General features: G+C 36.1%; 2 protein-coding genes across 2 annotated transcripts; both read left to right on the top strand.

The window, feature by feature from the left end:
• The first annotated feature begins 39,409 nt into the window (after positions 1 to 39,409).
• On the top strand, positions 39,410 to 53,148 carry LOC142344888 (rab GDP dissociation inhibitor beta-like). The gene is made up of 4 exons (XM_075396931.1): positions 39,410 to 39,593; positions 39,671 to 39,838; positions 39,905 to 40,858; positions 51,871 to 53,148. Exons 1-4 carry the CDS (start codon positions 39,426 to 39,428, stop codon positions 52,009 to 52,011), a joined length of 1,431 nt encoding a protein of 476 aa, XP_075253046.1. The 5' UTR covers positions 39,410 to 39,425; the 3' UTR covers positions 52,012 to 53,148.
• A 6,672-nt stretch (positions 53,149 to 59,820) lies between these two features.
• Positions 59,821 to 135,400, top strand: LOC142344887 (RNA polymerase-associated protein CTR9 homolog). Its single transcript, XM_075396930.1, has 22 exons — positions 59,821 to 59,996; positions 61,216 to 61,314; positions 64,283 to 64,426; positions 70,657 to 70,752; positions 72,851 to 72,968; positions 73,245 to 73,334; positions 73,762 to 74,018; positions 76,851 to 77,062; positions 77,489 to 77,711; positions 83,424 to 83,736; positions 91,974 to 92,062; positions 92,891 to 93,076; positions 95,836 to 95,923; positions 101,611 to 101,759; positions 102,115 to 102,377; positions 103,258 to 103,465; positions 130,972 to 131,261; positions 132,108 to 132,246; positions 132,621 to 132,742; positions 134,442 to 134,541; positions 135,062 to 135,086; positions 135,154 to 135,400. Exons 1-22 carry the CDS (start codon positions 59,943 to 59,945, stop codon positions 135,168 to 135,170), a joined length of 3,282 nt encoding a protein of 1,093 aa, XP_075253045.1. The 5' UTR covers positions 59,821 to 59,942; the 3' UTR covers positions 135,171 to 135,400.
• The last annotated feature ends 8,779 nt before the right edge of the window (positions 135,401 to 144,179 follow it).

The following is a 144,179-nucleotide window of genomic DNA, read 5'->3' as shown; positions in this document are numbered from 1 at the left end:
CTCAATTCTTTTCAAAGACAAAAGTTCACAATTAGTTCCAACTGGAGTTATCAAGATCAGATAGTAATCGAGAACAACATTCCCGAACTCTCCTGTAGTGGAAACTTCTGTACACACTAGAGACAGATCATAGTTTAGTTGACGCTGCAAGCGGATACATGACGTACGGACAAAACGCACGGGATCACATGGCGCAGTAACAAATAAAAACTCCACTCGGAAACCCGGTATTTTGGGAGTCAGGGGCAGATCCCCGACAGAATGGAGTACGTGGTTCGGTACATAAAAAATGGCCCTAATGGCCAGAGACAACCTACAAGTTGACAAACTGTTGAAACTCAAACCGACAAGAGCGGAATTATTCTACCGAACCCTCCCAACTCACGAAGAATCCTTCGATGGAGAAACAGAAGACGTAGAAAGACAGAGGGAACAACGCAATGAACGTAGAAAAGTGGACTGGGAGAATGAGTGTAAACAAATCGACCAAAGAGGACCGATGATAGACAGAATCCACTGGAACGAGGCAGACCTAAAGGTCAAAAGCCTGATATATCTTTCCCTAGGATCAGAAGGCAGCAAAACATATCATCAAAGAAATCCACATACAGGAATAGAACGTTGCACAACTAATGAATTAGTTCATAAATTGGCACTTGCATTCACCAGACCACGAAACACAACACTCGACCGCTTCCAATGTTTCAAAGCTATGCAGCAATTGGACGAATCCCTCGAAACCTTCTACAGTAGACTCCGCGAACTAGGAGCCCATTGCAGATTGGAACAACTCGGAAAAGATATATTTATATCTAATATGAGAAGTTCCAATATCCAAATGGAACTACTCTCAGAATTTCGAACCCCACAACAGACCCTCAATTACGCCATCAATAGAGAAAGAGGACAAGTCAACCAACAAGAAATCCTGAAGGCAAATAAGAACTGGAACACAGTCTCATACGTTCGACAAAATTAACCAAGATCACAAACGTCAAACACGCAACAAAAACCCTCAGCATGCTGGAAATGCAGAAACACATTTTCTATGGACCACTTACAAACATGCCCCGCCAGAACCATGCAATGTAAAACATATTAAAAAAATGGGACATCATATCTCACTTTGTACGGCAAAAATGTCAGAAAGACCACCTCCACGTGGACCACCAAACAATTCCTCTCCACAATACAAACAACAACAGACTAGACGAGTAAAACATATAAAACGTGAAACACCTGAAAGCGACCAAACAGAGGAAAGCGTAGATGCCGAGGCCGCCCTGTATATAAAAGAAGTCCATGAGGACTGGGCCAACATTAATCTAATACGCCCTACAGAATAATTCACACAAAAGAAAAACGATGAAGCCAACAAAGATCGATTTGGAGAATTTTGGGTAGAAACAACAACAGGTAAAAACAAAATACAGTGGCTAGCAGACACCGGCTCTCCAAGGTCGTTTATGAAGGTAGATCTGGCAAACAAACTACAAAATGAGATTCCAAACACCAAAATAATGGAATATACAGAAAACACAATCTACAAAATTTCACAACAACAATATAGAAATAAAAGGAGTACTTTCAATCAATTTAAAGTCAGGACCCTGGACAGCTTAAGCATGCAGATTACTAATAGTAGAAAACAGTACGAACAACATCAGGGGGAGAGATATACTCATAAAACTCCGCATCACACTCAGCGCACACAAATAACCCGGTAAGACAATTAACTTAATTTCAAAAATCCAAACGGAGAAAAGCATCATAAAGTGGATATTTCATAAATACACACACCAATGTACCAGATTGGGACGGTCCAAAAATCATATCGCAAAATCGATATTCAAATCACAATACACCCATCGCAACACAAAGGAAGAAGGGTTTCACTCCGCCTTCGACAAAGTGGAAAAGGAATTACAAAAACTTATCAACGAAAAAAAATAATAAAATTAGACAACTGTTCAGACGAACTATTCATAAGCCCGGTAGTGATAACAGTCAAGAAGGACAAAACAGTATAAATAGCACTCGATCCAAAAAATTAAACGATTCCATTCACAAAAACAAATAACAAATGCAAAGCATCGACCACCTAATGGACTCGGTAGCAGTTTTCATTTCAGAAAGAAAAATTAAACCAGGGCAATATTTCTTCTCCAAGACTGACCCAAAAAAATGCATACAGTCAAATTTCTCTAAACAAGAATATCAAAAAACCCTGTAATTTTAATAACCTAGGTGGAAAAGCCACGGGAACATATAGATTTTTAAACGGATTCTATGAGCTGACTGACATGCCAGCCACGTTTCAAAAAATCATAGACAAAACACTACACGACATAAAATCAAAAATCGCATACCTAGACGACATCCTAATAATTCCTAAAGGAACGTTAGAAGAACACAAAAAGGAGTTAGATAAAATAATGCAAAGATTAAACGACGAAAATCTAGCCATCAACCTCCACAAATGCGAATTTGACAAGGAGCATACAACATGGTTAGGATTTGTAATTACTCCAAATGGAGTAACCCCAACAAAACAAAAATGCGATGCAATCATAAACCTAGATAACCCGAAAAACTGAAACAACTGAGATCATTTATGGGTTGTATACATCACCTAATAAAATCCATACCAAACCTGGCAAACCAAACCAAACCTGGCAAACCTATTCAAACCAAAATTTGGAAACCGATAGCATTCGCAAGTCACTTCTTAAACACACTTGAATCACGCTATAGCACTAACGAATTAGAACTACTAGCAGTAGTATCGTCCATAGAACATTTTAAATACTATATCTACTGTACAGAATTCATACAACAAACGGATCATCAAGCGCTACTTACAGCACTCAAAGAAAATAGAGGCAACAAAACCTACCAAAGTTGAATAACACGACGGGTTGATCGCTTATTACTATTTCATTTTTCAGTTGAACACGTCCCCGGCAAAAACATGGGGTTTGCAGACTAATTAAGTAGAAATCCAATAGGAGAAGCAATTTCCTCTTCAGACGAAGACAAAAACTTCGTAACAAATACAATAGAAAAAATAAAATTCTTCTTTCTACGCAATGCGCTGACTCCAAAAGGAGCAAACAAACCAACCATCCAAAACACAGACACAAAACAAGTCAAGAATGCCGTAATTAATCCAAAGCGTGTAAGCAGCAAAACAAACAACGCTTCGTGCTTTAACACGCGTACAATTCAGTCGAACATTAATTCTCGTTTTCCTATTCAAAATCTACAAATTCAGAAATTATATACAAATCATTAAACGAAAACATTGTCGGAATAACAACTAGACGGAATCCAGCAAAAAAGACATTTAACATTCCTATCAAACGAAGATATAGAGGCCCAAACAAAAAACTCCAAAAGGAGCAACCAAGTAATTCCATATTATTTACTAATTCCAGTACCCAAACAGATTAAAATTCAAACAAAGGCAAAGGCCTCGACCCTATAGACCGTACAAAACATGTAGAGTTTTTGATGCTTATAACGACTTACCAACTTCATCTTACAGAGAAAACCTGAACAAAGTCTTTAATGAGGAATTTCTTGTAGAAGTATCGCAACGAGAATTAAAACCCATTATAGAGCTAGTTAAAACACAAAATTGGGACGATTTGAAAAAAGTAAATCCACTATACTTTCCTATTAGGCGTGAATTATCCGTAATCCCTACTAATTGCTTATTGTACGATAACCGCCTAGTTATTCCGGTAAAATTTAAACAGTTAGTACTTGACACTATCCATCATAAACATCCAGGACAAGTTGGGATGCTAGCCCTAGCGAAAATACTGTGGTGGCCGCATATCCACACGGACATAGTATCGAAAGCCAAAGTCTGCCGTCACTGTACCGATGAAGGTAAAAACCTAAAAGCTCTCATTTCAAAAAACCAGCTGGGGAACCTACCTAAACTAAAAGAACCAAACGAAGAAATCCAAATGGATTTCGCAGGACCAATCCCGTACAAAAATAACACACAAAAAAAAACTACATCTTAGTAACAGTTGATCGATTATAACGCTTCCCCAATGCGAAATTATTCAGAAAAGAAATTGCGATACAGAAACAGCCATAGGGTACTTAGAAAAATATTGCAAACTACATGGAATCCCTAGATCAATAAGATGTGATCAAGCTCAAGCATTTAAAGCAAAAGAGATCGAAATATTTTGTAAAAATAGAAACACAAAACTAATCCTCGCTCCAGTTGGAGATCACGGAGGAACAGGTATGGTTGAACGACTTATTCAATAGATCAAAAGACGCTTAGCTGTATTAGATATTGACCCCAAATGGAGTTCAGAAATACTAAGCTCGAGACTAGCTAATATTATTGAAATCAATAGACTCATACCGAATAGAACCACAAAAGTAACTCCATTTGAGGTACATTTTTGTAGAAAACCAAACACTGAACTCTCAAATAAGCTAACGAAGCTCACAACAAAAAACCGATCCTACCGAAAACTAAAAAGTCATTGTTTAGACAAGATACGATACGCTAACACAAGAGGAAATGTGTAGGCTTGACGGAAACTCCGAAGATGAATTAGACATTCAATAAAGAACAGATGCCACCCCGAGTGCCTCCCCACAAAGAATAGATTCTGGTGACTCAGAAAATTTACGACTAAGCAGAAACGTAAGATTTCTCCATCCGAACTCCATTTCTCAATCGGAGATAAAACAACAAAAATTTTATATAATAAGAAAAGCGTTGCTCGCAAATCCATAGCGAGAAAAACTAAAGAGCCAAGAAATACGCTAGCACTCCAATGGAACATAATTTCAGATGGAACCATAACTAACTATACTCCACACACAATTACAATAGACACGCCTTTACGGAAAAACACAGTAATTCGAAAAAATGACATTGATATAGCTGCCGATACCAGAACCAAAACCAAGACTAATACACATGGTAGCACGTAAAACCGTAGGGGAATATAAAAGGAACCAAGAAACAATACGTAAATTATCTTTAGAAGAAGCGAGAGCCCTAAAAGCCGCAAGCAAACCCCTCGCTACAAGCTGCCCACAAGACACCAGCAAAGATAACTCGAATGCCATCGACATGCCCGGACCATCTAGCATTCCAACAAGAAGCAACGCGAACGCAACCAAGAAAGACTCGGAACAAGAGGACACTAAACAAACCAAGAAGAAAACAACCACAACGAAGAATGCCAACACAAGAGCACGTTGGTCATGAGACAAACTAATTCAAATAGCAATCAAGAACCAGAAACAACAACAAAGGACAACCCCAAAAACTCTAAAAGGAGTAAGCAAAGCAAAGACAAAGCATAGTACACCATTGACAGACTTCAATGAACGCGCTAAACATGTGGCAATTCAAGAAAGTAAGAAAGCTAACTCCATTCAGAGAGAGCCATGCACAAATTCAGACACAGACACATCCAATAGATCCTTCTTAATCTTTAACACACCCGACCCAAAACCAAAGTCAATTAAAGTATTCAACATCGACGCGGATTCAAAGGACGATCAATCGTACGAAATAGTTTCGAGCAACAACCCGGAAGACTTCATGAAAACAAGTCCACTAAGCCCAAGCAGACAACACCCTACCATAACCGCATCATCAACGCTAGAGGACAAAGCCGAAATCAACACAAAAGACACCATCGAGTTTTCGGTTTCCACGAAGAAGATTGATAAGGCAACAGAGGAAATTTATTCACTCAACTCAAGAAAACAAGATAGCGAGACAGCACAGAAAGCAGATAACATCACACCTCAAGTAAAACGAGAAATAATGTATCTCGATTCCTCAAATTCGAAAAACCAAACGGTTGACATGACAAACAATACACCGGACATCGACCAACAGACAACACACGATCCAAACATCGATATGGTCATCGATCAGGGTATGCAATTCCACATGGAGTCAGATCCAACTGGAACACCAGTACCCGATGTCAAAAGTCTGGCGCTCGCGAAAAATCCCAAACCAACTGGTAACGTGGAACAACTCCAAATGGAGAAAGCATACAGCCCGGCCAGCTCACTAACATATAAAACTCCTACCTCATAGCCTCATCCAGACTCAATCTCCGACCTGAACGAGGAAGATCTACAAGCCTTGAACGAAATCCCATTGTATGTGATTTCTTCATCAGAGGTGGAATGTGATACCGGTCTAGCCACATCATTAAAACTTCACTTGTAACCAAGCTCTAAAAGTAGGTACTATTCTATTTATAGACACTTATGACATATAACTAACTGCATTGTACATATGATATCTTCTAAAAGAGTTTGAGTTGTTGTTCAATTTCACGCCTGCAAACTAGCAGGTGACTTAAAGTGGTGTTGAGTCAACAAGTCTGCTAAGTGCAGACAAAATTAAACTGTCATAGTAAACTGTCACTCGTGGCCAAAAATGTAGTGTTGAACTCAATTCTTTTCAAAGACAAAAGTTCACAAATAGTTCCAACTGGAGTTATCAAGATCAACATCGAGAACAACATTCCTGAACTCTCCATTAGGAAACTTCTGTACACACTAGAGAAAAATCTTATGATCATAGCTTAGTTGACGCTGCCAGCGGATAGATGATGTAAGGACAAAACGCGCGGGATCACAATATATATATATATATATATATATATATATATATATATATATATATATATATATATATATATATATATAGATACATATATATATATATATATATATTATATATATATATATATTCAATGTCTTAATGAACGAAGCGCCTTACGAAATGGTACGTTTAACGAAGAAACGCATCCTACGAGTTAGAATTGACCGTGCGGAAATCCAGGCAGAGTTGCCAATAACGAAATAGAAGAGGCAGGCAGCAAATGCCTTACACTTGACTTCACCGGCGTCCAGAAGTACTATCAACTCTCTGTTGAAGATCTAGAGTTCTCAACCTACTCATAGGCATCGAAAGGCTTGTTTCTTTTGATATAATCCGGCCCGTTGCCCTAAACGTCTGGTTGAAAGGCCGACGAGTACTCATTAACTTACAAGATAGCGTCAACACTGCAATCTAAAAATTACCTATAGAAGAACAGGCAGAAAAATTAAACAATTTTTCAGATCAATGTTTTATAGTTTTCCAAAATAAAAGGTACGAAAACAAATATCCTCAGGTATGGCTAAAATGAAAACATCTTTGCTGAATATGTTTATATTCTACTCATAAGCTGCTTATCTATCCATAAGGTTATGCTCTTTCGACAGCTTATTCAACATACATTATTGTATTATATCTTTTTTTAATTTTAAGATGTTGCTGATCATTTAGCAGTATTCTTGCATGTTTTTAAAACAAAATTTCCAATGACAAAATTTTGTAAGATAAGTGGTGAATTTGGCGGTGAATTTTTGTAAGAATTGCGATTTTTAGCGGTGAAAAATTCTTTTCACCGCATAAGCGGTGAAAAAAATTTTTCATTGCTTATTTTTTCATCTCATTGACCGCATTGAGCGCAAATCTTACATTTTTTACTGAAATTCTCCGCAAATGTTACATCTTTTAGCAATTTGTAGCGGTGACACCTCGACTCAAGGACAATGTTGTGTCTTTCTACTCCGCAAAGGCCTTTGATTGTGTTGTTCAAGCACAAGCTTGATTTCCTTAGTTTGTTTTGATTGATTGATGACTTCTGATTTGTTTTGATTTGTAAAATCTGCGGGATTTATGTTTTACCCACGTGTGCAACCTAGCAATTCATTGTAATCTGGAAATCTCTTGTGAATAAGTAGTAAACATTGTTGACCCTTTTTAACGACAAACACGTTGAAAGCAACCAAACTTCTGAAATTGAAACACTGAAAAAAAGTTAACAAAATCAGGGAGTGCTTTAAAGAATTTTCTCAATATATTTTCCATTGTTCCTATAATTCAAAATGTTTGCTGTATTTTAGAACCCTTTAGAAAGGAGCCGTCACTTAGAGACAATAACGAAGAACCAGAATAAAGAAGATAGAGAGTTGAGAAAAAAAAGAAGAAAGAAAGGAAAATAGATAAGTACAGAAATGTGTAACAAGAAATGACGTCTACAGAAGATTGTCTCTCAGCAACCAAATAGTCCTAATTTCATTTTCAAATTCTAACGAAGAACAAAATTAACAAAAAAAATCAAAGGGTCTTCATCCGAAGTAACATTTATATTATTGTATACCTATAAAATACCTACTAATATCATATTTATATACTAATATCATATTTATGTACCTGGTATCTAATACAAGAAAACTTTGTCCACGCTCCTGTTGAAAAAGAAACAAAAAAACAAGCTTCGCAATTTTTCGATTTGCAACAGAATATTCCATACTCCTAGATGAGATTAGCGTTCAATAACGTTTTTTAGTATTCAGGAAGCGTGTACATTGTTTTCGACTCTGGAGTAGATAGTGTTCATGCAAATACACACACATTTATAAAAATAGAACAACACTCAAAGTTTGTTTTTATCGTAGTTAATAATCAAGTTTTCGATTTTTTGATTAAAATAGAATGTAAAGCAGGAAAGAACAGAGCAAATACAGTCAAACGCTTTCTACTTCAGAGGGCACGTTAAAGAAAAACAAAATTTCGGATTAAGGTTGTTCGTTGCAGAAAAGATTTAAAGGTCAAAGAATAACGGTCTGCATCCAAAGCGATAACAAACACATTTTGATGTTATTTTTCCGTGAACAATTTGACGTTCTCTGACTATCTGCAAAGTTCAACAGACCCAACAAAGTTTAGGTTAAAGTAAATTTAGACCACACTTCACTTCATTAAAAAAACAGGCCTGATTGCTTTTTCGCTCAAATTTCAGAACAAAGGAGTTTTGTATTGAAAAGGTAAAAGACTTAAATCTGTAGCTTTTGTATAAAAGCAATCTTATCGTCCTGCCCCAGAACAATAACACCCTCAACACATTAACAGGACAACAAGAATAAAAATCGTCTACAGCAGCAGTTTTACTGCAGCAAACAAACTGAATACTCTTAAGCGTGTCCATTGAAGTTGCTTTTGATAATACTCGATTTATTCAGCAGTTACAAAAACTTAACAAAAACCAAAACTAACAAACAGATAGATCAAACAAAAACAAAGATTAAAACTGTTGCAATAATTACCTGTATCAATATGCCCAGCGCCAATAATAAGAAAAAGGTTATACAACAACAGCTGCAGAAGAGAGAAGCAGAATGGACAGTCAATGTCAACTATCTTGAGGCAATGATTCAAGAGGAAGGTAAGAGGGCATCAATTTGTCCTATGAGTCTTTTTCTCAACAAAAGCTGCAGTTAGACAAACTCAGCGATGACCTTTTTAAATACATTTTCACACAAAATCGATTGAAAGAAATAATGGAGAAATCAGCAGAACGAAGTCTAGTTATCTTGAAGTGGAAAAAATATAGCAAAGACCATTCGAGAGAAGTTACTACAGACTCCGACAGCCATTTTTCAGAGCACCGAAGAAGAGCACAACCACAGCAAAATAACAGTCAAAATGATGAACCCTCAACAACCCGTAAACCCTATTACAATCGACAACAAAAGGCATACAGTTTGAGAAACAAATCAAAAGCTGAGAGCAGCACAGACAAAGCACCTGCTCTCCCCGCTTCAGAAAAACTACAACAAAGCAGCAGAAATACCCAAAATGGACAGAAAGATGACAATGACATAGAACAAAGTAATCATTTGATAGGGAACGCTATCAATTCAGATACAACGTCAATGGGAGGAGGGGATAAATCAATGGCAGACAACAAAGACAGTAACGACAAGTATAACCCAAATTCCTATATTGAGTTTCCTCTGAGACATTTTGGGTACAGTCAAAAAAAGAGACGCACCAATCCCAAAAACCAACTTCACACAAATCCGCGAGAGAACATTACAGCTGAATGATGAGTCAAACACAGAATTCACTTCGTCAAAGGTAATAGCGAGTTTTCCAAACAATAATGGTGACCATCACATAAAAGCAGAGCAAGGAAATAGAAATGGTGATGAGGGCTCGACAAAATCCCGAGAAGGAATTGAAGTTAACTACAAGGAGCAAAACATTGGACCAATCACCATAAGACGCGATGTTGTTACCACTACATCAAACGACAAACCCAAATCCTATAAACACGCTAAAAGGAAACAAAAAATGCACCATTTAGAGGTAAGTACCGAATCTGATTGCAGTTCAAAACAAACATTTGACACTAACATCCCATACCAACGGAAAACACTAAAGAAAACACAGCCACATCGGCAACAATCAAGACAACAAAACTTACATCCTTTTAACAGGAAACAATCATCAAATAAAATCACGCCTTTACACAGAAAAAATCAACAGACAACAGACAACGACAGTGATTATATACAATCAACAGATAATGGAAGCGACGATCATCAGCAAATCGACAACATCAGACTAAGCAGTAACACAACGCATTATGAACTACAACCAAAAAGACAAGAAGCCAGAAAAAGAGAAAGAAAAATAGACAAGATCCATGATGTTAACCTCGCCTCATCAAATACCCACTTTCAGGAGACTCAAGGTCAAAGTACTTCAAATATTCACGAACATGTTTAAAATCAAGCACAGCAATTTCTTCAAAGCATCGATTTCTATCAAGATGCGAACAAAATCAATAGAAGTAACCAATCAAATGACAGAGAATTGAGCAGAAAAGTCGTCAACAACCTAATCCCACAAACGAACAACAATCATTGCAATTTTAATCTCAACGCACAAGACCAAAGACTACCAAATTACATCAACAGAACTGGCCAACAACCAGACAGACAGTTTCAACATACACAGACAACAGAAAAGATTTTTTTGCCACAACATGCACAACAACAATCTGCCACTTCCAGCATTAATCTTCCAAAAACTCAACTCAAATCATTCAGCGGAGATCCATTGAGATAGCACGACTGGTTTAGTTTTTTCAAAGCCACAATACATGACAATGTAACACTGACAGATGCCCAACGGAAAACATATCTTCAAAACGCTCTCACAGACAGAACCAAAGTTATCATTTTTGGATACTCATACAACGGAGAGTTCTATAATGAAGCAATGCAAGAAAAACAAAAACAATTCGGGAAAACAAAACATGTTACAGCAGCTTACCTTGATAACTTGAACACTGGCCCAGACCGACCATTAATAACCCCGAAAATTTTGTATCTTTTGCAGCGTTTCTTAGACAATTGGTTCAAACGTTTATACTTCACAATTCCACATCCGATCTTCAATGTTCAGCTGTCCTTAAGATTGCAAATGATAAACTTGCGCCAACAATGATAATCAGATGGAACGAATACGTCCTGAGGCAAGCTATTGTTCAACCTAATTTAATACATTTTCAGGACTGGATCGATAATTACGCAGAAGCTTGCTAAGCTTTGTCAACATCACAATAACCAACCAGTCAAGAAAACAGTTCATCTAGAATATCAAACAGACTCTTCCAACAGCAAAGCAACAAAATAAGTCCTCTATGTCGATACAGTCACAACCTAAGAAAATGCAACCAATTCCTCAATAAAGATATCAACGAAAGAAAACAAACTGCAACGGATTTCATCACTCAACAATTCACTGAAACAAATTCAACAGTTCGCAGACATTTCCATCAACTCAGCAACAACAAAGCAACCAACAGCAACAACATCAACAATAAACACACAACCAGGTTCAAAACCATTCTGCAAACAATTATCACAACAATCGTGGTCAACAAAACAACGAACACCAAACACAGATAACCGCAAACAGATCACACTTTCAATCACATGGATTCAACTATGAAAGAGTGGTTGGTTACAATGATAACACCAACACACGTAATGCTTTTGGTCAAAGCAAAAACACTAACAGTTTCAATCAGGATTACAATCTCAACAACAACAATGGAAGCACCTTCAAAAGAATTTATAACAATCCGAACAACTTCATGCTAAATACAAATTCACGACAACAGAACACCGGACATTCTCATAATCAAATAGACACACAAAGTCAAATCCAAAGGCAACAAAACTTTAACAACAACAACAGCAACCCACGACCACAAAATCACACATGCAGCAACAACCAAATCAGTTCGTGGATACGATCTCAATAGAAACATATGTTCTTATGGATAGCGGGAGAGACAACACAGAAATAACAAACTCAATGGCAAAAGCACTCGGAATAAAAAAACACAGATCACCTTGCTGTACCAATTTCATCACTTTACGGAGAACACATCATAACATCAACTGAAGTTCTCCTGAAAATTGGTTCACTCAACAGCACCCGACCTCTTTTCAACCTAACGGTGTACGCCACGTCAGCATCTGACTTTTAAATGCCGAATGTACCCGTTGAGATGTTGAACTCTATCTGCGCCGACTACGATCATCTTAACAACATCACATTTCCACAAATACGAGATAACAAAATAGGAGTTTTAATCGGAGCGGATGTTTTTATAGCAACAATACCACTCAAATTCACAACAGGACCACCAGGAACCCTATACGGTGTCTTGACACAGCTTTGATGGACCGTTACAGAACCAATACCACAGAAACACAAGCCAACCAGTAATAAACAAGAAATCAATTACAACATCACGATTTACAACAGAATAAACAACCCAGAAAAGGATATAGAGAACGACATGCTTCAAATGTTTTGGACAATGGAGGGAAAAAATTTAGTGAGCGGAAAAAAGACACTGACAGCAGATGACAGGAAAGCTCTTGAAACACTAAAAAGGACGACATGCCACAACGGTTCTCGTTATGAGATCGGACTACCTTGGAAAGATGACACTAAGCTACCAAACAATTATTTTCTTGCCAAAGCACAATTACAGTCACTTGGAAACCGACTTCAACAGGAACCAGACCTATTTTTTCGTTACAACCAAAACATCGAAGCAGACATTGAAAAAGGATTTGTTGAAGAGACACAACGTCAACCCAACTCCATGAATTCATAATTTTGGTATCTTCCACACTACTCCGTTGAACATAAAATGAAAAAAAGTAAGACGAAACACAAATGCAGCGTCAAAATACAAAGGACATTCACTTAACAAAGCTCTTTTGACCGGACCAGATCTACTATGCAGCCTTGTTGGACTTCTTCTGAGATTTCGGCAGTACATGATTGCAGTAACTGGTGATATCGAAGCGATGTTCATGCTATTTGCAATAAGAACAGATGACCAAGACGCACTCAGATTTTTGTTGAACAAAGATGGAGAAGAAAAATTTTTCAAGTACAAGAGACTAATATTCGGTGCAACTTGTTCCCCTTCATGTGAAATAAACATACTCCACAGATGTGCAGAAGATAACAAAGTAAGTAATCCTGAAGCCTATTCGGCCATAAGAAACAATTCCTACATGGACGATTACCTTCAAAGTTTTAAGACAACCGAAACCGCAGCAATCACAACAACAGAAATAAAGGATACGTTACACTCGCCGCATTTTAGTTTGATCCCCTTGGAATCATCACGCCGTTTTCCAATAGAGTACGATGCATTCTTCAATCAATAGTAAAACAAGGTAACAACTGGAATAATCAGATTCCAAGAGAGTTCCAACACAACTTACAGCAATGGATCGACGAATATGAGCAGATGCCAGAAATTTCTATTAGCAGGTGTCTGATCCCCAACCTAGATGCTAAGCATGAACTTCACATATTTTGCGATGCATCAAGTACAGCAATAGCAAAGACAATACGCATCAGATCAAGCAGCGCAGAAGAAATAACAACTCAATATGTTGTTAGCAAAGCAAGCGTTGCACCCATTAAAACAACAACCATCCCGAAGTTAGAACTAGAAGCAGCAGCTATGGGAGCAGAACTTGCTTCTTTTGTTGGAAGCGAAATGACAGCACATTTTGACAAAATTCAATTCTGGACTGACAGTATGGTCACATTAGGTTGGATTAAATCAACAAAACAGCAAAAAGTTTTTTGTAGCAAATAGAATTGCAAAAATTTTAGTAAACTCTAATTCAGAACAATGGAATTTTGTACCCGGTAAAATCAACCCTGCAGATCACGGAACAAGAAGACTTTCTTTAACAGTCTTGAAAGAAAAATGGCTGTCAGCGCCAAAATTTCTCTTAGAAAATACCGTTCCAAATTTCCGAAGAGACCAGCAATTTACAGCGACAAACGTTTTAGGTACAGGAACTTCAAACACAATTAATGACACTAATGATTTCTCTAGATGGAATAAACTTATGCGACGAACCGAAATAGTATTGAAAACGGTCAATATCTTCCGAAAACGACCAGTCACCAACAGTTATGAAGACGCACGACGCAATCTAAAGCACGCTAAAATACCCTACAGCAAAAAACATCCAATTATACTTGACAGTAAGAATAGTATTTCTAATTTAATAATTGAACAAGCCGACAACGACTGTAGACATCTTGGAAAAGAGTTTATCCGAGCACACCTGCAGCAAGATTTCATTATCATAGGACTAAGACGATTTTTGAAACAACTAAGCAAAACATGCTTCATTTGCCGACGATAGAGAGCACAAAATATTACCCCAATCGTGGCCGACCTCCCCAGTTTCCGATTCGCAGAAGCAGAAAAACAATACTCTTTTCTAAATGTTGTCTCAGACTTTTTCGGAACCTTTTACATCGAGCACCGAAATCGCAAATTGGAAAAACAATATGTATTTCTTTTCACCTGTCTTGTCACTAGAGCTGTGCATCTGGAGGTTTCTCAGACATTGGACACAGATAGTTGCCTACAAGCCATAAGAAGATTTGTATCGCGACGAGGGTATCCCTAACTAATCATTTCTGACAATGGATCAAAGTTCACATCCGCAAAAAAGATGTTAGTTCTGAGCAAGATCAGTATTGACAACGACTACATCAAGTCCCAGTTACAGCAGCAAAATATTACATGGAAAATGAATCCACCTCTAGCCCCTCACTTCGGTGGGATATGGGAAAGGCTAATTCAATCTGCCAAACGCACTTTGCTGATAATTTTAGGCAGCCAACAATTGAAAGCTGAAGTTTTTCAGACGATTGTAGCCGAGATAGAAGGACTTCTCAACTCCAGACCAATTACAAATGTCTCCTCAGACACAAAAAATGAAGAAGCACTAACCCCTAATTATTTCTTATTAGGACGCCCTTACAGCCCTTTCGCACCGTTGACATCAACCAGCCGAACATTTAGTAAAAAGGAGTTCTCTTACTCACAAACATTACTGGATCATTTTTGGAAACGTTTGCAAAAGGAGTACACATCAGATCTTATCAGCCGATCAAAGTGGAGAACAGAATCAGAACAATTGAAAGAAGGCGATTTAGTCTGGTTACTGCATGAGTTCACTCCGAGAGGTATTTGGCCAATGGCTCGAATTGCGAAATGCCACAATGGATTGGACGGACGAGCACGATCCTTCAAAATCAAGACATCAACTGGAGTGCTGAACAGATCAGCAGTCAAATTAGCTAAAGTTTTAAACAATACTTGAAACCATTGAAGTTTAAATTTCAAACGACATATTGGTTTTTATATTTCGATAATCAACGTATCCAAAGTTAGCGTATCAAATATTCGTATCAAATTAGCGTATCAAATTAAGTCCCAAGTTAGCGTGTCAAATTAAATCAATAACGCTGTGAAACGGCAAAACAAAAAAAGAATTTTAACTTCCCTAAGTCCTTAACTTCCCTAAAACTACGTGAAATCCAGCTCAAAGTGTTTCTTTGCTCTCACCGACAACTTTCATCATCAAGTTTTTGTTGTTTTGCCTTTATTTGCCAGTTCGACAAAAACTAACGTCTCCGGAATCCAACCCACATAATTTTGTCAACAGCCTTCAGATCGACGGAGTATACACCTTCACATCAACAGAGTTTACAGTATATGCTGCCAACAATCTTCAATTGAAATGCAACTTTCACAGCCCCAATGAAGCCTAATAACTACTTTCACATATCCTTGTCATTCAACAACACAATATTCCAACCACCACGCATCAAATTAAAATGTCGATGCAAACGTATGATCACCTTTCACCGTCATATAGCCGGTGTATATATGTCGCCCCGGAAGAGTGTACAACAAGTTTACACATACACACACACAGAGAAAGCCAAAACGCCCTCAATTATGACAACAGATCATCTTAACAGCTTCGACATTACAAAACAATGTTGAAATTACATATCAGCAAAAGAATCATGTGAACTTGATTGTCGAAATCTTAAATTGTAAAATACAACAAGAATATTCAGTTTTACTTTCATGCACGCGGCCCGGAGTGTTCAAGCACAAGCTTGATTTCCTTAATTTGTTTTGATTGGTTGATGACTTCTGATTTGTTTTGATTTGTAAAATTTGCGGGTTTTATGTTTTACCCAGGTGTGCAACCTAGCAATTCATTGTAATCTTGAAATCTCTTGTGAATAAGTAGTAAACATGTGTTCCCCATTTAGAACCGCTAGAGAAAAGAGGATCTTTTCCGTTTGTGCCCCCCCCCCCCAGTACGTTATGCGCCCCCCAGTTACAGAGCACGTGCCCTTACATAGTAAATCACTATGTAAAAATACTGCACGTGCGTCTGGGGGGTGCAAATGATATGCGCCCGCTAAGCTGGGGGGGCACAAACGGAAAAGATCCACAAAAGAATTGTGATGGAAGTCAGGGTTTGCCTCCGGGAAATTATATTTGATTATCTGAAAGACAGAACGCAGTATGTACGTATTGCAAGTGATTGTTCAAAAAAGCTTAACATAGTACATACTGTGTTGTGTACCTCAAGGCTTAATTTAGGCTCTATTCCCTTTTGTATCTTTATCAACGAGTTGCTGTTTGCCCTAAAGTTTTTTGGTCCCTACATCTCTGCTGACGGTTTGAAAAATTTAGCCGTAAACAGGTCTTAGGAGAGAAAACAAAATCTGTCTAACTTTCGAAAAATGAGAACAGCGTGAATTTCGATGTAACGACCTGTCTCTAAGATCTGGGAGCTATAATTTAACTGATTTTCTTCTGTCAAAACCTTAGAATATTTAATAAACTGACCCTAAACTGGAGCTAGCACAAGCAGAGGAGGCTCAAAAATCAAATCGATTGTTTTACTTGAAAAAAGCAAGGTAAAAGAAAAAAAGAAGAAAAACACATTTTAATTTAGTACTGCAGTTTTTGAAATTATGAAACCAGCAATGCTAAAGTCTACAAATAAAAAATATTAGCTCCAACCACAATTTTGCTTGTGAATTGCAAATGAAATAACAGGCCAAAACATAAGATCATGGCTCCCTGCCCTGAAATCTCTCTCAAAAAAAATCTGATTCACACGTGGTATATAAAAAACGTGATGGATGCGGATCCATCTTCTCTGATATACCGGCCTGTTCGGATATCCATCTAATCTGACATACCGGCCAACTAGGACATCAGAACAACAAAAGAAGGATCTAGAAGTGGAAGAACATTTAGCTGAATTAGAGGCTCCACCAGTAGCAGTGAATAGAATATTCTGATTGCCTGTCGCACAGTAAAAACAACAGCAAAAAGAAGCCGGGGCTGAACACACGAGACGAAAATTGGGAACCAGAAATCACGCTAAAATATTAATTCAGTTTATAAATTTGACTGAATTATAAGACGGAAAAATATTTTGTGCATGACAAAGCGAAATATTCAAAACCACAACAAAAGAGAAGTCTAGGGTCAGAACAAAAATAATAATTATTCTAGATAAAGAAATTGAAATTTATAAAAATTCGGAATTTGAAATTTTCAATTAGATTGATAGCAGATGTCAATATGAAGATCTAAATAAGCCAAAAATTGTTTAAAAAATTCGAAAATAATCATAGATAATTCTTAAATATGCTTAGTTTGTGGACACAGACATTTTAAATACATTTTTAATTTATCTCTGAACAATTTGAGAAAATCTTTAACTTGGAAATGAACGCAAGTTTCAAATACGTTTTTTTAGAAATGAGAATTATTTTTCAAATGACTATTCAGTTTCTTCTACTTCAAAAAAAATTTATTATAACTTTTTTGTATAAACAATTGTTGGAAAATATCATCAATCAACAACCGGTGGGGGGATGTTAAGCTGAAAAGCTCAAAGGTATGTGAATGAGATTTTTTGTACATATAGTGGTGCCCAGACGAGTTTTTGAGATCTGCAAGATCAATACACAAAACGTGCAATTTATCTAAGCAAAATTGGTTGATGGAGGAATCTTAGCTTTCCCGGTATTCACCATACAAATAACGTAGTTCAGCAAACGTTTCAAGGGTTTTTTAATGGATCAAATATATGTTTGGACTCCGAACACGCGCTCTAAAAAGAAAAGTCTTTTTTGATCCAAAAACAGTACACGGATGAAAAGTCTTCGAAAACAGCGAAAAAGACTTTATGTATCATAATTACTGGCAGCAATAACATATTGATGACTTCAACAAAAATTATGAAAAACAGACTATATCTCATTCAAAACTAACAATTGTAACAATGCTGGCCAATCTTACAGAAAATCTTGAAAGGAATTTAAAAAAAAACTATATTAATTGCAAATTGTATTCAAAACTCAAAATTTAAAACGATGACGCCACTAATGTTCACGCAGATGAATGATTTCCTCATTATGTCCACTTTTATAAAGAGATGAAGCTGAGCTCCATATACATCTACCGCAAAATTATCGAACGGATGAAGAACAAAAAACGTGTTCAGGTTGACAAACATCAGGACGGAAAAAGATAGAGGCGCAATTGACAATATTTTGCGAGAACCACAAACAGACTAGGAATTAAAATTACTTTGAAAGCATCTGAGGTCTAAAGAAGAGAATCCTATAGAAAATAAATCAATCTTTCATTAAAGTTTTCCCAATTGCTAACCCTTTTTTTGGCAGTTTATATGCAACTGTCAGAACTGCAGAAAAATACAACCAGCAAGCATTCTAAATCAAATGTTCGGGAGAGATCCCCTCACAATGCTGACATACCAACCTCATAACATTAGGATATCAGAACATCAAAAAAGAGACTCATAGGTGGGTGAATACCTTGCCAAATTAGGTGGCTCTACGAGTAGCATCGAATAGAACATTCTGCTGTTATCCTACAGTAAAAAACACCAGCAATAGGACGCCAGGGCTGAACACACGCCAAAATTACTGGGAACGAGAAGTCACGCCAAAATGTTAGTTCAATTCATAAATTCGTCAAATTTATGAGTCTGAGGAAATATATTGTGCATGGCAAGGTGAAATGCGCACAACTTCTACAAAAAGGACATCTAGGTTGGGGGCAAAACTCTGAATTATTATAGAAATACAAAAGAGTAAAAAAAATTTGCATTATGAGAATTTTAGTTAAAACGATATCTTATGTAAATATGAGGCTTTAGATATGCTAAATATTTTGTTTATGTAAAAATTTTCAAAAAATCACAGATGTTTCCTGTAATTGTTTAGTTTTTGGTCACAAACATAATTTAATTTTTATTTTTCCTTAAAAATTTAGTGAAAAGTTTTAAACTGCCAATGAATGTAAATTGTGAAAGCGTTTGTTTAAGAAATCAGAATTAGTTTTCATTTGACAATTCAGTTTTCTCAACATCAGAAGTATTTTTAAAAGAAGATTTTTATATAGAAAACTGTTATAAATTTCCATCAGCCAAAACGCGGGGAGAAAATCATGGAGAGAAAAATTAAAAGGCATGTGGATGAAATTTTTTGTACAGATAGTTTTAGCCCAGAAGGTTACTTAAGAATTGCAAAATCAATACAGAAAACCTGAAATTTACCCAACAAGTATTGTTCGACGCGAGAAAATTGGCTTTTCCTGATGTCAACTTAAATGCGGTCAACGATCATTGAATCAGCCGTCATTGTTATCCAACACCAACTGATTTGAGAATAGTTCCAAAAATTCGGACCCGTCCAGGGCATCAGCATAAAAGTAAAATAGTTCAAGAGAAAATTCATATGTTATTAAAGCACCAAATTTGTGAATAGCCTTCGATCATGCTCTTTAAAAGAAAAAATACTGAACCCAGAAACAGTATCGGAAGAAAAAGTCTGAAAAAAAGTAAACCCAACTCTAGGTAAGATAATAACTGGCAGTTGTTGATAAAGACCAAAAACATGAAAGACACAAGATATCTCAAGAAAAAACCGTAATTGCTACATTACTGGACAAGGTAACAGAGTGTTTTGAAAACAAAATTAAAAAACTGTTTGAATTGCAAATTGTATTCACAAGGCAAAATAGATGATACCACCACCAAATGTCATGCAAATAACTGATCTTCTCATTATGTCCTCTTTAATCAAAGATAAAATTTCTCCGTGTCAACCTAAAAATAGGCATAAACCATAAATTCACCCGTAATTAGTATCCAAATCAAATTGAATTTCCATAGCCGCACAAGTCTACAAATAACGTAGTTCAGGGAACGCTTTACAGATTTTTTAAAGCATCGACAATTTGATTGGATTCCGAGCAAGCGCTCTAAAGGGAAAAGTCATACTTGACCCAAAAAAAAGTAAACCGATGATTACACTTCAAAACTGCGAACAAGACTTAAATGAGATATTAGCCGGCAGACGAATGACCTCTTCTTTATGTCCACTTTAATGAAAGATGAAGCTGAGCTCGATATACATCTACCGCACGTTTTCGAACGGAGGAAGACCAAAAGACGTGTTCAGGTTGACAAAGAAGAGGACGGAAAAAGCTAGAGGAAGAATTGAAATTTTTTGCAGAACCGCAAAAAGGCTAGGAATTAAATTTGTTTTGAAAGCATCCGAGGTCTGAAGAATAGAATCCTATACAAAAAAATTCAATTTTTTGTTGAACTTTTTCCTTATTAATAACCCTTGCACTTGGTAGTTAATGTGCAATTGTCAGAACTGCAGAAAAGTACAACCAGCATTCTAAATCAAATGTTCGGGAGAGATCCCCTCACAATGCTGACATACCAACCTCATAACATTAGGATATCAGAACATCAAAAAAGAGACTCATTGGTGGGTGAATACCTTGCCAAATTAGGTGGCTCTACGAGTAGCATCGAATAGAACATTCTGCTGTTGTCCTACAGTAAAAAACACCAGCAATAGGAAGCCAGGGCTGAACACACGCCAAAATTACTGGGAACGAGAAGTCACGCCAAAATGTTAGTTCAATTCATAAATTCAACAAATTTATGAGTCGGAGGAAATATATTGTGCATGGCAAGGTGAAATGCGCACAACTTCTACAAAAAGGACATCTAGGTTGAGGGGCAAAACTCTGAAATATCATAGAAATACAAAAAAAGCAAAAAAAATTTGCATTATGAGAATACCGGCCTCTTACCATTAGGATATCAGAACACCAAAAAAAGATTCATAGGTGTGTGAACACTTTGCCGAATTAGATGGCTCTACGATTAGCATCGAAAAGAAAACTTTGTTGCTGTCCCACAGTAAAATAAATCACGAGCAAAAGGAAACCAGGGCTAAACACACGCCAAATTTATTGGGAACGAGATGTCAAGCCAAAATATTAGTTCAATTCATAAATCCGACAGAACTATAAGTCGGAGGTCATATGTTTTTTATCGCATGGCGAAATGTGAACAACTTCTACAAAAAGCCGTCTAGGGACAAAACTCTGAATTATCAAAGAAAAACAAAAGAGTCAAAAACTCTGAATTTCCGCAATATGTGAGAATTTTAGCTAAAGTGATAGCTTATATAATTATTTTCTTCATGTGAAAAATTTCAAAAAATTATAGATGTTTACTGTAATTTTTTAATTTTTGGTCACAGACGACGTACATAAATTTTCAATTTATCCCTAAACAATTTGTGAAACAGTTTTCACCTGCCAATGATTGTGTATAGCGAAAGCATTTGTTTAAGAAATCAGAGTTATTTTTCATTTGACAATTCAGTTTCCTCAACATCAAAAGTATTTTTAAAAGATTTTTATATAGAAAATTGTTATAAAATTCCATCAGCCAAAACCGGGAGAGAAAATCAGGGAGAAAAAAATTAAAAGGCTTGTGGATGAAACCTTTTGTACAGATAGTGGTAGCCCAGAAGGTTACTTACGAATTGCAAAATCAATACACAAAAACCTGCAATTCACCCAAGAAAAATTGTCGTGAGAAATTTGGCTTTTCCTGATGTCAACTTAAGCATGGTCAACGATCAATGAATCAGCCGTCATTGATATCCAAAACCAACTGATACGAAATTAGTTCTGAATGTTCGGAGCCGTCTAAAGGGCATCAGCATAAGAGTAAATTAGTTCAAGAGAAGTTTCATATGTTATTAAAGCACCAAATTTGTGGTTAGCCTTCGATCTTGCGCTTGAAAAGAAAAAAACACTGAACCCAGAACCAGTATCTGAATTAAAAGTCTTCAAAAAAAGTAAATCCAACTCTAGGTAAGATAATAACTGGCAGTTGTTGATAAAGACCAAAAAAAAACACAAGATATCTCAAGAAAAACAAACATATTTGCTATATTACTGGACAAGCTAAGAGTGTTTTGAAAACAAATTTAAAAAACTGTTTGATTTGCAAATTGTATTCACAACGCAAAAAATAAGGTGATGCCAATAGTTATTGTACTAATTTTAATGCGAATGATTGATCTCCTCATTATGTCTACCCTAATGAAAGATAAATTTCAGCACTATATACACTCACTGCACATTTTTGAACAAAGAAAAAACAAACAACGTGTTCAGGCCGACGAAGGGCAGTTTAAAAGAGCAAGAGGCGAATTCAAAATTAATTTGCAGAATCGTAAACGAGGTAGGAAATGAACTTAACATGGAAAGCATCGGAAGTCTAAAGGAGAGGATCCTATACCCATTATGTCGATCCTTCAATAGATGCTTGAATAGAAGGTTAGAATCCCTCAACACTGGTTGAAAGAGCACAGAACGAGAGTGTAGCCTCCGAACAATAGAGTCCCATTACCCCTGTCCTTGAGCAAGCTTCTATGAAATGAAAGGTTCCACCACAACCATGGCTCAGGTACATTCTCAGTCATAACAACTGCTTAAAACAATAACTAAGTTTTGTCGAATTTTCAAATAAATAAATAAAGTGTAGATACAAAAATATTTTTCAAAAACTGTAATAGTAACAATTCCATTTTGGAATTTTTGAAAAGTTCGTTGAAAAGAGAAGGAGGATAAAGAAAAGCTCATAAAAAATGTGTAAAAAGTTTTACAGTAAGTTGTCTACAATATTAGAAAAAAATGAGATATGTTTCTCAATTGAATCTTCAGAGACTTTTCAACAAGTCGGCGAAGCTGTAAGAGGGACAGAACAAGCCTTTGCCGGAATGGATCTCAAAAAATGTTGTTGAATTCTACAGTTTTGAACAGCAGGAACTTGTCCCGGTCGCCTTATCATCGGCTCCAGAGCATCCAATCAGAGATGAATTAAACGAAGTGCACTTCCATGCGTACGTAGACAGATTTGTTTGTGAGTTACGATACAACAAAACCGACGGTGAAAAAATATGTGAAATAGTATTTGTGACAAAGTGGAAAGGCAAAAAAGTATGTGAGACGATAATGGATTCAAGGGTTTAAAAGCTCAATTTTTTCGAAAGATCAAAAATTACTAGCATTAACATAATTATGGTTTTTGTGTGATAAAAAGGCCAACATACTCGGATAAATGAAAAAAAATCTTGGACGCCAGTCAATTTGAGGCTCACAATGAAGGTAGTGACTTAACAATAAAAAAAGAGAAACACATTGTCGTACTCTAATGAAATAAAGTAGCTGCTCGAGATGCGGGTGTGCTTAATTTTACTTAAACTGTGATTCGCGGAGCGAGATCCTGACTTGAATATTTTACGCTTTCTCGCAGAGCGGGAATCACAAAGAGAATTGTTCCACTGATATTGAATTGCAAAACTAAGAGAATGAACTGATCTGCTTGTAAGCAAATCTTGAATGCGTGATCAGACATGTCTGATCACGAAGCGGAAAACTAAGAAAGGAACTATTGAACAGATCATAAGATACTAAATGAACCAATATGAACTTAATGATGAAGGGCAAACAAATTGAACTAATTTAAAGGCATCGTATAAAAATGTACTGTATCAAATAAATTACAAAGGATAATATCCTTGGGTATCATATACCCCTTGCATCGACAACAAAAATAGTTACAATAACAATTTTCGAATGTATAAAACAATAACAATATTTACAAGTTAATACTTGGTCCCCGGTTAAATAAATAGTAGCAATATATGCACTGGTTATCATAGCTAAAAATATATACTATTAAATTAGAAAATTTGAAGTTCAATCAGTTTGTATGAGAGTTCAGTTTTTAATTTTTCCACTCATCCAAATCATGACCTTCAGCCACAAACACTGTCATTGAGTGTACTAGCGTTGGTGTGTCGATATCCAATAGTGATGGATCTCGCGAGGAGGTTGGAGAAACGGCGAAACTTCCCCTATTCTTGGAGAGATATTGATCTCGGCTGGCTGTTGGTCTGCAATGTGTTGCACCGTTTCAACAGTGAACTCAGGTGGGGGCTGGTAGTTCTCAACATGACCCGCTCTTGGTGGTTGTTTAGGTGGTGCTGAATCGGGAGATGGACTTTTGAATAAAAAGGGCTGCGGCAATTTCTTTCCGACGATCTTTGGGGTTGTTTAGCGGCAGTTGTAGTTGCGGACGAAGTTCCGGGTTGTTCGCTATGCGAAACAGTACTTGCTTCTTGCTGCTGGTTTCGAATAGCAAGAAAGATAGGGATCTTTGGAATTCGTCCTCTCGTCGCGCGTGAAATGTTCGACTTTGAGGTGGAGACCCCGCTGACCGGATCACGCTTGCGGTGCTTCATTTTCTTATCTCCCTTTTGTTTCCTCGTGAACTCTTTAACATGGCTTTGGATCAACTCCTCCACCAGTTTTTCCCCGGATCTTGGTCCCCTGCGGTCCGCGTATGCTTTTAACGGAGTTTGCCTCTCCAGTTGTTTCCCGAATTTGGCGATATCGCTATCTCAGACTGTCACCACGGGTTTTCCGGGTTCTTTAATTGTGGATGTCTTCGGGCTAACTTTAAGGATACGCAAGCCAGGAGCATTTACCTCATATAATTCCTCTAGGTTCTTCTTAGAGCGTCGTTGTCGATGAATTTTTCTGGCTAAATTCAACTCAACCGCTTGCTCTTTTAGAGGAATTGGCTGAATGGCCTTCGTCCACAGGAAGCGAGATTCGCCATCCGTGCTTGCCCTTTCTCTGGTTTTCGCTTGTTGCGTGGCTCGTGACATTCCTACCTCGACCTCGATGTCACTGCAAAAACCATTCACCCATTTGTCATCGGGGAGTATTTCTTCTGGCATCACTGTGTCTTCATCTATTAGTTTACAATGCTTTCATATGTGAGATTAGACAATTTAGGCGTGGTCGATATCACGCTCAGCGGGGTATTAGGTTTTCTTCCAAAGTGTGCCTCGAAGGGCGAGATCTTTGTTGTTTTTTGCTTACATATTGGCAGTTGGTGTATTATTACTTTTAGTGTATGCTTTACATGAAAGGCATTTGTAGACCATTTTTCCTCTTTGATAATTGCAAGTCTATTTTTAATCGTTTGAATGAGTCTTTCTACCAATCCAAAAGCGCGATGATTGTTTACTGCAGCTTCAATTATATCAATAATTTTTTGTTACAGAAGGTCTTTACTCGATTGCCAACCAAAAATTTTGCCTGATCTAGACGAATAGATCGTGGAATTCCGTGATTTTCAACATACATGTCCAAAAATTTTGGAACATTTGATCCCTTTGCTTTCTCATAAATACATGCAGTAGGGTATTTAGAAAAACGATCAATAGCAGCTAAGAAGTAAATTTTGTTACCCTTTTCTTCAAAAATTTGACCTCCAAAATAAATTTGGATTTCTTGATTTGGTTCAACATACGGTATATGAGGATGAAATTGCTTAGCGGGAATAACAGATTTAAGGTTCTTACCAATCACAGTGCAGGGCTTGCATTCTGTAATTTTTACAAAAAAGCTCGCGGTGTATGTATGGCCACCAGCAATGCGTGGCCATGCATATCTTACCTCATGTGCCCGGATGACTGGAGTGTATGTCATCAATCAATGCCTCTCATAGGACATTTGGTATAGCGACTTTTTCATCTATACACACACACCCAGAACGTACATGAAGATCTGTCCCATATGAGTGTATATACGGGTTCAGAGTTTTGAGGCGGCTTTCGTTATTTGTTTGTATGCAGTCCCGTACTTCTTTTAACACTGCGTCCTTGCTTGTTAACGACGAAATTAGGTATTTTTTGAAAATCTTGGACACAGTGTAGTCGAATGTTGGTACATGTGGGCTGGGCGTAAGAGGGATACTGACATTAGAAGAATGAGCCGGAGATGTTGGCGTTGCTGTTTGTAGGGGACTTCCGGCGCGGGTGTTGTTTATCGAACTTGGTCGCTGACTTGCGTTGCGGGTATTGCCTGGCGAATTTGATCGCTGTCTTGCGGTGCGGGTATTGCCTGGCGAAATAGAACGCTGACTTGCGGGGCGAGCAGTAATTTGACTTGAGGTTTGCTGATTCGATGTACGGGATGCGTCGTTAAAACGAACGCGAGTGATGCGCTTTTTAGAAGGCATATTATTACTGGTTTTGCTTATATAATATATTTCTGAAGAAGATTTAGATGACAATGAATATTTTGATGTTTTGAATTGGAAGTGCACGGCTGAATTGTAAGATGATTTGAGGCAAAAAGCACTGATTTTTTTGTGGGTGATGATTTTTAAAAGTATTTGTGGAATGTCTCCTAATTGGAGGGATTTTAGATTGAATAAAAAGAGTCTCGCGCGGCGCGAGAGATAATTCATTCCGATTTTGGAATAAATGTTTACGCTTGTTTGTATTTCGCTTAGCGAGAGAGGTGTGAAGAGGTATTTGTAACGCGGGATCTACATATTTTAAATTGTTAAACAGTTAGTATTTGAGGCTAACTTTCGCGGAGCGGGGGAATTGAAATAATCATGTTTGTATACTCGTTCTGATTGTGTGTTTATCGCCTTATTGTTGGCCTCAAATTTTGGTGTGATTTGCGTTGCTGGGTCATGTGCTTTTAAAAATTGGTGTAAATGAGGTGCAGGTTTTGTATTATTTAATTCCAATCAATTAATAGATGCAAAAATTAACTTTAATTTAGCTACAATAAATTCCTTGTCATACGCGGAGACTTTTTTATCTTTTTGAAAATTTTGTCTAGAAATGCAGTCAACAAAAGCCATTTTAGCTCCAAGAAGATGTTCAATGTCAAATTGAAATGGGAGTAAACGATCAATCCAGCGAGTTAATCTACTGTTGTTTGATTTTTTTGATCTATTCTCTTTCATGATAGATAGAACAGCTCGATGATCCGTAATAACTGTAAAATTCTTTCCGTACAGATAATTTTTAAAATATTCAATCGACCAATCTACTCCCAGTAGTTCAAGTTAGTTTACGCTATAGCGTTCTTCTCAAGAATTTAAAAAACCGAGACGTAAATGCAATTGGCTTCCACCCATCAACTGTCAGCTGTTCAAGTGCTGCTCCGAGACCGGAACGAGACGCATCACATTTTACGCGTGTTTCTAGATGCGGGTTTTAATGACTATTTGCGATTGCGTTTGCGATGGAATTTTTTCTTTCATTAAAACAGTTCTGGTGTTCCGCTGTCCAGATGAATTTTGATGTCTTTTTCAGTAAAGGGCAGAGGGGATGACTAATTTGAGCAAGATTTGGAATAAATTTGCCAATGTAATGAACCGACCCGAGAAAAGAACGGAGTTTCTTTAGAGTTTTCGGAGCTTCAAGTGCTAAAATCGCAGCTGTTTTTCTTTCAAGGGACGAGATACCCGATTGAGAAAAATGGTATCCTAGCCAATTAATTTCTAACTTTCCAAAGTGATATTTAGGGAGGTTTATCCTAAGATTTTCATCATCTAATTGTTTAAGACAATTCAAGAGATAACATTTATGTTCTTCCAGAGACACCTTGCTGACGATTAAAATGTCGTCTAAAGAACAATATGTATTTTTTAGACCGATTAGGGTATAGTCCATTGCTTTTTGAAATTCTGCTGGCATGTCTTTTAGCCCGTAAAATCCTGTTCGAAAATTGTAAGTGCCGGTCATATCACCACTAATAATGTTCAAGTTACAATGATTTGCCGTGTTAGTATCTATATTTAATTGACTGTTTGCGTTCTTCAAATCTAGTGTAGAAAAGTTTGTTGTGTTTTGCGACGCAGGGGCACTAATTTGCTGAGAAATGGATTCGATAAGCGTATCAATATTTGGCATCTGATATTCATACTTTTGAATGGCCTTATTTAGTACTTTTGAATCAAGTGCAAGCTTTACCATTTGATCTTTATTTACGTTCACCACTATTGGTGATATAAAATATATATCGGGACAACTTGAGAGTTTTTTATGTGTTTTTCGTCTAACATTTTCTTCAGTTCGTTTTTGACTTTTTCTTGTAAGTTAATGGGAATACGTCTACCTTTTTGATGTGTAGGTTGAAAGTCTTTGTGAATCTTAGATTTTGCCACATGGTTTTTTGATCTTAAGGTGCGAGATATGAGTTTAGGAAGAGTTTTTGCGATTTGTTGTTTAATTTCTGGAGAAGAAATGACGTTGACACGACTACATTTTTGAGATGTAGATTGTGTCACTGCTAGTCCAAGTTGATCAAGCACGTCACGGCTAATTAGGGATTTTAGTCCGTCAGCTACAACGGTGAATATTGCGAATTCACAAGTCCAACCGTTGCTCGTTATTGGAGATTGTATCTTTCGTTCCTTCCGGATTGGTTCATTCGAGGATGTCCGAATTTGCGGGGACGTCTTTTCGCTGATCCAGAAAACGCGAGGACTACTTTGTACCACTGGCGATGCGAGTGAACGATTGAGAATACTGCATGCGCTACCACTAGTAGTGTAGTGAGTCCACGAGTAGCGTAGTGTTAATATTGCCGATCTTGATGGGCATGTTGGGAGGTTCTACTTTCTCTACTTCATTCTCGATCACCGCAACCATATTATCCTCTCCGCTTCCATAGTCCGATTTGCAGACCTTAGTTGGTTGTAGGAAATTCACTGAATCCTCAGGATGTGGTTCTTCTTCCACGACACTCACCATCTTTTTCTTAGAATTTTGTGGTTTCACGTTCTTTTGTTTTCTGCAGACTTTCGCAAAATGGTTTAGATGTTCACAATTGTTGCAAATTTTAACTTTTGCGATACATTTATCACCATGATTTGGTAGCCAAATTCCTCAACAGTTTGAACAGTAGAGTGTGGAGCGGTTGTTTTGTCTTGGAACATTATTCGAATTCTGCCAACTCGGGTTTCGAGAGCTACTAGAGAATTGAACTGCGTTGACGTTAGCTGGATGACAATCTTGTTATGCTGCTGATTTTGATGCTGGTTTTGCATCCCAAGTTCCATGTTAATTGCTAGCTCTAATGCCTAACGCGGTTCAACTGTTTGTTTGGGGAGTTCCTTTTGAATTTCAGTGTCCACTAGGTTAGTAATGAAGCCGTCGCGTATCAGAGTCTCTTGCTTATTTTCGAAATCGCAGTTCTCTGCCAATTCCTTTAGTTTACCATAGAAGTGTTCTACTGTTTCCCCCGAAGCTGTTTTGTAATCAAGAAAATATGACGGTCAAAATTTATGTTGCGACGACGAATGTATGCCTCTTCCATGATCTTCCAGAAGTCTACGGTAGTGAGGGTATCGATCATGATATGCGGGTTCCTGTAGTTGAGAATGCAACCTCCTTCTATCCTGATGTTTAGATAGAGAAGAGACACGATTTTCCGATCCGCCAGTGGCCACGGTTTGTCACACATTATACCGACTTCAATTAGCCGTTGGCATTTGTTTGCCAATTCATCTACTGTTGTGCGTTGCGAGCATTCCTCTCTCTCTCTCTCTCTCCGATTGTGCGGAAGCGCCAACTATAGTTTCTTTGTATATTGGTTCGAGGGGACGTTCCACCATCTCGGGTTTGGGTCCAAGTATTGTATCAAGAATGATGTTCTCTTTCGCCAACAGTGCCAATTTATATTGCACTCTCCATTTTTCCCAGCGAAGAGGAGGGTCGGGTGTATGTTTATCCCAGAGGGCGTTCATTCCGAGAGGTGTACGTTTAGATGCTGGTTGTGCCACTTCGTATTCTAATGAAATAGAGTAGCTACTCGCGATAAGGGTGCGCTTAATTTTCCATAAACTGTGATTCGCGGAGCGAGATCCTGACTTGAATATTTTACGCTTACTCGCGGAGCGGGAATCACAAAAAGAATTGTTCAACTGATATTGAATTACAAAACTAAGAGAATGAACTGAAGTGCTTATAAGCAAATCTTGAATGTCTGATCACGAAGCGGGAAAACAAGAATATCACACACATGAATATCAGTTTGCCTCAAGTAATGACACAGTGAAGGATGAGTGAAAAAACTTATCAAAGGCTCAGGACAACTGAATTGTGACCGGCCAGCTTCGTGGAATTGCTAAAGTGCCTGAAGACGATGCTCCGTTTTGGCCTGTTCTATCAAAACCAGCAGCAGTTAGGAGAAGCTCAATAAATTTTTGTCTCCCTTTTTCCAGCGGTTACCAGATGCAAATATTGATACTTACCCTGAAAAAGTCAAGAGCTGCCAAATCAGAGGAGGATGAGCTAACAGCTTCTCTCGATGTTAAACGATAAAACGGTCGAGGAGATATATGAAAATGCATTGAGAGAACGATTCTCCTCTGACGAGGTTTCTGAGATTCAGAGGTCGGCTACTAAGAACCTTTTGAGACAAGCCGGAACAGATGTTCACTTTAAGTTTAATAAAATGTGGTACGCTCATTTGGATGGCTTACCCACGAGTGCTTTGCTGGTGGTAATTTTTAAAAAAACTGAGGACGTTTTTTAAGAAAATGATTGAAAAACGCAAATGAGAGAAGGAAGACAAAAACTCTTAACTTGAAGGGACTGTGCACTGATTGTAACCAACGCAATCCTTTTCGAGGGAAAAGCGTGGATTGATAATCATGTGAAAAATGGTTTTATGCAAAATGTCAAGATGATACTGACACGGAGTATAAAAACATGCAGGAAATTGTACGGTTATGTTCCTACTGTGCAGAAAAAGGTACAACGAGGACACAAACGAAGTAAAATTCATCAAGAAGTATTTAGAGGACAAATGTGCGCTGTTAATGGGAATCCTCTAGAGTACCTTGAGTTTTCAGATTCCCTTCAAAAAAACCTAAATTTTACGCTTGACATCCAATGGTAATGGAAACCTCTTTGAAGTTTCGAAAACAAAAGTTCTATTAGAACAAGTGATGCAAAGTTTTAATCTCAAGCTCGTAAGGAAAAACTGCGTCGTGCGGAACAATGCAGTAGAATGTTCGACGAAAAGAGGAGGAGGATAATGTAATTTTCAAGAAAAATGTGAAAAAAGAATTTTTACCGTCAAGTTTCTACAACATTAGAAAAAGGTGGGATATCATTCCAGATTGATGCTTCAGCGACTTCTAAAAAAATTGCGACGCTGTAAGAGGGACAGATCAGGCATTTGTCGGAATCGTTCTCAAATAATTGAGTTGCATTGTACTGTGTTGAAAAGCAGGACTTTGTCTCGGTCACCTTATCATCAGCTCCAGAACATCCAATCAGTGACAAATTAAATTAAGTGCGCTGCCATGCGGACGAAGACAGAAAAGTCATTTTTTTTGAAAGATCAAAAATTACTAGCCGTACAGTACTCTGTGGTTTTTGTGTGATGATTAAAAAAACATTCTCGGATAATTGAATTAAAATGCTCGGTGCCAGTCAGTTTGAGGCTCAAAATGAAGAAAGTGACCATCGAACAATAAAAGGAGAGAATTATATGAATATCAATTTGTCTCATGTAATGAAACACGGAAGGGTACGCAAAAATAATTATCACAGGCTCACGACAACTAGATTGTGAACGGTCAGCTTCATGGACTTGCTATGGTTTATAAAAACAATGCTCCACTTTGGCCTCTTCTGTCAAAATCAGCAGCAGTTAAAAAAACATCAAAAAAAATTTGTCTCCCTTCTCCCTTCTTCCAGATGTTACCAGGTGCAAATATTGATACTATCTTGGAAGATGCCACAACCGCTAAAATGGCTAAATTGGACGAGGATGAGCTAATAGTTTCTCTCCATGTTAACCGATAAACCGGACAAGGTGGCAATTGAAAGAGCGCTTAGAGAACTATACTCCATTGACGAGGTTCTTGAGATTCAGAAGTCAGGTTTGAAGATTCCTTTGAGACAAGCATTAACGGTTGTTCACTTTAAGTTCGATAATATGTGGCACACTCAATTGGATGGCTTAGCCATGGGTGCTTTGCTAGTGGTAATTTTGAAAAAATTGTGGTTGATTTTCTTGGAAACGATTGCAGAAAACAAATGAGGGAAGGGAAAAAAACTCCTATTTTGAAAAGATTGTTCATTGATTGTAAAGGAAGCGTTACTTTCCGAGGAAAAGGAGTCAAGTGCAAATCATTTAAGCAATGGTGTCATGCAAAACGTCAAGGTTATATTGATACGGAGTATAAAAATTGTGCAGGAGACTGCATGGATCGGTTCCAATTATGCAGTAGAAAGTAAAATGGAGGACACACAAGGACTAAATTTTTTCAAGAGGTATTCAGACCACAGAGTGTGCACTCTTAGGGATCATTCTCTAAAGTAACTTGAGTATAACAAAACCTTTTCAAAAAAACCTAAATTTCACTCATGACACTCCCAATGGTAATGGAAGATTTTTCAATCAGAACTGAAGTTCATTCAGAACGAATGGTTCACAGTTTTAGCTCAAGTTCTAAAGGAAAAATTAGGTCTTCCGGAACAAGGCCCTTGATTGTTCGATGAGAAGAGGAAGAGGATAAATAAATTCTCAGGAAAAATTTGAAAGAATAATTTCAACCAACAGTATTCTCCAACATTGAAAAAGCAATGAGATATCAATGCAAAATGTTTGGTCAGACACTTATCAACAAATTAGCGAGAATGTCTGAGGGACAGAACATGCTTTTGCGTAATGGATCGCAAAAAATGTTGTTGTATTAGAGTGCGTTGAACAGCAGGATTTTGTCCCAGTGACCTTATCAACAGCTCCAGAGCATCCAATCAGAGACGAATTGAACGAAGTGAACTTCCATGCGTACGTAGACAGATTTGTTTGTGAGTTACGATAGAACAACACCGACGGTGAAAAGTTATGTCAACTAGAATTGTCGCCAAATTGGTCAGCCAATAATTTACGTGAGACGTCAATGGATAGAAGGGTTTAAAAACTCAATATTTTTGAAAGATAAAAAATTAATAGCCGTATCATATTGTGTGATTTTTGTGTGATGAAAAAGGGAATATACTCAGATAAATGAATTAAAATCCATGGTGCCAGTCAATTTGAGGCTCAAAATGACTAACGTGACGATCTAATCGTAAAAAATGAGAAATAAATGAATATCAGTATGCATCAAGTAATGAAAAAAGGAAGGCTAAGTAAAAAAAAAATCAAAGGCTTAGCACAACTAGATTGTGTATGATTTCTATGAAAATGATTGCAGAAAACAAATGCGGGAAGGGAGACAAAAACTTTTAACTTGAAAGGATTGTGGATTGATTTTATCCAACGCGTTACTTTCCGAGGGAAAGGAGTCGAGAACGAATCATCTAAGCACTGGTTTCATGTGAAACGTCAAAGCGAAACTGACACGGAGTATAAAATGTGAAGGAAAATGTATGGACTGGTTTCTTTTGTGCAGAAAATGATACAACGGAGGACACGCAGGAACTAAGTCTTTTCATGAGGTATTTGGATGACAAAGTGTGTATTGTTAAGGGGCGCTCATTAAGGTACCTTGATTATTAAAAATATTTTTTACAAAAACTTACATTTTACTCCTGCGATACCCAATGGTAATGGAAACCTGGCATTCCAAGTTCTGAACATAAACTTAAACAAACAAAAAAAAATTTAGCTGCCATTGCTATTGGAACGCCAATTAAACTGGCATAATCCTAAATTTAAATTTCCATAGCTCTGCACAGTTACAATACAAGAAAAATGTGATTTAAGGGACTTAATATAAGATTTTCATTGCAGTGATTGGAAATACTTTGATTTAGCCCTGAAGAAAAATCAGAACATCTGGACTGTAAATTGGTGTCCAACTAAATGGTCTTCCATTATTGGTAATGAGAAGTTGAATGAAATAGTTGTAAAGGAAAAAGTTAACAAAAACCACCAAAAATCGTCATCATCTTAAAACATCTAAAAACATCAACAAATATGAGTTTGAATCGTTGTTTGTTGTTTAATGCAAAGGAACTATCACTCACGTTTTTGCTAGCAGACTGAAAAAATGTTTTATTTATTCAAATCATGTTCACAACCAGAAAATTAAGAAACTGCTTGCCCATACTGATATTATTTGATAAAAATCCGAAGTTGCGTTTGGTATATAAAGTTACATGTATGGATGCAATTCCATCTATGTTGACCACTAGCCGACATTTTACCACTAGAGTTTCAGAACATCAAAGGAAAGATTCCCCTGTTGTAAAACACCTCGTTGAATATTTTGGTACAGCGCATCATAATGAATGGAACATTCTCAATGCATATCGCGGGCTTGAGAACCTAATGACAATAAAAGCGATCTACATCAAAACGTTGAAACCGGAACTAAATACACGTGAGGAAAACCGGGGAGGTAATTGTATTGACATTAACTATTTAGTTCAATTGCAAAAAAGTTCTATTGATTTTTCAAATTCAAATATTATCCTGGTACATGTTTTGAAATTTTGTCAACCCCAACAAGTTAAGGATAAGAAACATCAAGGAAGGAAAGTTAAAATTCCTTTTCAGGAGTTGAAAATAAAATGGCCGGGAATTTTAAAAACTCTGGAATAAAGATTGAAAAAAATTTGTGGGATCAAATTAAAATCTGAAATGTTGTAAATTTTATTTATCTATAATGAAATTCAGAAGTTCGTTTTTTTAATTCATTTCTTAGAATTGGATAGATAGAGTCAATTGCAAGTTCATTGTTGTTGTTGTTGGCGATTCAAAGCGGCTTTCTTGCAGGGCTGATTTTTGCCCAGTCGTCAGTTGTTAAAACAGAGTCCACTTGTTTCTGCATATATGTCAGTTGCAAAAGGTTTGCCACATGTAGACGTTCTTATCACAAAATTGTTTAATGAAAAACTCCAACATTAGGTTTATCAGTCTCTTCTAGAGTCCATAAGGTCTATTGAATTAAACATATTTTTCTAATCGGTTTGCAAGTCTGCAGTTTCAGAAGGTGAAATCGCTTCTAGCTTTTTCCGTTCTTGTTTTTTGTAGCCGAAAGACTTCTTTTGTGCGTCCATTGGCGCTGGTGAGGTCAAGTAGTTCGATGCAGTGCAAACTTTCATGCATGACTTTTGCAAGTCGAAGTAGGTCGTTCACTTGGAGAAACGTAGGCAAGGGGAGAATGTTGAGCAACCGAAATTGACTGATGTAATTCATTCCTTTGTTTTCCGCGATTCATTTCAATGCTTTTTTCTGAAAGCGTTCGAGGTTTTGTAGCGCGATTTGTGATGGGCTCACGCAGATGAAGACGTATAGCAAAACGGGTAGGATTAGTGATTTGTACAGCCCAAGTTTTATGAGTGGTTTATTTTGTACTGCGACGTTTCGTCTGAGGAGGTACAGTAATTTGTTAGCTTTCCTGAGTCGCTCTTCTATATGTTTACTCCAATTCAGGTCATCTTTGATGTGAATTCCCAAGTCTTTTACTGTATCTGCATTTGCCAAATCTTCACCAACAATATCGAAATTTTGTTTTTTCCCTCGAAATGTTATCTGAGCACATTTGTTCAGTGCCAGCTCCATGTTGTTTGATCTGACCCACGTTGAAATGCTGTCTAGGTTTTTCTGGATGGTCCAATGATTTTTTCCAATCGCGAGGATTTTCAGGTCGTCTGCGAAGATGAATGGGTCTGAGAACTTCAGCGCGTCGGGTAAGTCGTTGATGAAGATGCAAAACAGGAGCGGGCCTTGTAGTGAGCCCTGAGTCACTCCACTATTAACGTCTCGAACTCCGGAACCTGTGTTATCGATTCTTACTAACTGTTTCCGGTCGATTAGGTAGTCCATGAGAAATTGTACGAGACATCCTCCTACTCCATATTTGCAACCTTTTTTAGTAGCTCGAAATGCGGTATTTTATGGAAGGCTTTCGAGAAGTCCGCGTAGAACGCAATAACTTCTGCGTTTGGACGTTATCGAGTGCGTCGTGGAGCTTTTTCAGGAAAGTAATCATGTTTGTGAAAGCAGATCGATTTTTAACAAATCCATGCAGGTGCTTTGTCAAGAAAGTGGCAAAGTGGTCGTAAAGAGCCACGTAGATGCACATTTCCAGGATTTTACTCTCTATGTCCAGTAGGGACACTGGACGGTAGTTTTGTACGTAGCGTCTGTCTCCCTTCTTGTGGATTGGCGTCTCAGTGGCTGTCTTCCATGTGTCCGCTATCCTTCTTTGCTTCTTTATCACCTTCAGACGCTTATTTAGGACGACCGAGATATGTCGTGACGTTTTCTTGAAGAAGGCCGGGGGGAGCCCATTTGGGACCCTGGATTTAGTAATGTCGAATTAGGACACGAAGGAATGATTGGCTTCAACCGATATGTTAAAGTTTGTCAATGTAAGATTTTTCGTTTCGATGTCAGAAATTCTGAATGGTTGTTTTGGAGAGAAAACTGAATGGAAGAACTCGTTCATAATGTCGACTTGTTTGTGGACAACGGTGCTCACTTTATCACCACTCAAGATTTGCTTCGGAAGGCTGGAAGATTTATTGAGACTTTTCAGGTGTTTGAATATAACGTCGGTGTTTCTTGTGGACATTAAATTCTCCTGGTAGTCTTTTCTGTCTGCCTCGGCTGACTCGGTTATCAAGTTCTCCAGCTTCATGACTGCTGCTTTCCGATAACTCGTTGGTTTTCTTTCAAGCAGCCTTTTCTGCTTTTTCAGTTTCTTAAGATTTGACGTGAATGCAGAGATCCACGGAGGGAGGCTTTGGCGATGTTTGGTTCTTTGAGGTACATATGTCTCAACAACTTTGTCGACATATTGGTAAAGTAATTTTAATTTGATAGGGGGAGGGAACTCACGCTAAAATATTAGTTCAAATCATAATTTTGACTAAATGAGAATGCATAGGGCAAAAAACATTTTGTGCATGACAAAACGAAATTTGCAAAACCTCCACAAGAGGGATACTTATGGTTAGGGCAAATTCAGAATAACCCTAAAAATACAAGAACATGGACAAAATCGAAAAATCCGGAATAGGAATGTTTTTAAGTAAATTGATAACAGATGTAAATATGTGTTGTAAATAGGCTAAATATTGTATATAAGGAAAAATTTTCGATTGAATTTTTTAGAATGTTTCCTAGAATTGTTTTAATTGTCATCTCAGACAAATGTAAATACATATTCATTTTATCTTTTAACAATTTGTAAAACAGTTTTAACCTGACGATGAACGTAAAGTTCGAAAACGTTTGTTTTATTTACTTTGTCAAATATTTTAAAAACAAGGCCTATAGAGGGGCTCATTACATAATACTTTGAGAAGTTTTCACTGTTTTTAGTGTTTTAGCGAGTATGAATTTTATAGATTTACCGAGAATACTGAATTTTCGCAGCTGTGCACCGCTTCAACATAAGAAAAATGTGATTCAAGGGACGGTTCACAGGGTTTTTAATGCAACCTCTAATTGGTTGGCCTTCGATCAGGCTCTTGAAAAGAACAAATCTTGCTGGACCAAAAATCAATATCCAGAGGAATGGTCTTCAAAAATTGTGAATCAGACTCTAGAAAAAATAATAAGTGGCGGTAAAGACCAATTAAGAACAACACCAAAAGAGCATCAAAAAAGCAAGACTAAATCTAATGATAAGCCAACTATTTTTCTACAATACAGAGGCAACCTCACTCAAAACTTCGCAAGCAAATTGAAGAAACTATGCGAATTGCAAGTAGTTTTTACAACGCGAAAATTAAGATCGTGCCTCCCCACCCTGAAATCATCCTTTGATAGAGATCTGAAATCCCACGTGGTATATGAAATTAAATGTAATGGATGCGGATCCATCTATGTTGGGCAAACAAGCCGGCATGTTACCACAAGGATAACAGAACATCAGAAGAAGGATTCACAGGTGGGTCAACATCTAGTTGAATGTCGTGGCGCCACGAATGACATTGAATGGAGAATTCTGGACGCCTGTCGGTCAGTAGAAAAACTAATGATCATCGAAGCTATATATATCAGCAAGCTGAAGCCGGCACTAAACACACGCGACGAATATAGGGGGAGGGAACTCACGCTAAAATATTAGTTCAAATCATAATTTTGACTAAATGAGAATGCATAGGGCAAAAAACATTTTGTGCATGACAAAACGAAATTTGCAAAACCTCCACAAGAGGGATACTTATGGTTAGGGCAAATTCAGAATAACCCTAAAAATACAAGAACATGGACAAAATCGAGAAATCCGGAATAGGAATGTTTTTAAGTAAATTGATAACAGATGTAAATATGTGTTGTAAATAGGCTAAATATTGTATATAAGGAAAAATTTTCGATTGAATTTTTTAGAATGTTTCCTAGAATTGTTTTAATTGTCATCTCAGACAAATGTAAATACATATTCATTTTATCTTTTAACAATTTGTAAAACAGTTTTAACCTGACGATGAACGTAAAGTTCGAAAACGTTTGTTTTAAGTATTGGAAGTTATTTTAATTTGACAAATTGGTTTCTTTTACATTGGTAAAATTCTTCGCACATTGTGTTGACGTTTGTATGGCAAATAAATTGGAACGGGGCGTCTTCAAGAAATTTATTTATAGACTGTATATAATTTTTTCGATTGTGAAAACTCGTGAAAGATTCCCTCACTGTGGCTGAAAATCCGAACAACAACAAACCCGGTGTTCATTTGGATCTTTTCCGTTTGCGCACCTCTCCCCAGCTTAGTGGGTGCATTTTATTTGCATCCCCCAGACGCACGTGCCATATTACATAATATTTTACTGTGTAGTGACACGTACGCTGTAATGGGGGGGGGGGGGGTGCATAACATATTAGGGGCACAAACGGAAAAATTTTCAACAGACTGAAACAATGAAAAACGATTATTTTAATTAATCGAATGTTTTCAGATGCTTGTGATGGCAGTCTATGAGGAATATTCGGCAGAGCACGACTCCCTTCCACCTCTTGTCACTGATGAGCAAACGGGCGAAGAAGTTAAATTTGACTGCATATGTCTGGGAACAGGGCTCAAGGAATGCGTTGTATCAGGTCTTCTCTCCAGATCTAAACGAAAGGTTAGCCTTTCCAGTCAATCTGTTTATGAATCAATAGGTATAATCTTTTTCACAAGATTATTGTTACCATTATTTAGGTCTTGCATCTTGACAAAAACGATTTTTACGGTGGAGACACCACCTCTGTTACGTTGAAAGACCTCTACGTAAAGCATCGGGGTGACGGCTCGCTTGCACAGCAGTATGGACGCGAAAAAGATTGGTGTATTGACCTAATTCCGAAAATATTAATGGCGACAGGAAAGGTAACAATTTTTTTGCTTACTTCATCACGCTTTCTTCGTGCTAGATTGATAAGCAATATGTTTCAGTTGATTAAAGTGCTGATCTACACTGATGTGCACAGATACGTCGAGTTCAAGCAAATTGAAGGCAGTTATGTATACAAATGCGAAAAGAATTCATTCCGCGTATCAAAAGTACCCGCAAATGAGTCTGAAGCGTTGCGATCTGACCTTTTAGGTCTCCTGGAGAAGAGGAGGTTCAAAAATTTCCTGGTGTTTGTAGACAAATTTGACCCAGAGGATCCTGCGACATTCCAAGGTTGCCACCCAGGCCAGATTACAATGCTTGATTTGATGAGGAAGTATTCTCTCGCAGATAGTACAATTGAATTTGTTGGTCACGCGATTGCGCTCCACACAGATGATAGCTATCTCGACGAGCCCTACGGCCTCACGGTCAAAAAGATGAAGCTCTATTTGGATTCACTAATGCAGTATGGCTGCAGCCCGTACTTGTACCCAATGTATGGATTAGGGGAGCTACCTCAGGGCTTTGCCAGGTTGTCTGCCAGGTATGGTGGCACGTATATGCTGAGAGCTGCTCTTGAGAAAATATTGATGAAAGACGGGAAATTCGCCGGGGTAGTTGTTGACGGCAAAATTGCTCGAGCCGATCAGTGCGCTTGCGACCCCTCATACGTTCCGGACAAGGTTAAACAGGTGTACGAGGTTGTGAGAGCTATTGTAATTCTTGATCATCCTCCTTCTTGCGTTAAGCCACCAACGGACTCCTGTCAAATTATCATTCCACGGCAACAATGCAATCGTAAATCGGACATCTACGTGTGCTGCGTTGGTTGGAAGAATGAGGTGGCACCCAAGGGATATTACTTGGCCATAGTTGCGACTATGAGCGAATCTTGTTCAGGAAACTGGAAAGATGAAGTCAGAAGTGGGGTGGATATTCTAGGCCCAGCAATTGACACGTTTTATACCCTGGATAAGTTTTATGTCCCAACAGGATCCGGCCAGGACGATCAGGTGAGACGATTTTGATGTAAAGATAAAGATGTAAATTTAAGTTGGAAAAAGACATCCAGCAGACATAAAAACAAAATGCGCACCAAAAGCTCTAAAAATTGCATTATCTGTAAATTTAAAATTCTGTCAGGAAGTAGCCGATTCAGTCCTTTCTTGACTCCGTCATCTGATGAGGGCAAACGTGGTCTGAGACGATCGTTGCAATAGTTGGTAAAATATCATCCAATAGGTGTCCGGGTGTTTTGACCATTGTTTGGAGAAAAGACAGATCTAAACGACGCGTCAATTGGTAAATAGACTTGTAACCATGTAGTAGTCAAAATCTGACCGCATTCTTTTGAATGCTTTCTAATTTTGCCAGATTAGTATAACTAACGCCTCCCCAAACAACTGAGCGGTACATAAAATGAGGAATAATAGTGACCAATAAAGCTTTTTGATATGCTCCAACCCATATCCCGCATGCTTCAACTTCAGCAATAGAAAAGGGACGTGACCTTCTGAACAGTTGGCACATGTGAATCAAATCTCAAATTAGCGCCGATTTTGTATGTTTGTTTTTGCTGGAGAAGGTACTTTTCCCCAACATTTGGTTTTGAGTGGCTGATTCAGCGCGCAGCCTGTTCATTGTTCCGACCTCATGTGACGGAAAGAACTCCGTTAACCTACTCTTTTGGTATGTCGACGTTCCCTTACATTGGAAAAGATTGGACAGAACCGTCAGGGCATTTTGCGTCTAAGTAAAAATCATGCAGAACTTTAAATGACAAGACAAATTTATTTTCTTGCTGCCATAAGTCCTGGTTCTTTCTTTACTCACGAAAAGATTGAATAAATGTCGTCGTTTGCCGTTAATTTCTACGTAAAAAACATGGCCGGTTTAGTAGGAGCAAGATTTTTTACAAATAAATATCTGTACGAACTTTTATCTGTACTATCTTTTCGAACTTTAAATTTTATGATATTGTAGGAAGTTTGTGCGAACTCACATTGCCTATTCTCTTTGTTTTTCAAATAGTGTTAAGAGTAATACAGATAATAAAAGTAATCAGCAATGCAAATAATCGAGTCAGCACTGCTCAAAAAACATGTTGATAAAATAGGCTAGCTGCTCTACCGCTGCGAACCATGAACATCAACATGTAATGCAATGCTTCAAATTCCAACAGTTTGTTCGCTCTGCAAAAGAGTAAAGCAATGCAACTCGATGTCTCCAGTGCTCTCAAAAGCACATCGTTAAAAACTGCTCTGTCCAAAAAGTAAACGGCAAATGCTCAAATTTTGGTGGCGCTGATGCCGCTCTTTATCGCGGCGTTCCTGTCTATCAAAGCAAGTTAGCTGAGTCTTGGAAGAAACTAATTGAATTTAAATTTTCAGCCGTCACAAGTCAATTCAAACCGCAGAAAAACCACGAAATGACCCCTTCCACTGAAGAAGTTGCTACTCTCTTAGCAGAGGTCTTGAGCAAAATACGCACAGTTTTCAAAACCATGTCATAGTATTGTAATTAAATTTGTCCCCAACAGCGCCTCGCCCATCTTCAATAAAAAATTGATGAACAAAGATTACACTAAAGCATCAGAAGCGCAAACACAGTGCCGACAAATTATACATCAAACATCCAGAACTTCAGTTAAAATAAACTTAGAATAATGCAATGGAACTGCCGCGGACTAATTAACAAAACAAACGGATTGGTTTTATTTTTAACAGAAATTTATTCAGTGTGTGAACAAAACGAAAAATTGGCAAAAGAAGTGTATCCCCATTAACTACGTGGTGGCAACTGAAACCTGTTCTAATGGTCATCACGGATCCCTTTTTTATTAAAGATCAACGTTATTTTTAATGGAAATAGAGGAGAAAAGACCAAGATTCTCGTACCAGCAAACTTTTCGCCTCATCACTAACCAGGAAAGAAGGAGATCAATCAATTCAGTGGCAATACTGTCGATTTAGTTCGCTAATCATTCTAAGATTTTTTGTCAAGAAAAGTTTCATACATTTTTGAGACACGAAAATTGATAAAATTGAAAATAAGAAAGCAAAGAAGAAAGAAGAAAACTGCACCCAAAGACGAATACGAATCTCCAAAAAGAATCAAAACGACCCATAAGACTAATTGTGTCGAAAAGAATAGCCAAAAAGTTGAAACTTTAGGTGACAAAGGCCAGAAAATATTCGGGAAAGCGATTAAAGACCTAACCAATGAGCAGTCAAAACAAATTTACGCGGGCTACCCAAGTTTAGTTTACAAAAGGCACTACAGTCGCATACCATGAAAAAAGAAAATGTTTTAACGAATGGTAAACGAAGCAATCTAAAATCACAACAGATTGGGAACTGGTAGCTCAACACTGCAATAGAAATAAAAATGAAACCCAGTTAACAGTTGTGAAAGCGAGCCAACCGGTGTTGTGGTCACAATAACTGATTTTGAACTTCTGAGGTGTTCGAGAAAGATCTGCACCGGACCTTTCAGAATCTGCTTATGAATTCTTAAAGAGCTACCAAATTGTGTTTAGTGCTATAATATGTGTTCTATTTTCCAGCTCAACTGTTTAAAAAGGCTGCCAAACATTTTGAAGATCGAACAAATGCAGAAAATTTACATACCCATTGATTTGAGCATCTGTCTTTGAGCAAAAATGTATAAAACTGCAGTGAAAAATATAGTCATAAAACATTGTGAATCCAATTACATACTTTCGCGTAACTCAAACAATAACAGGAAAGTGATCGCTGAACAACAGACATTCTTTTAAAACTCAATCAACTTGTAAGTGAAGCTTTTCAGTGGCTTAAAATGGCTGGGCTGGCGTGATTAGGCGTTGAAAAGGCTTTTGATCGTGCCTGGCTTCTTGAATTGATTCTTAAACTAAGATCACCGGGGCTAAAATTTTTCCTGATCCATTAGATAACTTGTATCCTATCACAAATAAACTTATACGTGAATATGAACTCTGATGACTCCAATTTTTTTCTATTTTGGTCGGTAGCCCAAATTGAAAAACCAAATCTCACAGTTGCCTGATGATTTTGCCTTATATTACAGATGCGTTCCACCAAATAATTCAAGAAATCCTCCAATGATCGCTAAAAAACTTCCTGGATTTATGCGATTCATTCCAGATCATAAACCGAGTAAAATTCAATACATGATCTTCAAAAATCCCTCACAGAAAGACTCGGCGCTCAATCTGAACATCAAAGATTTGCCCGTTGGTATGACCGTATTGCTAAAATTTCTCGGTATTACTCTCGGACCTCACCTTAAGTGGAAATACCTTGTGCGACTAAATGATAAGAGAGCTGTGGAGACTGAGCAACCTAAACATAATCGAGTCTACTTCCAGTCTCCAAATCCTGGATTCGCTCTATGCTCATTTATGCAAATGCTTGCTGCCTGGACCAATCCCGTGCGCTCATCTGGTTTCAAAACGTCCAGAATCGAGCTCTAAGATTTTGCTTCTGGAGATTATATCAGAGAAATGCAGATTTTATTAACCAGGCAATCGAACACGGTTTGCGGTCTATTGTAGAATTTTCAAACAAAAAACGACTGTCAACTCAACTCATGCAAAAGTAATCTTGATCATATCATATAATGCCAAAATTTCTCATGCACCATAGACTAATGGCACAATAACTGATCAAAGAGCTCGAATTTTGAGATATCAGGATAAATTCCTTTTGAATTCCTAACTACAATAATCATACACTTGCAGAATTGGGTTCGAAGGCAGCAAGCATAAAAGAGGGAAATATACCACAACTACAAAATGAATGGCAAGACAAAACAGCAAATCGGAGTTTTGGCTCTCACGCTAACGACTCAGGACATACAGCGCAATGGCGGAATTGAGAAACCACGAGCGAATCGGCGAAGTTGATACGAATTTTGTTTAGTTTCCAAGTTCGACCAAAATTTTTCTCCTTTCTATGCAATTTCTTCCTATCAATAGTTCGGTCAAGCTAACGACACAAAATTGAGCTAATTAGTTCTGTTGGTTTACAGAACACACAACAATTTTTTAACTTAGTAGTATGACGTGCAATCCTGATTTCGGCCTTACCTATCTATCTACTTTGTCACGTATACAATTATTGCATATCAAGTTCTTGTATGTTCTATCTGATCAATCAAACTAAAGAAAATATGGCAGGCCACTTGGCTATTGAATTCGGGGCCTAATGCAACTCCTCAATCCACCTACGTTAACATAAGTCAAGTTTTGTTTTTCGGTTTGGCCAGCCGCTATTCGAGGCCGGACGGATTAAGTGATTTTAATATAGTGCTAGCATAGTGAAGGTCAGCATACTCTTTCTTTGCCGCCCTCTTCTTTATCCCGTTTCTTCCCTTTTACTACACTACACCGATTAATAAAGAACATCGAATTAATAAAGAACATAGAAAATCCCATTAGATCACGAATACGTCTAATTATGTGCTACGCGCTGTTTGGATCCGTTCTTCTATGGTTTAGGTCAGCGTAGCACTTTTATCCCGTTTTACCGGTTTACTCAATAAGAAGAATTTCAGCTAGCTTTGCTTACAAATAATTTTTTCCCTATTTTTTCGCGTAATTACATACTTTCGCGTAACTCAAACAATAACAGGAAAGTGATCGCTGAACAACAGACATTCTTTTAAAACTCAATCAACTTGTAAGTGAAGCTTTTCAGTGGTTTAAAATGGCTGGGCTGGCGTGATTAGGCGTTAAAAAGGCTTTTGATCGTGCCTGGCTTCTTGAATTGATTCTTAAACTAAGATCACCGGGGCTAAAATTATTCCTGATCAATTAGATAACTTGTATCCTATCACAAATAAACTTATACTTGAATATGAACTCTGATGACTCCAATTTTTGTCTATTTTGGTCGGTAGCCCAAATTGAAAAACCAAATCTCACAGTTGCCTGATGATTTTGCCTTATATTACAGATGCGTTCCACCAAATAATTCAAGAAATCCTCCAATGATCGCTAAAAAACTTCCTGGATTTATGCGATTCATTCCAGATCATAAACCGAGTAAAATTCAATACATGATCTTCAAAAATCCCTCAAAGAAAGACTCGGCGCTCAATCTGAACATCAAAGATTTGCCCGTTGGTATGACCGTATTGCTAAAATTTCTCGGTATTACTCTCGGACCTCACCTTAAGTGGAAATACCTTGTGCGACTAAATGATAAGAGAGAGCTGTGGAGACTGAGCAACCTAAACATAATCGAGTCTACTTCCAGTCTCCAAATCCTGGATTCGCTCTATGCTCATTTATGCAAATGCTTGCTGGCTGGACCAATCCCGTGCGCTCATCTGGTTTCAAAACGTCCAGAATCGAGCTCTAAGATTTTGCTTCTGGAGATTATATCAGAGAAATGCAGATTTTGTTAACCAGGCAATCGAACACGGTTTGCGGTCTATTGTAGAATTTTCAAACAAAAAACGACTGTCAACTCAACTCATGCAAAAGTAATCTTGATCATATCATATAATGCCAAAATTTCTCATGCACCATAGACTAATGGCACAATAACTGATCAAAGAGCTCGAATTTTGAGATATCAGGATAAATTCCTTTTGAATTCCAAACTACAATAATCATACACTTGCAGAATTGGGTTCGAAGGCAGCAAGCATAAAAGAGGGAAATATACCACAACTACAAAATGAATGGCAAGACAAAACAGCAAATCGGAGTTTTGGCTCTCACGCTAACGACTCAGGACATACAGCACAATGGCGGAATTGAGAAACCACGAGCGAATCGGCGAAGTTGATACGAATTTTGTTTAGTTTCCAAGTTCGACTAAAATTTTTCTCCTTTCTATGCAATTTCTTCCTATCAATAGTTCGGTCAAGCTAACGACACAAAATTGGGCTAATTAGTTCTGTTGGTTTACAGAACACACAACAATTTTATAACTTAGTAGTATGACGTGCAATCCTGATTTCGGCCTTACCTATCTATCTACTTTGTCACGTATACAATTATTGCATATCAAGTTCATGTATGTTCTATCTGATCAATCAAACTAAAGAAAATATGGCAGGCCACTTGGCTATTGAATTCGGGGCCTAATGCAACTCCTCAATCCACCTACGTTAACATAAGTCAAGTTTTGTTTTTCGGTTTGGCCAGCCGCTATTCGAGGCCGGACGGATTAAGTGATTTTAATATAGTGCTAGCATAGTGAAGGTCAGCATACTCTTTCTTTGCCGCCCTCTTCTTTATCCCGTTTCTTCCCTTTTACTACACTACACCGATTAATAAAGAACATCGAATTAATAAAGAACATAGAAAATCCCATTAGATCACGAATACGTTTAATTATGTGCTACGCGCTGTTTGGATCCGTTCTTCTATGGTTTAGGTCAGCGTAGCACTTTTATCCCGTTTTACCGGTTTACTCAATATGAAGAATTTCAGCTAGCTTTGCTTACAAATAATTTTTTCCCTATTTTTTCGGATGAAGTTTTATTACTACTTTTCTGTGGTTATAAAGACATCAACATATCTGATTTTGTTCTTTTTTCAAAATGATATTTTATCACCTGTTACTTCTCCATTTTTATGAGCCAAACTGATTACGGAAAGAGATATCCAATTGTAAACATATCGATAAATGCTTGACGCTGTTCGAATGATTCTTAGGGCAAATAGCTATTCTGTGATACTTTTACATGCGTCAGTTCGAATCTCACTGGAATATCATTTACTACGAGATGATTGCGAACTGAATGATTTCGGATGACCAGGAAAATGAAGTTCATTAACAGGACTCTTTGTTGCAGCGCAATTTTACGAATCAGTGACCATAGACAAGGAAGTTCGAGCCCCGCACACCAACTACTTTTCCGATCCCTTTACATATCTAACTTTTTTGTGCCGACCCACTTTAGTGGGGGAGGAATTGCATGCTCAAATGGGAGTTCTTTTCAGTCAATTTTGGCCGATCGATTTTATCATTGTAGAGAGTTGTTAGTGGTATCTTTAGAAAAGCCGTCCAGCGTAGATTTTGGAATTAAAAATATTTTTATTTGATTTTCGCTTTTTACAGGGAGTTATCGAGGTTTACAGTTTTATGAATAGGTGAAAATATTCCTTTGTTTTCCCATTTACGTATTTTTGACCAAACTTTCGCCAATTTTGCTAAATTATAGTAAATTTGTTAATGGTGGTGGTATTAGTTTTATTTTTAAAAATAAAAGAGGGTTGCTGAATTGTTCGATCCAAGTTCATTCTAGAATTTATGCTAAATTTCTCAAAATAGTTTCTTCAAAAATGTGACCAAATATGTTTTTTAGCCCATTTTCTATATTTTTGCTGAAAGTAGAAACCTTAAAATTGCGGTTTTGTTCTTTGAAATTTCAAAAGGAGAGCTATTTGTACTCCCATTGGCTTTTAGAGTCATCTGAAATTAGATTTTTGCTTGTTTTTCGATAATTATAATTTTATACAAAATGCCTTTTATTTTTGATATACTAATAAATTTTGTTTAGAAATTGATCTATTTTTCAACCATTTGAACAATTGAGTGTTTTCTTAGACGTGCAGCAATAAACGGCTGATCTTGATCTGATTATGAATCCTTGCGGTAAAAAAAATTATTTTTTAATGGGGCGTGGCCTTTTCAAAATATTTCCGGATTTATAGATTTTTATGTTAATTACTGACAAAAATATCAAATAAGTGCTCAATTATTGACAAATATTATTTTTCAAAATGAGGCCCAACAAATATATATTATGGTTTCAGAATTAAGCTCATGTTTCTTATGGCTCTGGCCAATTGTTTGCGTAAAATTTTTTTGCCTTATGTTTTGCTTTCTTTTGTGATACTTTTTGTTGTGCAATGACAGTCTCCCCAAGGAAAAATTCAATTGGTTTTTTAAGAGCTAAAATTGAACCTAGGCAGTGCTTTCAGTTGTTATCTAATGTCTCTTATGACTTTGAATATATTTGTGTTTTTTTCCTGTGAGACATAATATATTGTCTATAACGGTTCTATATTTAACTGATGGTTTTGATACTTCGAATTTTTTTTTCACTTTTGAGCATAATTACCGGTTTTAGTTTCATTGGGTTTCCTTGTCGAATGAAAGGAAGTACAACATTATTGGCATTTCATATTGGAAAAAGTACAGCGTTGAAGAAAAGCGTATCTGAATATATTAATTGTTTTTGTTGATTAGTTTTTGCTTTTGAGCTGAGACAGTTCTCTAGCAAAATTTAGTGAATTTTAAATTTTTTTGCCTTTGTTTGTCTATCTTTTTGTTATTTTAGGAAAACACTTGGTAATGATACGTCCCAATTGCTTCAACTGAACGTATAACCGATCCTATTTCATTTTGTAGATATTTGTTTTAATCACTTTCAAATTAATTTTAAAAAATTTAACTATTCTTTTTGCTCTCAATTTCGTAACCATATAACTCAATCGCGCTAATGAGAATTCTGAAATAGTTTTGACTCAACCATTTCGTTCTCTGTTAGTTATTTGTTTTGACTGATGGTTTCGATCATGTATTTTTATAAAAAAAAGTTTCGAAGATTTCTGTATGTTCAATTTTCAGTTTCCATGCTTTTTGTTTAAATCATAAGTCTGAAATGACTTTTGAAAACATGTGTTTTCAAAAACATTTGGATTTTTGAGCTTCGCCATTTTTAAATTTTTTTGGCCGAGTGCTGGCTTAGTCTCTGTAAAGACAGGGAACAACCCGTTCTCAGTGATGTATAGTGTGATATCTGTACTGGTTTTAATTGCAATCACTTGTTATCGGCTTTTTCTTTTACTGATGTTACGAGATTTCATAAAATTTTTGAGATTTTATTTATTTGTACACTTAAAAGGATTTTTGTTTTCATTTTAATTTTTTACTATAACGGTGGGTCCCATTGGCTTTGAATTTTTGAGCAATTGATCATGCTATTTTTACTATGTTTTAAGGAATTTTAGTGACATGTTTTTGTTTTTATCGGCTTCACTGCCATTTTCGCGTTAAGTTTAATTGAACTTTTTATTTTTGCCGGTATTTGTCCCTTTTGTAGTCGTATGACATGCACTGAAGAATGGCAGGTCTCAATTGCTTCCTATGGAGATAGAAATGAAAATTTTAGTGTTTTCAGTGAATATCTTATGTGAAAATTTACCTGTTTTCATAAATGGAAACGTATTTTGGAACTTTGCACCTTTTTGCTCTTTTTTATCGACCTGTTACCCAGTCGATTGAGGACAGGTCCCATATCTTTTCTGATGAAGTATAGGTTAATTTGTTTTGTTTAAGATTTATCTGATGCTAATTTGTCTTTGTTATTTTAGTGTAGATATCCAGTTTTGATCCTAATTAATGTCCATTATCTGATTTTTATGATTAATGGGTATTATAGCGCTCCTCATTTTTTGGCTATTATAGCGCTCCTCATTTTTTTACTTCCTCTAACAGATTTTTGTTTCGTCTTAACCTGACTTCTTGGAATTGACTTTTTCGATTACCTAACCTCACTCAAAAAAATGACTTCTGACCTCACTTATGGAACTTTAAATTTTATGAACATTTACTTGTTAAAGGTCAATAGTGTGCATCTAAGTAGTGCCAAACATGTATGCCCTAATTCTTGATTATTAGAGTCTTGAGTTTTTGATTTCGAATATTAATTTTGGGATCTTCTCACTTTGTGCCCCCAGTACGTTATGCGCCCCCCAGTTACAGAGCATGTGCCATTACATAGTAAGTCATTATGTAAAAATTATTGCACGTGCGTCTGAGGGGTGCAAATATTATGCGCCCACTAAGCTGAGGGGGCACAAACGGAAAAGATCCTAATTTTGAAGAGCCCTATTAGGGCTTTCTCCTTATAGAGCTTGTGTCTCATAAAAATGACAGTCCAAAGCTAATTCAAAAAGTCTAGTGGTCTATTAAAGGTCTGGTGGTCGATCTGTCTATCTAATCTCTTTAGTTGTTTCAATTCATGGAAGGCCTCAAGCGTCTATCGCGGCTTTTTTCCTTGCAATCTGCCGGCTATGTTTGTCTTTTTTTAGTAGTCCTATTAACAAAAAGTTTGATCAGCCCTCAAACGTGGCTTTCTTTTATTTCATCTTTGGTTTTTTGAACGATATGTATGTTTTTGAAAGGTTTCTATCACTTTATCATTGGGTAGCCAATTAAGTCAAGAATGTGGATGAGCGGGGTCGGGACATTATGTGCGTACGCACATTACCGAGCCTCCTTGTTATGGTTAGTATTTTAAGCTTCTTACATATAGAAGCTTACTTACCTGTCGAAAGAAACGAATGCATATGTATAGTTCACATAATCTACGAGGCTAGCCCGGACAACATAAACTGAAAATAAGAGAAATCACCTTCAGCCAGTAGAAGTCCTGCACGATACTTGTAACTTGAGTACAACCGATGCGAGGGGAAAATGATTTCGGACACAAGAAAACGGAGCCATGATTTTAGCACGAACTCCTTTCTTCAACTCAAACTCTTCTTAATATGTGGTTAACTTTTTTTTCTTTAGCTGAAGGTTTTACATAAATTGTTTTTATTTGCTCAATTGTTTTCTATTCAAGTGTTTTTAAGAATAATATATTTGCAGAAAAACGATTCTGGTTTATTTTTAAGAAATCTTTTTTGCAGTTATAATACTGTACTATACAAGAGCCTTGAAATGACGCCTTTTATTGTATGAACGTTTTGGGGAGTCATTATTGACGAACAAAAAAACCAGTCTGGCTTAGCTCCTCGACTCATTACACGAGGTAGGAACTATCAACCTGAATGTTGGCTATGGCCCACTGATTTGAGTAGAGACGTAAACAAACAATTTGAACCGCACAATTTCAAACCGCACAACTTGAGTGTATATATAACATGATACTAAAACTGCCCAAATTCAGCTTTATACCTTCAATTTGATTATTTCGACTTGATAATAAGAAGTTTGGACAGAAAGCTTGCTGATAATGAAAACGGAGCAGTTATTGTGAGTAATGTTTTTAGATCTTTGTGAGCAGCAGCTATGACCCGACAACCCACTTCGAGACAACCAGCCTGGACATTGTGAGGATCTACGAGGCCATGACTGGCGAGAAGATAGACTTCGACAACCTCCCTCACAAGGCACCATGCGATGACTACTAGAAGAAGAGTAATAGCCACGACAAGAGTAGAGACAATACTGAAGTGAGCACTCACTCACTTATCACACATTCATCACTACATACAATAACAGCGAGTGGTGCTGTGACTGTGTTGATTTTATTATAATCAATTTATACCACTGTATAGCGTGCCCCATAAAGTTGAAGGAATCATTGGACATATTTCAAAGTTCAATTTTTAAACATTTAGATAAAAGCGAACGAAGTGGACCTAACATTCAAACTTTCGATTGTTTTAACTTAATGGGACAGACTAAAAATTGAGCTGAACTCTTCTGAGCTCTGTAATTGAGCGAAAAATCTTTTGATAATAAGATTTTAGACCAACTGATTGGTTTAGAAAATATATTGCGATTTAATGCTTCTTTACCACGCTCCTAGACAAACTGTTTTGAAACAAACTTCAGTCAAGTTAGATTGGAATTTAAAAATATATAATTGCCTTGTTTTTGGCGGTGTTCAGCTTGATGTCTCGTAATGGACGTTTTTTTAAAAGAATATTTGAGTAGGAAATCTGATTGAAAATTGATACGAAGGTATTGATCCCGTTTTGCAACTTACTTTTATAAATTCACAATCCTGAGAACTTAATATATGAATAGTTTACTCGAAAATTGACCTCAATATTTAGTATATGATTGTGAATTTTCTCCCTCTTTGGAATCTAACTGACGATAATTTTCACTTCCATAGTTTCTGATAAAAAGCTTTCCATGTCAAAAATCTACGACAATTGCTCACAATTAATCATTGAAATAGATCTCTAAACAGGGCAAATTTTTAATATTTAAAACTGAAGAATTGACCTTTTGCCTGAATTGAGTCCGTAGTTGTAACTTTATTGCTATTTTATTCTTCCTAGATATGAAATTGATGAGCCGCGCTTAGCAATTTAAATCTATTACTATTATAGAGGCAGTTTCAGTTATTACAAGTGATGTGTGCTGTTAAGAGCTGCATTTAATACCAATGACAATGATGTTGCTGTTGAATTAATTAATAATTATTTAATTTTGAAGCTATCTGTAATTGTGCTTATTCAATCCAAGGTGAACTTTTGCTGAATTGGGATTAAATTTTTATGGAATGCAAAGTAATCGATATATTCTTTTCTTCAGGTCTTTTTTGCAATATTTCAGACCCAGAACTGATTAATTCTGACATTTAGCTTAAGTTTGACCGCTCTCATCAACAAAACTTTGCTAATTGGGAATGGAGGCAAACTTTTGAAGCAGAGCAAAAATAAATCCACTGTTTGTATCTTTTTATCGAAAGGGCCGGCGGCACCCATGTGTACTGAAAGAATGCTAATTTTATGGAAATCGAGCGAAGAAAGTAAACAGTCACCAAAAATAGCTGGAGAATTTTTTCCAATCATTTTGTCAACAAATAGTAAAAACTTAAAGTTTTTATCCGGCACCATAATTTTGCATACTTGGTGGAAGAAATAAGATCAATGACTGAACCTTATAAATTTTTCTGTAAAGTGATTCAATTGCTTCATCTTTTGCTTTAATAACTTCCAACATCGATCTCGTGCTACAATTAATTGATTGCTTTTGAACAAAGTTTGAACCTATTATTTCCGCGTGTCTTTTTTAATAGCCGCACAGCGATAGCTGGGGGTTTTTTACAATTCAAAGAATTTGAATTGTCTTTTAAGATCTCTTCACACATTTACGTGATTTTTGAAGTCAAATTGGAGTAGTGATTTCGGTCACACCAAAACAGGAAGTAGAGCGAAAAAGCAAGTGGTTTTGTGGCCTGAAATTAATTCGCTCTAATTTTAAAGTAGAGTGAGACAACGGTGTTTGAACAAAGATTCGCATTCTCGCTAGTGGTTTTTTGTTCACATGCGGCAATTTCACTTTAATTTTTACTGTTTTTTCGATTATTTGGATTGGATTTTATTCTAAATGGTTTTCCCAACCCATTCATAGTCTCTTCTAGTTCTAGTATTCTGTTTAGTCAATGAAAATTCTTCGAGTTGTACGTCAGGACTCATCCTGTTATGTTCTTTTTTTATTTCGTGATTTTTTTTCGACCATATGTCACAACCACTTCAAATCTGCTTTTTGTTCATGCAACTTTAATTGAAGTGCGTGTGTGACGTCATTTTACGCTCTTAGTGGTGCGAGTTTTTTTTGTTCATTCGCGTGATTAAATTTTCGGTCACTTGACTTACCTCACTCTCTAAAATGACTTCCTCACTTTGAAATTGACTTTTATTTACTTTAGTTCGAAGAGTTAAGGTCAAATGGGTGTGTGTCACTCTAAATGAAGGTTATTTGAGAGCAGCCAATAGAGGTAGCAAAAATTTATACAGATTTTTAATGAAAATATAACATATCAGCCTTAAATGAGAAGCCGAATTTTTTTGGTCTGTCTTTTTTACTGTTTTTTTTGAGACTGCAGATCTACGAAACTAATGCGGCTATTTTCTGGCAACCTGCCAGCTATGTTATTCAAAATGGTTTCTTGCCCGTGTTGAGTTGTTGAGTGACTTTTACGTCGTTGACTTTTTGTTTTAACGTTATCTCAAGCATTTTCTTAGTGACAATTTTAAGCCGCTGAAATCAAGCGGCAGCAGTTGGCTACTAAAAATCAGATGACAACTGCGTCTAATTTGTTTTTTTTTTGCTTTAAATCTTAATAGTGGTCTTTTATATCCTCATAAAGTTGTTTGAAGCCTCTTAGATAATTTATAGCACGTACAAATCACTACAGTTTTTAATAGTTTACAGAATCAAGCCCCTGTCAGTAGTTCGAAGGTAATTTGTCCGACGTTATTGCGTTTTACTTTCAATATGTTTATTAATTGCTTTCTAAATTTGAAGCATTTATTGTTGTCGGGCGTGTCTTTTTACGAAACATTTTTACTTGACTTTTACAGTTTCAAGCCTAAAAATTAACAACTTTGAACTATATGATCAAAAATTTTCCAAAAAATCTTTTTCAAAATTTTGTTTTAAAAACATTTATGTCTTCTGTGTGTTTTCTGCTGGTTAAAATTTATTGTTCAATTTTTTTTCTCTGCATCAGAATGTTTTTTTGGAAAATTGAAGAACTCAGCGAATTTAGAGCTCTCAAAATAGCAAAAATCAACATGAAAATGTATATTTAAAAGCAGAGAAATGTGCTCTTCTTAATTCTAGTTTTTTTGGGGAAAATTCCTAATTCATTAGAACTAATCATTTAAGTATTTTCAACACATTGTTGACGTAAAAAACCCGTGCCATGAAAGGAACATCAAATCAACCCAAATCAATATTGAAAAAAGGAAATCATTGCTTCTGTTTTTTTGTATTCTTTATAATGTCAGAGCAGATAGTTTGATCTAATTTCCTCTAGTATAAAGAAATACAGATGAATTTGAGAGTGAAAGAATTAATCGATTGCCATGTTAAAAAATTTAATACATAATTTGTTTGAAAATGAGAATTATTTTTCACTTGTTTTGAATTTTCGTTTTGAACTGGGTTTTTCCAGTCTTTGTTCGTTTCTGTGAATAGAAAATCGAAATGTTTTTTGATCGAAAAACTTCTCTTGTTCAAGTTTTTTGCAAGTAAGAAGAAATTGTCTTTTCTTTATCGGTTCACATAAAAATTGTTAAATTTTCCTATTTCAAAAAAACTTACTTGATAAAGTGATAGGGCGGAAACGTAAATTTTACTGAGAACGAATGTTCCTCAACGTTAAAGAAGAGGCTTTGAGAACAGTTTGAAACATTCCTTTTCATGTCAGTCACAAGTAAGAGGCAGAGTGCAAAAATTGTCAGAAACATTAAAGAGTTAGAAAAGTTCATTAAGTTAGAAAAATTTCAGTTTACAATATCAAAATCAAAATTGTTTTTATGAAATCTAGCTGTTAGCAATCTGCAAAATTTAAAAAATCGAGCAGACCGATTATGCTCATTGAACATCAAAAAGAAAAAAAATTTGAAGAAAAACTTTTAAAAGTTTGTTTCAGATTTTAGTGTCATTTTTGCGATTACGATATAATTCCCCCAAGAATTTCTCTCACCTAGTTTTCCAAAAAAAAAGCAATCGAGACAAAATGAACGTTGACGAACGTCGAGTAACGATGAGAACTGTAGCTTTGAAACTTGATGATAACACGCCTACAGAATTTGAAAAATTGATTCACATGCTCATGACTCACGAAACATAAAATTGACTAGATAATTCGGAAACTTCAAAAAGTTCATTTCAGATGTGTCAGTTTTACGATTAACGATGGAATTGTTTCAAGAAGTCCACACGCGGTTTCCCAGAAGAAGCAATCAGGACAGAAATGAACTGTGAGCAACCTTGTGAAAAGATCAGATGCCAAAAAGAAACTTTGAAAGTTTTTTCGGTGGCGGGGTTTGTATTTGTGCGTGCGCGCGATTGTATGGGTGCATATGTGTCTCTGTTTTTAATAGCCGCACAGCGATAGCTGGGGCTATTATTGGCCTTCTCATGATTTTTTTTTTATTTCCTCGCGATTTCTGTTACGACCATATGACGTCACAATCACTTCAAATCTGTTTTTTCATTCGTTCATGCAATTTCAACGGAAGTGCGTGTGTGATGTCATTTTTCGCTCTTAGTGGAGCGAGTTTTTTTGTTCATTCGCGTGATTAAATTTTTGGTCACACTTGACTTACCTCACTCTCAAAAATGACTTCCTCACTTTGAAGTTGACTTTTATTTACTTTAATTTAAAGAGATAAAGTCAAATGGGTGCGTGTCATTCTAAATGAAGGTTATTTGAGAGCAGGCAGCAAAAACTTATACAGATTTTTAATGAAAATATAACATATCGGCCTTCAATGAAAAGACGAATTTTTTTGGTCTGTCTTTTTCACTGTTTTTTTTGAGACTGCAGATCTACGAAACTAATGCGGCTATTTTCTGGCAATCTGCCAGCTAGGTTTGTATTAATTGTAGTTTGTGTTTGTCTGTGTAAGAGAGAGAGAGAGAGAGAAGAGAGAGAGAGAGAGAGAGAGAGAGAGAGAGAGAGAGCGGAAGAGAGAGGGAGAGAGAGAGAGAGAGAGAGAGAGAGAGAGAGAGAGAGAGAGAGGAGAGTGAGTTATTCTTGGAGTTAGTTCATTCAAATGTTAGACACAAAGAGGCAGAGTGCCAAAACTGTCAGAGATCCTGACAAAATTAGAAAAATTTATTTAAAATTGCTTTAAAAAAGTCCAAAACAAAAAGTGTGTGTTTTTAAGTCTCGTTGATGACACATCTGCGAGATTTTGAATAACTTAATTGTCCCATGATGTTAATGAAATTCGAAATTGAAAAGAAATAACTTCTAAAAATTTTACTTCAAAATTTACCTTAAAAAATCCACATCTAGATTTTTTTACGAAAGAAACATAGATGTCCTAAATGAACAATGACGAAACCTTGTGTTTTGACCAAAAAGAATTTAAATAGAAAATTTTTTCTGGTATTGGGCTTTGTTTTTGTGTGTTTGTTTGTGTGATGTGTGTTTTTATGGTTGTTCATGTGCATGTGTGAGTGAGTGTTTCAAATTTTACTATGCTTATTTTTCTAGAAATTGTCGAAGATTTGGATTTATTCTGTACCCCGCACCCCCCACCCCCCTTTCTCTCCCCTCTGGTTTACTCGGCATATAAATTTTTGCCCATTTTTTAGAAAACTTATAACAACACATTGTTAGTTAGAAAATCAACCCTTTTGAGCAGTTGAAACTTCATGTTTTAGCAAAGAAGTGAAATCTCAAAGGCTTATTAGAGATATTTTGGCAGCAGAAAGCTGGCTTTCTGCTAAATACGCTATAAGCAGGTCAAAAAATTTTTAACGAAAATTTAAATGCGTGCAATGAACTTAGCAAGCATGCGCTCTATTGTCTGCGTTTTGCAATTATGGGCGCCTTTCCATTTTTGCCCCCACCTTAGTAGGAGCATTTTATTTGCACCCCCAAGGGATCATGCATAATTTTTATAGAATGATTTAGTAAATGGTGTTTGTAAAGCGTACTGGGGATTCACAAACGGAAAAGATCCCGTACATTTTACATACAATAAGACAACAATTGCTGTAGAATATGGCATAAATAGCCCTATTGACGCCAAAATGGCCTGCAAGAAAATTTAAACCACGATAACTCATCAATAAAGACTAATTTCAACAAATGTGACAATAATTTGAGCGGAACAATGTGATTTACATAATGAAGGACGTCGTTTAAATTTTCCTTGCTAATATGGCCGCTTATCAGTGCTCAACATTTTAAGTCAATTGCGTCAAAAATCGTTTATTTGCGGATCAGACACGTCTCGCTAGGCTTAATTTTTTTTGATGTCATCTATCAATTGAACTGTCGGCCAATATCATTGTTTTGTAGGTTATAGATCGAACCACAGTGACTCTGGAGTTTTAGTCTAGCAAGATTTGAGTAATTGCTGACATCGGCTTTTATCAGATAATGCATTACCTAACTGTAAAGTCACTGTGAGGTCTTACAAATTAATTTTAGGCAGGTCTTAAAGGATAATATTAAATTATCAGATCCTACAAAGACAAACAAATTTGCGTTAAAAGATATTACACGATAGAAATTCGCATTAAATGTTTTGTGTTGAGATCTGATCAGTGGGAAAAGTTATTTTCACCCTGTTGTGGCGATAACTCAGACCTTTTATTGGAAAAGCTGATTTATTCGAAGCTTGGTGAAGCTATGTATAAATTGAAGCTACTATTTACAGCACCTACCGCTACAGCACAAGTGACTTTTTTCATTTTTCAATCGCCAAATCATCTTCACAAATACAACTTCTGAAGTTACGCATGCTATAGATTCTCTGAGATGAGTTTCACTGGTGTTACGCATCAAAGTATCTCACGATTTTGGCTGACCACATTAGTAATATTGTACTAGGTAACTTGTAAGGCCACAGGCCACTTGATTTTTCTATATTTAATTTTTAGGCAAAAACGGGATGTCTTTCTATGTAAGTTATATGCAAAATATTTTCGTTTGTGTGTACAATCTTCTCTTTTAATATCTGAATATATATTTTTTGTCAAGAATAGTAATTTACCTGATAAGTTTGATAGTAATTGTGGGGAAAACTGATTTATTCTCTACATCCTAAAACTTATGATAAAACACGATGTTAGATCCAATGTAAAATTTCCGAAATCATTGGAGAATGACATTGGTTCCACACAAACTGAAAAAGTGTTCTCTTTTATTGCTGAAAACTAAATTCGAAAATTTTAAAATCTTAGCTCTGCCTTTTCTCTTGCTAATTGACAGGTATGTTTAAGATACCGTCCGCTTCAAATTCATGCCTGGAAAGCATGCTTATGAAACGCTTAAATTTTGTGAACAACTAGCGGAAATAAATTTTGTAGAATGATGTTTTCAAAATCTTCATTCAAACAATTTCAGTTTGAGTTGGTAATTGGTATTTTAGCCCCAATTAAACGATAGTGGTTGGGTATGAAATTCAATGAAACGTTATTTTATGGAAATGTTATCCTATTCCTGTTTTCTGACAACTGATACAGCACTTTCCCCCAGATGAGTAATACTTGAATGTCATAGGGGCGCATTCTTTAATTTTTTTAAGATCATTTTAACAGATAAGTTTTTGCAGCAGTCGTCCCAGGAGCATAAAGAAATGATATAAGTTTGAATAATGTCATAATAATGTTTCAAATTTATGTTCTGATACTCAGGTTTCTGGTCAAAACTGGGACTTCTTGGACAATAATATATTGAACTGCTTCATGAGCTAACCTGTAGTTAAAAGATTCTGATTGAGCTTCTGATTAAAGAAAAGGAAGTAGTTCACATTTCAGAAAATGAATCGACTTGATTGAGATTCTCAATCTGCTGTCACACTGTTTTGAACGTGTAAAGTAGGTGGGTACTACTACTTGTGAAGCAAATATGGAGCAATTGGAGAGATCGAGCATTGAGATTCCTTTGAAGGATACTGATGAGGTGAGTTCTTACCATGACGCCCTTATTTTAATTGCTGTATTTTAAGTAATGGTTAAAGGCTTACTTAAAGTTGACCATGTTATTTTCTGACCATCTATTTGTTTTTTTTGTGTTTAGTTTTTGCTGGCTTTGGTGATGTCAATGCCTAATTTTGTCTGCTTACAGTAGAAATTTTAAATTTAAGTCTTAATTTGAAATGCTATTTAAAATTTCGTAGTTAAAAATGGCGAAGCAGTGGGTTTCTGATTTTAGCTTCAATAACGTTTACTCTTGGATCTGAAATGCACGTTTTGATCAATGGTTTCTTTTTCATTCAATTAATTTATGAATTATTAGAATTGGGACTGTTTTTCACTTTTCATTTGCTTGCGTGATGTTTTAATAGGTTGCTCTAAATGGTTCGAGGCTTCGTTTTGCTTCCGGAATTCTTCCGGCTATATTTTTTTCAAGTTTTTTGTTATGACCATATGACGTCACGCTCTTTAAATCTACTCTGTTAGTTCATTCATGCCACTTCGACTGAATTGAGTGCGTGACGTCGGGTTTTCTCTCTTCGTGGTGCGAGTTTTTCATCGATTAGAATGATTGAGTGTTTGGTCACACGACTGACCTCTCTCAAAAAAAGATTTAATCGCTATCAAAGAGACTTGCTTGCTTTAATTGAGGGTTGATGTCAAATGAGTATATGTTACTCTTACTGAATAATATCTGAGTAGCTAATAGAAACAGCAATAAGTCATACCACTTCGTCATCAAGGTGTAGGATCTCAGCAATTAGTAAAAAAAACTGAAAAAGCTCTTTTTCGGTCTTTTCATCGTTTTGATGCTGCAGATCCACGAAGCTATCGCAGCTATTTTCTGACAATTTGCGAACTTTGTTATGTAATAAGGGCAATTTTAAGCAGCATTTCGGAGACTTAAATCATTCAAACTTTTTAAAAAACCTGACCTGATTTTTCATGCTAATGTTCATGCTGAACCATTTCTTCTTACTACTTTCAACAGATTCGGTAGAGTTTTTAAAATATACATAGTTTTACATGATGTTCTTTGATGAAGGTGTTGCTTTTATTTGAGGAACAAAAGCAAAAATAAAGATTTTATGTCACTATTGGGGATAAGGAAAAGCAGCATCAAGTTAACCATTAGAAGCTTACCCTGTGTAATTTTTTTCATTTTGCATTGTTTATTAGTAAATATGCATTGTGGGTGTATTTAGGTTATTGAGCTGAGTTTTGATCAGCTGCCCGAAAGTGAGGAGGTCATCAGCATTCTGAAGCAGGAGTTGGCAGCTTCACATATTTGGAACACACTCGCTGTTAGTCACTTCATCTCTCTACATCTCATTCTATCGATTAGTTACTTCACTTGCAGATCTGCAAAAACAACAAATATTGCATCCGAACGCTAAAAACTGGGCTTTTAAGCTGGTATAGCGTACTGCAAGACAAATGTAAGATCAAGATGTAACTCAACAACAATTTTAGAAATATTCAGATTGAATTCATTTCTGATGTTTTGCCATTTTTAACCTCTCTGGGAACTCAAAAAAGGTTGAAACAGTTCTAAACTGATGCTTTTGTTGCCCGTTGAGGCTACAGTTAGTCGCTGTGCTTGTTCTTCAGAAAAAATGTGAAAACTCAAAAGAGGATTTAACTTAAGTCACAAAGAAGACAGTAAACATTGATGTTTTTATGTCCTGCGTTTTCACTGAATTGATTGGTTTTCAACAAGATCAATTGAAACTCCGAATATTGTGGATGTAACTTCAACAATTTCAGGTTGAAACTTAAAATACAGGTCAGTGTTATACTCATACCTGAGCTTTAAAATAACCAAAAATTCCATCGACACCTAAATTTTTAATTTATTAATAGTCGCACAGCGATAGCTGGGGCTATTATTGGCCTTTTCTTGGGTTTTTACGACTCGAAGAGGAATATTGGTTTTCTTAAGGTTTTTTTTAACCGGAGGTACTATTCGTTCAGACGGCGTTATGACCTAAAAGCGAAAGAGTAAAATTGCCTTGTGAACTAACTTCTTCCGAGGGAGAGAAGTTTTTTGATCATGCGCTTCGATCATTGAATGACTTTTCGACTTTTAAAACTGTTTTTGTCAGAATGCCGCATATGAATAACCATTTTCGCCGTTTTTTCGTTCAATTGGCCCCGTTTTTTTGCTTATAATTTACTTTTTTTTGTAGAAACAATTTCAAATAGAAGCTGTATTAAAATGTGAACCTCTAAAGTTTATACCAAAATGTTTCTCAGAGTCTAATAATGCATTTTAAATTCTAAATCAGCACATATTTCCCAATTTTGTCATTCGTTTTTGGCTTTTTTTTAAATTATTTTCTTATTTTTGGATCTAAAAGCGGTTTTTTGTTTCAAAACTTTCAAAAATTAGAGCATGTGGCAATTTAATTTTGATATTTCATGCATTTAATACCTCTTGATAACGTGAGGTGTTTTTGTTTTTTAGAATTGTGCACTTGCGTGCACTATTTTGGCAGTTTTTTGTCAAATTTTTCACGGTTTTTTTGTTTTTTGGATTTAATTACAAGAAAGTCTTTTGTACACTGTCAGGGATCCTTATTATTTTTTACTAATTGAAAGATTTTATGGCGTTCAGTATTTGAAAATCTGCTAAAAAATTCTTTCCAAAATGCAGCTTTGAAATTTTTTTGACAATTATGCTTAAAACTTTATGCAAAATAAGGAAATGTAAATGTTCCTCTACGTCATTTTTTGCTTTTGATTTTTAACATTTAACACTAAACAAATAGTCTATTTTCATGTGTTTTTGTTTCTGTCCTTTTTTTCCGCATTCTAGCATGTATCAGTCTATCATTTTCTTGAGACTTATAGTTCTGATCAGTTGTGCTTTTATCAGTTATTAAAAAAATGGTTTTAACCTTTTTCTTAGATTGTTTCCAATTGATTTCATTTGACAGTGCAGCACTGATAATTTACTTGAAATGCCGTTTATACTTTCTCACTGAAAATTGCTCTCTACAATTAATATTGAGGTCTTAGTTTGATTTCAAACGATTTTTTCCTTTAAATTAAATTGTTTCTTTTGTGTTTTTGTTAACCAATTTGAAGGTTTTACTACTATTATGCTGATTTTGTCATTTTGCAATATTTGGCTCACTATATTGTTTGAGTATATTCGAAATTGAATCAAAGTCTCACGCATGTAGGCTCTATTTACTGTAAATGATGCAAGTTTCTTTTGCTACAAAGGTGTCTCCTTCTATGCAATTTTCCCAAAAAAGTTGGGAAATTGTACAATTTTTACTCAATTCTTTTTTGCTTGCGAAATGGAATGATTGTTAATTCATCAAGGCTTCGCTAATTCTTTATTGTTAGTTGACTGGTTTTCATTGCGTGAAACAATGTTTTGTGTTTGTATGTGTACTTGAACTAATGAATTGAATTTTACAAATTTTTCGTGCAAGTTTTTTCTGATAAAAATTTTTGTTCTTTGACTAAAGACTGTTATTTCACCTGCATTTATGCCTTCGGAATAGAGATGATAGCTATTGAAAAGCCAGTTTTTGGAGGATGTGACTTCGAGTCGTTTCCGGAATTCTTCCGGCAATAATTTTAATTTCGCAGAAAATGTTTTGGAGACTTATACTTATGATGTGAAGAGCGGTTCTTAGAGGTTTACCCACCCCCCCCCCCCCAACATCAGACCCCTGTCACTTCACGAATACCCACCCCTACACATCGTTCAGGCCGTAAGGGCCCCGTGCAGCCAAAAAGCCCCTTCACCGTTGCCCTACCCCCCCCCCCCCCCCACTGTTGACCCCATCACCCCCGGTGCACCCCCTCCCCCCGTTGCGCTCACCTTACGCCCCCTCAATTAAGCCAAAGCGAGCCTCACTAAAGCGTGGCTAGCTTCTGACGAAGCCAACCGGTCGTTTGAGAGCAATTCGCTTGACGTTAGTCAGTTGTGTTATTATAATGGTTTTTGGTACTTCTCTTAAATGAGAATGTGTGTGTGTGACACTCACGCGATGAAAGATGGTATCTGCCAAAGATTTGTCATTTTTGACTACTGACTTCACATTCATTTGTCAAGCAGAACCAAAATTCAAAACATATTTTAGGGTAAACAAAACGGAGCGATCTGTTGTGACCAAAAACCGAAAAGGCCAAGATAATTCAAGTAAGCGTAGTTAAGTGGCACTAAATAGATAAGGACCGGAGGCCTGGAAATTCTGATTTTTATTCATTCAAAAGTCAATTTTGAGCCTAGTTTTTACATTGGATTTTCAGATCCAGTATTACAGACAGGGGAAAGTGGATGACTTTGTGAAGATACTGGAGACAGCTAGAAATGATGCTTTCACGGAGTACCCTGGATCGGACAAAGATCAGATGGTCACGTATGACACATTGGCTGCATACTACGTCCAGAAGGTGAATTCATACAATTTGCAACCAAGCTTTAGTCAGCAATTAAAATTTTCTGGGAATTTCCACGGAAGCAAGCTCAATATTGATTTAACTAATATAGCTGCTAATGACGTAAAACCAATTACCAAAGAGTCTTGGAGCCATGATGTACGTCTATGCTAATTTGCAATTTTCTGTTTATTCGTAATAGTTGCAAAGACTTGAAAACGGTGAAACTGTTGATTCTTGAAACTTGAAAGGTTGCATTATTTACTCTCCAGCCCCTTACTCTCCAAAGTTGCTATTTTTTTCTCCTCAGCCCTCGAATCCTTTGATTATTTGCATAAAAACCACTTACTGCTAAGATGGCAAATGCAAAACGCTAAATAAGTGCAGTTGTTTGTGTAAAAAAAATCTCTCGTCTGCGCTCTTCCAATTGCATGGTTTTACAACGCGGAACTTAATTACTTTATTTTAGGAGAATGTAACTTTTTAATGAATATTATCACACGGTTGTTATCGCCACCGAGAAGCTATCAAACTCCGAGGCGAAGCCGAGGTGTTATGATAACTTCGAGGGCGATAACAACCGTGTGATAATTTTTTAAATCAACACCTGCTGCGATCATTTCAAAATTGAACAAAGTTTCATTGGTTTCTCATTTTTATTTTTGTGGACATTTACACTTTCAAAGGTAAGTGATATTTCTTTGGATCTGTTATTCGTTTTGCCCTCATGCACCCCCCCCCCTCCCTCCCCTCTCCCACACACATACACACACAAACACACGCACACCCAAACAAACACACAGAGACACACACGTACACATGCACCCAAGTACACACACACAGACGCACGCACACACACACACACTTACACACACACACACAAACACGGAGAAACGCGCACGTTCACGCACGTACACACGCACACACACACAAACACAGAGAGAGAGACACACACGCACGCTCACGTACGCACGCACCCACACACACACACACATACACACACACACAAACTCACACACACGCACACACATACACAAGCACGCACACACACACACCCAAACACACACACGCACACACACCTACACACCACAGATAACACACCACACACTCACCAGCAGACCACACACACCACACTCACACACCACACACACACACACACCACGCAAACACACCCATTTACACACTTACACGCACACACGCACGCATACACACACACACCACAGATAACACACTCACCAGCACACCACACACACCACACTCACACACCACACACACACCACACACACACACACACAACACACCGCACATACGCCACCCACGCCACACACACAACACGCACCACACACGTTTTTTTTAGACTACAAGTTTATCAAACTGTTTCCATCATTAGACTACGAGTTTCTCACACTCTTTTCTCGCCACTGTTTACTTAGTAACAGTGGCTAGAAAAGAGTGTGAGAAACTCGTAGTCTAATGCTGAAGTGTTTTTTCAGTTCGGGCATTAAAGTTTATTACACTGGCAGTTTATTTAACTGCTGTTATCGCAACAGGTGTTGATTAAATACGTAACTCTGAATACTGTTTAACTGTTAGCCGCAGTGATTGTCACTGGTTTTCAAAATTAAAAGCAGCGACGGAAAATAGAAAGTCGTGGCGAAATATTTGCAAAATAAGCTTTGAATATCTGAAATAACTATTTGCCAAGTAATAAGTGGTTACTGAGTTTCGTTGATTAAGTACTGGAAGGTAGCAGAATAGTGTTTTAATACACGTTTTGTAAAAGATGAAAGTTTTAATAATCAAAACACGTCAATTTCTACTATTCTGTAAACTCCGAGAAAATGTATTTGAGTTTTCATTTTTTTGTTCTTTTATTTTTGCAATGGTGTATGAAAAAAATGTTTCCAACGCAAATCACTTAGTAAAGTAAATCACTTAGTAAAGTGAATCACTTAGTAAAGTTGATCACTTAGTAAATTATGCCACATTAGCGGGTTGTTGACATCTTTCATTTCTTAGACAAATTTAATTAACAACACCAAACATTATTTACAAAAAAGAACAAAAAAGGCAAAGTTAAAAAATGCGTGTATAGTTTTTGAAAACAAATAGTTTCCAATAATGAGAAAGATTAGATATCAACGCCGATCGTTTAATAGGTATATGGTCATTCACACCTCCATATGAAGACATTGAAACCTGTCATTATCCAGAATTCGAAAAAGAAAAATTTAGATAAATATTGCGAGAAAACTGCGTCTTTTCTTAAAAATAAGTTATATTCAATGGCGCCTTCTTTGAACACTGATAATGTAATATGAATTGTTAGGTGATATCTGAATAATGAGACTAGTTGTCAAGAAGACAAAACAGAAAAGGGCAAAGTTTATAAATGTTTTTTTTCGAATGAAATCTTCAAATAGGTTCATTTGTTTCTCCAACGAAGGCCTTTGAGATCTGTCTTTAGTCAGAATCTCTCATTTATCTATATAAAGAAGGAGAAATACATACAAAGATCGAATATAAAATTAAATTTTTGCAATAATTTTGTTAGGAAGCCGCTAAAGCAATAAGCAATGCCTTTATAAGATTTGATATGTTCAATTTTGTTTTTCTTTAACAACAATAATGGTTTTTTCGACTTCCAAATAATGAGACTAGGTAACAAGTAGACAAAAAAGAACAGCAAAGTTAAAGAATACTTCTATATAATTTTAAAACATCTGATTTCAAAGTCATGAAAAACTTCAGCTTTTAGCTGAATTCAGTAAATAGGTTCCTCTTTTGATCCACAGGAAGAGGTTCTGATCTGCATTTATCCAGGATTTCAAAAAGAACGACAAAGGCAAAATTAAACAAATCCATTAATTTCTGCTAAAAGACAGCGTCGAAGCCGTTAAAACCCATAATTTATTCGCTGAAAAAATGATATGCCAATTGTGCCTTCTTTTTAAACGCTAATAATGCGATAGCTGACATATCAATATTTTGGCAACACAGAAAACTTCAAAAATGGGAATTTTTCCAAAAAAAATAAACCGTTCTATCAAAGCCGAAAAACCATTACTTAAAATGAAAAATTGCCTTTAATATTCAATTCTAATCCATTAGAAAGACGACGCGACCGGTCTTTGCTGGCATTACATGTTGACCAAATAGATATAAAAGTCGCAAAGCTCAATAATCAATTGTTTATATTGAAAATGTTATAAAGTTAAAACAACCATCAGCTTTCGACTAAAAAACCAGATAGGTTTCCTTGAATTTGGAAGCCGTTTGGATCTGGCATTAAGAAGCCTTGATTTGAATTGTTGTAATTAGCTTTTCTGTAATTAGTTTTAAAATTGCCCGAGTTGCAAAATTGTTTTAAAAAGACAGCGACTGATTACAATCCGTTTTTTGGACTAAAAAAAAAACAACGATTAGGCCAAAATAGCCTTTCTTTTTCTGTTCGCTATTAGGAAAACGTACTTTTGCCTATATGTATAATTTGACAAAAAGAGGTCAATATTTGACAAATAAATTATGCATGTTTGATAATTATCGAGTTAAGTTAGCAAAATATCAATCTCAAAGGAACCGCAAAGAAAACCAGCCCTCTCTGGAGTTTAAGAATGTGTCAGCAGTTTATAGTTGTGGTAATCCGGTAATTTTAAGAAAGTGGACTAAAAAAGCTTATTTCGTGCCATTTTTGATGAAAAAATGCTGCATTATAAATATTTAGCGAAATTTTTCAGCAAAAAGTTGAATCAAACAGTTCAACCACACTCTTCTATCTTGAGAGGTAAAACCAACAACTTTATCGTTGACCATTTCGACATTTGTTCAAATGTTTACAAAACTTTCAACCTCGATAACTCCGCGGAAAAAAGGAAATTCAAAAAATCTTATTACTTATATATTCGACGCTGGACGGAATTTCTAATGATGATACTCAGAACCCTCTACAACTAATAAATGGGTCGGGCAAAATTGACTGAGTGAAAAAAGAAAAACCCATTTGAGTATATAGTTCCTCCCTCGCTAAAGTGGGCGGGAACAATTATTAGACGAATGCTCTAATTTTGATAAATCGATGTTCTTCATAGGTCGACCTCTATATTTAAAAGATATTATAAGATTTTTAACATTAAAAGTCCGGTGGCCTGTCCAGCTTTTACTTACTTGAAAAAACTGTTTTTGTCTTGGAGAACCAAATATTTATAGCGTTATTTTACACCATTATTCGCAGACAAAAAAAATATCAAATGTTTGTTAATTTTGCTTCAAACCTAAAAATGTGTTAATATTTAGAATGAAAAACCGTATATGCTCAGATTTGTACATTATTATCATTTAGTAGACTTGAAATCATTCAATAGTTACTGGTTAACCAGCTTCTGTAGTTTGCGGAAGACTCTATTCGAGAGAAAATTTGTCGATATTCACTAGGAACCGGTATTCCTTTTTAAGCTCTGATAAATTTTTGAAAATTGACAGGTTGGACCAATGCTTTTGTTCAATTCCATACCTTCTTGTTCACTTTCGATGAGGCACTCTTTTCCTGATGAAAAAGCATTCAAAAATACTGCGAAATTCAAGAAAAAATGACAAGCTTTTCTGATTCGTGAATCACGGTCAAGATTTGGGCTCAAATTGAGGCCTCTAATTGACTCTATTTAGTAACTCATGAGACTTAAAATTCACATATGCTCGAAATAGGGTTGTACTAATTTGGTTGAGACCAATTCTTTTGTGATAACTAGAGGAAAAAAACGGATGACCATGATATATGCTTTTGAAATTGATTTAGGGCGTTTTTATTTGAGCATTTTCTGTAAAGCCAAGTTAATCATCTACTATTTTTTTTCGAGAAATATGAAAAACCAGACGGAGTTAGCTCTGCGAATTTTTAAAACCAAAATAAGTGCTTTTTTGACATCGTGTCATGAAAAAATAAGCTTGTCTTGTTATTTTCTATACCCATATCTGATCTCTTAAATCAATTTCGCCTTTAAATCACGGATAAGAACTAATATATTGGATGCCAATGCATTTAGTACATTGATTTGGAACTATGTCGAACTGATCGAATTAGAGAGACAATAATTCACTATTCCATTGGGGAAGTAATCAATTTCTGAGTTTAATTTTTTCCTGCTTAAATATTAGTTTTCCGCCGTGAAGAAAGTTGCTGTTTAAAATTTCGCTCAAGTCACTTAACTACAGAGCTCTCGAATTACAAGAAAACTAAATTTTAAAGACTTTTAGGATGATAATGTAGTTGTTCAATCGAAAAGATTGTTACAATATTATACATTCATTAGTCTCAGATGATAACATCCGGTTTGCTAAATCAGAAGGAATAGACAAATTGAGTGCAGTTCGCTTCAAACTCCATTATGGAAAAGAAGTTTTTAGACGCCAGCTGACAATGCACATTCGCATTGCAGTCATTCGCCCCTCCCTCTGCAAATGTATTCCTCTCTCGCTCTTTTCCATTTTAAAATTAGACAGACATATTTGTCCACTGCATGCTTTTATTTCGGTTTATTTAATTTAAATTTATTGTCAACAATGATAAGAGGTTATTAACATAATATGATATACTGGCCTCTTATTGTCTTATGAGTTGAAATCCCATATTTTCTTGATATGTGAGTGTAATAAATCCTCTATTTTGATGTATTTCATGAATATATGTTCTAATATAAACGTATCATAAATTAACTTAACCATTACGGGGGCGATTCTTTTCCACGATATGAAGAAATCAATACGGCTGTCGACACTTTTAATATGTGCATTTTCAATCAATATCTGTTTATGTCACATCTAGAAGTTGTATCCCATCTATATTTCATCACACACCTACATTGCTTGAGAATTGATTCTTGAATGGAAAACTATGACCAAAATTCTTTGATCTGAAACTTCAGATAGACAAATATACTTTCAACTAGTTGAAAAAAATGAACGCCTTTCTTCGTAGTGATTCAAGAACTTTTAGCGTCTAAGATGTTACAAATTTGTCGCAAAAATGTTGCAAATTTGGTGTTGCATGAGCGCTTATCGGATGATGCGCCGCCTAAGAAGACTTTGAGGCATCTTATCAGATCTCACACGATAAAAGATAAAAATTTCCAGAATCAGTGAGGTTGAATTCGTGTTATTGATTTAAATGATATGGTTAATAAAAAATAGGAGTAATAATTCCTAACTGCATTTACTATATCCTAATATTTAATAAAAAAATATCATTTCAGGCACGAAAAGAGAAAGATAAAGAAGAGAAGAAAAGGCTCTACAAACAGGCAACCTATTTGTATACCGTGGCTGACAAAATCATCATGTACGATTTGGTAAGTAATTTCCAAACAATTACTAGGCTATTAATTTCCAAATAAATAATATTCCTTCGAGCCGGCATTAGTTTGTTAAACAAAGACACCGCGAAATTATTTTATGGCGAAATTACTTTTTTCAGACAGAAATGCATCTTCTGTCGTAGAACTAGTGTATCATAATTCCTCAAAGACTTTCGACTAAATATTTCACATTTTTGTGATTTTACTCAGCTCATTCAGATGTCTTTTGAGGGCATTTTTACGGTTTTTATCACGAAGAACTTCATTTGTCTTTAACAGTTTGATTTGTCGAAACTGCCGTGGAGACTTTTTCACAGTGTAAATAACAGCTTAATGATCCGTCCTACAGTGAAGGCCTTAAATTTTTCTATTGTTTTCATTTCACAATTTGTACAAAACAGGAGTGACTGTTTTTATTCAAGATATCAAATCACTAAGGTAGAGTATAATTTGGAGCGAACCCAAAATCTTGCTTTTAATTCAAAATCTTCAAATTTTTGTATCTAGGAATTGTGTTTTCTTAGTAAATCTGTCGCTTGTCGTAACTTCATTTTTAAATGCGTCCTGTCTTTGGTGTTTAAGTCACGAAATGCAAACTGCTTAATTAAGAAATTTCTTTTTAAAAGAACCAGATATTCGAGTGAACATTGTAGCGCCATCCTATTTTGACAATGCAAAGAATATGGATTGTATTGTTTTTTTTGTATGATGTGTTTCAACATTTTCTCGATAACTTCTAGAGTTTGAAAGAAGGTGAACAGGTAAAGCCTATTGCGCATTGATTTGTACTAAAATCCCTATGCTGAGTTTATTAGTCTTTAATTTGGTAAGTATGCTGCAATTGCTCAGAATATTCGATTTCCGATGAAAATTAATTCAGAGTTTGTAAGCCCAAAGCAGTGCGGTTTTTCATGGTTCTGTCAATTTTTCTCAGTGTTTCGCAAATGGATATTCAATTGGCGTTGGTCACAATTCAAAGCGATATTTTTTAAGCACGAATCTGTTTTCGTGTTTTGGAGGTATATCTTTTTTTGTAATGCTACCTTCAACGCACTAAAAATTGTATCCAATTAATGATTTTTGTCATGCGTTTTAAATTGTTTACCATATTTGATATTTATGTGCCTATATAATTGCTCTCCAACTTGCAGGTGGTTTTTTTAAGTAGATTTTAGCAATTCAAATGGTTTCCAATGAGTTAATTTCATTAATTTTACCATTTTTACAGAAAAGTTCTCCAATTTTTCCAATGTTTGAAGCAGTTGCTACGAGCCTGCCGTTTTTGTTTATAAAAGTTTTTAATATCATTTTTTGGTGTTTGTTAATTGAAGGATCCTTTAAGTTTTTTTGTACCTGAAGCTGGGTTCCTGCGTAGATTGGAAGTACACAGTATTGCTTTTGAAGACACCGAGAGTTTTTAGAGAATTCGTAGAAGATTCTGATAGTATGTTAAATTCTGGTCGTTTTTCTTGTTGTTGTCCCTGCTTGTCTTTTATGTTGAGCAAGATGTTTGTTAGCTTGAAAGTTTTCTATTAGTGTGATTTTGATAGGAAGAATTGGTTTTCGATTCCAAAAGTATCTACTTTGTTTTTTTTTGTTTTGTTAAAATGTTTCTTCTGTTTGGCTCCTAATTGTCATTTGGTTTGCTAGTCAGCTCTGAGATTTTTTGGATTGCATATCAGGACTGTTCTCCTATCTTTTTACATTTCATTAATTAACTAACTTCGCCATTTTTGCATTATTCTGCGTGGAATCTTTTTAACCTCTCGAGGCTAGATCGTTGCCTAATCAGTAATGCCATAAAACTAATTTAGTAAGAGGTCAAAAACAAATTTAAAAAATATAAAATAGCGAGGTATTTCGAAGGCCATTACTTTAAGATTTTAAGTTTTTATTTTTGGTACTGCACCTTTAATCCTCCCAAAAGAAAGCTATTTTAATGAAAGCTCTTGTACAGAAATTGTTTTCGATAATCATGGTAAAAGAAAGACGTTTACTGGCTGCGATAGGCAAATAAAGTAAGAAATATGAGCATAGTAAACTTAAGGTTGAGGATATCCTGTAAAAGCTTTGAGGGAGTTTCATGTTTTAGAATCATCTATTGGGCAGAGCGAATTTTTGTCTGATTGAGGGTGACAAAACAGACCAAGCAGACGCTCAATTCAACTTCGTGCTGGGAGCTGACCCCCAAAATGTTCCCGCATCCCTTGGTAAGAAGAGAGAAAGAAGAATGGTTGTCATATGTCACTTAGCTTAAGTGATGTGAAGTTCTTTCACCCCCTCCTGAAACTCATGCTACATTTCAAAATGATTTGAAATGTGAAGTATTTGAATATTATGGTGAAATGATGGAATTGGTATGAAGTAGTGACCTTAGATTTGCAGGTCTGTATGGTGACTAGTGAGTGAAGCTACTAGCTAGTTATAGTGTGGTGTGGTGGATTGGACTATAGAACAAATATTGACTGTGATCTCTTCTGTTTCAGGCAAGGCTTGCATCATGTTCAATAAGAAGGATTACAAGGCAGCTCTCACATGCTACAAGAAAGTCCTCAAATCACATCCAAAATGCCCAGGTTCATGTCTATATTTTTCATTGCCGTGTTGCTTATTGCAAGACTTGGCATTCAAAAATTAGGAGGCTGGAAATGCTGGTGAAAGGATATACATAAAGGCTAACAGTTAACTTGGTTTTGTGGAAAAAGGAAGCTATATAATGTGTCACGTTAAGTCATCCTTCGGCTTTCTGGCAAAAGTACTGCTACCGTTTGATATTCTTTTTTTTCGTAAAAAGCTTTTCAGATTTGTCGACTTCGAGCTGATCGGAATTGAAAATGCTATCGAACAATATACAATGAGCCAAGCGATAAAAAGTAAATATATGTTGGTATATATTAAAAAGTTGACAATAGTTGACGATATCAAGTTTTTTAATCTTCGAAGCCCTCGGTCGCGGATATTATGAGGTGCTTGATGTCTTCTAAGAGTAGAATTTTTTTTCAGCCGAGGTGCGACTGGGAATTGGCCTGTGTTACCTCAAGCTCTCCAAGCCAGAGAAAGCGAAGCAGTCCTTCGAAAGGGCTCTCGATGTAAAACCCACCTGCGTAGGAGCGCTTGTAGGTTTGGCCATCATGGAATTGAACGAGAAGTCCCTTGAATCAACCCGCACAGGAGTCCAGCTGTTGTCTAAGGCGTATCAAATTGATTCTTCAAACCCTATGGTCCTGAATCACTTGGCAGACCATTTCTTCTTTAAGAAGGTGACTTCGTGCTATATTTGGCTGCTAGCTTATAAATAACAATGGATTTGAAGGTTAGGAATATTTTGAGCTACAGTACGTTGCTTTAAACGAAGAGCGTTTTTGCACTTCTAACATTCGGCATTAAAGAATTTTTCATAGCCGCAATGCCGTAAGCTGAGCTAATTAATTTTGCAGTTATCTTGGTTTGCTCACAAGTAAAAAAAAAATAGGCGAATAGTACACTTACGAATTGATAAGATGTTTAATAGCCGCCGTCAGCCTCTCAACGGCTATTATTTCTTACAATTCAAAGAGTTTGAATTGTATTGGTCCGCTGTCTTTTTAAGATCTGTTCACCCATTTTCATGATTTTTGAAGTCAATTTGTCGTAGTGATTTTGGTCAGGCCGTATCAGGAAGTAGAGCGAAAAAGCGAGTGGTTTTGCGGTGTGAATTTTTTCGCTCTAATTTTAAACTAGAGTGAGAAAACGGTGTTTGAACAAAAATTTGCTTTCTGGCTAGTGTTTTTTTTTGTTCACATGCGGCAATTTCACATTGACTTTCTGTTTTTATCTGTTTTTTAGAAATGTTTTTCCCAATTCACTCATAGTCCGTTTTAGGTCTAGTTTTTTGTTTAGTCAATGATAATTCTTTGAATTGTACGTCAGGACTTGTCCTGCTATGTTTTTTTTAGTTCGCTTTACCTTTTGATCACGTTTTTCGTGTTACATAATTCACGATTTTCCCGTTTGACTTCTGAATTACTTCACTCAATGTTTCAACTGAATGGATTTTAAATTCTTTCATGCATTGAATCACGCAGCATAGTGAATACGGTCGAAGTCCAGAGAGCAAAACCAAAAGAGACGGAATAAACCGATAAGGACTGGTCATTGAGAATTAGGTTATCAAATTTCATGAGTGTTTGCTAGTTGATATCGGTATTAAGCTTATTAGCTTTCAGTTTGGAAGCTGATAATTATATAGTTTTAGAATCCAACTGAAACTGCACGCCGAATTAGAACACTTTTTGACACTGAAAAGAAATAGAAAAAATTTGGTCAATTTGTCTCTTTTTTAATCTTTTTTCGTTTCAATCCCGATATGCATGAAGCGCGCCAACGGCGGGTATTTTCCGGCAATCTGCCGGATATGTTTGGGAGGGCATTGTTAACCGCACGTGGAGCAAAGTCACGACTGCAAAAGTTTATATCTCATTGATGAACAATTTGAAGAACAGAGACAAGAGAGGGTGGTGTTCTGTTGAAATTGTATTTTCAAGAGAGCGAAAAAGTTTATTCGATCAAGTGGGACATTTCGAATCAGTTTTTTAGCCAATTTTTGATATCGGGATCGCTCTAGGTTGCAAGTTTTTTCAAGTTGTTTTTCAGTCGTTTTCATCATTTTGAGCAGTTAATCCAAATGTTATTGAGTGGCAAACTTTCTTCTTTCTGATGCTGTTGAATATCAGAATTATTAATTCATTTTTTTAGCATCATTAACAAAAATTTGAGAAAAAAATCAACTTGTTTTGACAAATTAAATTTGGTCTCTTTCAATTTGTTCACGTTTGGGTTTTTGCTTCAATTTGCTCATGTCAATATCGATGTTTGCAATATTTGTACAGATTTGGAAGCAATAAATCATTAAAACTTGCTAATCTCACCTCTGTACTCGGTAGCATGCAGGAAATTGTGGCATTTTTGCGGTTTGATAATGCGGTATTTTAAATTTTTCTGTCGTTTAAGAATTTCTTGTCGAGTGACGTATTCAAAGACCTCTTCAAACTCTTATTGCCTTATCTAATTCACCGATGAACTGAAAATTTTTAACTTAATGGTGCAACTTGTTGATTTCGGGTTTTAAAATTTTTCCATTTTATTTTTTTGGTGTCTTACTCCATTGTTTCCATTGTTTGTTTGCGTTGTTATTTTAATGAAGTCCAGAAGTACAGATACACAGCAGTCTATCACAGATAGTTCGCTCGTTTATCTTTTTTCTCTCTGGTAAACTTGTGACCTGAATTGTCAACGATAAACACCGTCCAGGTGATCCAACGCTGAGACAGCTTTTTAAAAGTAAACGTTTATCAGCACCAAAATATTCATTAAACAGTAAGATGAGGTAATTGAAAATTGACGTTTGTTTTTAGGCAGAACGCATGGAAATTAGTGATTCAGTTGTATCATTTCAAATTCACAGAAATAAAATAAATTATGTTTGTATGATTTATAAATAGCGAATTTTTATTGGTGTCGCAAGTGTGTTCATTAATTGCTCTTTTGTTTGTTAATTACTTTCGAACGAAGTTCGAAGCAATTATTGTACACGCGCTTTTCGATCAATTTTTCTGCGCGACCGATATTTTACTTAGAACGTTCAAGAAAATTCTTTTGCCCGCTTGAGTGATTTAAGTTGACTTTCCGTATTCAAAAATCTGATAGTTTGCATAAGATTATGAGTTTGAGTAGCCCTCTGAGAGATTCAGTGTACGGATCACTGAAGCTGCTGAGGAACGCTCTAGGAGGCAGATATTCATGGCTGAAAGGGAGATCTTAGACTGCCCTCTCCCCTCATACTCCCCCACCCCTTTTTACACGCTCTTTTATTCTTGCCATCTGAGGCTAACCACCCGTGCTTAAGCTAGGCACCAACAAAGCCAACCGCTCGCCTCTCGTTTGAGAGCAATTCATCCGACGGTAGTTATTGGATTAAGTTTTGTCTGTGAAAACTAAGCCAAATTCATATGAAGGAACGACAACCACGCTGTGCTCAAAAATTACCTACCCTCATCATTTGTCTTTTGACCAATAATCGAGTGAGATTGGTAAACCTATGTGATGTCTTTCAGGACTTCGATAAAGTGCAGCATTTGGCATTGCACGCTTTCCACAATACTGAGAACGAATTTCTCCAGGCAGAGAGTTGCTACCAACTAGCCAGGTGTTTTCATGTCCAGGGAGACTTGGATCAGGCATTCCAGTACTATTACCAGGCAACCCAATACGCTTCCCCTCTCTTCATTTTGCCCTATTATGGACTGGGTCAGATGTATATTTTCAAGTTAGTGTCCGTAGTTGGTTTCATCTAACAAAAATTGTCGTGAAAGAATTAAATTTGCTTCATTTGACTTTTTAATTGTTGTCATTGATGATCAGAATTTCAAATGCTTGAACATTTCATGACATCCGGGATTGAGTACAGCTATAGAAACGTCCCACATCATCGACTATGCCTTCTATGATTAAAGATTGGTTATACAGAATACACTGTCGACAAAAAAACAAAATGAGCATATTTTTTTTAAATTTGCATTCAAGAAGATCAGTCTTCAAAACTAACTAACCGTTGTTAAGGCTGTACTATTTAGTGAAATAGGAATAATGAGTTATAACGACTCATTGGAGATCGACTTATGAGATCTCTATAAATGAAGTTCAGGACTTCCTTAAGATCGCATACGTAAATATCAACGGGTTAATATTTAAGGAACGACAAGCAGAATGCGGCAGTGTGCTTTGAGAAGGTTCTCAAAAGTGAGCCGGGTAATTATGAAACTATGAAGATCCTTGGGTCTCTTTACGCTGCTTCGGAGGATGCAGCAAAGCGAGACAGAGCAAAACAGCTTCTGAAACAAGTCACAGATCAGCACCCTGATGACGTGGAGGCGTGGATAGAATATGCGCAGATATTAGAACAGTATGACTTGCAGGTAAAGTCTGATAATAGTAATGGTAATATGGCACCCGAGGGCGAGCGATACATTAAAAGGAATATATTGAATCCGCATGTGTATTGCCTTTTAATAGCCGCCCTCATCTTCTCAGCCGGCTATTATAGCGCTCCTATTTTTTTAAACTTCGTCGAACTTTTTTTCGCTTTACCCGTTTTGCCGCTTTTTCGACATTTTGTGAGATATCTTTTTAACTTCTCTAGGCTAGTTTCACTCTTCTGTCTTTCTGCTCAAAGTCCTTTTAAACAGCAGCTGCTCAGCAAAGCAATTCAAAATGAAGAGAGTCAGTATAAAAAAATAAAAGTCTGAAATAGAAACCCGATAAACCCATAAAGCCTATGTTTGGATGCCCGGTACTTGAACTTTGTTCTCATAAATTTTAGTTACTATCTATAATGCTTATTGGTTTTGATACTAGACCCTGTAGCGTCTCACTGAGAGACATGTTCAATTACGAAATGACATCCAAAATAAATCGCACTTAAAAATATTTTTATACAGAAATCTATTTTTGTTGATATTTTCTTTTCTTTCAATCCCAATAGAGTTATGGGAATCAACAGCAGCTATTTTCCGGCAATTTGCTGGGTATGTTTATACTTCAACAGAGACATAAATAAAGCTGGCGTGCCGAAAACGTCTTTTTAATGCCACAAAACATAACTCAAAGCCAAGAAATCTTTACGACGAGTTTACCGTTTATCTGAAAACAGTTTAAATTATTCCTGAGTTGATTTGCATTGAATAAACTGGGCTTTCTAAAAATTCAAATGCGGTTATCATCCTTTCATAACCAGTTCACGAAGAAAACGTGGAGGTGTTGGCCTTTACGTAAAAAAACTTTATTTTTCAATTTGAAAAGAAACTAACAACAAAAGTCTACATATTCTTAGTGTTGATGTACCAATGAAGACAAACAAATTATTGATATCCTGTGTATACATTCCTCCAAGCTCTACAATTTTTAAACTTTCGACATACTTGAACAGTATCTCGATGAACATCCTGTATCACCTGAAACTCTCCAAATTACAGGCGGTGACATTTAAGTTATTCAGCTTCAAAAATTAACCAAACAAAATAGGCTGATATATTTGATGAACGGGAGCAATCTTGACATTTCAAAAATTTTATTTGCAACTAGGGAAATAGCTTCCATAAACAAGTGCCTACACGTCTTTTTCTCTAATTCTCGTACGGAAATATCGACAGATCAGACATCAACAGATCATCGTACTTTTCAGAAACTAATAATATTGAGTAATATTTCTAGAAACTGGAAATTATTGGAGCAGAGAAGTAGGCCGAAACATGCACAGGCTTTTTTGGTTTAAAAACAAGGAAATAGCTACTGAAAACATAACAATTGATAAACAGCTCTTTATTCTTCAGAAAAATCTGCGAGAACTTGACAAATTTTGTCCCATGAACAAATTTGAAAAGCACCAATAACAAAAGCTGGATAGATAACGAAGGAAAAAGAGAAGAGGCTTAGAAGAAACAACTCAGGCAAAAAATGGTGTAACTGAATTCCGAACAATACAAATTTGCATAATAAGCAATGTGGACTTGTAAAGAAATTATCGAGTAAGAGATGGATTTTTTTATCGACAGAATGCAGATTGAAAGTAGGAAAAGCTTAGGTGAATTTTTTAATATTTACACCCAAATAATTCGAAAAGCACAAAAAACACCTTGACGATTTTTCACAATGTGATGTGGAAATTTCTTTTGCGCATGCTAATGAACCGAAACCTAAAGCCAAGCTACTGCAAATGAACAATTAATTCTTCTGTAAAATTACCAGGAAAGAAATAGAAGAGGTTTTTCAGAACACTTGTTCCAAGTTTTGTTTGGATTGCTATGGCTTGAATTATATCTTTCTGAAAAAAAATGTCAGCTCTAGCAACATATTTGGAACTCTTCTTCCAGATGCATTATTAAAGGTTACTTTCCTGATGTTTTAAAGATGGTAAAAGTGGTACCACTGGACAAGGAGGGTCAGAAACACGAAATTTCTGACTAGACCAATCTGGCTATTACCAACAATCGGAAAATCTTTTGAGGGCATTAACTATAACAGAATACTAAATTTACTTGATCGATTTCATATTATGAGCGAAAATCAATTAGATTTTCGGAACAAGCGGATCACGGTTGATGCCATTGCCACTTTGTGGAAGAAATCCGTCAGGTTCGGACAAACAGACCTAATACGACTTGTTGCAAAATCTTTAGCCTAATGAAAGCATTTCACACTGTCGATCATAAAATATTAATGCAAAAGTAGTTGTTGCTATGGTTTTGCAAAGAAAGGTACTAGCTAATTGAATTGTATTTCAAAAACCAATAAAAAATTAGCTCAAATGCATTGAAGTCTCAATGGTGTACCTCGAGGGTCTTCTTGGACCAATTTTTTATATATTAACGACTTTAAGCTAACGCAGAATAACACAGACCTGATTCTCTATGCCTCTAGCACTGGAACAAACAAATGGCTAGATAAAAGAGAATATGTTGTCTGAATGCAAAAAAAACGAAAAACATGATTTTCATTGGTCAACATAATTTCACTTTGAGTAATTCTTTATTGAATGTCAAATGGTTGAATCTGTGAAAGATTTCAAGTACCTATGTGTGTTGTAGTTACTGATAGTCCTTCAAGTTTTCGGCAGCACGTTTTCGCCATTGATAAACGCCTCGTCAAGTTCTGTGCCATTTTTACGGGCTAACAAAAGCTCAAACATCTGCCCAGTTAATCCAGTTTCTTATAAGGTTTATTGGGAATATTTTACAATACGTAGTTCTTATCTATGGGGCAACTTCTAAAAACGTATTTAAAAATACTGAAAAACTAACAAATTGCTTAAACAAAATTGTTTTTCACGAACGAAAAATTGAATCTCAACTCCTTAAGAGAGGAACATAGACCTTACATTGATAAGGAACTGCATATATATGATTTCGTAAAACACTTTTTTCTCTACATCGCGAAAATTGTAAAGTTGGAACTTTGTAATGGTTTCTTACTTGCAGCGAAAAGGAAAATGATTCAAATGGTAGATCTACAAAAGTTTCAACCAGCAATCGGTCGAATCTAAAAAAGTTATTTTGATAATAGATAAAGAAAACGTAGTTTGATAAATCGAAGCTAAGTTTGTAGACAAGTTAAGAAGTCTTAACGAGCACGAGACACCTAAACTGGCGCATAACCTTTTTGTCTATTACATTTTGAAAAAGGACCATTAATTGAGAATGATTGACACCTAGCTACAAAAATTTGAAAACCTTTTTTTCTTTTTCCGACCTAATTGTGTCCCTATTAGTCACATAAAAATCAATTTCGTCTCTGCTAGATGCACCTGAAAACAGGTCAAAAAGACTAATTGTGTACTCGTGGTTGGTGTGGTTCTAATTTGTACGTTTATTTGTGTCAAAAGCACACTCTTTCATAATTGGTACGGATTGTAAAACGTATATTTTGTTTCTGTACCAAACATAAAAAATTTATATTCATTGTTGTTAATTGCTCTTGAACGCAGTTCATAGCAATTATTGTAAACGTGTGTGTCTTTTTTTTATGCAAAATTTTCGCTTGACGGTTTTGACTTTTCGAGTGACTTTTACGCCCTTGACTTTTTGCATTTCGCGTGATCTAAAATTCTCTCTCAATCACAATCTCAAGCAGCTGAACTCAATTGGCGGCAATTTAATACTAAAAGTCAAATGAAAAGTGCGCCGAAACTGGTGTCATTTTTTACTTTAAATCTTAATAGTGGTATATGTTAACCTCTAATGTGGTTATTTGAAGCCCACCATAGAACTTCTTAGTCCCATTAAGGCTACCCCTCCCCCCCCCCCCCGACTGAAGCAGGCTGCAATTGATTAGAGCTCCCACTAGTCGTTCAAGAGCAATTCTTCCGACGTTTAGTCGGTTATGTTTACTAATTTTTAATATTTTTGAAAAAGTGTTAAAAAATGACTAATCTGATAAATAATGATTTTGATTAAATAATGAGAGTATGGAAGAATTTCTCAACGCCTGCGATGTTGAGTCACGATGTCTAGACTTGAAAGTTTTCTTATTAGCAGCCGCAAAGCAAAAGTTGGGGCTTCTTTTGATTCACAGCGAGAAACGTAGGTATGAAAAAATTTCGCTAAGCAAGTATATTTTTTATTCACGTGGGGCTTTTTCAAGCTGCTTTGTTGTTTTTCGAAATCTTTGTGTTGTCCGAAAAAGCTTATTTTAGACTAAATTTTTAATTTGCCTGTTGTTTTGATGGCGTTTCAAAGGATGTGGTGTTTGAAGGGAGTTTTACGCTAGTTTGAAGTTTTTTTCAACTAATTCTCCAGTTTTAAGGCTTTTTTAGCTTTTTTGGTCCATTGTTTATTGCTTTCACTTGTAACTGAACGAATGCATAATACTCATGAATTAAAACGGGTTCTTTGTTACCAAGCATTTTTTTGAATTTTAACAAAAAAATTATTAAAAATTTTAATTTATTTCAGTTTCTGGATTTAGTTCCAAATGAGATGTTTTTGTGCTTATTTTGGCTGGTCCGAACTTTTGTGAGCAATCAAAGTTGTCTTGGTTACTTGAAATATTCTTTTCCTTTGGATTTATTTGTACAGAGTGGAAAAGTAATTGATTTTTTTTGGTTTGAATTACTTTTTAGTCGATATTCTTTTGAATTAAAATAGTCTTTACTATTCTTTGATGCTCACTTCCATCAGAAACCAGTTATTGTACAGGCTGCTTTCTGTTGAAGACATGGAGTCAGTTCCGAAATTCGTCCGGCCGGCTGTTTTTAGGCTGGTTTCCGACTTTTGTTTGGACCATATGAGGTCACCATCACTTCAAGTTTGCTTTTTGTTCATTCGTTCATGCAATTTCAATTGAATTGCGTGCATTACGCCGTTTTTCACTCTTAGTTAAGCGAGTTTTCTTTGTTCAGTCGCGTGATTGAGTTTTTGGTCACATGTGACTTAACTCACTCTCAAAAATGCCTTCCTTACTCTGACATTGACCTTTTTCAATTTGATTCAAGGAGATTGGGTCAATTGAGTGTTTGCTACTCTAATTGAAGGTTTTTCAAGAGCAACTAATAGAAGCAGCAATAAGTTATACAGATTTCTAATCAAAATATAACATCTCAGCGTTTAATGAAAACGAAATTTTTTTGGTCTGATTTTTTTACTATCTTTTTTGGTTCTGCAGATCTACGGAGCTATCGCGGCTATTTTCTTGAAACCTTCCAGCTATGTTCTGAATATACATTTCACAAAATCTTACAATTGCTAATTTTTTTTGAAAAATCCTTAGCTTGAGTTGCAGATTGCGTCTAGTGACATCAGCACTGATGCCTTTTGATTGCTCATCGCTTTTGATGTTCCCATTGCTTTTGGTGTCTGTGTATCGGCGATCTTTTTGAAGAAGAAAACGTGGGTATAACAAAATATTAAACACGGAGGCCTATCTTGGCGAAACTGTAAATTCACATGAAGCCGAATATACTAAAAGTATCAGCTTTTATTTACTTCAGTTCATACACTCCCTCTACCGTAGTGTCATATATCTGTCAATGGAATTAAAGCGTTCTCTAAATTTTAGTAGGATTTATGTAATCCTCTCTATAGGTTTAATTTGCGAGGAGGTGCTTTTTGCTGACATCTGGGTGTCTTTGAATATAGGGAGCTCTCAATGCGTATGAAGAGGTCATCAAAATTCTCAAGGAGCAGCTAGGTGCAGATGTGCCACCAGAGATTCTAAATAACGTTGCTGCCCTCCAATTCAGACTTGGAAACCTGAAAAAGGCAGAGTCTGGATTTGAACAAGCTCTCGATCGGTCCAAAGCAGAACAAGAACACGATGAGAAGTATTACAATGCTATCTCACTGACAACTTACTACAATCTGGGACGGCTGAAAGAGGCTTCTTTCCTAACAACAGAGGCTGAACAGATCTACAAGGCAATTATCAAAGAATATCCATCTTATATCGATTGTAAGTCATCTTTGTTTCCGTCTGTTGTTAGACAAATAATAATTTAACCCTGCTTTACGCCGGACGGTATTCTGGATTTGCTATTGTAAGTTTTTTGCGTAGTGACGTATCTACAGAACTATAAGATGGCTGGTCTAGAACTCGTCAACGGCTCATGTCAAGCGTCATCTTTCACTTGACAATAGACCGACTATTTTTTTAACGAGTCTCATGTGATCACTCTGTCGCACCCATTCATAAAAATTGCTGTCTCCAACCCTCCATTTAAGGGAAGTGATATTTTTCGTGGCATGTTTATGAATTTCAAATGAGTTACACTTAATAAACGTATAAGCATTACATTTTGTATCTAATATCTTTAAGAGCCTTATAGGACAGGATGGTTAACGGGTCACGTCAATAAGCTCATTGAATGAAAAGCCGCGCATGCAAATAGAGTCATGAAAAAGTGCTACATGTATTGTCGATGTATGCTCATAAGCTACAGACAAGTGAATATATTAAGAGTTAATGCAAGAAAATCGAGTTGTATGGCCAAAAAAGTGCCGATCTTTGGAAAAGCTTTATTGGCCCAAGGTGTTGATCCAAAAAATTAATGGCCATTTGTTACAAAAAAGGGGTTAGCGAAGTAAACGGAGGGAAAAAATTAAGATCTCTCCTCTGTAACGGTTACTTTCGCACTTATAACGAGGAAAGCTCTTCACAGCCCCGTTCGTTTTAGCGGTTCCAAATCTGTCCGGATTTTTAATTGCTCTCAAACGAAGTTCTTAGCAATAATAGTAGTGCAGTGTTCTGGAGGGTGGTTCTTAATCTGAACAGTTTGACCAACCCCCCCCCCCCCCCCCCACTCAGTCACTCCCTCTTCACTCAACGCCTCCCAACGCTCCCCTGTCCACCCTCCTCCGCCTGGCGATTTGAATCCCCTCTCGTCCAATCATCCCACACCCCCCATCGCTTGACGTAGTACAGCCAAAGTGAAGTAAAGTGGGGCCCTTATTGTCGCGGATCCAGAGATCCTTCTTGGCGAGCAGCCAAGCCTTTATTTATTAGAGCAGAGCCAAGCCCTTATTGGCCGCATTTTTGCCTTTTTCATCAAAAAGGGTTTCCGATTTCGGTCATCTTTATTGCTACGAGGACCAATCTGTTCAGATCCAGTGCGATATGAAGTGGATAAGAAGCAAAAATAATAGTTGTTATGTTCTAAATAATAGAATTTACAAAAAGGTGCGTGACCATTTGACTTTGAGATATTTGTTAAAAATTCGATTAGTTTTTTTTTAACTTTTATTAATAGCCGCGAAGCGATTGCGGCTATTATTGGTGACATCGTGGTTTTTTACAATTCAAAGAATTTGATTTGTATTGGGGCGCTGTCTTTTTTTATGATCTGTTCACACATTTTCATGATTTTTGAAGTCAAATTGGAGTAGTGATTTTGGTCAGGCCGAAACAGGAAGTGGAGCGAAAAAGCGAGTGGTTTTGCGGCGTGAATTTTTTTCGCTCTAAATTTAAAGTAGAGTGAGAAAACGGTGTTTGAACAAAAATTCGCTTTCTCGCTAGTGGTTTTTTTGTTCACATGCGGCAATTTCACTTTGATTTTTACAGTTTTTTTTATTTTTTGGATCGGATTTTTTTCTAAATGGTTTTCCCAATCCATTCATAGTCCATTCTTGGTCTAGTTTTCTGTTTAGTCAATGAAAACTCTTTGAATTGTACGTCAGGACGTGTCCTGCTATGTTTTTTTACTTTGTCTAACAGATTTTTGTTTCGTCTTACCCTGACTTCTTGGAATTGACTTTTTCAATGACTTACCTCACTCAAAAAAATGACTTCTGAACTCACTTATGGAACTTTAAAATTTATGAACATTTACTTGTTAAAGGTCAATAATGTGCCTCTAAGTAGTGCCAAACATATATGCCCTAATTCTTGATTATTAGAGTCTTGAGTTTTTGATTTCGAATATTGTTTTTGGGATCTTCTCCATTTGTGCCCCCAGTACGTTATGCGCCCCCCCCCCCCCGTTACAGAGCACGTGCCATTACATTGTAAGTCATTATGTAAAAATTTTGCATGTGCATCTGAGGGGTGCAAATCGCCCACTGAGCTGATGGGGCACAAACGGAAAATTTCTTAACTCTAATTTTAAAGCAGAGTGAGAATACGGTGTTTGAACAAATATTCGCTTTCTCGCTAATGATTTTTTGTTCACAACCGGCTATTTCACTTTGACTTTTACTGTTTTTTCGATTTTTGGATCAGATTTTTTAATGGTTTTCCTAATCCATTCTGAGTTCATTCTAGGCCTAGTTTTTTGTTTAAACCAAATTTCACTTTTTCGCTGGTGGTTTTTGTTCACATGCTGCATTTTAACTTTGATTTTCTTTTTTTTAAATTTTTTGATCTGATTTTTTAGAAATGGTTTCTCCAGTTCCTTCGTAGTCCCTACTAAGTCTAATCTCCTGTGTTGTCAGTGAAAATTCTTTGAATTGTACGTCAGGACTTGTCCTGCTATGTTTTTTAATTCGTCGTCTCCACAGATGATTCTTGCGACCATTGACTTTTTCAATTTCATTGACTTCTATTGCTTTGCAGTTGTAATTTGTATGCTTGACGTCATTTGTTCTGATTTTAGGTCAATTTTTTGGCTACCTCACTAAAAATATGACTTCTGAACTGACTTAATGTACTTTAAATTTTATGAACTTTTACTACTTAAAGATCAAAAGTGTGCATCTAAGTAGTGCCAAACCCAAACCTATATGCTCTAATTCTTGAGTATTAGAGTCTTGAGTTTTTGATTTCAAATAATAATTTTGAAAACGCTCTATTAGGGCTTTTTCCCTATAGAGCGTATGTGTCTCATGAAAATGACAGCCCGAATCTAACCCAAAGTCTAGTGTTCTACTAAATTACTGGTGGTCAACCTGTCTATCTTATTTCTTCATTTGTTTCAGTTCCATGGAAGGCCGCAAGCGTCTATCGCGGCTATTTTCTTGCAATCTGCCGACTATGTTTATTATACATTTCAACTTTAAAGCATTCTCTCGTTGATATCAAAATGGTTTTATTTGTAGCTGAGCATTTTTTATGCCGCAGTGATTGCCTTTTGCTCTTTAGTTTTTAATAGCCACACAGCGATAGCTGGGGCTATTATTGGCCTTCTCTTGGTTTTTTACAATTCAAAGAAGAGCGCTGTCTTTTTTTTTAAGATCTGTTCACACATTTTCATGATTTTTGAAGTCAAATTGGAGTAGTGATTTTGGTCACGCCGAAACAGGAAACGGAGCGAAAAAGCGAGTGGTTTTGCGGCGTGAATTTTTTTCGCTCTAATTTTAAAGTAGAGTGAGAAAACGGTGTTTGAACAAAAATTCGGTTTCTCGGTAGTGGCTTTTTGTTCACATGCGGCAATTTCACTCTGATTTTTACTGTTTTTTCGATTTTTTGGATCGGATTTTTTTTCTAAATGGTTTTCCCAATCCATTCACAGCTCATTCTAGGCCTAGTTTTTAGTTTGAATTAAATTTTCATTTCTCGCTAGTGGTTTTTTTGTTCACATGCGGCATTTTGACATTGATTTTCTGTTTTTTTCCTATTTTTTTATATGATTTTTTTAAAAATGATTTTCTCAATTCACTCATAGTCCATTCTAGGTCTAGTTTTTCTGTTTAATCAATGAAAATTCTTTGAATTGTACGTCAGGACTTGTCCTGCTATGTTTTTTATTTCGTTGTCATGATTTTTGTTACGACCATATGACGTCACAGCCACTTTTTGTTCATTCGTTCATGCAATTTCGACTGAATTGCATGTGTGACGTCATTTTTTGCTCTTAGTGGAGCGAGTTTTTTTGTTCATGCGCGTGATTAAATTTTTGGTCACACTTGACTTACCTTACTCTCTAAAATGATTTCCTCACTTTGAAATTGACTTATTTACTTTAATTCAAAGAGATAAGGTCAAATGGGTGTGTGTCACTCTAATTGAAGGCTATTAGAGATCAGCTAATAGAGGCAGCAATAACTTGTACAGATTTTTAATCAAAATATAACAGATCAGCCTCAATGAAAAGACGAATTTTTTGGTCTGTCTTTTTTTTGTTTTTAGACTTTCGATCTACGAATCTATTGCGGCTATTTTCTGGCAATCTGCCAGCTATGTTTTTGTCTCCCGGTCTTTTGAGTGCTGGGTCACTTTACTTGAGTGTAAAAAATAAAAATAGCAGGTATTGTAGGCTTGAGTTTTAATTGGAACTCGGTTAGATAGCAATTGCTGGGCAAGTTTTAAGCGATCTTTAAGTTCTGTTATCTAACTAGCAATTGGCCCTTGCATTGGACTTACGCAAAAAGCCTGATAGTGGGCACTCATCTACAAGTAGTTTTTCTCATCTAAAAGGTGTTTACAAAATAAACTTGCAGGAAATAGTTCGCGATCGTTCACTTGATAGCAGATATAAAAAGCTGGCAATCTAGTATACCTCTCACTGATCACTTCCATTCTGAAATGTTACACAAAACTACTGATCAAGCCTGGCACAGCTTGTTAAAGCGCTTTATCGTAGTAGCTTGGAACCAATTGTACTGCCTTAATTACAGCGAGAATTGGTTAAAACATGGCCACATGGTTGTTAATTGCTCTCAAACAAAGTTTGTAGCAATTATATTAGTCCTGTCGGTCTTTTTTTATGCGATTTTTCGCTTGACCGATTTTTCGTCACCCATTTGACTTTTCGTCCTCAAAAACGAGATAAGCAAGTAGCGTCCATTAAGTGCTCTCAGACTCTATCGGCCCTAGGTGCCAAGGAGCCTCATCTAGGGTTTAATAATAGGTTACTGCATAATTTCTAGTGGTAATGGAATGGTTTCAACGTTTTAACATCACGAGTTTTAGCAATTTTTTGTCGAAACATGCAGTTTTTTCAAGTTTTTTGACATCGATTTTTCCTTATTCCGGTCTTTCCAGACCCAGGGGCCAAAAAATCTCCTTATAGGATTTAAAATGAGTTATTGACAAATTTTTATTGTCCATGGAATAATTTTTAAATTTTTAATATCACAAATTTCTGCATTTTTTTGGATAAAACTTGCATTTTTTCAATCTTTTTGAAAATTTTTGTCGTTTTTTTTATGTTTATTCAGCCTCAAAGAGCCCAAAAAACTTCCCCTAGGGTTTGACTTTGAGATACTGTATTGTTTCTAGATGTGATGGAATATCTTTCTAGATTTGTACATGACGAACTTTAGCATTTTTTGGCAAAACTTAATATTTTTTATAGCTGCGAAGCTGTAAGCTGAGCGAAGCTATATTGCGGTGCTCTTGGTTTTTTTTTGTTTCGTCGTCTGACGCTCTTTTTTCGTTTTACATTTGTCACACAGCAAAGCTGAAAAAATCAAATTTTCTGAATGACTTCTTCCTCTCACTAACGGCATTTGCGCGCGTGACGTCATTTCTCACTCGCTTTAGCGAAAGTTTTTAGGTTATTTGCGTAATTAGATTTTGATCATACGTGACTTACATCACTCAATAAAATGACTTTTGCACTTTAAAACTTAAGTTTAATTTGAATTTGTTTAAGGTCAAAGGAACTCCTATGTGCAGTAAAGGTCTCTAATAAGAGGTTTCCCTGGAATGAATATTAACAAGCTTTACTAATTTATCGCTGAATGTTTTTTAGACTAGTTTTTTGAGCGGCGTCGATTTTTTCTTCAAGTTAGATCTGTATCGATTTCTATCTCTATTATATGGCACGCAGGTCTATTCTTTCGCAGCTATTCCGGCAATCTGCCGGCTATGTTTTCGATTTTTTGACGTTTTTAGTCATTATTCAGGTTTTTTGAGAGCCTCAGGGGTCAGCAAACCTCAGTTAGGGTTTGATAGTAAGTTACTGGAAATTTTTTGTTGGCCATGGATTAGTTTTCAATTTTTTAACATCACAGATTTTGGCAATGTTTTTCATGAAACTTGCAATTTTCAATCTCCGGCCTCAGGATAATTTTATGTCATATTTTAGATTTCTCCGGCCTCAAAAGCCACGGAACATCATCTAGGGTTTGATAATATGTGACTGCATAGTTTTTAGATGTAGTATAATGGTCTTCAAGATTTTAAATATCGCGAATTAAAGCATTTTTTTTTAAATATGTGCTTTTTTTCAAGTTTTTTTAATGTTTTAATTTTTGTCCGGCACGAGGGTCCGTGGAACCTCCTCCAAGATTTGATAACAAGCTGCTTTACAGTTTATAGATTTAATGGAATGTTGATCAATATTTATATGACTCAAGTTTTAGTTATTTTTGGATACATTTAATTTTGTTTTTAATTTTGTTTTAACTATTTGGCTTGAAACATGGACAATCGATAGTCTCTTGAGACAATGAAATGGTTTTAAAGATATTAATATCATGAATTCAAGCAACATTTTAAAATTTGCAACTGTTCTCAAGTTTATTGAATATTTTGTCCTTTTCTGAGTTTAACGATCATTACTGGCCAACGAATCTTTTTAAGGTTTGCAGATGGGTTACTTGACAGCACTCTAGAGGCAAAAAATGGTTTGGAACTCTTTTTACTGCGAAAGCTAGATTGTTTTTTAATTTTTGCCTTCTTAGTTTTATTCTATATGATTTATTGAAAAAAAACTAGAAGTTAGGGTTTCTTTCCTTCTCTCTCTCGTTCACGTTTGATCTCTCTCTCACTATCTCTCTCTCTCTCTCTCTCTTTTTGATGCCGCACATCAGCTGCCGTTATGTGGCGTCATGTCATCATCTATTATCCTCATTACCCTGAGTTATTGTAGAAATGCTATCATAGATGACTTAACCAGCACTTTTTAAGAAATCGTCGTTAATTGCTCTCAAACGAAGTTTGTAACAATTATTTTAGTCCTGTCGGTCTTTTTTATGCGATTTTTCAGTTCACCGATTTTTCATCTGACCCATTTGACGTTTCATCTTCAGAAACGGGATACAGAGGCAGCACCCAGCGGGCATTAAGTGCTCTTAGAGCTTTTGAGCTCACTAATCTTCAAGTATGCGATTCACAGAATCTGTTTTGGAGAGTTATAACTATGGCACAAAGGGCGCTTCTTAGAGGTTGACCACCTCCCCCCCCCCCCCCCCCCCCACTGTTGCGACCCCATCATCCCCCCCCCCCCGCTTCGCTCACTTACGCCCCTTCAATTAAGCTAAAGCTAGCCTCACAAAACCGTGGCGAGCTACTGACGAAGCCAACCGCTCGCCGGTCGTTTGCGAGCAATTCGCCGGACGTTAGTCGGCTATGTTTCCATTGCTTTCGTTCCCCAATTTCTACAAAACAGGAGTTACTCTTTTTATTCAAGATATGAAATCAATAAGGTGGAGTATAATATGGAGCAGACCCAAAATCTTGCTTTTAATTCAAAATCTTTCAAATTTTTGTATTTAGGAATTCTGTTTTCGTAATTAATTATCGTTTTATCGTAACTTCATTTTTAAATGGGTCCTTCCTATCTTTGGTTTTTTTGCAATTCGCGCGACTTTAGTCGGTTATGTTTATCAGCCTCTCTGAGTTATTCAATAGATGGCTTTCGCTCCGAACTTTGATATCCCGGTGATGATAAATATCGCAATACTCATACATTTTTTAAAGAAGTACAAGAAGTGCTCAATTCTTAAGTCAGAATTTTTTGTTTGTATTCTTTCTCAATTCAGCTCCATTGTGGTCACCAGTTTTTGTTGGCTAAAATTTGATTTTAAATTTTGATAATAATTTTGGCCAGAATTAACTGAAAAGCGCAGACTGAGTTAGGGAAAATGAGCATAGCTGCATGTTCTTAAAGTGTCATTTTTTAAATTTCTCTCGAACGAAGCTCGCAGAAATTTTTCTATGCATGTGTTTTTATGCAAAGTTTCTGCTTGAACGATGACTTTTCGAGTGACTGAACGTTATCAGGCTTGACTTCTTGCGTCGCCAGTTAGCCAATTGCCCCCTCATTCACAATTCTATACAACTTATATTGATAGGAGTTTTCTACTAAAAAGCAGTGTGTGCGAATTAGGTTCAATTTTCACTTTGGCTTATATAGATCTAATAAGGGGCCTATACTAGTGGCTTATATAAGATCTAATTACACCATTTGTAGTAAACTTTTTGCTCAGGTACTAAAAACCCAACCCCGGCTGAGCAGCATCGAGCTTCCGTTATTTGGTCGATAGCAAATCGTCGACATTATTTTGTTATATTAAACATTAATTGTTTAGGCTATTTGAGACTGGGATGCATGGCCCGGAACCGTGAACAGATTTACGAGGCGTCTGATTGGTTCAAGGAAGCATTGCAAGTCAACCAGGTATGCACTTTGGTTAAGTTATCACTTCTTTGGAACAAATAGTACTCGATTGTCATTTGAAAAGGATCTATTGGAGATTTAACAGTGTAGTTTTATTTTTCCACAAGTGAAAATAATTTTGTACACAAAACCCCCTTTTTTGTTTAGAAACCAGATTAACATTTTTTTCTTTAATTTTTGTTTTATTCAAATTCATAAATGAAAATTCGTTGGTTGTTGATCTACTTGTTTATAGCAGCTCAATATATTTACCGATCAATGTTCGTTTTCCTAGCTTCTGTAATAATTCAAGGTGTCATGTTTTTATCATAGCCGCGAAGCTGTGGGCTTGGAGAAGCTATATTTCGGTGCTCTTGGGTTTTTTTTGTTTCGTGGTCTTGCGCTCTTTCTCACAGTGGCTTTTAAGCTGAATTCGTAAGTTTTTTCGATCATGAATGATTTCCCTATTTAAATATTCTCTTTAAGCAGTCTCTAAAATTGTGTTCACTTAAGATTAACCTAAACAGCTGTCAATGTCGATAGAGGATTCATATAATAAAAGCTGTGTGGCAAGGCCAAAGCAAACTCAACAACTTTTTTCTGAGTAAAATATTTAAAAAAAATGTAAAATATGTTGAATCTTAAAAGGTTGAATCGGCAACTTGATCAATTCAGATCAGTTTCTGTGCGGCTATGTTAGCGGAAAATTGTGAGTAGTTTCATTAGAGAGTCAGTCGAGCGTAGATTTTTTTTGATTGGGGACGGTTTTTTACTTTCGTCTTTTTCGAGGAGATAACAAGTTGACTGAATAACTCGTCTAATTTCACACAAATTATTCTTATGTTCTAGAACAGTCCTGATATCTGGGCGTTGATTGGCAACCTTCACTTGTGTAAGAATGAGGCAGCCCCTGGACAGAAGAAGTTCGAGCGTATCCTCCAGACACCTGGCCTAGAAAACGACACCTACAGTCTGGTGGCCCTGGGCAATGTCTGGCTACAGACACTACACGTTCCAAACAGGGACAAAGAAAAGGTTAACACAATTTTTTCCCAGATTTAAATGCATTATGCTTGCTGGATAAAGCCATAATGATTACTATATTCAATGAGAAAAGAAACGAAAGTTTTCAAGTTATTAAACGGGTCTCAATGGGATCGCGTCACATAACCGAGTACGTTTTTGAAGATGCATAAATCGTTGAATAAAGTCAGAACCTAACCCTTTCGCCTTTTCGGAAAAACGAGCTCGGTTCCTTGAAGATGGCGATGATCTTTTCTGTTCGAAAAAATGGTTGTTCATTCCTTTTTAACGTTTCCAAGATCCGAAATGTTATCTGTTAAGGAAAATGAAGGCCGCAATGGTGGAATGATTAAAATATCATTTATCGCTGATCAGATTTTTGGTTGAGTAGTTAGTTTTTTTTTGTTTTTTGGTTGAGTGGTTAGTAACTTTAACGCCAACTTTTTAATTGCTCTCAAACGAAGTTTGTAACAACTATATTAGTCCTGTCGGTCTTTTTTACGCGATTTTTTGCTTGACCGATTTTTCGTCTGACGCTTTTGACTTTTCGTCCTCAAAAACGGGATAAACTGGTAGCGCCCAGCGGGCATTAAGTGCTCTTAGAGCCTTTCAGCTCAAATTATTTTGGAGACTTATACTTATGGTGTAAAGGGTGGTTCTTAGAGGTTGAAGACACCCCCACCGTTGACCCCCCCCCCCCCACTATTGCCCCCCCACTGCGCTGTTGTCCCCCACCCCAGTGTTGCCCCACCACCCCCTCTCTCCCCATCAGCCCCCGTTGCCCCCCCCCCCCGTGGCTAGCGGGCGAACGAACAACCGCTTGCTAAAAATGACTAAACAACCGCAGATTTGTACTATTTTGCAACCTTTTTCAAGCTTTTTGAAAATTGTTGACATTTTTTGATTTTTATCAGCCCTAGGTGTCAAGGAATTTCCTCTAGGTTTTAATAATAGGTAACTGCATAGTTTCTACTGGTAATGGAATGGTTTCGTCATTTTAACGTCACGAATTTCAGCAATTTTTGACAAAATCTGCCATTTTTTCCCCAAATTTTGACATTTTTTCTTTTTTCGGGTCTTTCTAGACCCGGGGGCCAGAAAACATCCTAACAGGTTGGATAAAAAGTTACTGACAAATTTTTATTGGCCATGGAATAGTTTTTCAACTTTTTAATGTCAGAAATTTTAGCAATTTTTTTTATAAAACTTGCTTGAAAGTTTTAAATTTGTCGTTTTGTAGGTTTTTTCAGCCTCAAGAGCCAAGAAACCCCCTCTAGGTTTTGAAAGTAGGTGACTGTATGATTTCTAGTTTAAATGGAATTAACATCACCAATTTTAGCATATTTTTTTTTTACAATTTTTGCCATTTTTTCAATTTTTTGACATTTATAGTCATTATTCAGGTTTTTTGAACCTCAAGGGTCAGAAAACCTCCGTTAGGGTTTGATAATAAGCTACTGGAAAATTTTTGTTGGTCATGGATTAGTTTTCATTTTTTTATTATCACAAGTTTTAGCATTTTTTTTAAAATAAAATTTGCAATTTTTGTTAAGTTTTTTGAATTTTTTTGTCGATTGTTAGGTTTCTTTAGCCTCAAGAGCCACTGAACTTTCTCTAGGGTTTATTAATATGTTTCTGCACAGTTTGTAGATGTAATGGAATCTTCATCAAGATTTTAATATCACGAATTTAATCTTTAAAATATTTGCAATTTTTTGCTGTTTTTGAATGTTTTTTCCTCCAAGGTCTGATAATAAGCTGCTGCATAGTTTCCAGAGTTAATGGGATAGTGATCATCGTTTTTTAATACTCCAGTTTTAGTAATTTTTGGAAAAAAAAATTGAGCTTTTCAAAATTTTGGAAAATTTTGTTTGTTCCAAGTGCATTTGTATTTATGAGCCTGTGAAACTACTAAACTATTTCAGGCTTGAAACAGGCATACCGGATAGTCTTTTGAGATAATGAAAAGGTTCTTCAGATATTTATTTCTTGAATTTTAGCATGATTTTGCATAACTTTGGCGACAAAAAAATGGTTTTGAACTTTTTTACTGCGAAGTTGTTTTTTTTTTTGGATTTCGCTTTTTTCAGTTTTTTTTATGTGATTTTTTTTATTAACAAGGCTAGAAAACTAGAAATTGCAGAGTCGAATCCAATCATGGAAAATATTCCTGTCTGTTTTTCTCTGTCGGTTAGGGTTCCTTTCCTTTTTGTTCATTTTTTATCTCTCACTCTATCTCTCTCTCTCTCTCTTTGTTGATGCCGCCCTTCAGCTTCTGTTATGTGGCGTAATGTCATCATCTCTGATCCTCATTAACAATGAGTTATAGTAGAAATGTTTTTTAAAATCATGAACGATCTAACAGGCACTTTTTAGGAAATCATTGTTTATTGCTCTCAAAAGCAATTTGTAGCAAATATATTTAACCTTGTTGTCTCGTTTTTGCAATTTATTGCTTCACCGATTTTCCGTCTGAACCACTTGATTTTCGTCTTCAGAAACTGGATAAAGAGATAGCGCACAGAGGTCACTAAACCGTTGCTGGCTGCTGACGAAGCCAACCGCTCGCCGGTCATTTGAGAGCAATTCTCGCGACATTAGTCGGTTATGTTTGGCTCTTGAAATCCGTTACAAAGGCAAGCATTTCTTGTGTAAAACCATTTCTCTCGAGAAAAAAATTTACCGATTTTCAAGACAGCAGCTTCTTCAAAACCCGAGTCCATCTAGCGTCAGGCATTCTACGAATATATTGATATTTTGTGTTGTTTTAGGAAGCGAAGTATCAAGAACGTGCACTTGTGTTCTACAGACAAGTGTTGAAGCTCGATCCCAGAAATCTATATGCAGCTAATGGCTGTGGTAAGTTGTTATATGTTCTCTCACCCACTGTGTCTAACACTGTATTTTATGAACTGTAGAGCTCAAAACTCTTTAATTTTGACTGTTAGGAACCCCATTCTGATAGATAACCAAATATAATATTCGGTTATATTCTTCGTTTATATAACTCTTCTTTTATATTCGCTCCTCTATTATATTATGATTCAATGTCTAAGCAAGATAATTCAAATTACAGTTATCGGTTGTGGTTTTAAACTGCACAATACATCTATACGGTGCTCTGAGAATAAAAGCGTTCTATTTTCTCAATTTTTCTCAACATCTTGATAGGCCACCGATAGTCCAGAAATAGAAAATATTACAAAGTACTGTGTATTTATTTATACATTCATACTGCAATACATTCATGCTTCAAATTTCTTTAAATTATCATATAATCTCGTGAAGAGATCAATGATAACAAATTTTTCGTGAGAAAAATATATTTGCGTCAATTGTATGATTTGACATTTTTTGCTACTCTAACTTTTCTCTCGGCACGAAATGACAAAGAGGATCTGTAATGTGCATACGCGCATAAAGTTTCAACCCATCTCTTTTATGGCAAGCTTTGAAACAGCATCTACAGCCTTTAATTAGGACGATTCGATTTCAAAAAACTTGTTTAGTAGCCGACATCAACCTCTCATCGACTGTTATTTAGGCGGTCTCCTTTTTATTGCACTTCAAATTGTACTGGGGCGCTGTCTTGCGACCCGAAGAAGCGTTATCGTTTTCTGTTTTTGCAACTCCAAGAGGCGTTATTGTTTTCACGGCTCGAAGAGGCGTTATGGTTTTCTGTTTATAGCCGCCCTCAGACTCTAATTGGCTATTATTTAGGTGCTCTCCTTTTTTTGAATTCCCTCTACATTTTGGTCGCCTTTATCGTTTTACAAAAGTCGCGATTGTCACGTTTGACTCGTGACTCTTCTAACCCACTGTTTCAACTGAATAGCTTTGGAATTCTTTCGTTGAATTACGCAATGAAGTGAATACGGTAAACGTAAATTGAGCAAAATCAAAAGAATAGCGATAAACCGATCGAAATCGGTCATTAAGTCATGGTGAATGAGGTTTTCAAAAATCACGAGTGATTGCTGGCTGACATTACTACTAAGGGGTATAGCTTTCAGTTTAGAAGCTGAATTAAGTATTGTTAATAGCTGAGGGCAGCCTCTCAGTGGCCTTTTTCACGCGCTCCTTTTTAATCTCACTTTACCTTTGATCACATTTTTCGTTTAACATTAATCACCAATTTTCAAGTTTGACTTCTGACTTACCTCACTCTCGGTTTCAACCGAATGGAATTTGAAATTGATTCAGCAACTTTACTGAAATACGTTCAAGGTCAGAGGGCAATATCAAGACTTCAAAAGGAAACAGGATAAATCTTTAGAGCCCGGGCACTAAGAATTAATGCTTTTTTATGTTATCCAAGTTCCTTAGTGTATCCTGTTAATCGGGATTAGTATTAAGCTTACCGTCCTCCAATATATAAGCTGAACTATTGAAACTGGGGACAAAATTCCATTACTTTTTAAAACTTGAAAGAAAATTACGATGTCCACTTTTTCGTGCGTTAAATTATGAAAGTTCGTTAGAGTATACTGCAAACAGGCGTTAGTATTGAGCATTTTGTTCTGCAATTTAATAGAGAATTCACCATATCTATCTAATTAATGAAATTGCAGATGAAATTTGAACACTTTTAAACACTTCGAAGAACTATTAGACTCGTCAATTTTTGTCTTGATTTTTTCTAACAATTTTTTAATCCTAATGGTGGTCAGTGAGGTCAACAGCGACATTTATCGGGCAATTTGACGGCTGTTTTGTCAGATTCTAATTGAAACTGTGAACCAAATTAGAATACTTTTGACACTTAGAAAATGTCTCAACGTCTATGTTCGTTTCTGTTTCAATCTCGATGCGCGTCAACGGCGGTTTAATTTTGGGGATTTGCCCTCTGTGTTTTGATACAGCAGCGAGAATTAATGCTGCTATTCTCCGGCAATTTGTGGACTATGCTTTTGGATTAAAAGTATAACTTTCAGATCCTTTTTATAGCCTTTGATAGCTTTTTGGCAATCAGAGGGAGGTGCAAGCTAACTTGGAGATTTCAAATATTCTTGTGGTGTTAAGAATATTTTTGGCCCATTTCTTTATTTTGTCGCTTTGACTTGTTAACTGAATTGACGCCTATTTCTTGTGGGCAGATTTTTGAAACCAATTAAACACACGATCTTTGGTACTAAGCACTTTTTTCTTTGAATTGCATGAGGAAACTGAAAAAATTATAATTGTTCTTTTCTGCTATCCCCTTGTTTCAAAATTAGAGATGTTTCTGTGCTTGGGCTTGTCAATGGTTGTGTGAGCAGGTTTATTATCTCTAGTGGATGAAATATTGCTTCTCGTTCGTATTTGTACCTGTACAAATTGAAAACCTAAATGATTTTTCGTGTTTTTTAGTTAATTTTAGCTAAATTCTCTTGTTGATTCAATTAAGATAGTTTTTAATCTATTTTGATGCCTACTGCTATCAGAAACTAGTTATTTGAAAAGCTATTTTTTTCGAAGACGTGTTCGAGTCGTTTTCGGATTTCTTCGACTGTTTCTTGAGAATTCAACGAGCAAAAAAACGAGTTCTGGTAGTGAATAAGGTTTCAAAAAGTTGAAGAAATTCGGAGAGCAGCTGAGAAAATAGTGGTTTTTTCTTCGTATTTGTTTTGAAACAGAGCGGGAAATATAGATGTGAAAAAATCCTCGCTAACCGAGCACATTTTTTTGGTTCACGTGCTGCGTTTCCATGATTTTTTTTTATTTTTGGCTAAAAATTGCTGTTGTCTAAAAACAAATGCTTTTTCTAATTTTATAGGCCAAATTAATTGGTTCTACAATTTCCTAATTTTAAGTTTTATCTTTTATGCGGTCTGGTAGTTGATACTGGTTATTTGATGGGCAGGTTTTGTCTGGGCGAAGAAGGTTTCGAGTTGCTTACGGAATTCTTCCGGCTAGGTTTTTCGACATGTGAGCGAGAAAGAAAATTGGAAGCTCATGTATTGAATTCAGTTTTCGGTGATATTTTGAAGCACAGCGAGAAATGTAGTTGTGGAGATTTTTGCTAAGTAAAAAAATTTTTTCCTGTGCGGATTTATCAAGTTTTTTTAAATGTTTGTCTTAAAGGTTTTTAATAGCTGCCGTCAGATTTTTAATGGTTAGTATTGGGGTACTCTTTTTTTAATCGCTTTACCTTTGAGCACGTTTTTGCTTTTATAAAAGTCACGAGTTGCACGTTTGACTCGTGATTTACCTGACTCTCTGTTTCAATTGAATGAATTTTATTCTCTTTCGCTCATTGAATTACGCAATGTAGTGAGTACGGCTAAGGTCACAAATCTAAGGAAACGGGATAAATAGATTAAACAAGGTCTTTAAGTTATGGCGCATTAGGCTTTAAAAAGCTCATTAGAGCGATTGCTTGCTAGAATTAGTATTAACCTCAATAGCCTTGAGATTTGAAGCCGTGTTAAGTATAACGTTAGAATCACTGAATAGAAAACCTTTTTGCGAACACTTTTTGATGCTTAGAAACAAATTCAGTCAGTTTTCACTTTTTTATTGTTTTGATTCCAATGTTGGATCAGTGGCCGTTTTTTTCCTGCAATTTTTTGAATTTTCGTATTTGTTTTTTGAGACTACAGGTCTGTAAAGCTACTGGCTAATCATTTAAAATTTGCTTGTTCCCATTAATTTATGGTGCGTATTGCTTTTCATGAAGACATTTTTGTACAAGGAGATGCAACAAACAAGTGACCATGAGTAGACATAAATATATTAAAAACAGAAGAGAGGAGTCTCAACTAACAATAGTCTTTTAGATGTTTTTGTACAAAAAAGATTAAAGTTCAAAATTGAACTATGGACTTCATTTCAGTGCGCAAAATGCTCTTTTTAATTATTGCCTTTTGTCAGCCTCTCAAAGGCTTTTATTTAGATGCCTTTTAATGTTCATTTTAGCGTTCTTTGCTTAATTCACCACTGTCACGTTTGACTTCTGACTTACATCACTCACTGTTTCAACTAACTGAATTTGGAATTCCGGCAGCCATTTACGCAAATTCGGTCAATGGCAAGAAGCAGAATCGAAGTATCTGCATAAGCCAATAAAACTAGTTGGTAGTAGTATTAATCTTTTTCTCTCCAATTCAGAGGCGTAATTTATTGAATTTAATGAAACTGTGCACCAAATTAGAACCTTTTTTTTACTCCTTTTTGAAACTGTTTCAATCCCAACGTCGGTCAGTGGGATCAACGGCGGCTATTCTCTCGCAATGTGCCGTTTGTTTTTGTGATCAATTGATAGCCGTGTGAATTTACTCTTCTTTATTTGTGAAAGCAAGAAATCCATGTACTATTTTCTCTTAAGTATTAGAACGCACAAAACAACTTTTTTCTGTACAGAGCTAAGGTCTTAGCAATTTTGTATTTTAGGAAGTGAATACGAAAGCTGTTCATATGTTGGTCTAGTTAGATATTATAATTATAAAGCAGAAAAGTAGTAAAGAACTGCATAGTTATGGAGTGGTTTCATGAAGTTTGAAGGGAAAATATTTCGGCAGTTTTGTTTCTGTTCTTATTCGTTTTTCTTTGCTGACAACGGTTTGAAACTTGCCAATATTATCGAGAGAATTTCCAATAAGATTGGTGGACTTATTTTAGAGCTTTTTAAGCGATATGATGAAGCCAAAAATTGTGAAATTTTTGAGCATTGTTTTGCTTCGAAAACAAAAAAATTGAAGATTGAGGAAAAGTGTTCGTTTAATTTTTTGAAAGCTTTGCGATTGAAACACTTACATCTCTTTTGAAAAGTTATCAGCAAACTTGTTTTCTCATAAATAATGCATGGCTCTTGTTAATTTCCTATCCCCTAAATTAATTCAAATGGCTGGAACAATTACGGGCCTTTAAAAAATGGATAATTTTTGGAAGTAATATTTCTGCGTGTTTTGTTTTCTACGCTTAAGTTTTGAGATGTTTTCCCAGATTTCCACTATTTAAGAGTTATTTCTATCTGAGCCATTCCTTAGACTTTTAAAATTGTTTAGAGATCTAATTAGTACGTTTTTTTTTTTCAATTTTTATAGCAAATTTAGGTACCTGAACTTATTTGAAATGTAAGAAAAGTTATTCAACTGTGCAAAAAGTTTTTTAACTGTGAACCTTATTATCTTTTTGAGAAAGCGAAAAATTGAAACTGTCTACAACGATAGATTCAGATTTTGAGAGGCTTTTTAATAGAACCAAGTTCTCGGTGGAAAAGTTGCTCCGAAGTTTGCTAAACAAAAAGTTATAAACCCCCTTTTCATGGGAGTTGGAACAATAACAGTTGTTGAAGAATTGAAAACCCATAATTTTAAATGATATGGGGCAGGTAATGACTGTTTCCTTTCCCAGCCGATAGATTAATGACCGACTGTGATTGATATTTTTCACACATTTATAAACGGTATATTCGAGTTTTAATATTATTCCAAACTCATAGGAGCATTCGAACCGTTATCGGTGCCACAAAGCGCAATAATTTTACAGGTATTATTAAATTCAAATGGTGGCTGAAAAACGAGAGGGAGGGGGTAGACCATGGTGTAACTAAATAAATGGTTTAGGCTGTGTGTTGGCTCACAAGGGATTTCTGAGAGAGGCGCGAGACATCTTCTCTCAAGTGAGGGAGGCAACTACTGAAATGATAGACGTGTGGATCAATCTAGCTCATATCTATGTTGAACAGAGACAATATATCAGTGCAATACAAATGGTATATCACATTTCAAATCTAGTTTGAACTCCAGTTAAATTCCAGATCATATTGTTGGTTTCTTCAGCATTAAAACATCGCTCTTTAGAAAGATTTTTTTGTGTTTACGCAATAAACTTATGCAAACCTTTGTGGTCTTCCAGTTTGAGAAAGTTGCCTAACCCAACATTGAATATTTTAGGCCAGGACTAGTGGTTTTCTGTGGTTCTTTAAAAGCCACCAAAAGCTCTTTTTATTTAAAATGCAGGAATTAAATGATCAACTTGAGAAAATAATCATCTGCGATTACTTCGGTACCGTTTTGGTGTTACTCTTGAAGCTGACAATTGATATGTTGACCTCTTTGTGTTTTCAGTACGAATCATGTATGGAGAAATTCGGCAAACAAAATGATGTTGAATTGCTTCTATACCTTGGTAGAGCTTTTGTCAAAGCTCAAAAACTGGAGGAAGCGATGAAAGTGCTCATTAGAGCCAGACACGCGGACCCTACCCAGTCACTGGTTTTGTTCAATCTCTCTATTGTCATGCAAAAACTGGCCACCCAAACATTGAAAGATGAAAAAGCAAACTTGGCGGCTGTTTTGAAAGCAGTGGCAGCTTTGCAACTTGCCAAAAAGTGAGATTTATTTATATCCTTAGTTGAAATAGAGAGAGAGAGGTAGATGCTTTTAAACTGGATATTTCAAGTCTGCAAGTCTTTCAAGTTGACGCATGTAATGTTGTCATATCTTTTTCATTTTGGTAAAGCGTACAATACAAGTACGGCAAAGATACTTGCTTTTGAAAAGTTTTATTGTGGCTCAAGTGTGTCTTTTATATTGTTGTACATGTATAGCTTCTTTCATCTGTTCGGTGTCCGTCTAATGTTTTAAAATTTGCGTTCGCAGAAGTACTATCATGCTGATGTGTATTAGCATAAGCTAGAATGTCTTCAGAGAAACATTTTTGACGTTTCAATGATTTCTTAAATTTTGATTGCTATTGAATTGGAGAATTTGATCCTGGTGTCCTGGTTATAACAGTAAAAGCACATTTCTAGTGATTTTCAAAATTTAAACGAAGATGATTAAAACAAACTGCGTTAGATGCCCGATTCTTATTCAATGATGTTCATCCAGAAAATTGGAAAAGCATGTAATTTGATAATCGAGTCCTTTTGTGTATAAACAGAAGCGAAAAAAAAACTACAGAAAATTTTACAAAAAGTGAAAAAATTCTTCCCTTCCTTACAATGTAAAGCTGCACTATGTCTATCCAATATAATGCTGGACAAAATTGTATTGTGAGATAGAACCTTAAAGATTAAGGCTTCATTAAATGCATGGTTCTACACAATTTGCCTATCTGATGTATTTCGGTAAATTTTAAGTCGTTTAGGCAGTGAGCACTTGTAGGGAAGCCAAAAATTTGCAGAAAATTCAAAGATTTGCTTACTTTGCCTATGTAATGCTGAACCTCAAAGTGTGATGTAAGAAAGATACGTTTGTGTGTGTCAGGCAGCTGTTGTATCTGAGCGAGCATGGTGACAAGATGAAGTTTGACTTGAAAGTGGCGAGAGTGGAGGCATCCCATTGTGACGATTTGGTGAACCAGGCTGCTTACCACATCAGAAGAGCCACTGCAGCTGACCAGCTTCTCAAGACACAACAGGCCGAGCAGGAGAAAGAGAGACTGGCCATGAAGATGAAGCAGGAGAAGGAAGAGGTTAGATCAAGTATTTTCTTCAAAGTATTCTTCGATGGTCTGTAATTCTTTCGTTTTCCCCCAGAATAACCCTGGGAATCCATTTCCTCGATTATAACCATCGTTATTATTTAACGTCTTTAAAGCCTTCTAGTGGTTATGCGTCAAGTGTGGTGGCTTCTCTGCCCTAAATTGGACTATGGAATCCATTAGCACAGAAACACACACACACACACACACAACTTTTTTCATACATGGTTATGGAAACAGTTTTTTTCAGCGGGACTTCAGATGCATTTCAAAAGATTTCTGATGCATTACACAATATGATTGTTAATAGCCGCCCTCATCTTCTCAGCCGGCTATTATAGCGCTCCTATTTTTTTTACGACTCGAAGAGGAGTATTGGAGAAGTCCATTTTACGACTCGAAGAGGAGTATTGGAGAAGTCCTTTTTTTTAATCAATTTTATTGGAGTGAATTTTGAAGCGGGAAATGAAACGCGTGAAAAAATTTGGAGTGATGTGGTTGCTGAACAAAAGTGAAGAGCGGAGCGAAAAGAGAGTGGTTTTTTGTTCATACCGCTGTTTTTGAGAGAGCGAGAAATTGATGTGTGAAAAAATTTTCTCTGAGCGAACGAAATTTTTTTGTTCACCTGCGGCTTTTAAAAGCAGTTTTTTGCTATTTTTCTTGTTTAATAGCCGCCCTCATCTTCTCAGCCGGCTATTATAGCGCTCCTATTTTTTACAATTCAAAGAATTTGAAATGTATTGGGGCGCTGTCTTTTTTTTTAAGATCTGTTCACACATTTTCATGATTTTTGAAGTCAAATTGGAGTAGTGATTTTGGTCACGCCGAAACAGGAAGTAGAGCGAAAAAGCGAGTGGTTTTGTGGCCTGAAATTAATTCGCTCTAATTTTAAAGTAGAGTGAGACAACGGTGTTCGAACAAAGATTTGCATTCTCGCTAATGATTTTTTGTTCACGACCGGCTATTTCACTTTGACTTTCTGTTTATTCGATTTTTGGATCAGATTTTTTTCTAAATGGTTTTTCCAATCCATTCATAGTCCGTTCTAGGTCTAGTTTTCTGTTTAGTCAATGAAAATTCTTTGAATTGTACGTCAGGACTTGTTCTGCTATGTTTTTTTACTTCGTCGAATAAAAAATGTTTCGCTTTACCTCATTTTGCCGCCTTTTCAACATTTTGCGTGAAATCTTTTTGACTTTTCTAGGCTAGTTTCTCTCTTCTCTCATTCTGCTAAAAGTGATTTTGAACATCAGTTGCTCAGCAAAGCAATTCAAAATGAACAGAGTCAGTATAAAAAATTGAAGTCAGAAATAGAAACGGGATAAACCCATAGAGCCCAATTTTAGATGCCCGCTATCGAACGTCGTTCCTATAAGTATTAGTTACCTCTCTCTAATGCTTATTGTTATTGATAGTAGCACCTGTAGCTTCTCTCTACGAAACAGAAGTATATTCAACTACGAAATGCCATCAAAACAAATCGGACTTAAAAAATTGTTTTTGTACAAAAATCTTTTTTTTCAATATCTTCTGTTATTTCAATCCCAATCATGCTTATTGGAATCAACGGCGGCTATTTTCCGGCAATCTGCCGGTTATGTTTATGAGGTTTGATTATGATATTGTATTGGATTTGGGCTCGTTCTGATAGGAATTGAAGGTTTCAAGTAGTTAATTTGAGTTTTATGCAAGTTTGGAGGTTTTTTGATCAGTTTTGCTGATTTTTCGACGAAATTTAATGTATTTTGGCCTTTTGTTTTGTTTTACTGCTTTAAGTGCAATTTGCATAGAAGCTCGTAACTCAAGGATCATCAGGGATACAAATTGATTACAATTTTGTTGTTGTAAAACATTTTTTAACCACTTTTTTTAAAATTTTTGGCTTTTTTCGTTTTTTCAATTGTAGACAATTTCTTTAGCTTGTTATGACTTGCCCAATTTTTTGCGAGCATTTCATTGCTCTATTTGCTCAAAGTAACTTTATTTGGCTTTATTTTTTCTTGTAAAATTTAAAAAACACCTTACTTTTTCTCGTTTTTTATTTGTTCAATTTGGTTTTAAATGTCGTTTCTGTTCTGCCTCAACCTTTGATAGCATTTGGGGAGTTTTCTACTGGAAGTCAGTTGTTGTAGATCTTTTGGATGTCTCTTATTTTGATTGATATTAGTTTCGAGTTGTTTTTGTTAAAGAAAATCGAGTAAATCAGAGCAAATTTTGGCCACTTATCTTTTTTCTAAGTTTATTGCCTATTTCTCCCAATTTAATGTTTTTTGTTGGTAACTTCTTCTCGATAGAGAGCATTTTCGTAGGTGTCGATACTATGAATTTGCACTTGAAGGCAGTTTTCATTTAAACAAATTATACAAATCTCTAATTCGTTAAAGAGTTTTTCTTAGTCTTTTTTTAAGTTTGTTTTTTAACGTTTCTCTGCAAGTACTATTGATGTGGGCGATTGATGTAGCCAAATATATAAGTAATTGATTTCTATGAGTTATGGATGGGAAGCTGCATGTTATCTTTTTGTAAAGAATTTTGTTTGGATTTTTAGAGAATATTTTTTATTTGATTTGGTCCTTTGTTAAGTTTCCAGTGCTCCAGTCTTTTCTTTGTGAATTGGTTACACTGTCTGTCGATTGATAATATGCCGGTGATGCATTTGATTAGTGAGAATGGTCAGATTTCTACTTCGAGTCGTTTCCGGAATTCTTCCGGCTATTTTTTTTTTTAATCAATTTTATTGGAGTGATTTTTGAAGCGGGAAATGAAACGCGTGAAAAAATTTGGAGTGATTTTGGTGGTGAACAAAAGTGAAGAGCGGAGCGAAAAGAGAGTGGTTTTTGTTCATACCGCTGTTTTTGAGAGAGCGAAAAATTGATGTGTGAAAAAATTTTCTCTGAGCGAGCAAATTTTTTTTGTTCACGTGCGGCATTTTAAAGCAGTTTTTTTCATTTATTTGGGTAAGAGGTTTGGTTATGATTTTGTTTGGATTTTAGGCTGGTTTTGGTAGTGGTTTGAAGGTTTCTGGAAATTAATGTGAGTTTTATGATAATTCGGAGGTTTTTAATGTATTTTGCTGATTTTCGGGCTAATTTTTGCGTTTTTTTTACGATTATTTTGTTTTAGTGGCTCAAATGGGTATTGAAGAAACCCCTTCTACTTGAGCAATTTTTTGATAACAATTGGTTACAGTTTCGTGGGTAAGAGTCATTTTTTTGTTGAGAAATATGACAAAAAAATGGCAAAAATTGGAACTATTTTTCTTAATTTTTTGCAATTTTTCATTTTTTTTTCTGTTTTTAGCTAAGTTTCTTTGCCTATTATGACTTGCCTATTGTTTGGCGAGCATCTGGATACCCTATTAGCTGAAGGGAATTTTTCTTTGGATTTATATGTTTTTGAAATATTAAAAAATTTGGTTACTTTTTCCGGTTTTTCTGTGAAAGTTGTCTTTAAGAGCTTTTTTTTTCATAATTTTAGCCTAAAGTATTTTTTTTCAAAATTCACATAAGTGGTTTTTTTAAATACTAGTTTTTTTGATGAAGTTATTTTAGCAGAGATTGTTTTTTCGGGATCTAAGTTTATAACAAAATTTGATCAGATTTTTATCATATTTTAACAGATTTGTTTTTATTGTTTTTACTTTTTTGTTTCATGACATTGTTTCAAGATAATCATAAATTAGTGAAGACACGTTTTGTTTGATGAGTAGTAGGATGGTGTTTAAATGGATTTTCACTTCGAGTCGTTTCCGGAATTCTTCCGGCTATGTTTTTTTACTTCGTCGAATAAAAAAATGTTTCGCTTTACCTCATTTTGCCGCTTTTTCAACATTTTGCGTGATATCTTTTTGACTTCTCTAGGCTAGTTTCTCTCTTCTCTCATTCTGCTAAAAGTGATTTTGAACATCAGTTGCTCAGCAAAGCAATTCAAAATGAACAGAGTCAGTATAAAAAATTGAAGTCAGAAGTAGAAACGGGATAAACCCATAAAGCCCAATTTTAGATGCCCGATATTTGAACGTCGTTCCTATAAGTCTTAGTTACCATCTCTAATGCTTATTGGTATTGATAGTAGCCCCTGTAGCCTCTCTCTAAGAAACAGAAGTACGTTATGTTCAACTACGAAATGCCATCAAAATAAATCGGACTTAAAAAATGTTTTTGTACAAAAATCTTTTTTTCAATATCTTCTATTCTTTCAATCCCAATCATGCTTATTGGAATCAACGGCGGCTATTTTCCGACAATCTGCCGAGTATGTTTGTTTTATGGAAGGCATTTGGAGTTTTACATAATTTTGTGATATTTATCTTCTGACGTCTTACTTAACTCACGCACCGTTTTAGGTCATTGAGCCTGGAGGTTTTGTCATAATTAACGAATCAAAAAAATCTGTTGTCAGAATTTCGAATTCATAATAGCAATATCAGAGGAAGCGATACAAAAGATAAAGGGTTGCTAATGAATATTTGATTAGTTTATGAACGTTGATATACATTTACATGAAAGTTTTATCACATGGTTAGTGAGTTTTGGTATAGAGACCACAATCTCATCGCAATCATCTATTGAAAAGACAATCAACTGCAAATCATTCATGGATTTCAATATGGTGCTTGAACATAAAGAACAACTGTGATATAAGTTTTAAAAAATCCTTTTGTGGTCTTAAAATGGAGAAAGATTGATTAGGAGCTGCGTCAGATGTTAGGGCAGGCAATTTTTGTGCTTCTATTGATTCTTTACTTCCACAATAATAACTTTTATCAGATGCTTATTTTGGGAAAGCTTGTTTTCTTTGAAGAATTTTACCGTCCCTGAATAGTGAAAAAAACACTTACTAATACTCCACTGTTTAAGGCTTTCACGTGATACCACTCCTGTTTTTCTCAAACTAAATTGGGGCCAAGATAATAATTTTCCGCACATGAGAGGGTGCGAGCAACGAGAGAATAATGATAATGATGTAATAATTCTCTGATGCTCGCGGTTCTTCGCCTTCATCACCGAGAAGATACAAACGGTCTATATGTATTCTATATTTTTTGAACTCTAACATGATATGAATGTTTTTTAATTACTCTCGAGTGAAATTTGAAGTTATCATTGTTGTCTTGTAATCATTGTTGTCGGGTGGTTTTACTTTTGGAGTAATTTTTTCACGCTTGGTTTTTGTGTGAGCTAAATTGCCGTCTTTCAGAATTTAAGCTGCCAAACTTGATTCGTAGCAGTTTTGTGGTGAAAGTCAAAACTGCCTCGAATCGGAAAAAATGGAATTGCCGAAATATGATTTTATTAATAGCCGCACAGCGATAGCTGGGGCTATTATTGGCCTTCTCTTGGTTTTTTTTTATTTCGTCGTCATGATTTTTGTTACGACCATATGACGTCACAGCCACTTTTTGTTCATTCGTTCATGCAATTTCAACTGAATTGCACGTGTGACGTCATTTTTCGCTTTTAGTGGAGCGAATTTTTTTGTTCATGCGCGTGATTAAATTTTTGGTCACACTTGACTTACCTCACTCTCAAAAATGACTTCCTCACTTTGAAATTGACTTTTATTTACTTTAATTCAAAGAGATAAGGTCAAATGGGTGTGTGTCACTCTAAATGAAGGTTATTTGAGATCAGCTAATAGAGGCAGCAATAACTTATACAGATTTTTAATCAAAATATAACAGATCAGCCTTCAATGAAAAGACGAATTTTTTTGGTCTGTCTTTTTTACTGTTTTTTAGACTGCCGGTCTACAAATCTATTGCGGCTATTTTCTGGCAATCTGCCAGCTATGTTTTTTTTCGTCTAAAACTTAGCACTGGTCTAAAGAAAACGCTAAGATATCTTCTCAGGTGCAAGACTTAGGAGGCGAGGGCGATTCGGCTTATGTTTCTGTCCTTCAAGATTAATTCGTCCCACAATGTTGTTTTATTACAGCTGCCAATCTGTAGGCTGAGAGCTGTTGTAGTGCGGTTTCTGTGCTTTTTATAATTTGAAGAATTTGCATTGAATTGAAGCGTGGTCTTGTTTTAAGATCTGTTTACACATTTTCATGATTTTTGAAGTCAAATTGGACTAGTGATTTTGGTCACGCCGAAACAGGAAGTAGAGCGAAAAAGAGAGTGATTTTGCGGCGTGACATTTTTAACTATAATTTTAAAGTAGAGTGAGAAAACGGTGTTTGAACAAAAATTCGCTTTCTTGCTAGTGATTTTTTGTTCACAAGCGGCAAGTTCACTTTGACTTTTTTTACTGTTTTTTTGATTTTTTGGATCGAGTTTTTTTCCTAAGGGTTTTCCCAATCCATTCTTAGTTCATTCTAGGCCTAGTTTTTTTGTTTAAACCAAATTTTACTTTTTCGCTGGTGGTTTTTTGTTCACATGCTGCATTTTTACTTTGATTTTCTGTTTTTTAATTATTTTTATCTGATTTTTTAGACAGGGTTTTTCAGTTCACTCATAACCCCTACTGGATCTAGTCTTCTGTTTAATCAATGAAAATTTCTTTGAATTAAACGTCAGGACTTGTCCTGCTTTGTTTTTTAATTCGTCGTCTCCATCGATGAGTCTTTCGACCATTGACTTTTTCAGGTTCATTGACTTCTACTGCTTTGCAGTTAAAATTTGTATGCGTGACGTCATTTGTTCTGAATTTAGGTCAATTTTTTTACTTACCTCACTAAAAATATGACTTCTGAACTGACTTAATGAATTTTAGTTTTCATGTCTATTTACTAGTTAAAGATCAAAAGTTTGCATCTAAGTAGTGCCAAACGTATATGCTCTAATTCTAGTAGTAATAGGGTGAGCAAGTCACCCCGGGGGGGGGGGTGTAGACCCATGTATTAAGATAGGGTATAGGAGTAATTTTTGAGAGAGGGTCTACACTAATGTATTAAGATAGGGTATAGGCGTACATGTATTAAGATTAGTAATAGCGGGCGCCACGTATTAGTTATAGCGGCCGCCACGTATTAAGATTAGGAATAGCCGCCGCAACGTATTAAGATTAGGAATAGCCGCCGCAACGTATTAAGATTAGGAATAGCCGCCGCAACGTATTAAGATTAGGAATAGCCGCCGCAACGTTTTAAGATTAGGAATAGCCGCCGCAACGTATTAAGATTAGGAATAGCCGCCGCAACGTATTAAGATTAGGAATAGCCGCCGCAACGTTTTAAGATTAGGAATAGCCGCCGCAACGTATTAAGATTAGGAATAGCCGCCGCAACGTATTAAGATTAGGAATAGCCGCCGCAACGTATTAAGATTAGGAATAGCCGCCGCAACGTATTAAGATTAAGTATAGGGACCAGGGTATTAGTAGTATAGTGTGAGTAGATCAGCCGCATTTTTGGGAGCCGGTCATTGGCCTTTCCGCGCAGGGAATTGTACAGGCGGGGAATTGTACAGGCAGCGCGCACCGGAATTGTACAGGCGGGGAATTGTACAGGCAGCGCGCACGGGAATTGTACAGGCGGGAAATTGTACAGGTAGCGGGAATTAACGGATAATTCCCCTCGCAGTAAATTTCAACATGTTTATTGGTATAACCAGCGCAATGTATTAAGATTAGGTATAGCCGCCGCAATGTATTAAGATTAGGTATAGCCGCCGCAATGTATTAAGATTAGGTATAGCCGCCGCAATGTATTAAGATTAGGTATAGTCGCCGCAATGTATTAAGATTAGGTATAGCCGCTGCAATGTATTAAGATTAGGTATAGCCGCCGCAATGTATTAAGATTAGGTATAGCCGCCGCAATGTATTAAGATTAGGTATAGCCGCCGCAATGTATTAAGATTAGGTATAGCCGCCGCAATGTATTAAGGTCAGTTATATCCACTAAAATTGAGAAAATTGAAAATTTTTAAAAGAATGAATTATGAAGGTACAAAAAGACAGACACAGTATTAATCAAGTACATTATAAGTAATTTTAAACACAACAGAGAGCGCTCACAATACGAAAATTGATTCAATAAATTACAAGTTCAGGGGTACAGTATGAATTCCATCAGATAACACTTTTCGTTTAGGATAAAAATATGAGAGTCCTTTCTTTGTTTGTTCATAGGTAGCGACGCAGTGGTTGATTGTCCGAAATCCTCTATTTGTAGATGTTAAATTGATGATTTCTTCCATCACTCGCCGATATTTTTCCAATGGTCCATCTCCGGTCTCTTCCAATGTTCGTTTGTTCAGTCCTTTGCTGCTGAATTTGTACTTATCCGATTTGGCATCGTAGCAACAATATGTTTTGCTACAGAGACAAATCATTTCAGTACATCTAAATTCTTCCTTGAACAGACCTGGTTCACGCTTATCGTGCTTTTTATGTTTATCACAACAATTTCTAGGGAAGAAATTTTGTACAGCATCAGCTTTGAAAGAATCATCACAATCGTGTTCCCCCAGAGTTTCCCAATCTGCTTTTTTAGATGGACGAGTGCAATCGTACAAATTATCGTGCGCTAGAGCTAAGTATAAGGAGTCAGTGTCCATTTCTAACTCTTCGAACGTGTCGACATCGCAAAATTTATCAAAAAAATTGTAATAAAGCTCCAACATACGTAATTTTGCGTACTGAAGTATAAAAAAGCCGACTATTATCGGTTCACGGTGCTCAATTTTTGATTTTACAAGTTCAACTTCGTATAGTTCTTTTGACACACTGTTAAGTCTCTTAAACAATTTCCCGTTGATAGCTTTGTGTGTCTTTTCATCGTTCAAGTATTTTGTCTCTGTATGTCTGCTTCTGTCCATGATTTGGTAACCATAGGAACTATTCCCTAACAATTTCATTGTTTCTGCTACAACGCTTGATTCAGGATTTTCATCTCCAACTCTTCTAGCATCAACAACCGATTGGACAAAATTGTTGATGCATTTTTTGGGTGTGTACTGAACGAAGCGATAAATTTTGGTGCATTTTAGCCCAAGACTAAGGTAAAAATTGAGTAATGGTGTTATGACTGTTCCATTCTCCAACTTGAAGCTTGAAATTAACATGCGTTGCGGTTGCTTGAGTAAATCGTTATCAATTGCATAATCCCTCATATAATCACCAATATCTGCTCGACTAACATTAAAGTTTTTAAAGATTGGTGGAAAGTTCGAGAACTTGTATTTCAACCCATCTGGAACTTCGAGATCACACTGAACGTAACCAAATAGTTTATCTTCTCTTATCTTTGTAAGTAGAGATTCTTGAGTCAGAGGTAGCTTGAATGGGAAATTGTTTCTCACGTGAATTTTTACAGATTCATCACCTTTGACAGTTTCCCACCAGTTACATTCCCATATCTCAACAACTTTATATCCTTTGTTTCGCAAATAGTCTCGTCTTAGTTCATCGTATTCCCGTTTCTTTAATCCTTTCTGAGTCTCTTCCTCTGACATGCTTGCTCTTGCTTCCTGACATGCACAAAAGTGAAAGTAACAACCCATTGCTTCAAAAATAGTTTTACAGTGAGCACAAAATCCGTCTACATTAAAACAATCAATCTTTTTCTGAGTTCCAGTTGTGTAGTAGCTTTCAATAGTGCAGTTAGGACGTTGAGATTGTAGGTACGACATAACCATGTTCTCAAATTTCCTCGATTTATTTTGTCTAGTTTTAAACTTCTGAGAGTCTGAATCAAACTCCCATCTAGTGTAAAGTCCAGTGGGCATTTCTTTACACATTGAGAAGGGGTAAAGTTGACTGGCGTCTATACCCACAATTGATTTGCAAATGTTTTCTGTGTTTCGAATGTAGGTTTGATCCACAATTGCTCTTCTAGTAAACACAATAGAGGGACCACCGGTCATATCTTCGCGTATTTTATCATGTAAATCTTTGTCTGCTTCAACGAAACGATAGAATTTGCTATTAGTTGATTTGTGTAGACAAATATTTGCTAAATTAGGTAGTGTGCAACCCAGTTTTAACATATCAATCCCTTTGTTATGATAGAATTCCATCATTTTCTGCATCGCTTCTAGTGTCGGGACAACATCTTTGTTATTATACCACCTGACAAAGTCTTGAAAAGTTGTCATTTGTTCGTGCTCCCACACACTTTCCAAGTAATTGTAGTTGTCGAATCCCGAGGGGGGCACTACCTTCAACCTAAGTTTTTTCAGAGCCTCCTGTTGGGAAAGTCCACTATTCAACAATTTTGTGAAATCCGTAAATTCTTTTTCCAAGGGATTGTGATCTCTCAACTTACTAAAGAAACATTCGTAAGGGGGTAGGAAAGTTACATCCAATTTGTTTGGTGAGTCGAACCATTCATAAGGGAAAAATCCTTTGGTCTCATTTGTCTTGTAAGCTTTGAGGAACGAATCTAGTGATGTTGCTCCACCAAGAAAGTTTAGAATATCGAGAAACTGAACATCGCCAAATTTAAAGGATACAAAATGATTAGCTTTTTTAATAACCGTTGGTTGAATATCGCGCTCGTGAATGAGGTAGGGTAGTAAATAAGACTTGATAAGATTCAGATCATATTTCCCGCTGTTTAATCCAAATACAGGTAAAATGCTGACATAACATTCAAAATGTTGTTGTAGTTCGAGAAGTTGATTTTTCTGAATTTGGAGGAATTGAGTCGACATATCAATTTGTTCTTCTTCGATATATTGAAATTCAAACATTGGAGTACTCTCATCTTTCCTTCCATTTAGCTTCTCGAAAATAGAACTTACTCTGTTTTTAATTGCATTTTCAATTGAGGAAAATTTTTGCAACATTTCTGCTTTACTTCTGCTAGCTAATTCTTCTAATGCTTCAACAAAAGATACAATCAGTGTCTTGGGGTCTCTGTTGCAAAGGAAAATAGTTTCTTGTAATAAATTAGAGGAAATTGACACAGATATTGGTTCATGTTTTCCTATCCAAGTAGTTGTATTGGTATCTTTTAGTTCATTAGATGGAACGCAGATTGATTCGAAGTCAAATACAGCCAAGTTTTTGAACAATTTTTGTTCTTCCTCATATCCAATTCCAAAACCGTCAAGTTTATCGAACAAAGTTTCTCTCAAAGTGTAAACACTCTTCGGATAAATGTGCTGTATCCTATCTTTACAAGATTTCACGTGACGGTGGAAATTACCAGCACGCTTAATAAAGGTATCACAATTAGGACAGCGGAATCGTTTGGAAAACGTGTTGATATCATCAACATAGCAAATGTGGTTGTTGTAGCGCAGTAGATTAATGTTGTTCTCGTACATCTCAATACTTCTTCTGGCAAGTTCACCTACAAAATCCCCGTCCTCAATGTCAATGTCATAAATGAAAATGTTGTGTTTTATAGCATTTTCAACAAACACAAGGTGATCCATTGACACTCCTCTAAAGTTAATTGCGTCATGACCAGACTCGTGGAGAAGGTCACTGAACAACTTAGCTGCGTTTGTTTCCAGCTCAGCTGATCCATACAAGTGAACAGCCACAGCTCTAAACAAGCAAAGGTAGTCCTTGTAGGTTTCTCCGTATCCATTCGTAACAAGACAATTTACATGGTTTCTCTTCAACAACTGTTCAGGTATAACAGCATCTAAACATCCCATTGGGATATTGTTGAGAAGAGCACAGAAAACTGTTACATTCGTAGTTAGTGCATACCGCCATTTTGTGTTTGCCCTTTCTTGAGCACAAGTCTCAATCAAATCCAATTTCTCTACTCTATCCTGAAGTGAGACTAAGTCTCCCTTAGAACAAAGTAAATGAGACTTCTCAAAGAAGGTGTTGTTCTCATGAGCATAAAAGTATCGGTATTCGTCTGTGTCAACATTTCGTAAAATAAATCCCAGGGATAAATTTATTTTTGCAGCACAGTTAAGCTTTTTAAACACTTCCTTCAGTTTTTCATTAATTTCGCTGGGATCAAGTCTCGACAATTTAAAATTGAATACTCTATGTCTCCCATTCTCCATCTCAGTATGTCAAAGAAGTGTTGACAGGCACTAAGTTCCTGCTGTAACTGTTCGTTGTTCCTATCCAATTCTTCCGATTCTAGTACTTCTTTCAAGCTTTCGCTGGATTTGGTTCCAACTTTGGTCGATGTTCCGTGTTTCCGTCTCTTATGTTGTTGAAGAGAATAAAAACTTGGAAATTCCTCCAAGCATATAGTGCACACTGTACTAAGCTTCTTTTCTTGAGGAGCGTGATGCTTAGCAAGGTGGTAGTTCAAGTCCTCTTTCCTCTTTGTGTAGAAATGTGGACACTTGGGACATTTTAAAGTCCCACTATCACACGATTTTTTGTGTCGAGCCATTTGCTGCTTGACAACCATTTTCTCGCACTTTGAGCATTTGACAGGTAGATTTCTATCAAGAGAAGGCATTGTATTGTTGTGATCCAAAATAAATTGAATAAATTTTAAGTAAATTGCCGAGCAACTGTATCTGATAACAAAGTGAGAATGAATACAATTTTTGGTTTTTTAGTTAGAATAACTTTTATGACTAATTATTTCCATATAAGGAAATGACGAAATTTCTATTTTTAGTAACATTACGCAATACGAAAGTTCAAGAACTTCCTACGAAGCAGTCACAGTGTTACATAATACATTGTATTTAAATCCAGAAAACATCAAAAATGTGTAACCTTATTCCTTGGAGGAAAATCGGAAATCTTAAGTTATATTTATTTGTCATATTGCTGATTTGTGTTACTTTTTTACAAAACAATACTATTCATCCCAAAACAGACTTCTTAACAAAATCTATCTGTCAGATGTTTGCTCACTTAGAGAATACAAATATTATTGTAAACAAACTAATTTTCTAATTTCATCGATAAAACACTAAATGTGTTTTTACAATAATATTAAAACATTAGAGAAGAAAACTCCTACTTTAATTGAAGATAACTTATATACAATTGACGTTAACGTGATTATATTACAAACTACAAACCAATCAAATTTTAGTATTAAGAAACTTGTTGTAAAAGTTAATGATATCGTTTTGCTTATCTCATTCTCTCCTTTAACATTTTTTTATTTTAATAGATTAATACGTGAAATTTTACTCATTTGTGAAACATGTTGATCAAAAACCACTTACAAATATTGGAGAAGATTTACAAGAGAAAAGAAGGTATACCTGATTCATACAAAATTGACGAAATTGATGTAGATTCATACTTTTTTACAATTTTTTGGACATTTTCACAAAATCCAACAGAATAATCCGATTTAGTAAAGGACTTGAGTATGCAACGTTCTCTATTAAAAAATTTGAATATGAGGAGTTTATTGCGAAACAGTCTTTCGATTTATCCTCAGAATTGCATGTAAGCAAATACGAATTGTTGTTCATTTTGAACTCCGTCCCCGATATATTGGAACAGTACAGAAATATTTCACAAACAAACTTTGTTCCTCTCCCAGAACCAATAACAATAACTTCTTCACTACAGAGTGCTTTGTACTTCCATTATTACAACGACTACAATGCAGTGGGAGTACTGATCAGGTTCGGAATTCGTTTACCTAACGTATATATACAGAAATTTGATTCCAAAAATGGAACATTTTCCGAGATTGATCTGAAATTTGACGAATTGGAAAAAATTTATCAAAGCTTGACTTTTTTGGTAAATTATGTCACTTCATTTCAACTTAAATAGACCATTTTAGGTAAAAGCATAGTCGGAAACCTGTATGTATCCTTCACTTCCTACCTTGTTAGAAAATTTTACCCAAATTTGGATATGAATTTCAGTTCGTCCAGAAATTTCAAGCTAAACGTCACTTTTTCTCATAAAATCTTCCATCTTTGGTTACTGTTGTCTGATTGGACAGAGCACACTATATATAGAGGTTGTTGATTTTGACATTATCATTTGATCCAACGTCTCTGAAAACATCATCACTACTTTCTCACATTATACTAACTACTCCTCAACATTTTATCCTGCTATCGAGCTCCAACATTCACTTTCTTTTTGTTTAAAAATACTTACTTTAGTTCTAACTTTTGTTTAAATCTAATTTATATATTCTGTTCCCTTCCTAAGAAGGAAATCTGCTGCTTTATAACTTTCTCTCCACTGATTGCTTTTATCACGTTCTCGACAAGAATCTTTTCATCCATTCTCATCACTTTCTAACAAAAACCTCTTCTATCCTTTATTCCAAAATGGAGTTCACCGTTCAAAATAATAACCTTCTGTACTCATTTTCTTTTACTGAGGATATTGCTCGGATAGGAGTTCGAGATTTATCAAACGGACTGTATGAGTCTCTGATCACTTTACCCATTACTGTGTGGCACATTATTGAGCACCAGCGACAACAGTTTCATACATATCATCAGGGACAGGTCCCAATCACAGAGAATCAACTCGGAACTCACGCGATGGGACACGAAGTTGCTGTTGTCAGTGGACACCACTATCCTCACGTTAATGGATCTGATTTTCCTGCCAACTACGTAGCTGAAAATATTCAGTACACATTTCCTTGGGAGGAAGGGCAAATTCCAAAAAGTTGGTTCACTACACCGGATGTAGGTGAGGTATCAGGCCCGGAGGTGGAAAATAATCTTCTCCAAATAGCTTCAAGAGCTCATAGAAGAGAACATAGCGAGTTGAGTATTGATACTAGTACCACCACGTCATTTAACGATCTGGAAAACTTTGATCCAGCGCAGTACTATGGATCTACTGACATGTCAACTACACCCTCGATGACAACCCCATCGATTGAGGAAGGAACAGCTCACAACCCTATCTTTTTGAGTGATGTACCTAATACTCCAGTCACTGTTCAACCAACTCAACTACCTGGTAGAATTGAGCGACAAAGAGGTTTCGGTAATGAAATTCAGAACTTACCAGAATATGTTATTGAAACTCTTTTTGAATGATTTCTATGTTCAATTTTGTAAACTATTTTGTATTTGTTCGTAAAAATAATAAAGTTTCTGAATACCTTTTGGGTGTTTCGTATTAAATTTACATTTTCAATTTTATAATTATTTTATAGTTTTCCAGAATAAAAGATTAACACGAAAGGTTACTTGATAATTTAGGTACTTGGTTATTATTGAAAATTTGTTTTTCGACAATTAAGAAAAATACCGAATTTAATTTTGATATTTAAGAAAATTGTCGAATTTATTTTCGATATTTAACAAAAAATGTCGAGAAAAAATTCGATTTTTAAGAAAAAATTACTGTTACAAATCCGATTTTTAAGCTGCAAGAACAGATTCAAAACTTGTCATTTTAAAAATTATTAAAATTTATGTTTTTTGCTTAAAATCATACCGTAAAACTAAGAAAAATGAGAAAAAATTGCACATTTTGCACGCACAGTTTGGTAACATTTTTGATTTTTAATGAAAAATCTGAGGTTCTATTTTTGACTTTTAACAAAAAATGTTGTGTGAAAATTCGACATTTAACAAACAAATCGACTTCAATTTTCGACTTTTAGAATATACACTAATAATAAAACATTTTAGTACAAACACTTTATTACTTTCTAACTTCAAAGTACAACATGGGGTTATCAATTATTCCATGACCATCTAGTAAACAATCAACAATTTTTATTAATTCACTCTCATACTTTGAGTTCTTAAGAGACTGAATTCGGTCGAAGAAGGATGATCTCAATGTTTGTGTGCTTGCATTTCTTTGCTCAGCTCTCAGTAGATGTCTCTTGAACTTTTTTCTACTCAATCTCTTCTTAGACACGCTGGGTAGTTTTTCAACAAATTTGTTTTCCGAATTATGTTGTACCGCTCTCTTCAATTGGGTGAAAACAAGTCCTGCTTCTTCGTTTGTGTGACCGAAAAACTGATGTTTATATAAGGTGTATAAGCAGTCCACTGTCTGATATTGAAAAGATAAATCATCCAATTTTTGGAGTAATTCATTAATGGAAGATGAAATGAGAATTATGTGATAAGAACAATTTTTCAGAGGACAAAAAGTGTAATTGTGAGACGCAACAGAGTACTCACTAGTAAGCAAGTAAGGTTTATAATCCTTAACTGATACGCAAATGAACAAGGCTTTCTCACAAAATTTTTTATAAAAGTCAGGTAAAACTTGACACATAACTGCTGCCATTCTGTAACCAAAGTGATTTTGGAGTGATTCTTTTAAACTACCGTATAAGGAAATAACGCAATTCAGTTCAAACACAGCGAAAATTTCATTTGAAAAATGACACAGTTCAAGAGACAGCAACTCAGAAAAATCCGTTGTTTTACTTGCTCTAAATATTTCAAACACTATTACTCGCTAATGCAACACAGACGTGCTAAACATCAAGATAAATATGCTGCTCTAGTTCAAATGTTTGCTCAACTTAAAATTTCTGACTAAGTTTCCTTATAAGGAATTTTTGCAAAATGACGCAATTGAACTTTCCATATTTGGAAATGAAAGAAGGATAATGACATCATTACCAAATAAAGGTGATCGGAAACAATAGAGGAAGTAAAATTACAAGTCAAATCATTCAATTAATTTCTCTCTGTCACATTAAGTTGATAAAATGTCTCTCTCTCAAGTCTCTCCGTTTTACTCGAGTGCTCCGTCTATGTTTACCGATTCTCAACCTAAAACTGGAACTGATTCGGTTCCATTTTATATAGACTTTGGTTCTAACCCAAAAAGATTTGGGAGATTTACTGTGTCCCAGATTTTTAAAAACGGACATAATTATTCCGAACCAACTTTCCAAGTCTTCAAAAAAGAATTTTGGAACATTTGAGAAGTACCAACAACTTCGAATAGGAGATTACGAATTCAAGAAATTCTGTTTCCTCAAGAACAATATCCTGGATGGGGAGTTGGAACTGAGTTAGCACCCGACTCAATTTGATAAGAACCCATGTATGGAGGATGTGCTGCAACGATGTCACAAAGTCAGAGAGGTCAGCATAGGACGAAATCGACGAATATATGTGACTTTCATTCAATACGTTCAGGAGAATCCAGCCTCCATTTATGTGCAGATTCGGCTCTTTTGTCGCAAGGAAAACAATGAGTTCAAGCAGGTGACTTATGTCAGCTACACTTTGGACGAGTTCAAGGAACTGATTCAAAATTTGAATGACTTTTCTAACATTGAACAATGTACATTTCAATAATAATTGTGTGATTTTGTAATATGTCTTTGTCTTCTCTACAATAAATTTTTCATTTTAAAAATCTTTGATCTGAGAATGAGTTGGGATATTGGTTGCTCAAGAAACATTTTTTTGAGTCTCAGAGACAAGTCAAAGGTTTTTCACGTTAGACTTCATTACGAACTTAAAAGATATTCGTATACTGTTCTTGAAGCTCAAAATTTTCCCAAATTAGAAAATTTGGACATAGAGTCCCAAATTTCAGAATTTAAGTGGGTTATTCACAACGGATTACGCAGAACAAGTCTTTTATATCGTTCAGATAAACAACAAGTTACCATTTCACAACATCGTGGGAACGGATATCAGTGGAGTTTTCTGACAAATATTGAATTAAAAAAAGAAGAGTACGAGAACTTACTAGAGCATCTCCCTACACTTTTATCTTATATTGAAAAGTTTAAGAAAACTTGCATTGACATGGATGAAGGAACTCAAAGTTGATGGATATTGTCATTCTTGTCAACATATTCAATTGCTAAGGAAGCATCCTTTCAATGTTTCCCGAAAATGAAAAACGCAAAAACTGTTTTTAGCGGCCTGTAAAATTTGGGACGAGAATATAAATTTGGAGGAAATTAACCAAAAATTTCCTCATGGAGGACTTATCGGTTATGGAAATTCCTTTTTAGATTTTTTCTTTGCTAGATTGAAAGTTTTTCGATTACATGCTATACTACACGATTCTGCTGGAGCGGTTAAAGCAACTACAAACAAGGGACCAGGATACTGTTACACGTTACCAAATTTTCCAAGCTCATGTTTCTTGGGACATTTAACTGGGTTAATCTTTTGTGTCTTTATTTAATTTTATAATCCTCAAATTTTCAAAATGCTAGACTGCTAATCATTTTTGTAATAATTCAACCTAGAAAAAAGAATGTCTCTCGTTGTGTTTGATATTGAGTGCTTGGAAGGGAAAATTGTCAAGGAGTTGGGTGTTTTCAAGGATGGAATTGTATTGGGATACAGTTTCCTCCCACCCAAAGACTATAAACCTACTTTTCAAGCAAAATGGAACACTAAAAATTTACATGGGATTAATTGGAACAATGGAAAACTGGAATACACTGAGTTGTCATCAATCATTCACCAACATTGTTCACCTACAACAGAATACTTTGCAAAAGGGTTAGAGAAGTGTAATCTTCTCTCAAATTACTTGTGTAAAGATGTGGAGAATCTAGATGATCTTGGTTGTCCAAAAGTTTCCAAACTTCTCAATAACTCGGATACTGACTGGGATTGTAGCAATTATCCGTATCGACACAAAAAGACATTTCACTGTGCAGAGAAGAAAGCTTATGCTTACGGAACTTGGACTCTGGATTTTTTTGATAACGTATAATATTTGTAATTTCTATTTGTATTTGTGATCGTTTTGTAATTTATTATTTTTATTTTACTACTTTTGAAATCAGAGAGAAGTTGCATTCCCAGTTCAAAAAATTGATTTTCCCTTAAAAATAAGGTATAAATGACCGAGCATACAGATAACGGTTTAAATTTAGGTAATTTTGTCTTTGATGATAATAACCAGGAACGACAATCGTGGAAATGTTTTGGACAGACTTGTAATAGATCTCTGGTGGTTTTTTTGTCCCAATTTTTTGTTATTTTGTTAATATTAGCGTGCTGTATAGTAAGAATAACTCTTGCCGAAACTTGTGAAGAAACAACAGTTTGGATTGCTATCTTATCTAGTACAGTCGGTTATATTTTACCTTCTCCTAAACTATGAACAAAATAATCTCTACTAAGGAACGCATTTTTATTTCATTGGTGGGACCAAGCGGGTCTGGAAAATCTCATCTTATCCATGATTGGCTAATTATTGGAACTTTTCAACCCGATTTTGATAAAATTTACTATTTTTATCAACATTATCAATCACTTAACGGTCTAATGTCCAAAAACATTAAAAACATTCAATTTATTCAAGGAGTTGACTTTGAGTTCATTCAGAGTCTACCCAATAATGGAACAAAGTATTTGCTGATTTTTGAAGATTCTTGTGAAGAAATCTCAAGCTCGAAAGAGTTTGTTAAAATCGCGACAGCTGGAAGACACAAAGGTCTTAGTACAATATATATAAAGCATAATCTTTTTCATCAGAGTAGGTTGGGAAGAGATATTGAGTTACAAAATACTCATATAGTTTTATTCAAGTCTCCTAGAGATGTTCTCCAGATTAACACTCTTAGTCAAGAGCTCGGGTTAGGATCACAATTAAAAGATTGGTATACAAAAGCTACTTCAATCCCGTATGGTCACTTACTCATTGATCTAACTCCGAAAACAGTCGACTCTCTTAGATTTTGCAGAAACAGTGGTTCTATTCCCACTATTTTTTTTCTCCCTAAAACGAAACAAGAGATTACTTTTTTGAACGATGAACACACAACATCTCTCTACGCTGATAACGTTCCAAACGTATTCCCAGAACTTCAAGAAATCGTTCCTAAGAAATTGTCCAAAAGATTTCATTCAGTTTCTAAACGAATGCATAGTAAACCTTCTCGGGGGACAACTACAGGAAATACAAAAACAAGACGTAATAAAGTACAGAGACGAAATTCATCAACTCGTGCTAAAAAGAACCGGAATAAATAAAAGAAGAGCAATTTTAAGTTCACGAAAAGGAATAGAGCTCATATCAATTTTGACACCATCTATCATTAATCGATTGTCTTGAAATGGAACAGTTTGTTTTGATTCCTCAACACCTTTACGAACAAAAATTCAAATTAGAAGTTAAAAAGTTGGACACTTTTGAGCAGAAACCAGTTTCTGTCCCAACACATTTGAACCCTAATTACAAGGAAATCAGCAACAAAACCAGATCTTTAAAGAACGAATCAATTGTAGATCAAATTTTGAATTCACCGCGAGTCAAGCTATCTCTCAACGACACAATTTTATTAGATGGAAGAGATACAGAAGTAGCTTTTGCAGATTTTATTTTTGCATTAAAAAGAAAGAACGTTGATTTTCCCGACATATATTACACAATACTTGATGCTACCGAAATAAATCCGCAAAAAGTAATAAACAAAGCTGCCAAAAGCAAAGACAGAGGGAGCTGGATTCCTTTCAAAATCTGAAAAAGCCAAGCTACAAAGGCTGTATAGAGATGGAAAAGCCGCATATGGATCAATTAAAAATCTACAAAAGGCAAGTGGGTTATCCAAAAAGAAAGTTGCCTACTTTCTACACAGTAAAGATTCCTACAGAAAGTATCGTCATGCAACACGACATTTCAAAAGATTACCAGCATTTGCTAAGCGAATCAATGAGATCTGGTGTCTCGATCTAGCTTTTATGGATAAATTATCGGATACTAATAATGGAGTGAAGTATTTATTAGTATGTGTTGACGTCTTTTCTCGCTTTGTTCGTGTGCAACCAATGAAGTCAAAGTACTCTACCGATGCAGTTGTAGCTTTCAAAAAAATGTTGCGTAAAAAAAGTATGCCCGCGAAAGTATGGGTTGACCAGGGAACAGAGTTTAGTGGTGAGTTTCAAAAATTTTGTATGGACAAGAAAATTAAAATTTACTATACTAGAAGTGAAACGAAAGCTGCTGTAGCAGAACGAGCCATTAAATCCCTGAAAAACATTTATCGCTATATGGAAGAAAATGGTGATAAATACATGAGAAAAATGGATTCCTTTGTCAAAACTATGAACACAAGAGTTAATCGCTCAACAGGTAAAGCTCCAAAAAATATAACAAACAAAGACTTTTTGTCAATTTTTTACAGAAACCCAATTAACCAATATAAACGACCACGTTTTAAAGTTGGTGAAAATGTTCGTATATCAAAAAAAGATATTCCATTCAGAAAAGGTTATAAATCACAGTTCACAAATGAAATATTCAAAATTGTTAAAGTTGCTACTTTTAAACCGCCAACCTATAACCTTTGTGGAGAACAAGGTGATGAAATTCTAGGTAAATTTTATGAACAAGAGCTTTCAAAGTGTATCATTTAAAGATGAGTTCTTTCACTGTTGAGTTGGTTTCCAATGCGTCGTTTGATTGTTACCCAAACAATACACTAAGTTCTTTCACGAATTTTCTACCTGAACAAATTAATCTTGATGGAGAATGGGAGGTAGCGATAACAGAACTGTCGTATCCTTCCTTGTACCAAAACATAACAGAGGGTAAATTCTTCTATCTAGATGAAGCAACACCAGATACAAAACCATCGGATTATTACACACTTGATCCAGGTCTATACCCCTCGATCTCTGATATTGTCAATGAAATGAATAGAAAAATTCAGGAACGTGAAAAATATGAAAAAACGCCCATCAAGTTACACGTTAACAAAATTACACAGCGAATTTCTTTGAGTCTTCCAAATCAGAACTCTTTACTTGTCGTTTTTAGTGCCGATCTTTGTCATGTCTTTGGATGCGAAGAAGCTGTTTATGGTATGGGTGTTTTCATGAGTGGTGGTGGTCCACATTTTCCCAAGTTTCCTTATGACATTGTACGAATACACACCTTAATGATATATAGTGATATTGTTGAATACAATATTGTGGGTGATACAAAAGCTGCTCTTTTACGATGCATTCCGTTTATATCAAAAGTTAAGAATGGAGATATCATCTCAACGGGACAATACATGAATTATCAAAATTTTCCAAACTTACAATTTAAAAAAATTCTAAAAAACTCATTCCACAGCATAAAACTCGAGCTCCGGGACTCTTATGGTGAAAAAGTTCCTTTCAACTCTGTTGGTGTGACAAGAGCGGTACTAATGTTTAGAAAAACTTCTGACAATCATTTTTAGATTTAAAGTTGTAGAAAATGGTTGCTGATAGTGATTTACCGTATTTTCGTGGTTATTCAAGACAGAGGGGAAGAGGATTCGGAGCGTTAGCACAAACAATTGGGAGGACAGCTTTTCCATTCTTGAGGAGATATGTTGTCCCAGCAGCAAAAAGAGTTGGTGCTGATTTGCTTGATATAGCTGCACCAGAAATTGGAAATGTTCTAACTGGAAAGAAAAAATTCAAATCTGTGGCTGCAGATGTTGGAAAGAAAACATTACGTAAACAGCTAGGTGGTGGAAAAATTAGGAAACGGCGCATAATTCGAAGAATTACCCCAAAAACCAGTCGACGTCGTCGAACTAGAAGAGATATTTTTTCTAAGCTAAAATGAATACTAGATCAACAAACGATAGCAACTTTCGTTATGGTCACTTTACGAACTCTTGCTTTTGACAAAATTTTTGACAAAATTCCTGTTTTTCTACCAATTGAATCTTCTCACGTTCAAGAAGTTTATCCCAGTACTTCATTGGATGAAAGCAGCATTGAGTTCGAGTTTGAAACAGATAGAAGCATATATCTTGATATGAGAGATATCCACCTTCAAATCAAAGTTGGATTACAAAAGGGAAGATTGTTTGATGACTTTATGAAAAAATACGAGCATGGAAAAGCAGATATGGGAATGTCTTTCACAGATGATGATTTACATTATCTAACTCACGTCAACAATTTATTGCACTCGCTCTTCTCCAACTGTGAGGTGTATCTGAACAATCAACAGGTTTACAACTCAAATGGTCTCTATGGACACAAAGCTTTAATTTCCAATGAATTTAACGCTTCCACAAGAAATAATGAAGGTATTTTCGCTTGTCATGGATATGAATTTGAAAAAGAACCCAGCGATTTTGAGAAAAGCCCTTTTATAGATCGAGAGGAAGAACTTTTGCTGAAAAATGGAACTACTTATTACGGTAAATTAGCAATTGATTTGTTCCAATGTGAAAAGTTACTGCTTCCAAATACAAAAGTTAGACTGAAATTGATTCGTGCAAGACCCAATTTTTACATGATCTCCTACAATCCTCACGTCTCCCTTAAAGTTCTTGACTGTTCCCTGTTTACAAGACGTGTTGTTGTTAACGAAGTGTATCACCAGACTATCAAATATCAATTAACTCATCAACCTGCTTGTTACAACTTTATGGAAACAATTGCACGCACATTTATTATTCCTTCAGGACAGAACCAGTTTATTCAGGAAAATGTTTTTAACAATGCTCCAATCAGAAGAGTAGCTATTGCGATGAACACAAATTCAGCATTCACAGGACATTTTCAAGAAAATCCTTTCAATTATCAGAAATTTGGTTTACGAGAACTAAGAATTGTTCGAGGAGGTAGAGCTATAGTATCAGTTGATACAACCAATGACTGTAGGGCATATGTAACAACAATGAAAGCAATGAATTTTAACGAAGAGATTCCCGCGTTACCACATAATCTATTTCAGAACCATTACGTGCTTGTATTTGATCTCACTTCACTTCAAGATGCTGGAGAAAGTATTCATTATCCTGAGCTCAGCGGTGAAAGTATCCGATTAGAAATGTTTTTCGACCGCCCGCTAAGAAGCGTGACAGAATTAATTGTTCTAGGACAAAGGATGTCCACTGTTAAAATTGATCAGTTCGGAACGGTTGCTAAAAATGTCTGAAGATTTTTGCGTTAACGAAAATTTTTTCATATTTTTTTCAGTTTTTTATGGGTTTTACATCATTGCATTCTGCATTGGAACATTTTTGGGTTATATATTATCGTCACCCAGTTGCCATTCTCTTCACCAAATAATTTCTTAAAATGGACGTTAACTGGGGGCGAATTAATTCAAACTTTTTTGTTTACGTTCCTCTCCTAATTTTTCTTGTACTTCTTTTTATAATTATTTTATTCTACCCCAAATCCCATAACAATTCTGTTGACAAAATTAAAAAGTCAAGCAACCTTTTATTAGAGCAAGGTAAAAAGTCCAATGATTGTTGCTTTTATGAAGAGAATGAGTCTTTTCAGCTTGACTGTACAGTTAGAAATCCGTGTGTTAATGGTACTTGCGAAATAAAGCAGAGAAAAATTGTTTGTCATGGATAACACTTCCCTGAGACAGATTATTGAACGAATCCCAGAACTCAAATACCGCTATATTGGATCGTTTCCAGCAGATTGTGTTCCAAGGCTACCCACATTCAGTTTTGCTATCATCAACACTTCTCCGAGCAGTGAAGCTGGAGAGCATTGGATAATGATTGCTCGACTCAATCGAACTTATTACTATGCTGATTCTTTGGCTCGTCCAATCACAAAATACAAATTTTTGAATAAAAAGTATCAGAAAATGATACAACAACCAGTTCAGAAAACTGATAATTTGTGTGGATTTTACACAATATTTGCAGCATTTCAACTATTTAAATTTTTTCAAACAAAACTGAACAAGGTTCATGACGTTCATGTTTTAAACTTTATAAGTAATTATATGTAATTAGATAAATTTAATGTAAAATAAGTCGAAGTGTAATAAAGTCGGCAGTAATTTTTTTCTAAATTCCTTAATTCTTCGTTAGTTACTCAAATTTTTGTTGTCGACTTTATTAACTACTCGGCTAAATGTACTTTAATACTCTTTTCTTTTGTACTATCATCATGTAAACGTTTGATTAAATTTGTATTTGCATGTGCTTAATTTGTACTGTGTCTGTTATTTTGTACTTATTAATTCAATTTTTTCTTTTATTTAACTTTTTTCCATGTTATGAGCGCGTAAAAGTCCACTAGTACTGTGACAATGCCAGATCAGCAAGAGGTAGTTTCGATCTACCGACCTCTGGGTTATGAGCCCAGCACGCTTCCGCTGCGCCATCTTGCTATTTAGGGTCGGCTATACCTAATCTTAATACATTGCGGCGGCTATAACTAATCTTAATACATTGCGGCGACTATACCTAATCTTAATACATTGCAGCGGCTATACCTAATCTTAATACATTGCGGCGACTATACCTAATCTTAACACATTGCGGCGGCTATACCTAATCTTAATACATTGCGGCGACTATACCTAATCTTAATACATTGCGGCGGCTATACCTAATCTTAATACATTGCAGCGGCTATACCTAATCTTAATACATTGCGGCGACTATACCTAATCTTAATACATTGCGGCGGCTATACCTAATCTTAATACATTGCGGCGGCTATACCTAATCTTAATACATTGCAGCGGCTATACCTAATCTTAATACATTGCGGCGACTATACCTAATCTTAATACATTGCGGCGGCTATACCTAATCTTAATACATTGCGGCGGCTATACCTAATCTTAATACATTGCGGCGGCTATACCTAATCTTAATACATTGCGGCGGCTATACCTAATCTTAATACATTGCGGCGACTATACCTAATCTTAATACATTGCAGCGGCTATACCTAATCTTAATACATTGCGGCGACTATACCTAATCTTAATACATTGCGGCGGCTATACCTAATCTTAATACATTGCGGCGGCTATACCTAATCTTAATACATTGCGGCGGCTATACCTAATCTTAATACATTGCGGCGGCTATACCTAATCTTAATACATTGCGCTGGTTATACCAATAAACATGTTGAAATTTACTGCGAGGGGAATTATCCGTTAATTCCCGCTACCTGTACAATTTCCCGCCTGTACAATTCCCGCGCGCGCTGCCTGTACAATTCCCCGCCTGTACAATTCCCTGCGCGGAAAGGCCAATGACCGGCTCCCAAAAATGCGGCTGATCTACTCACACTATACTACTAATACCCTGGTCCCTATACTTAATCTTAATACGTTGCGGCGGCTATTCCTAATCTTAATACGTTGCGGCGGCTATTCCTAATCTTAATACGTTGCGGCGGCTATTCCTAATCTTAATACGTTGCGGCGGCTATTCCTAATCTTAAAACGTTGCGGCGGCTATTCCTAATCTTAATACGTTGCGGCGGCTTTTCCTGATCTTAATACGTTGCGGCGGCTATTCCTAATCTTAAAACGTTGCGGCGGCTATTCCTAATCTTAATACGTTGCGGCGGCTATTCCTAATCTTAATACGTTGCGGCGGCTATTCCTAATCTTAATACGTTGCGGTGGCTATTCCTAATCTTAATACGTGGCGGCCGCTATAACTAATACGTGGCGCCCGCTATTACTAATCTTAATACATGTACGCCTATACCCTATCTTAATACATTAGTGTAGACCCTCTCTCAAAAATTACTCCTATACCCTATCTTAATACATGGGGTCTACACCCCCCCCCCCCCCCGGGGTGACTTGCTCACCCTATTACTACTAATTCTTGAGTATAAGAGTCTTGAGTTTTTTTATTTCTAATAATAATTTTGAAAAGGCTCTATTAGGGTTTTTTCACCTATAGAGCATATGTGGCTCTCATGAAAATGACAGCCCGATTCTAACCCAATAAGTCTAGTGGTCTACTCAATTACTGGTGGTCAACCTGTCTATCTTATTTCTTATTTGTTTCAGTTCCATGGAAGGCCGCAAGCGTCTATCGCGGCTATTTTCTTGCAATCTGCCGACTATGTTTATTATACATTTCAACTTTAAAGCATTCTCTCGTGGATAACAAAATGGTTTAATCTGTAGCTGAGCATTTTTTATGCCGCAATGATTGCCTTTTGATCATTAGTTTTTTAATAGCCGCACAGCGATAGCTGGGGCTATTATTGGCCTTCTCTTGGTTTTTTTTTCATTTCGTCGTCATGATTTTTGTTACGACCATATGACGTCACAGACACTTTTTGTTCATTCGTTGACTATGTTTATTTTACATTTCATTTTAAAAACAAGTGGCGTGACTTTGTTTCACTTTCATTTTAAAGTAAAGCGATAAAACGGTGTTTGAACAAAAGTTCGCTTTCTCGATTGTGGTTTTTGTTCACATGCGGCTATTTGACTTCAATTTTTTTTCGTTTTTTTTCTGAATTGTTTTCCAATCCATTCATAATCCATACTTCGTCTGATTTTTTGTTTAGGCAATGGAAATTCTTTGAAATATTTCAGGACTTTGTTTCTTTGTCTTTTCGTTTTAATTTTCTTTACACAGCAAAGCTGTAGAAATCAAGTTGTCGGAATGACTTTTCCTCGCACTAACGGCGTTTTTGCGTGTGATGTAATTTCTCACTCTTTAGCCAAAATTTTTAGGTCATTTGTATATGATCTTCTGTGACGTACCTAACTCAATAAAATAACTTTAGCACTTTGAAACTTAAGTTTAGTTTGAATTAGTTAAAGGTCAAAGAAACTCATATGCTGAATGAAGTTTAACATGCTTTATTAATCTATCGCTGAATGTTTTTTAGATAGCTTTTGGAGCGGCGACAATAACGTTTCAATTTACATCTCATTTTTATCTATATTATACGGCACAACAGTCTATTTCACCGTTATTACGTCAGTCTGCCGGCTATGTTCTTTTTTTTTACTGCCAACTGTCTTTAGGAAGAAAAACGGCTGAAGCGAGAGCAAGAAGCACAAGAGTTGCTCCAAAAACGACAGTCCTTTTTGGAGAAAACGAAGAACCTTGTGAATGTAATTGGAGAAATCCCGACAGATGAGCCGACTAAGAAACCCAAGTCTAAGGCCAAGAAGAATTACGACATTTACAGCAGCGGAGATGAGGCTGGTGGATCCTCGGGTAAGCCAAGACCAAGAAACAGAGGAGAACGAAGCGGAGGCGGAGGTGGTGGTTCAAAGGGTGATAGGAAGAAGCCTGGAAGCGAGAACTACAGGTAAAGTTATAAGATAAATGAATTTAATTCAGAAATCGTCCCATTCGGTTGTTTGGCTGAAGCGCATCGAGTTTTTAAACTCTACTAAAGTTGTTAATTTGCTCTGTTAATGAACCTTCAAAATTCAGTTTGACTGCTTGAAATTACAATTGGACTGATACAGCACCACCATCATTTGAGCACATCTTTCTGTGAATTTGATTATTGAGTCTACTGTAGTTGAATGTTTTTGGAAAGCTATAGAAATTAGAGGGCGTTTATTGCAAATAGTTATAAGGTGAATGGGACGGTGATTTTACGATTCATTGAGTGCGGACATGAAGGTCACTAGATTCTATCACATCTATAAGTGAAAGCTGATTGGAGTTTTGCTTTAATATAAAGTTCTTATAATATCGTCAATTTTGATAGAAATTTTTAATTTTAGTTCCACTTGCGGGTTGTGTGTAAAGTTAGTTTTTAAGCTGAGCTTGTAACGTCTATAAAGAGCTTAGACCGGAATGATAAAATTGCATTCTATGAGTACAGAAATTCGCTTCTAAGCTTATTCTAAAAAAATAAGCTAAAGAAATTTTACTTGAATCTTACCATGATAACCTTCATATAGCAGCGTAGGTGAAATTCTATGGAAAGGCTTAAAGTTTCAATAAAAGATAACCTTTTTTGTTCCGATCTCATCATTATTATCGGACGCACTGAACACTGCTCTCAGATGTTAGTCAGTAGTTTTATTTATTTCTCAAAGACAAATTCGGAAGAAAAAGATGTGAATTCACAAACATTACCGTTAGGTTAAATTCTTTCATGTTCAAGCATCAGGTATTATATGCATATAATTTTTGATAGGAGGAAGATGACGAAGGAGGAGTTGGAGGATCTGAACGACTTCATAGATGACGAGGAGTTCTTCCAGAATGCCAAGGTGTACGAGAAGGTTAAGAAACAGAGACTCGCTGTCACAGACGAGTACATGTCTGCTAAACAGGTCAGTCCGCACACTTATGCACTTCACTCACACCATCCTAAGTGTGACGCAGTTAAATTTATTTTCTCTTCATCAGTGGGGTGCTTATATTTCGAACGAATGATTGATTAACGGTTTTGTGAAACGATGATCAAATAAAGATACACTGAGATAAGACTTAAGCATTTTAAGTTTCAGTGCATTGTTTACTGGGAGTCTTAGAAGTCAAAAAAGCTTATACATCAAAGACAAAAAAAATGACATCAAAGACAAAAAAAGCTTATACGTGCTTGTGAAATTTCAGAAGTGGGACAAATAAAAAATTAAGTTTGAAATTTCTTTGAGAAAATATTTGAAAAGAACTATTGATATAGGAATGATGTTGTTGTGTTTAGAAAGCAAAAGTTAAATCCAAAGCGTATATTTCCTCATCAGACGACGACTCTGACGATGACAAAGGTGGCAAGAAGAAGTCGGCTCCTATTGCGTCCAAATCACCTCCATCTCCTGATACGAAGTAAGTACAAATTGAAAAGATATGGCTTACTTGGATTTTCATGATTTTTGAAGTCAAATTGTAGTAGTGATTTTGGTCGCACCGAAAAAGGAAATGGAGCGAAAAAGCGAGTGGCTTTGCGGCGTTTTGATTGTTTTTCTGAATAATTGTTTTTCTTAATAGTTTTCCCAATCCATGTATAGTCCACTTCAGGTCTAGTTTTTGTTTAGTCAATTAAAATTTTTTGAAATGTAGGTCAGGACTTGTCCTGTTATGTTTTTTATAATTCAAAGAATATGAATTGTATTGGAGCGCTGTCTTTTTTTAAGATCTGTTCGCTTATTTTCATGATTTTTGAAGTCAAATTGGAGTAGTGATTTTGGTCACGCCGAAACAGGAAGTGGAGCAAAAAGCGAGTGGTTTTGCGGTGTTAATTTTTTTTGCTCTAATTTTAAAGTAGAGTGAGAAAACGGTGTTTGAACAAAAATTCGGTTGCTCGCTAGCGGTTTTTTGTTCACTTGCGGCAATTTCACTTATATTTTTTGTGATTTTTCGATTTTTGGATAGGATTTTTTTCTAAATGGTTTCCCCAATCCATTCATAGTTCATTCTAAGCCTAGTGTTTTGTTTGAACCAAATTTTCATTTCTCGTTAAAGGTTTTTTGTTCACATGCGGCATTTTGACATTGATTTTCTGTTTTTTTTTCATTTTATCTGATTTTTTTTAGAAATGGTTTTTCCAATTCACTCATATTCCGTTCTAAGTCTAGTTTTTTGTTTAGTCAATGAAAATTCTTTGAATTATACGTCAGGACTTATCCTGTTATATTTTCTTAATTCGCTTTACATTTTGATCACGTTTTTCGTTTTACATAAGTCACAATTTTCACGTTTGACTTCTGACTTACCTCACTCACTGTTTCAATTGAATGCATTTTAAATTGTTTCACTCATTAATAGCCGCGTCAGTAGTTCCAGGTGGCTATTATTGGGGTCCTGTTTTTCTTACTTCGCCTAGCAGATTTTTTCGTCTTATCCTGACTTCTTGGAATTGTTTTTTTTTCAAAGACTTCAGTGACTTCTATTGCTTTGTAGTTAAAATTCATGTTCGTAACGTCATTTCTGCTTTTAGGTCAATTGCGTGACTTACCTCACTCAAAAAATGACTTCTGAACTCACATATGGAACTTAAATTTTATGAACATTTACTAATTAAAGGTCAATAGTGTGCATCTAAGTTGTGCCAAACATATATGCTTGAATTGCGGCTATGTTTGAATTGCGTATTGGAGTGAATACGGTCGTCATTAGAGCAGAATCAAAAATGGGTTAAGTATCTGAAGCCCTGTCATTAAGTCATATTGCATTAGGTTATAAAAGTTCATTAAAGCGATTGCTAAATGGCATTAGTATTTTGTTTAATTGCATTCAGTTTTGAAGCGGAATTAAGTGGAATTTTAGAATCCAGCCGAATATGCAGAATTTGCACACCAAATAAGAGCACTTTTAACAATTCTGTCAATTTTTCTTAATTTTTTCTTTTTCTGTTTCGAGCGCAATGTGCGTCAAGCGCGTCAGGGAAGGCTATTTTCCGGCAATTTACCGGCTATGTTTAAGTTTTTGTAGTATTACAAATTAGGATTGTTAAACTCTCGACTTTGTTGTCATCGCTGACCAGGGATACTTGGGAGTGTATGGTACTGAGTATTTGCTGTTTTAGTGCTGATGGGGGTGACGGTCCAGCTAAGAAGAAAATGCGACTGGACTCAGACTCTTCAACAGCTGGAGATGCGGAATCTGACAAAGAAGATGCCGCTGCGGTACGTGTGCATTGTTTGAACCAGAATTTTTCCAAATTGTTTACTAAGATTTTGTCCAGCTTTTGTCGAAACTGTAGACCATTGCAGTCCAGAAGAACTGCAAATCAAATGCCGATTTTTTGATAAAGTGGAATAATAAGGAATAAATAACGAGATTTAAGCCAGCTGAATTTTCATACCTATTATTTTTGCTCTTTCGCAAACCTAATGGAAAAACCACTGCCTTCTTGTTCTTCAAATTTGTTTTTCTCACATGCGGCAGTAGCTTAGGTTAACATTTGATATAGATCCTACAAAGAAATCAGAGAATTCTTTCATTCTCCTCGTCATTCCTACCAAATGATTTGACTTAAGTTTTGCTTAAATGTGTCTAATCATATCAGCTAGAGCGCTAAATGCTGACTTGTGTTGGTACATATCGACTCGGCGCTTAAGTACATATTCGTGATGAAATTTTGATTCGCATTGTCTAACAGAAATATGATAATGATCAGTTGAATCAAAATATGCTGTGTTTTAGGCCTCCAAGTCAAAGACCAAGATTGGTGAGTCCCTGAATTTACAATAAATGTATATATTTGTTAAAAGATGGTAACGTTTGTTGCATTTTAGATTCGGATTCTGATTGATGCTCGTATTCGTGTCTATTGCAGAGGAAAACAATTTCAACAAATGTTTGCGGGGACCGAATATTTGATATTCGACGGTATTCGAAAATGGAATTATTTGGCTGTTCTTTCGTGATGATAATCATGATTATACTGTGAAACTTCTCTAGATGTTTTATGTCTTGTTGATTCGGTTGTATGCTACGAATAATAACTGTGCTTATAGAGTTTTCAATTTAGTTCCACTTCTCTCTTCTTTTTTGCAGAGTTGGTTACCTGTGTTATTCCTCTTTCAGCACCTTCTTGTCTGCTTGACCTTATTGTTTTCAGAAAAAAAACAACAAGTGGAATATTTGTTAAAACAACTGTTTGTTTTAAACTAAAATCGTTAACCTACTGTAGTTTTTTTTGCTCTCGATCGAAGTTTGAAGCATTTAATGTGAAAGTTTGTGTCTTTTTAATAATAGTTTGCGTTTCGCCATTTTTTTGCTCGCTCGAATGGCTTTTCGTGACAAGAAATAATAGAAACAGATTATGCTCGAAGGTACTAAAACACTCTAAAACTCTTTTAGAGCTCTAGTGAGCTCTAATTGTACGGTTCACCGAAGCAGCCGAGGAAGCAGAACTTTCTTGCAGCAGTCAAAGCCGACCTCTTGCCGGTCGTTTGATAGGAATTGTGCTGACTGTAGTCTATGTTCAACTGCTGCAAGTAAGGCTTATGAAGGGATTTTTGAGCACATTTGGCACAGTTAATTGCACTGAAAGCAAATTTTTCATTTTTTTGAGTTCCACTTTTGCTATCGATTGAAATTTTTTGAAGCTTTACACTTTATATGTTGTCCGCTTTTTTTATTATTTTCAGCTTCACTGTAGAAAATTTTGAGCATCGTTTAATTATTATCGTATAATCACAGAAAATAATTACTGCCGTTTAGCGCAGCTTTAAAGTTTCTGCTAAAATCGAATTTGTGACAATCCATAAATCAAGCCGAAATGAATTTGACTGCCATAGAGTTTTTCATTCGGTTGCATTTCGAAGCGATTTGGGATGGAATGAAACATATAATTGCTTTCAAACGAAGGTTGTAGCAACCATAGTTTTCCTGCGTCTTTTTTACTGCGATTTTCCGTCTAACGCTCTTAATTTTTTGTTCTCAAAAACGGGATATAGGCAAAGCAGTAGTATAAAATTCTGACTAGAACCTCAACGGGGGGGACGGACAATTACTGCAGCGTGGCAATCTACAACGGGGTGGGACATTTTGAGGTGGCCATCTACAACGGGGTGGGACATTTTGAAATTTTTTTAAAATGCAGTAAAATGTCCCCCCTATTTTTGAGGTTTTAGTCAGATTTTTTTGAAGATTTTATGGTGCTATTTTATTATTTCATTCGTCTTAATTTCTTTCGGCTATTTGAATTAGTTCATATTGATTTGCAAACTTTGCTAATTTCCCGCCATATTGTGCAGCGCTAGACAAATTCGCTTTAGCTAGACCTTGTTTTACTACGTAAATTCAGTCACTTAGAAGCGCTATTGTTCGCCGCTGTAAATTTTAAGCGTGCATTTATCCGATTTTAACAAAACCTAACCCAATTTTTAGCCAAAAATGTTCCAAATTTTCGGTTTTTTGTCCCCCCTCTAGGTTTTTGCGGCAAGATCTTAGAAAAATTTGCCGACAGATCAAAAAATCAAGATTATGGGAACCTAATAAAAGGTTTGGGGGGAACCAGGGAAACCAGCTTATAAACACTTTTGGCTAAAAAAACAAGAACATTCAGTCTTAAAAAAACTTCGTCTAGTCAACCTCTGGTTCAAATTCGAAAAGATCATTTCTACATCTCTCGTTTTGTTGATTACTTGCTCAGTACAAAAATCAAATTTCTTGAACTCTTGCTTGCTTTTTTTATTCGATAATCATATTACCGATCAGTTCTACTGTTCATCAGAGTTGGATGTGTATTAAATTGACGAACTTGCGTATTAAATATATTAAAAAAATTCAATGCATACAAATTTTTAATTAGATTTTTAGATTCTGTCCCAATTTAAAAACTTGCTTGTTGAAAGATTGTTTGAAAAAATAGAACTGATTCAAATAATATTTTATCGAAAGCTAGTTAAAGTGAGAAAAGAATAAAGTTCGTCAATTTAAAACTACACTTGTGCAATCAGACCTTGACTGCCAACAGGGTTTTCGTGTCATCCGTTTGTTCGGCAGTCCCTTCCAAAAGTAAAATTCTGATAATTGTGTCGGCTGGTGATATCTTCAACTTGGATGACAACTTGTAAGTAATTTGCAAGTTATAAACATTGATTAATTTGATTGGTATAAGAACAACAATTGATAACCATTATGGAGTTTATAATTGAAGTCAGAAAATTTTGGTTAGTATGGAGGGCTTTTAAATTGGTATGGAGGTCTTTTGATTTTGTTGATTTTGTATCCGTTGAGATAAATTTTAGGAAAATAAACCTAACTAACATTTGGATTTCCATAAAAATACACCTGCGCATGAAGGGGGGGGGGGTTAAAAAGCCGCTAAGCTGGAGGGGGGGTAAAAATAGAATAGATCTGTTAAATTGCTCTCGAAGAGAAGCAATTATTGTAAACATGTGTCTTTTTATGCAAAATGTTTGCTTGCCCGTTTTTGACTTTTCGAGTGACTTTTACGCCCTTGACTTTTTGTGTTTTGGGTGATCTACAATTCTCTCTCAATCACAATTTCAAGCAGCTGAACTGAATTTAATACTAAAAGTCAGTGCTTTTTAAGTCTCCCCGCCCTGACTCAAGCAGGCTGCAATTGATTAGATCTACTAGTCAATCGAGAGCAATTTTTTCTATGTTTATTTTATTGAATTATTTCGAGAAAAGTATTGTTTCAGCTGGACGTGAATTGAAGAAACATAACAGAAGTAATGCCAACAACTGAGAACAAAAAAAGTAAGCAATAAAGCAATAAGATTATCCATTCCAATAAGGTGTTTTGCAGAAATTTGCTTTGAATGATAACGTACGACCTGTAGACATAGAACGGAAAAATACTATTATACAAATCATAGAAAAAAGAAACTTGTCTAAAAAGACTGTAACAAAAAAAAATTTCACAACCTATTTAGAGTTTGTTCTCCGACCAATCAAAGAGTGCCTGAACAAAGGTTTTATTGATCTCAACCTATGTCACTGTGGGAAGTGTGAAGTTCCCGAAAAGTTCCAGGTAGAGGGCAGGGTTGTCGTTCAATTCAATAACGGAGAGCTTCTCATCTACCTTCGCAACAACTAAGTAAGAATTTTTTTACAGGACCTGATTACGGGAAGGAACTATCTGCTCTATCCGGTTTTTTTTCTGCTTTTTAACTTATCATACCAATGAACCGGATAAAATAAAAGGGTTTTTGAAAAAAATCTGGTCCTGTGTATTTTTAAACCAACTTTTGAATAGAAATTACAACGGAATCAGTCAGTTTATTTGACTCAAACATTGTTGAAAGGATCAGTAAATCACATACACAACTTTTTCTGGTTTCTCAAAAAAAAAGCTTAACGACAAAAATTACAAAGTAAATAAACAATTAAGCCAAGCCCGCGAACTTTTTTTTTGGTTTATACGTTTCATTAAACAATGTACAAATCTTTTATTTTCGATGTGTCTTTTTTGTACTGAATTATAGCCTTTGTATTTAATTGAAATAAATCTCTATATAAACTTTTGAAATGAGCTGAGAAAAGGCCAAAGTACATTTTGGGTAATCTGTTGGCAGTTTGTTTCAAGTCAAAATCAAAAATCCAAAATTCTAATGAAAGACTGTGAACTCTGGAGGTTGAGCTCGCCGTAGAAGTTCTGGTCGCGAACTTTTGAGATCGGCTTTGCAATATATTGAGGTGGAGATCAAGCAGCTTCTAGCAATCGAGCTAGTGGTTCGCGGCGCACGTTGAGGGAGTTTTGTTTTGGGGTGGAGGATTTTTGATTGAGACTTGAAATAACTGCTACTGGATTCTTGAGAGGAACTTTTTACTGCGAGAGTTGTTACTAGCTACAGGTTTGAATTACAATTTGTGGAATACAAGAGGGACCGGACGTTCAGCACTTCAACAAAAACTCTAAAAATTTTATCTCAATTGGTGCTTACTTTTGTATAGTTCTGTTCGCGGGCTTTTTAATGGTGAAAAACTTAGTTAGTCTGTGATCATGCATACACAAATCACTGAGTTTAATCTTCATCAGTTGATGAATAGTCTATAATGCGAGCTCTTGGTTTTTTCGCCGCTCCTTTTTTTGCGTTCTGCTTTCTCTTTTTGCTTTTCGGTGCTGGCAAAGTGACTTGATTCTCACTTGAATCACTTGCGTTATCCGATTCAATTGCTTGGTCCAAAATAAAACCATCGCAAGCTGGGTCTGTAGAAGACCCACTGTCCGATAACTCTGACATTTTGTCAAAATCTACCAAGTTTTCTTCTAATTCATCTTCACTATAATCACGTTGATAAAAACCTGGGTCTGGGGAGTTGAAACTTGAGTTGTGAATGGTGCTTGTTTGTGGAATGGTTGTTGTTGGTTGTTGCTTTGGCTGCTTATTTTTCTGCTGCTGGTTCTGTTTGCGCCTTTGCTGTGCATGCTGCGTGCTACCCTGCGCCTGCTGCGTGTTACCCTGCGCCTGCTGCGTGCTATCCTGCGCCTGCTGCGTGCTATCCTGCACCTGCTGCGAGCTATCCCGCGCCTGCTGCGAGCTATCCCGCGCCTGCTGCGAGCTATCCCGCGCCTGCTGCGTGCTTTCCTGCTCGTTTTGGCTTGCATCAAGCGAACCCCAGTCCGGCTCATCTAGTATTGCTTTGTAAAACATGTCCTCTCTCAATGAGTTGTGTCCATAGGGCAACGTTGATACTTGGTCACTTAATATGAATCTTTTATCATCATAGCCCGACAATGATTTCTTGTTGACAACTATTGTGTGAAGCCTGTGGTTGCTAGAGGCTATTCGGGTGTTGAGAAGACGCACAACCTCGCCGCCCAAAAGAGTTTGCTTGTATAATTCATGGGTCATGCTGCGCCGTGCATCTTTTGTGACCCCTTTGGCTGACTGTTTGGTGCAACCTGAGAAAAAAAAACTTGGTTTATTTCAAATTTATCCCGTTTTTTCATACCCCAAAAAAACTTGGTTTGTTAGAATGTTTTGCATATGCCTGTTGTTTTGATTACTTGTGTTTGTAGAGTGAAGGGGGGGGGGGCTAGTGAAAAAGACTTGCCTTCAGCAAGCTTGATTGAATACAGCTTTGGCTTGAGTCCACAAAACTCAGCAATTGGCCGGCTTCCCATCTCGTCTGTGAATTTAAGAGTGACTCGTGCATTGTCCCTGCTGTAGAGCGGGTGCTCAGGAGGGAAGTTTGAAAAATCAAATTGATCTGCAACCTGTTTTTTCTTCTGTATTTCTGCAAAGAAATCTCTTGAGCGCACTTCATATACGAAGGAGTCTGTGTCTGAATAAAGCAAATTGCAATCAAAGTTCTTCTTCATAACTTTGTAGTGAAACTCAAACATGAATTTCTTAGCCAAATCCAGTATACAAGCACCGACGATGGTTGGTTTGTCCCACAGTATTTCTGATTGTTGAAGGCATACAGTGACCAGATCTTCACTGATAATTTTTGATGACTGGTACTCGGGCTTGTCTGTCCATTTGAGTGTTTCTTCTTCAGTGCGCGTCAATTTCACTTTCATTCTGTTTCGTTTTCCCTCGCAAGTTTTTCCCAATGATGAGTTTACCATTAATTTGTAGAAATCTTCCTCAAACTTATTCTTTGCCTGCTTTCTTTTTTCGGTATTTAGTTTCACGTACGGCGCTAGCCACTTTTCTTGTTTGAATGATAACACTCGATGAAGCTTGGTTACTACCAATCCTAGTTCAACATAGATTTTCAAGGTTTGGTAGTGTAGTGTATAATTTTATTTATCGAAAAGCGTCTGGATGAGTTTTTTTACCTGCGGGGGTTTTTTAATTTGCATATCGGCCAACAAGTCGCTTTGGTATTCACTGAGCCAACATTCATCAATAGCTTCTTTTGTGGGTGCCAAGGGAAAGTCAGAGTGTAGATCATGTAGGCTGTCGGGATAGCTTAGGTCTACTTCAACTATGTATCCTACTGGGTCATCATCTGGTGTATTTAAAATTCGGTGAAGAATTTCCTGAGCATTATCGTCGGTCCACTCACTCTTGTCGAACAGTTCAAATTGACATAGTGGCAGTGGGAATTTTTCCATGATTCCTCCGTATAGATTATTAGCGTCTATCATAATGATGAACGAAGAAATGTTTTTTGGTTTGTAATCAGGAAGAAATTTGTTATTTGCGCGACAAAGACGCTTACTGTACACCGAGCTCACGCCTCCTCTTATAAGGTTCTCAACCATATCAAGGTGTTCCCTCTCAGTTAGAAGATGTAAATGGGGATTGCAAATTTTGAGCATTGCGTCGCCCGACAAATTTGATGCAGTGTAATACTGACAGCAATCCAGTCCGTAGGTGTCATAGCAAACTTGTCGAAAGCAAAGAACAACTGCGGCGAGTAGGAAAACATCAGTTTTCAAGTACAAGCTCTAGTATTCACCAATATTTTGACATGAAAATAAATTGAATACTTGGAGCGCTTGCTTGTACTCATCTTCACTCACTGTGATTTCATATTGCTGTAAACTGTTGGTCCATTTGTCACGAGGGGGAAGCTGTGTCTCCTGAAGATTTTCAAAACTGTCAACGTAGCAATAAGGGAACGAGCCTTTTTGTTTCAACAGGTTTACCGACGATGTGGGCCACTTTTGAAAATGTTGTTCAAGCAAGCTGAACTGCTCCGGGGGCAGGTTCTGTACCAGTTTGTCAAGAGAAGCATTCATGAACTTGAAGGAGTCCAATAGTCTTATGTATTCATACTGGTTTGTCCAAACGCCCTTTTTGTTCTTTGTTACTTTTATATGCGCTCCAATTTGCAACGAGATGAATTTCTCACTTGTGCTTGGTACCACAGAAATTGTATTTTTCTCATTCAGGCTCTGTAGTGCAAGTACTACGTGATGAAGGTCATAGTTTGTCAAATTGTGGGCAAACAGTGGAGTAAAATTTAGGTTTCTACGTTTTAAATTACACTGCGAGTGTGCCCATCCCAAAAATTTTCCTGTGAAGTGACAGTGATCTAGTACTGTGGGATCTTGTGGACTTGTATTCAATTCGTTTTCGCAAATCCAACACAGAGTAGCTTCTCTTTTTGGTATTGATGGTTCACCGGAAAAATTTTTGTATTGTTGTTTAACATCATAAATGCTCTTGGCAATTTGCTCCAGCGACTTGACAAATTCAATCATGACATTCGGCCCACATTTCAGATCGAAAAAGAATGGTTTCGTTTCATTCAAGGCCACAAAAAGCAAAGCATAGCTGCATGGCTTGTGTTCTTCTAGCGCTCTAGTAGTGCTCAAGCTTTGTGTGTTGCTGCTGCTGTCAATAACGGGTTCAATTATAGACTCCAGATCAAAAAATCCGACTATAGGTGCAAACCAACGTGCTTGATTATTTTTAAATTCAAATTTTTGCTGTCCTGCTTTTGGCATTTTAATAATTGCTCCTGTGTTTTGGTGGCATATTTCTTCATGTCTCTCATGTCGTTCGATTGAAGTGCTAATATGAAAACAGTTTCGACACAAATGGTTGTCCAAACGCTGTTTTTTCTGAATGTACTGGTGAATTAGTCCTTTGATATTTGTGATCAGCACATAATGATGCATTGAACCATCACTTAGCAAGAGTAAGTCCAGGTTGAATTCAAAATTTTGGTTGTTTGATATGCGGAAAGGAATCAATTTTTTGTTTGAGTGCCGAAATACATTAACGCGTACCTGGTTTAGCTGTTCAAATTTTTTCAATTGGTGAAAGGCCATTGGCATCATGAATTCACCAATTGGTTGCTTTGCTCCGGGATTTTCTAGACCATACATTATTGGATTTGTTTTTTGTCTCCAAGAGGCGTTGTCCGGTATCAATTTGGGTCCAATTTTGTTGTGATATTGTGCAGTATAGCAGTATAGGAAACATTTTTCATCATGTCTGTTGCGAATGTTGAGCAAGTATTGACTTCTAGCCAACTCAGTTGGGAGAGCTAGATAGGAAGAGGCACTAATTGGTTTTGACTTGACAAATCGTAGTTCGACATTCTCAATTCTATCTACCGTCCAACCGCTCCCATGAGATGCGAAGTTGTTCAGTGAGAGGAGCATTTGCTCAATCATTCCAGCAAAGCATGATTTACTCAATCCGGTGAAGTCAACGCGCTGCATTTTTGAATTGATATATATCTGAATTCGATCGGGTTGGCTATCAACGGTTTCATCACCTGTTGGTTTTGTTAATTGCATCAATGCACTGAATTGAAGTTTTTGTGCGCTATTTTGCGTTTTCAGTTGAACAACATTTTCGATCTCGTCCTGTTTGCTCCGCATAAAACTTAGCAGATCTATTTCCTGTTCCCCCACTGGTATGTCGTAGGTTTTCAAAACACCACCGAAAGCTTGCTCGGACGGAAGAATTCCAGAACTTGGGTTGTTTTCCAGATCAGCGTTCCATACTGGAAGTCCATGTTTTTTGTTCATATGCTCCATGTACTTGAGGTTGTCTACATAGAACTTGTTGCAGTAGAGACAGTAGCGGGGATGTTTTGAGTTGTGTTGCTGTATCATATGCGTTTCGAGTTCTATGACTTTTTCATAAGCAAACGCACATTCATCGCACACGAAGCGGTTGGTTTGGACGTATTGTTTATGGACCGTTTGCATATGTCGTCTGAGGCTGCGCTTATCTGCGAGTTTTTTTTTGACAAATTGTACACGTTTCAGCGTTCATTATGAACAGTGGAAAGAGAGAAGGAATAGGAACGCAAAAAAGGAAAATAAAATTACGAAAAGGAAATGAAAATAGTTGAAGTTTTTCAATCAAGTGAATTTCAGGTTAAGGCAAAAAGCAAATGTAAGATTTTTATTGTCGGGCAA

This window comes from Convolutriloba macropyga, chromosome 8 (genome assembly GCF_964194025.1).
Source record: "Convolutriloba macropyga chromosome 8, txConMacr16.3, whole genome shotgun sequence".
Lineage (NCBI taxonomy): Eukaryota > Metazoa > Xenacoelomorpha > Acoela > Convolutidae > Convolutriloba > Convolutriloba macropyga.
This window is presented reverse-complemented; position numbering and strand designations above follow the sequence as displayed.

Bases quoted from the DNA above. Each gene is read 5' to 3' on its own strand.
- LOC142344888 (XM_075396931.1), top strand. From the start codon at position 39,426: ATGCTTGTGATGGCAGTCTATGAGGAATATTCGGCAGAGCACGACTCC. The intron at 39,594-39,670 runs GTTAGCCTTTCC...ACCATTATTTAG, and splicing joins TCTCCAGATCTAAACGAAAG to GTCTTGCATCTTGACAAAAA. The intron at 39,839-39,904 runs GTAACAATTTTT...AATATGTTTCAG, and splicing joins TATTAATGGCGACAGGAAAG to TTGATTAAAGTGCTGATCTA.
- LOC142344887 (XM_075396930.1), top strand. From the start codon at position 59,943: ATGGAGCAATTGGAGAGATCGAGCATTGAGATTCCTTTGAAGGATACT. The intron at 83,737-91,973 runs GTAAGTCATCTT...TTAATTGTTTAG, and splicing joins ATATCCATCTTATATCGATT to GCTATTTGAGACTGGGATGC. The intron at 131,262-132,107 runs GTAAAGTTATAA...AATTTTTGATAG, and splicing joins CCTGGAAGCGAGAACTACAG to GAGGAAGATGACGAAGGAGG.